At 40.6% G+C, this 144,179-nt stretch overlaps 2 protein-coding genes across 10 annotated transcripts; one reads left to right on the top strand and one right to left on the bottom strand.

Moving 5' to 3' along the window:
• Nucleotides 1-32,443: 32,443 nt before the first annotated feature.
• GPR12 (G protein-coupled receptor 12) lies at nt 32,444-38,138 on the top strand. The gene has a single exon (XM_056329933.1). It carries the CDS (start codon nt 32,832-32,834, stop codon nt 33,834-33,836), a length of 1,005 nt encoding a protein of 334 aa, XP_056185908.1. The 5' UTR covers nt 32,444-32,831; the 3' UTR covers nt 33,837-38,138.
• A 31,131-nt stretch (nt 38,139-69,269) lies between these two features.
• Nucleotides 69,270-143,941, bottom strand: WASF3 (WASP family member 3). Of its 9 annotated transcripts, XM_056329443.1 has the most exons (13): nt 143,845-143,926; nt 142,945-143,073; nt 122,403-122,549; nt 120,866-120,952; nt 120,075-120,146; nt 96,744-96,886; nt 90,411-90,545; nt 86,168-86,321; nt 83,949-84,066; nt 77,596-77,771; nt 74,554-74,817; nt 72,585-72,955; nt 69,270-71,861 (listed from the first exon to the last, which is right to left on the bottom strand). In XM_056329443.1, exons 6-13 carry the CDS (start codon nt 96,874-96,876, stop codon nt 71,704-71,706), a joined length of 1,509 nt encoding a protein of 502 aa, XP_056185418.1. In that variant the 5' UTR covers nt 96,877-96,886; nt 120,075-120,146; nt 120,866-120,952; nt 122,403-122,549; nt 142,945-143,073; nt 143,845-143,926; the 3' UTR covers nt 69,270-71,703. The 9 variants fall into 9 exon arrangements, with proteins under 9 accessions (XP_056185418.1, XP_056185416.1, XP_056185415.1 ...); XM_056329441.1 differs by lacking the exon at nt 120,075-120,146 and having other exon boundaries at nt 143,845-143,925; XM_056329440.1 differs by lacking the exons at nt 120,075-120,146; nt 142,945-143,073 and having other exon boundaries at nt 143,845-143,941.
• Nucleotides 143,942-144,179: the final 238 nt, after the last annotated feature.

Below are 144,179 nucleotides of genomic sequence, written 5' to 3'. Positions count from 1 at the left end.
CTAGTAGGATTTTTTTCCATCGCTGTTTGGCACAAAGGCTGTGATTCTTTACTCGGCTGATCTCTCCGGACTGACTCACAGCTGTAGGCACCATGGAAATCTGGGGAGCTGTTTGCTCAAGGCACTGGCAAGGTCCCCATCATGAAATAGGATTACCCAAATGGTTCACAAATTAACATGTTTTAACAATTTTAACATACTTAACCTCATGCTACCCCCCATTATTTCACAGAATATTATACAGAGGAGGAATTACAGCACAAAGAGGCTAATGTCTGGATCCTAGAAAAAGGACATTAGCAACAAATTACCATTATGCTCCATTGCAATGCCTGATTTTCAGCATCCTGATCCTCCTGGTGGAATCTGGACCTCTGTAGGTCTGGTTGCTTGGATGTCTCATACTGGGATGCACCCTAGGCAGCAAGGAGCTGCACAGAGGCAGCGAACAGCAACCCTCTTTCCATGGCAGCAGACAGGCATCTCCAGGCTTCCCTAAAGGTGATGACGGATACAAACTGAAGAGATACAGCAAGAGATCTCCATAATAGTATACCAAGTAGATGAGCAGCCTTTCAAGGAGCTGTAGAGAGCAGTGCTTTGCCAGATCCACCGGCCTGGTTACAAAGCATGAGGTGGTATAGGCAGGTAACCTTGTCATTTGAAGATGACATTGTCATATCTTAGGAGGAGAAGAGATCTTTAAGGAGTTAAAACAAGCTGTCCCTCGGCCATGCAGCCCAAGTCAGGCCTTTGTACATGTACTTGATGCTACTTTTAAAAAATTAACCTCAAGACTTTATCACTGCAAGTGGAAACAGATTTTAGGGCAAAAGGAACTGTTAGATATTCCAGTATGCATTCATGTGCTTATCACAAGCTCTGTTTTTTCCACGATTACCCCTGCAATCAGGCCCCACAGTTCAGTTTTGTCTAAAGGAAATATTAGGACCTGGACAAACTGTCAGGGACATAAGAACAGTCATACATGGTCAGAGCAACGGTCCATCCATTCCCATGTCCTGTCTCCACTCTCCATCTGAGCTGAGGGCAGGTGCCCAGGAAGCAGCATGACAACAGGGCAAGCATCCATCAGCACCTGTCCTGCTTATGCTCCCAGCACCCTGCAGGTTGTGGCTCTGGGACCTCCTAGACCAGGCAAAGCATAAACTTGCACAAGTAAAGTGACGCAGATCAACAACAAGTAACCGTCCAGGATTAAAGATGCCCTTTATACTTCTCACTGTAAAGCATTTTCTTCAGAAAAAGTACGTGACTTTTTTTGCAACCTCTGCAATGTTTATTATTCTTTCTTTTTTTCTTTTAGAAAACGTGAAGGTATAAACTGGATGCAGTTCTCAAGTAGCAACCCTACTAATGCTAAGTACAGAGTTCAACTCCCTTTCAACTCTGAAGTCTTCTATTTATACATCTCATGGCCCTTTTTGCTGTAGCACCAAACTAGAATTTCATATTTTACCACATGCTCACTGGGATTCTCAAGCTTTTATCAGCATTACTGTTCTCCTGATGCATAGCATCTGTTTGATTACACTTAAATACAACTTTGTGCAGTGAGGCGATCTTATCCAGCACTCCAGACTGCTCTGTAGGTCTGCCCCCTTACCTCTATGGATCTTTCTACAGTCTTTGTGTGAGTTGCAAGGTTTATTCTGGCTTCGAGTTCAGTGCTAAAAATATTGAGTAGTACTGGGTCTTGTACAGAGCCTTGAAGACTCTCATGAGACACACTTTAATCTAGTGATGATTTCCTATGACAAGCTTCTAGGCTTATGCAAATTCAAGACAATTTAAGGTATTTCTAGGAATATTGCTCTAAAAATACATCTTATACGTTACTCACATCTTGCTCTCAATGAGCAATCCAGAGATGTGTGCTGGAGAGTCTGCCCTTAAATATGGCTGTCACAAAACTAAAATGGATCAGAGCGTATGGAAATAAAGCGAACAGGAGTGTGAATGGTGTGGGAGTAAGAGCTTTTACACAGGCAGCAAGTGCCAATTAACAAACAACCAAAGTCTGTACCAGTGTGAGGCAGACGCTCCCAGCCCACCGCCTACCTCAGGCTCTGCGCTCCAGGGACTAGAAAAGTGAGGCAAAAGCTGTTGGGGCTGTGGACACAGGTAGTACCAACCTTAGACTATCAGGAACAGGTAACTAGGGCAATGAGGGTGGCGGGGACATTGATTTGGGATTCTGGTCTGTGGATGTGGGGTGAGAGAAGAGGATGGAGCTTCAGACCCAAGTGTGCAAAGGATGGGTGATGTAAGAAGCACAGCTTTGAGGACATGGCACAGCAGGGGTGGGACCTCCTTATATTCAAAACCAAAAGCTTTTTCTCATAAATAGTTTCAAATCTTTCCCCCTCCCTTGTTTTTGGGAAAATATGATTCTTACCAGCCTCCACCAATTAGATGCATACTAATCCATGGAACAGTACATTCTTGATAGTGTGTAGGGCTGCTCTCGCAATCCAAACGTCAAGTGGCAGATAATATAAATGCCTCTCACAGGTTAAAGAAACTGCATCTGCTCTGTTCCTTTCATTTGCAACATTCATAATCTCAGCAAAAATGAAAATAGATTTGATTGATGAGATGTAGCATAAAACACTGAAATCCACCGTTGCTTTGGCTTGCCAGCCAAATAAATTACAGGCCACTTCATACAGCCCCTATCTGAATATATAAACGTGACAGCACAGCTTTGGGAACATCTACTAAATCTCATTAAACACTTCCACTGATAACATAATAACGTGTTAAATATATTCTAGCTGCCACACTGCACTCAGAATCAGAGTGCCCCTTTCCTGGTTTTTGTAATGCTGTGCTTTGCTTCCATAAAAAGGAAAAAAAGGAAAATCCTATCACAGGTTTGTTTTAAAATACTGGCTCACCCTGCAGGTTGTATATTTTCAAAACCCAGCTTTTCTCACTCTCGTTTCTGGGACACATCATTCTTTAACCTTGGACTGCTCTCCTGACAAGGTGAAAACTCATTAACCACCCCTCTATAATTTAAACACACAGCTTTGTTACTACGCTGGCACCAGCCCACAGGGACGGCTGGGTTCCTGTAGCGATAGCTTGTTCTTGTGGCAGGTACGTCCTCAATAGCTTTCCCTGGCACAGAAGATAATTACCTTCCCAATAAAAGAATCACAGTACCAAAAAAACACACAAATGCTTTAGAACTTGTATAAGGCAAGAAGACTTTCCCCAGGACTGTCACAGGGAAGAGAAAAAAAGAGCTGTTCTTGGGTACTCCCTTTTCATGCTACCTGAACAGTCCCCGAGGGACTGGCTCCTCTCCCCATCTCACCCAGTACCTGCTGGTACAAGTGATGGCGGCACACACAAATGTTCCAGCTCTCACGTCAATCACATTTCTTCCTCAGAAAGTAATTTCAGAAGTAGGTGGTTTTTCAGAAGTGCCTGTTGTTAATAAAGAAATTGAGAGCAATTTCAATGCTCCGTATCTGTAATAATTTATACCACTGTCTCCTGTTACAGGCAAAGAAATGTTAACATCGCTGCAATGGTGGCAGGTAAGTGGCAGCTGGGTCCACATGGTGGGGGAACAGCCCCACTGCTGTGGAGACACCTTCCTCAGTACCACGGCTACATCAGGCTCTTCCATGTACCTGATCCCTAGTTACATCTGCTTCATTTGGGCTCCTTGTGGTCACCTTCCACCCCTCCGCCAACCTCCCAAACATTGCCCAAGACCTCATGTCACCAGGGAGAAAGGCTCCTTGGGTGAGGATCACCAACTCACATTCACTTTACAGGACAGGCTTTTAGACCTGCTCGTTGCTCCAGTGACCAGGTGGATAGAGCACTGGCAGACATCTGAAGTCACCAGAGACCCACAAGTCTCCAAAAGCTTGTGGTAGCAATACTTGACAGCAAAACTGGGGCTACATCCTTTAATTTACAACAACGTTAGAGAAGGAGGGGAACCAGCTTAGTCACTGGGTGAAGGCATTCACAGATGAAAGCCACTTGGATCCTTCTGTCGGGCTGCCCTGCGTGTGTTTATTTCTAGGCTGAAAGCTAAGCAGGAACTGTCTACTTTCCAATTGCAGTTTGGATGATGCCAAAATCTTTTGAGCACAACCCAAGGAAGTCAAAGTGGAAGATATTCATTTCACTAAAGGAAAAATACTCTGGAAAGCTCTCTAGAGCACAATAAAGGCCCACATATGGGCAGCCCTGAGCTGTGGTTTGGTATTCACATCAACAGCCTCCAGAATTTGGTGAGTCCTACAATCAGCCACTTCTCACGATGTCTCAAGTGCCACCCAAAGCTCCTTGCCATCTACTTCGATGAAGATACAGTGATGGTCCAGGGGCAACAGCAAGAAAGCAAGGAGAGAAACAAAAACTGCGTGTAGAATTTGAAGAGCTAAAGTCACCGAGTTTTTTTCTACATAATTAAAATCATGGCATGAGATGACTTTGAAAGGATCAAACCATCTTTTTTATATTGCTCATCTTCCTCCTCCTTCCATCCTCCTTTATCCCGCTCTCATCACTTTCCACCACGGAACAACTGAGGTTTTGAGTGCCCTTGCCCTTGCACCAGAACCCTTCCTTCTCTTTCTTTTTTAACTGAATCCTTCAGATCAGGAGATTAGGGCCTGTCCAAATCCAGGCAAGGTTTGCAACACCTCCCTGCAACCTCATTTCTCACCACATTTCCCTATGTGTAAAGCTGTGGGTAGGAATAAAACCATGGTCCTAGCCTACGCCTGGAGCATTGCACCAGCTGCAAGGGCAGCACAGCGGTGAGCCCGTGGTGTGTGCTGGCAGGGAGCTACCTGGCTCTGATCCAAACCTCCACAAAGTCAGTGGCAAAACTCCCATTGACCTGAATGTGGTTTGGATCAGTGCTCTGGTGAGATGACTCTGGAGGTAACATGCAAGACTCCAAGTAAACAATTGCCAGTGATTGTCACACTGATGAGCAGAAGGGAAAGATTGTGACAGGAGGAACAACAGGTCAACAGGGGTAAAGTAGAATAAGTTTCTACAGGATGATGTATGTATAGTGTCTTATAGTTCCCTTTCTGTAACCCCATCCTTGCAAATTTCTTTTATTCACATATAGTCTACACTGGCACCTACTTCACCTCCAAATTTGGCATAACACACTTCAGATCCATGCAGCAAGCACATTTCATAGCATAAACAATACAAATAAAGAGGCTGTTTCTCAGATTCTGTCCTATTTTACATTTGTCTGGATCCTTCTCCCTCCTTGGACTAACAAAAAAAAACCCCAAACCTCTGTCATCACTACAGCCATTTTTTACCACAAAACCTAATGCTTAGGGAAGTATTTAATGCTGTTTATTTGGACATCATTTAGAAACTGCCCTTTTTTAGGAAGGTGACCGAATCTCTAGGCAGAAAATGTCAGTGAGACCTTTGCTAATTACAGCAAATAAGCACATGGAAACTAATAGGGAGCTGCATTCACCAGACGCAGCTGCTGGCACTTCAAGGAGGAGGCTGGGAACCTACAGTTGATGGAGAAGGAAAGAGACCTCCAAAGACAGATTCAGGTCTTAGACTAGGCTAAGCCATCTCTGAAGGTACCTGCCTCCCCCGGCTCACTGTGGAAGCCAAATTTTGCCTACCCCAGACCTGTGTTCAGAACAGACCTGGAAGCAGAGCTCAGGAAAGGGACTAGCCTGAAATCACTGGAATCATTTTTCCTTTTAATCATCTAGTGCTGTGGTGGTGGAACTAGTTCATCTGGCCACTTGCTCACGTAGGTGAGCAGGGCAGGCCTGGGGGTGGCAGCTGGGCTCAGCCAAGCACCTAGGTCACCAGGCAAGTTTGCTGTGATGGGGCAGGTCCAAGGTTGAGCTGGAAGGTCAACCCACAGGTCAGGGTCAGGGTCAGGCCCAGCGGGGGTCCCCAGGGTCAGGCGCTGCCCCGGGATGGCCAGGCAGGGCTGCCGGGGGCTGGAGACCGGCACTGCTGGTCTATTGCCAGGGTAGGGACTGACAGCCCCAGGGAGCTGGAATGGGGACCTGGGCCATGGGCAGGGTGTGGGGAAGCCCCAGGGGAGGTCAGGCAGGGCCAATATACAGCCTGTTAGTGCTCTCAGGGCCCTGGCAGTAGCTCAGCTGCAAATATTCAAGCTTTATCAGATTTCTTTAGAACTAATGGGCTGAACTCATACTTATTCATAATGCTTTTTGCCCTCCTTTTCTAAAAATGTGTCTGTTGTCATAAGCAGATCCTTCAAAACAACTGCAAGAATGGCTTGCTATGTAGAATCCAACCTGCAGTCCTGCAGGCTATTGCAATTACCTAAATCTTTACGACTGTTGCAAATTACTCTCATTTGTCAATGTTCCCATCCTGTCCAGCCCATGATATCTTATTACCACCCCTTTGTTTTTGAATATATGTGCATTTATTGCAGAAGGAATTTATTAAAAAGCAATATGATATCTAAAGACTTTTGCTCACAGATAGCTTGAACAGCATCCAACAATCTTCACAAATTTTTTTCTTGCTCCCTTGCAATAAGCATGCAGATGCTATGCAAACAGGTGCTCTATCAGAATGAATGATGCAGAGTTTAACGTTTCCTTCCTCATGTACAATAGACAGATTCTTACTTCATAAATTGTTCCATTTGTAAATTATCTGGTAGGTTAATAGATTTTAGAGCCTGAAGGGACTACTGGCATCATCCAGCCTGTATTACCTCTTGTGTAACTGCTGCATGCATAAGCTGGACAATTTTATCCGGTGATTCCTGGTGAAGAAGAAATTATTCCCAAACTTACTGCAGTGTGAGATCTTTGAGGGGATCACTGTGAATGAGATAGTCTTCTGTCCTTAAAATTACTTTTAAAGGGACATTTTCTAAGTATACAAGTCACTAGTAGTTAAAGACAGGTTACATTTATCATAAATGCTAGATGTTATCAAAGTGATTTCAGGCTTCATTCCACAAAGGCACTTAGGAGCGAACAGCTTTAAACTTGTGAATTGTCTGATAGGTTTCCATGAGACCACCCCTGGGCTTCCAACAGAGCCTGCATGCAAGAGCTTTGCTAGCTTAACCATTGCAAAAGCTAACAGAATACATCTATTCAACATCGGACGAGCTTCATTGTGAGCTAAGACTCTAGACCAGTAATAGCTACACTGCACCAAAATGGCTTCAAGGCAGGGCTGGAAACATTACAGTGTCTATATGTCACACCAAGCTGGTTTTGACTTGTCTTTGAGTAGGGTGATCACCGTCTTAAAAATCCCGAACAGCCTTGGTACCTAACACTCCCACTTGAAAATCTTCAGTTCTCCTATCAGAAACCACAAAATAATGATAATTTCTTACACATTGGACAAGAAATACTTGGTGGTACATGCTGAGCAAAGACTGACTTGTAAGGGGTGACTCTGGCAGCTGTAGATGTTTGCCTAGCTGAAGCCACCTTCATTTACCTTCCAGTGAAGATGACAGCATTGTCACAATAGTTGTGTCATGTCATAAACTCAGCCTCAAAACAACAGTAACTGGAATCCATGGGGAGCACCTCATACTTACAGGAAAACATAAAATTATGTCAAAGCACATCAAAGAAAAGTAAGTTACAACAAGAAAATGTCAAAATAATATCAATACAGACAAATAAGAAGATGAAAGATGAAATGCAACAAACATTATTGCCAGCTTTTGGAAATAACTGTAGAGTGTCCAGGTGACTGCAAAATTAATTGGGACACTGGGAAAAGAACACATTAGCTGACTGGCAAGTTAGATATGAGCTGGAACCTAACTAAAATTAGAACACTGAGTAATATGGCTTCAAGGTGAGTCTGTAAACTTTACAGGGTCTATACAACAGTAAGCCAATTTCAGGACATCTTCTGGTAGATAGTTACTCAGTTTATACTTCAAAGAATTTCCCTTATTTCCTTGATTTGTCCCCATCTGTGATGCTAAAGATTCATTTATCATGAGGTCTGAGCCTACTAATTAAGCCTCTGAAGAGCACCAATAAGATTCTGATTAATCTTCCTCTCAGTGCAGAGTTAAGCCTGAAAAAAACTGTAATACTTTAGCAGTATTAATGACAAAGCTCCCACCAAAAAAGCAGTGCTATTTTTCTTTCCTCCTCTCCTAAGGTGATAGTGAACGGGATACTTATACTAAAAGTCATAAATAAGACTTCTCAGTTAAGACATTTTCTGTTAAAGTATTTCCCTAAACCTCTGGTTTCACAGTTGTAACTTGAAAGGAAATTATATTCCAAACCTCTAGGAAGGCCGGGCAGTAGATGAAGTGATGCCTACATGTTGCATAGCGAGGAGCAAAAGGAATGGACTGGCAGAGTGAAACACCTACATACCACATACATACCCTAGCACAAGCAGCCCATTAGCAGTAGAAGTGCATGTGCGTGCTCCTGGAGGGCATTGTTTTGTTTAGTTGCATTCAAAGGGAATCCAATCTGTGTGCTCCAAGACCAATTTTTCGATGTGAAACAAAGAATAAAGGGACAATTGCTCCTAAAACATACTTCTACTATGAGCTAAACTATCGCTGGTCCATTGCCTGCAGGCACCAGTCTGCTCGGCTGGGTTCAGAAATGGAGCAGCAAGTTAATGCTTCTGGCAGGAGCTGAAAACAGGTTTACTAGGGCTCTTTGGGATCTCTAATATAAGTTCAATACTCTGTTACCAGAGGCAAAGATCAGGCCTTCAGATGTTTTACTGTAGCGAGCTGCTGTTGTGTTCTGAGTGCCAAGGTAGTCACAGAAGACTTCAGCACCATATAATGGAACTGGAAAGAGAAATCAATCCCCTCCAAGCTTTATACAGATACTGAAAGTTTCATAAATTATCTGAGGGGAAAAATTTCCACAAACTGGGATGGACACTAGAGTTTGAGATGGAAGCACATGGGCCCAAAAAATTAGGAAAACTGAGAAAATCACTGCAAGGGCTCACTTGCCCACTGTACCATTCATTCTTGGCCTTCAGCAAAACTTGGAGGAATGAAATCTTTGGCTGAAGGATATAAACACAGTGAGGGCTGAAGGTGAGAACAACCATGAGCGACCTCCTTTGATACTGAATCCCAAAAAAGAGATCAGCGATACAGAATAGAAACTTCTCTAGTAGCAGTAGATGCTACTTGCAGGAGCCTCTGCCCTCCCCTGCCCACATCTGTTGCCTGTTCTTCTGCTGTTTCAGTTTCTGTTTCAGCACTGAAGCATGCCAGCTGCCCACGCGATTGTTTTGTGCATCCATGGTCTAGACACAAAAAGAGCTATAAACTTTTGGGGGTTTTGTCATTTGGTTGCTTCTAAGGAAGCTGTTGCCTACCATTGAAAAGATCCATGGCCAAACTGATGGGGCATTGAGTAAAAAAAAAGACAGAGCAAGTTACACAGTTACATGCAGCGCAGACCAGTGGCTAGAAACACCAGTATCACACTAGTCACGTATCACTCGTCTTACTCAAAATTTACCACCGGAAATTCTCCATTCCTCTCAGCTGGTGAAGGTGCTGCTCCTGCAGGCCTCTGGTGCTGAGCTGTGAAGTGAGCTGAAGAACAGGGGTGGCCCAGAGCCTGCGCTGCTTCATCGCTCCCTCATTCTGGCTCCTTCCCAGAGATCTGGCATGTCCCCTTCCCCTGCACTCCCCATGCCTTGCACAGCCTGCCCTGAAAGGGCTTGTGTCCCACCTGTCCCTAGTTTCCTCTACCAGGACAGATACTCCGCGTATGCTCCCCATGCAGCTCATTAATGGGGGATCAAACCAGCAAATGTATGTGGTGCATTTCTCGCTGCAGTTCTCTGAAAGCCTGTGCTTTCAGGACATGTTTTCAGAGACAAACATCACCCTCGTTGGCAACCTTGAATGTACCTTAGCAACACAGCCAAAAAGGAGAAGCCTGAAGCACACAGCAGTTACCGTGGGGTGACGAGTTGCTGTGTGTCAGCTGTCCTGCAGTGGCCGTCTGCACCTGTGTTAAGTGTCTGCAAAGACAGACGTGTGACTGTCATTGCTTTTGCCACGGACTGAGCATGTACACGGTTACTGCACATCAGCTGGTAGGAGATCATTCCTTTTCCACTTTTATTCTGCCTGAGCGTGTAGCATTTTGCTGGTTGATTTGACAGGCCCCGTGTAGCCACAGCCGGTGGATGGCTGGAAGCTTTTTTCTATAATTTCCCACTTCCCTCCTGTCTGAAGGACAGCCTGGCAGTCTGCATGCAGACGTGGGTCTCGCAGGTGCTGGCTGGCAGAGGGCCTAGGGAAGCACCCATGGAGCGGGAAGGAAACATTGGCTGTGATTTAGTGGTTGGGCAGGGGTGGGAAAGATGGGGTACAGAGAGAAAAATTATGCAGCTGCTTCTCAGTGCAGTGGGGGGAGGACTCACAGAGGCCGGAAGATAATAGCTGATGGTGTGATTGCAGTTCTGGGAGCGTTGACTCAATACCAGAGGAAAAGCTATCATGTCAAACAGGACCCTCAGCTAAAAACATAAAGGTACTGAGAAAGAAGAGGGAAACAAACCCTGCTTGTCCTTTTTCTTTTCTTTTTACTTTGAAGGCTGGTGCAGGAAAATAGGAAATTTAGAAGCACACTGAAAAGAAATTTCAGTGAAGTATCTTCTGTGAGAACAAACTGTGAATTACCTCCAAGACTAAAGTTCAAAATTATTTTACTGCTACACCTCTTTCTACACCAAAGGCTTTCTATAACTACTCAGTGTTTCAAATCAGCTTATTTCAAAGCTTATAGTATTACTTAGTTACAGTTCCCATATATTCAGAGCCTGTACACCATATATATCTAGTTAATGCTTTCAGTAATAAGGAAATAAATTATTTCAGCAAGAAATAAATATTGCAGATATTTGCTTGTGTTATAAAAATGTTTGGGTCAGAGAAGAGATCTCTTGGGGTGGGGGGGGGAGGGGGAAATAAAGATATCCAAATAAAACCAGAGACATAAACAGAAACATGTGTTACATCTTTATTTATCCTGGTAACCAATGTGAGAGTTCAACAAATCCACACTGAATGACATCCAGCTCAAGGTCCAGAATTTTGCACTCATTATTTAGCTGTTTGGATGAAAGTGTTGGATTTTTTTCACTGTAATGTTTGAAGTGATTTGGACGTGCCTTTCACAAATCAAACTTTCCTGCTTTCTTAAAAATGCTGGACCTTGCTGGGTTGGCAGGTCATGTAGATCTCAACAGAAAACCACCACTATCTTACTCAAGTTGACTACATACAACAGCAGAGATTAAACCAAGTGAAGCCCCATGGGCAGAAGAGATGGGGAAAGACACACACTCCAGAATTTGCTGGATTGTTTATATAATGTGATCACTTTAAATAGGCTATTCCTGTAGCAGCTCATGGATCTTCTGTATTTCTGAGATTTAGGTTGTGGGTTGTTTGTTTTTTTCCCCTCTCTCCTGGGTTTCTTACAATATAAGTTGGAGTTTTCTATCTCCTTGCCTTCCTTCCCCTAATGACACCAAAACTTCTGGAATTGGCACTGGCACTCTGGATGCTTAAAGAAGCAATTTTTCAAGTGAGCCATGCACAATTTAATTTCTCTTGGGGTCTTAATAATCACAATATCTTTCAAACATAAGGTACAAAGCTTCCTTTCAAAAAGAAAGCTTCAATTTTTACGTCTGCCTTATTCCCCTGCTTAAGAGAACTCAAATTCTCAAAGCAACAAAGGCAGAGGCAACTACTTAGTTATCTGAATTTGTATATCATCACTGTTTATTAGTTATATCCCAGTGGCATTTTATTATACACAGTGCAATATAGATGAAGACAGTCCTCTCTGCATCATACAGCTTATAGTCATAACTATAGCTAATAAGAAAAAGAAAGGGGAGGATGGTCTTAATCTCTCTGTCTCAGTTCATCACCTTTAAAATAACAGTACTTGAGCTCAGAATTATTGCTCACGTATCTACCATGGAAAACAGCGATAGTTACACATTTAAATCACTAGAGGTTTTTAAAGACTTCACCAAAGACATAACTTCAGTGCTTCCAGCTTCACTGCTGTATGTGGAAGCCCCAGCAAATAAGTTACAAACATGGGCTGCATGGTCCTGTGAATCTTAATGGCTTAAAGACAAGAGGGCAATTAGGACAACCCCCATTTCTTACTAAACAAAACAAAACCCACCTTGTATCATGCAGGCTATCCTCATGAGTTTTAGATGAGTGAGTCATGGTTTCAAACATTTGGGACCGCAGACTTTGCCTCTGCATTTTGTTGCTTCTGCCTCTGCGTGGGGCAGCAGTCTCATCACTGACAGCCTTCTTTATTTTAATTCTACAATGTGTCAAGAACTGCATCCTTAAAATTATGAATCAGCAAATTTCTCACCTTTTCCTTCTACTGTTAGAGAATGGCTGAACAAACTACCAATATAACCTGAAACAATAGGCAACAAACACTCAACACTGAGTTTGGTTTCTGCCTTACAGGCTCTTGCATTGGGTTCCCACCATCAAGAGGGTCAGATATTCCAAGCAGATTTAAGAATGTTATTTGCAAATATAATTAACAGTTAATTTATGGTAGGAATTGTTTGCTTCTTACCCCTCAGGAATTTTCACTTGGTTGGCTGAACAAAAGAAGAATATTTCTTCTTTTTAGGGCTTAGATGTAAGAAAAGGATCCTAATGTATTTTTTTCAGAATCCCCTTGTTTTCCTCACTTTTCCATTTTTACGTTTGCTACATAACACTGTGTCTCACAGGCTGCTGTTTACTTAAGGAGAGATCGGTGTATTTTGCTCCAGAACACACCGCTACTAGGAAAAGCCACAGAAGCACTAGCTGTGGGGGAAAAAAAGAATCTCTAACTAAAAATCAAGCTGTGTAATGAATCTCCATATGAAATATCTATGGAATTAATTAAACATGATAACAGAATACTGAAAGCTGCCAGCTGAGTCATCAAGTAACAAAAGATGCCAGAGGCCAAGAGTGAGGATAACCTCCATGATCACCTAAACCAGATGTTACCTTCCCAGCCTCCTTGCTACCCTAATACATGTCAAGAATTCACAGGGTAAAATCTGCCTGAAAGCTTAATTCCCCCTCCTGTCAAAACTTCCTCAGATTCTGTCCTCTCCAAGCCACCATAGCCCCTAAATTCCTTGAGCTATTCTGTAACCTGGCTGAGCACATCTAGCATTCAGCTATGCATGCCCAACTAATGAGCAGGTTTATAAAAACCTGCTGCACTGTCATCTCATCCCTCCTCACACACACCACCTGTTTGCTGGCTCATCTGTTTTTGGGTTGTTTTTCCCCCGTCCATCTGTTATGCCTTCCGCTGTCTTCACTGTCAAGCTCTGTGCTACATCTTTGTATGGTAACTAGCCAAAATGACAGCTGCCAGCACTGAGGTATTAACAAATTTATCAGTAGAGTGATAATAACAGCACCCTGGCCCAGTACAATTTTCACCTATGTCAGTTGAACTCACTTACCTAAAGGAAACAAAGGCTGGTACTCCAGCCTTTTCCATGTTCAGGATTTTTATTCATGGCACAATTAACTATTTCTACCATTAAAGAGGGCTGAATGGTTTTATTTGCACAGCAGTACATCTTTCCTGCACTAATCAGTAAAGCACTGACCTCTTGGTCGGTAACAGCAGACAGGCTTGCTTTTGCTCTGTGGTGGTGACAGCTCCCTGCAATGCTCTAATAAGCATGCTGTGACAACCAGTAATGACACCGTCCAGAAGACAATCTGAAAAACACGACGGTAATGTTAAAGTGAATGAAATATTTAACCCTGTAATCTCTCTACAGAGAACATAGCATTGAACCCACATCCAGCTGCATGCAGCTGTACAGGGCTGGGCTGGGTCAGTGCCTACTTTGGGTGTGCAGAATGCGGCAGGAAGCGAACTGTGTGTGAAGACTGGAGGTTTTGGTTCCTTCTCTAGCAAGCAGAAGAGTATACCACACACAATGGTATGCCTACACAGAGATATATTTAAATACGTCCACACAGGCGCCTACCTCAGTGTAAAGTAACTGGGGAACCAGCTGCCTTTCCTCCATCTCTCCCAGTCAAGTGTACATCAAACAGCCAAGGTGCCAAGTAAGCAAGGAGAATATTTATAACCCTTTTATCTAAAGGAGCTTAAACTATTGATATTTTCTTTCTTCTATACTCCCATGTTACATTTGCAGGAAGGAATTTCTCCTTCCCTGTGTCTGGGAGTCTTTGATTTATGAGGTAGCCATTTCTCTTAAATTTGACCTCAATTCTAAAGAATCTGACTGTTTGGACAGGGCTTGAAAAAAGCTAGAGAAGAAAACTCAGCCATTTCCTAGAACCAGTGTCCATCTAAGTGTTCCTCACAGCATTGGCTGTTGGTACAGCCAAGTAAATCCCAATTACTCCCTTACCAGCTCAGGAATGTATCCTACAAAAGCTGCATGATCAGGAAAATAACTATGACTGCCATGTTTAATGTCCTCATCTTGTACATGCCCATCCAAGGCACTGAATGCCAACAATCTTAAAAATAAAAAATATTCATTGGTTGATGGGTTTGGAGTTCTAGGGCAGCACTTCACAGGGGTCCTGCTCAAAACAGAATAAAGTGAGGGGGTGAAACAAAGAGCCTTCAGACTCCAAGGACTGGGTGAATTTTCCCTTACAACAATGTTGTGTTACATGTTTACATTTTTCACATAGAGCTATTGGCACTTTTGAAGTTCACTTTACCTCTTGAGAGCTCCAGGGTAGTGCTGCAGAACAAGAGAAGCTGGGTGAGTCAGGGCCCTCTCTCAAAGTCCTGGTTGTTTCAAAAAATTTTTGAAACAAGTTATAAAGATATGGAATGCTCCCTTCATGAAATGTTGCAGTGCAGACCATTTCCTTTTGATTAGTGAGAACATACAGCCTTTTAATACTTTCTTATTCATTCCATCTTGTTTGTACCACAGATTTCTATCACTTTTCTTATGAACCATGGCTCTAACTTAAACTTCTGTTTTCAGCACTGCTTTCATTCTCATTGTAAAGGCAAAAGAACAGATTGGTCTGTAAGAAGATGCACATGAAATAAAATGTGTTTTCCCTGAGTCACAGAGCTTTTTCCATGGAAAAAGTAGCTAAAAGCTTCTGACATTGCCTGTAGGTGCCTAATACAAAAGAGAGTACACAAAAGAGAAGTAACCTGCTCTACAAACTACTGGCACAGATACAGGTGTTATTCTGTGCAGGTATCCAAAATGCAGCACTAGGGTCAAATCCATATTTGCCTGCAGCTTTGCTAAAGTTACAACAGGAATGCTTTTGTCTCCTCTGTTTCCTTTAATTAGTGTCACATCCATTACTGAGCTGCAGCAATACTGACATTCCAGGAAACAATGTCTGGTTCTTGCTAATCAGTAAGAAAGCTGTAAATCTTGCAAGAAGATACTGGGTTTAATTTGTACCTATGGGATTCTGATGTCGAAATAGTGGCCTTAAGTATCTGTTCCATGGGAAGCTACTGCTGCACACTAATCCTAAACTTATCAGTTGTTTAGCTGCAATAAGACAAAAAAAGCAAGAAGTGACATAATGCTAAGTGACATAGCACCCGGAATGCCATACCATATGCAGGAGTGCACTCACCCATGAAGCGCACACCAGTATTCACCCCCTACACAAAGCCTGTACTATTCCTCTACCAGATTCAGACAGCCCAGCTTTCCTGCAGATCTGCTCCCACAGACACAGAGAAAGTTATATGGAACAGCAACACAGTCTTTGAGAGAGACTTTTGAGGTTATCATCAGCTTTGTCACTTCATATATTATTTTCCTTGGCTGCCATGATTCATACTGAGACATTTCATTGAGTCATCTTCCATGCAGTCTCTTAACAAAAAAAAAAAAAAAAAAAAAAGAGAGAGATTAGATAAACTTAGGAAAGTTTTCTGCAGTACTTCCCCACAGCTTAACACATTTTTTTGATTATGCAGCTTCCTATCTTTGTTGCAAGGTGACGTGAGGTCATCACGGTCCATTCAAGCTGTCCGTGTTTTACCACATTCACTGCTGGAAACGCAACTCCAGAACACATATGCCCTTCAAAGTCCACGGTCAAGAGCAAAACCTCATACTGTATTTTGGAAGTCTCATTCCCTTTTTGATGTGGCCCCTCATACTGGGACTTCCAGGCTGCTCAGAGAGGTTGTTGGGTCTCCTTCTCTAGAGACATGCAAAACCTGACTGAACGTGATCCTGTGCAACGTGCTCCAGGAGAACCTGCTTTAGCAGGGGGTTGGACTAGATGATCTCCAGAGGTGCCTTCCAACCTGTGATTCTGTGACTCTTCACAGGGATGTCTGTAAGATGGATTACTGAGTATTTTTTTAAACTGCAGTAACAGAGTTTAGGAGCATGTCCTTTCCTTAGAAGTCTCAGTAAAATATATACCATTACATTTTGGTTTTTAAATAAGCCTGTAAAAATCTTTCCTATATCAATATGTAAAGATAGATATTTCCCATATTTTGTATGTAAACATCTTTCTAATATCAATTTGTTGGAAACTTATCTTTGGTAAATGCAAAAGTACAAGGAAGTCTCAACTGGACAGAGATAGAAGATCTCCTTTTTCCATGACATAAATCTTTATATTCATATAACTTCTATCACGATTCATTAATATCTCATAATTATATCCTCGTGGCAGCTTCCTGAGGCATGGTAATGCTGCTGCATCCACATTAGAGAGAAGGAGCTGAAATACTGAAAGACTGAGGGTCACCTCGTTGGACTTTAAGTCACTTTGTCTAAAATCACGAAGAGAAAGAGAAGCAAGCACTTTCAAAGGGTCTATTCCTTCCTAAGACAAGTAAAATGAAATTACTCACAGGGATTACCTAACCCTAAACTAGATACAGAGAGAAACTGGATGGCTGGGAGATGCAAACACTAACTTTGCTCCTGCACATGGGGAATTACTTAGATTATAAAGACAGTATACAGCAAAACATGATTTTGAGCTTGTATTTCTCAAAAGTGAAGCTCACATATTAACTACTGAGGAACATAAAATAGTGGACCAGACACTAAAACACGCATTTGCCTAAAAGCTCCTTTGATGGATTTGATGCAATAAGGAAATTATTAAATGAGTTTAAACTATCAGTAATTCTATAACACAGCTATCACAGATGCAGAGCAAAGTAGTTTGAAAGTGCTGGGTGGGCGCAATGAGAAAAATTATTACATATAAAAATGGTAAAACTAGTGGCAATTCTGAATACCACAAACAACTTTTCAAAAATATAGGTAGAAAGTCATCAAACATGTAGATGGATCATACGGCTTTTGAATCCACTAGAACAAAAAGTCAAAAACCAAGGTCAAAACCAGCCTGGGTTTTTGGACTAAAATGTACAATCAACTAATACTGCATATTTAAGGAACCGTCTGGTTCATTTGTTAAGCATAATTTCACTTGTTTTCCTTTACTTTGCTTCTATTTCCTAAAAATATTCCTCTGTCACAAATCTTTCCTGGAGTTTCTGTATGAAATGTGGCAGCTTTCAAGTAACACAAGGGCAGGAGAAAGTGAGCTAGCATCTGAAGAGAAAGGAGAGAATGAAGCCACAAGAGTACAGTTGGGTTTTAAGTATGTTACAGCCATCTTATAAAATTCCCATCAGTTTGGCTAGTTACACTGTGGTTTTTCCATAGTGTTTGAGTGGGGTTTTTTTCCAGAAGAAATGAACTGTAATACCGTGGATTGTGTTCAAAATCAACTGCTATCACTGATTTCAGTGGAGTCATTTGGAATGTAAAGCTAGTGAAGAATTTTGGTCCGTCTTGTTCAGCTAAATGAAAACAGGTGTTTAGAACAGACAGAAATGGGGTGGCCAAACCATAGGTCTATTCAAACTAGTATTAAATGTATTCCACATTCTGGAAACCAAGTTGCAGCCAAAGTGTTCTGGGTTTAACATAGTAAGTGATTTTATTTATTTCACTTTTGCAACAGTTTGACAACATCCAAGGTAATTGGTCATGAATTGCAGATAAAGTTCTGGTTTCTGCTGGGCTTGTTTTTGTGTGCTGTGCTGCGGCTGGGAAATCTATGAGGAAGATCCTTTCCTTTTCTCTTTTTTTCTCTTTTCTCTTTCCTCTTGTCTCCTGTCTCTTCTCTTGTCACTTGTCTCTCATCTCTCTTTTCTTTTCTTTTCCAAACCTGGATGTTTCCCAACATTTGTATTCATTCTGAAATCAATTTAGATTGATTCACTTCTAATTGGCCCACTCATATATCTACTAATTTTAAAAGGAACTGAAATACTTTAAAATAAATATATTCCAAGCATTACTTCACTTGGGTAACTGGTTTTACATGTTGCCCAGGCAATGAAATATCAAAGCACTGAAAAAAAAAGACCAAAGAAGCCAGTCTGTGGAATCAATACACAGCTACACCACAGCAGCTACAGAGCAAAAAACAAGTAACAGCAGAGTGCTCCTATGGTTTTGATGAGTAGTTGCAGGCAGTATGTCAATACACTAGCCATACAATCTCTTACACTTGTTTTAACAAGACGGAAAGCCATACAAGAATATTTAGGTCAAATAAATAATATATATCTCATGAATAGTACAAGTCAGTGGGTGCATACTTGGAGGTTTCTCTTTAATGGACAACATTTGTTTCCTGAAAATGGATGCAAGTGTGTTTTAACGATTTATATCAAGATGTGCTGGTGTTGGCTGGGGTAGAGTTAATTTTCTGCATAGTAGCTAGTATGGGGTTGTTTTGGATTTGTGCTGGAAACAATGTTGATAATTCAGAGATATTTTAGTTACTGCTGAGCAGTGCTTACACAGTGTCAGGGGCTTTTCCGCCTCTCACCCCACCCCACCAGAGAGTAGGCTTGGGGTGCACAAAAAGTTGGGAGGGGACACAGCCAGGACAGCTGACCCCAGCTGACCAAAGGGATATTCCACACCATATGATGTAATGCTGAACATAGAAATAGGGGGAAAGTTGGCCAGGAGCTGCTGCTCAAGGACTGGCTGGCCATCAGTTGGTCGGTAGTGAGCAGCTGGTTTTCATTTGCATCACTTGTCTTTCCTTGGTTTTCTCTCTCTCTCTCTCTCTTTCTCTCTTTTTTTTTCTTCTATTTTCCTTTTCATTACTACAACTACTACTACTACTATTAATATTATTATAGTTCAACCCAGAAGTTTTATCACTTTTATGCTTCTGATTCTCTTCCTCCTCATCCTGCTGGCAGGCGAGCGAGTGAGTGGCTTTGTGGTGCTTAGTTGCCAGCTGGGGTTAAAATGTGACACAAGAGTACCATTAATTTATATTATGTTCCTGATCTTTCATATACATATCTAGAAGGATGCACTTAGCAAAAAACTAACCAAACAAAAACACCAGAAAAAATAAAAATCAAGGAAACATATTCCAGGCATAAATTAAAATATACTGGGTCAGTTGCTGGTTGTTAGATATTTTTCATAAGCAGGGCTCTTACCAACTCTTGTCTAGCTACTGAACAGTGCAGGATTTTCCTCTTTCACTAGCATCAGCTCCAAATTCATCCTGAAACAAAGACTAAACTTAAGACAGAGTCATCAATTAAAGAAGAATATTCAGAAGACATTGCAAGTTAGGAACCAAAATGCAGAGAGGTGGAACCATCCAGCAACCCAAGTCCAACAACTGTGCATTCCAGGTCCTATTGAATATGTAATTATTGATTCTTTACATTACATCATACATTTTCCTATATGTTATCAACCACCTACTACCAGGGATGACCATGTGCTCTCTAACTCACTGCTTTGCTTAATAATGCATTTACTCTATCTTCTCGTCTCACTTACTACACTTGTCACATTTCAAGCAGCTAATTACAATCATAATTGGGGTGCCTTTCAGACCAGTATACATGCCTCATGTTTGCCAGATGGTAGATCCAGAAATCCCTGTCTTGTGTGTACTCAGCAAAAAGACAAAAACACGGCCTACCCATTTTTGAAACCCCTTGTAGATCAATGTTGCATCAGCATGTCACTGAGAACTGTCTTGGTCTACATCAAGAGAAGATAATTCTGTTCAACCTATTTTATCCCAAATTTCCCCAAAAGCTTCTCTGATACCAAAGACCTCAGACAAAACAATACAAGCATTATAACCCACAAGAAGTGTTTTCTTCTGCAACATACCTATCTGAATTTTAAGAGTGTTATGACAAGCGGTGGCAATTACAACTTCAAGGTCCTGCCATTGGATTCACCACTGAGGATGGACACAGATCTAAAACGTGTCTGCAGCTCAGAGTTTCCCAGCTCCTGTACTCACAACTTGTCCTGCTTAGCACACAAGGTAATCATGGAGAACCAGGCTGGTCTCAAGCTGACAATGAATATCCATAAAACTACTCAAAAACATTTAAGTGGAAGAAATGCTTAAGCTAGAATGCCTACAGTTCATGGCTTGGAGCATTTCTGCCACAGGAACACTACAATTGCAAGGACATAAACAAAGGTATGTTTACTTTTTTCATACAATAGCCACCATACAGGAATCCAAAATCTTCTTATGTTGCAGTTGATCAGCACTGTACTTTTCCATCTGGCTACTTAGCTGTCTTCTGTCCTGTTCCATGCACTATAAACCATCACTGTGCCACAAAAGTTTAGAAAGAAGAAAATGGAAAGAAGAAATCTATCAGTCATTGCATCCATAAATGGAGAGAGGATTATCATAGCTTCTCTTCAGACCATTTCTGAGGTGGTTATTGGCACCTATAGCAGTTCTCCTGGGATCAGCTGAAACCTAATGGGTTATAGCAGCCTTTGTAGCAAGACTGTTAAAAACAGAGCTAAACAAAGAGACAAAGATACAAAACACAAAGGTAGATTCTTCAGTGCTGTGAATGGGTTTGTTACAGAGTGTTAAGCTATCAGTGTGGACTAATTTTACACAAAGGCACTGGAACAGGATTACTCTAGATTCAGAAGTGGTGCTTTCCCCAGGGAAGGCTCCCAGGAGAACCACTTCCGATGGCTTTTGTCCCACCCTCTTCCGTCTCAGCCCTGGGAGGGAGTGCTATATATCCACTCCTGCCAGAGAGAGAAAAATGAGAGAAAAATCATTCTACCACGCTTGAAATCCCCAAATGCTTTTAGTGGTTGTGATTTCCCCAGTGAGCAATTTTTAACAGAATGAGTGGATAAAATTACACCACAAACCATCAGACTGAAGGATAGAACCTTCATCATAATCAAGCACCATTCTTGCAACCGTTTCATCTCAGGGATTCCTTGAATATTCATTCCTCTTAAAGGCAAGGGACAGAGATCTCTGAAGGACTCTAAATACACACTGTATGCAAGAACTCCATCTACACTTTATAATAATATTGTAATAGAAACACTGGCTATATTTACTGAGCGAGTATTTACTGTTCTATTAGGGTAAGTCAAGGCAGCCCAGTGTTCTCAGTTACATGTGTACAGCAGCTGTACAGTTGCACTGTTACACCACCGCTGTATCAGCCCCGAGTCCCCTACCAGAACTGTGGGATAATTAAATACCAGTCAGACACTGAACCCAAATATGTAGAAGTGACATCAAGAAGTTGTAGATTTATAGTTGTATAAATGAAATCATGATGAACCACCAGCTCTGCTCATCACCCTTTTCCCCCTGATCCTGAAACCTTCTTTCTAGTGTTATTTTTTATTCATATGACTGCTGTGAATGATGATTGCTCTTATAAATCTTCACAAGTTCAGATACTTAATCACACACCTCCTGCATCTATGACCAGGGTAGCAGCCCTATAGACCTGACTTTTTAAGGGCAGCTTTCAATTATCAGCTCTATGGTTGCATATTTTACCATCCCTCTTTTCTTTCACAGTTTCTAAATGTCAGATGTATAAAACATTTGACATTTAGGGAAACACTAGCAATATAACAACTCCTCCAAGTTATGACCATGCACTAATTTTTAGACAACACATGCTAATAAGCATGTGATTTTCAAGCCTTAATTTCAACCCAAATACACATAATTTAAAATCACCAATTTAAAGCATTTAAAATTTAAATGAGAACTGTTGCTAGTACAAAAAAATTGAACTATAAGCAGGATCACTGAACCAAAAATATGAGTGAGTATGTAATTAGCGTGTGTGCATATAAATGCCATGGTAAGAACTGACACCGGTTACAAATAATTGATTTGTGAATAGATATATTCTCTGTGAACTTCAGAAATTTGTAACTCAAAATCACTGTCATTACAGAGACTGGTCATCTTAGCTGAAAATATTTCTATGGATGAATGAGCCATGAAAATTAATCACTTCTATGGCCACAGAAAGAGGTTGTTCTGGGTCACTGTGCAGATAGTAAAATATTAGAAGCCTGTGATCTACTTTATAATTCATCATAGGTTATAGTTAGCCCTACAGATATTAAAAATCATTTTCTTTCTCTTCCTGAAACAGAAATTGCTCTAGAGACCTCTGCAGCTACTGGAGTTTAAATGCCGTCCAATAATTTCATTAGTATTTGTCTGTAAATGAGAAAGATTTTGAATAAATTGTTTATTAGTATTTGAGATGGGCATCCCAAAAGAAAATGCATCAACAAACCTAGGTCTTAAAATTTCAGTATTGCTGCAATCACATGGAAATTCAGCATAAGTTAATCATTATCCGTATGACTAACAGTAGAATTATTCTGAAATACTTGAGTCCAGCAGTGTACTCCATGGATATGCAGTTCTTTAGCAAACATCAGTGGATGTTGTGATAATGCAGGAAGGCCACAGTTAATGTCTAAAAGGACGGCAGAATTTAGCACGTAAACAAAAATCAAATCACAAAACAAATGTGCCTGTTAACTGTTTTGCTTCAAGGGACATGAAAAGAAACATGAATGTCAAGTAATATATCAAATCATCTCCTCATATAAATTAAAGCTTCAATCAAGTTTAACACATAAAAATAAGTAACTAGGCAGATAAAATTTCACTGTCTTTACTTCTAATGTACATGACATGCATTAAACAAACTTCATTATGAATACATCCCTAATCACTGCATCTTTAGGCCTGTGCTAAAGGTATTACTGTAAAGGCTTTTCCATGATTCTGAACAAAAAACCAAATCATTTATTTCTCAATGCCAAAAAGTTATTACCAGTGCCTTCTATTTTTTTTACCACTTGGAACAATAACAAAGAATATTTTCAAGCAGTGAAAGAAACCTAGCAACATTGACTTATTTACCATGCTACAAAGCAATATAATATTGTCTATTACAAGTTCTTACTGATTTTTATTATGTTTTTTCAGTACTTAACTCTAGCAAAATCCCAGTTCATACATTTGTTGCCCAAAGAGTCAGTGGAATCTCCATCACTGGAGATACTCAAACTGGACATGGCCCTGGGTGACCAGCTGTATGTATCCGTGGACCTGCTTTGAGCTGGGGTTTGGTCTAGACACCTCTGGAGGGCCCTTCTAGCCAATCTGATTCTGTGGCTGATTTCAAGGTTTCTAATCTCATTTTCTGACAAATTATTACCATTAACAAGTCATCAAATATCTGTGGAGCTGCCCATGCAATCGGTCTTGGACCGTGAAAGATGCAAGATGATGCTTTAATTCTTTTTGATCATAAGCTAAATTAAGTCACATACCTTCTCACCTGGATCTAAGAACAGGGATGTGGGCAGCTAGTGCATCTCAACTGACGAACAGTAACTTGACAAACTGTTGCTTGATCATGGTTCTCTCCTCTCATAGACTGTTGAGAACAAAGACAACTGCACAGCAGAAACACCAGTTATGAATAGGCAAACAAGACAAAAGAAAATGTCATACATAGTATTTTTAAAGGGAAATTAAGTTAGGGATTCAAACAGGAGGGAGTTGTGGTCAAAGCATCAATGAAAAGTACATTAGTAACATTATTCTACTACCATTTGTTTGACAGAAGGGTGGAAGTGATGAACATAAGATCAGTCAGTAGGAAACAGCTACTCCTTGTTACTGCACCTTTGCCTTTGAAATAGAGTTCTGGAATTAATCAAAAAGTTAAAAACCCACATGCTGGCATTTGATTATTTGTCACTGGGATCATGCTCTGCTGTCTAACGTCCAGCACCATCAATAATAGTTCTGTCTAATTTGGTCTGTACTAGCCAAATGTGAAGATGCTGCCTAGACAGTTAGGTAGTAAAAGCAGTCAGAGGAACAGGAGGATTCTGAAGAGGCTATTTCATTAGATGCCACATTAATTTTGTGAAAAATACAGAAAAGTCTAATTAAAAATTGATGCTTTATAGAAAATAAGAACACTTTTGGAAGCATGATACACCAAAGTTAAACATAACAAGTATATTCAGCTACTTAAGTGGCAGGTAGGGAAAAAAATGCACTCACAGCACAAAGATCAAGTAAAACTCAGAAACTTTTGAGATTAATAGCATTTAGGACCTAAAGGTATCTTTGGATCAACAAGTCTGAACTCTGTAAGACTTCATCTAGCAATTCTTGTTGTTATTCAAGTCGAATAAATCAATCAACAGCATTAACAAGTCATTAGAAAGGGGATAATGAGGTGGTGACATAGATGTTTTATGGGAGACATCCGCCAAGTGCCAAAAGGAACACTGGAAACTATGTGTAGTCAATAGGTAGCAGAGGTGAGCTCCAGAAGCTCATCAGAGGTGACAAACTTTTCTCAGTTCTAAATGTAGCATTTCCTAAAGTAGTTTGGAAGAGAAAATAAGTCTCTCATATTTGAACTTTGAGAGGCCAGAGTCAGTGGAGGGTTGTTAAGAAAGGATTAAATCATTCTGAGCACTGCTCTAGGAAAGTGACCTCTGCAAGCAGCATTCTGGATGGATACCAGCTGGAGAAGGCTGCATTTGTTGAGCTTGGATAGAATCATGCTTCAGTGATGAGAGACTAAGCAAGATCCATCACCATGCAGGAGGTCAAGAAAAGTAATATCGTAATCTAAAGGCCAGATTGAGTCTGAATGCAAGGAGACAAAGAGGTCTGAATTAGTTGGAGAATAATCTCAGAAAAACAGGTGGGATGGTGATCAGTGACCAAGACAGGAAGTAACTGGGAAAGTCAAGTAAGGAGTGGAGACTGGATGTGTCAGTCTACAGCAGTTTTATATCATTACTAAATGAGCTTCCTTTTAATAAAGTGGGCTGAAAAGTTTCTGCTCCTGTGCAGAATTCTTTCCTTCACACATACAGACCCTAACAGATACACACACACGCACGCACACGCACACGCACGCACACTCACACACACACGTACGCACGCACGCGCGCGCACACACACACACACACTCTCCTTCTTTTCAAAATGAGTAGGTGAAATAAAGCAGATTTTAAGTTGTCTTTGTTGTGATGCCTTGACAGAAAACTTAAAAGCAGTTCTTCTACTGTTACTCTATTAATATGCTCATATATGGTATCCATTGCTGGTATGACAGTAAAATTATTAAGATTTGAGAGGTCTGGCTAAGTTTATTCTAACTAAAAGATCATTCCTTTCAAGTAAAAGCTAATAGTGATTGTTTCCAACTCCTCACTTCCCCACATCATTAACTATGATTGTAGTTAATAAAGCTTGTCTGACCTGTCCTAAATTGTACTTGCATTATTACACACTTGGAGTCCTCAGTCTCTGACACTGTTATTAGCAAATAAGCAATACAGAAAGGTGCTGTCATTCAGAGTGTAACTGCAAACTTTTTATTTCTAGTGGATTTGTCCCAGAAAAAAATCTTTCATATGATTACATGGATTAAAGTGGAGCATCACTTTTATACATATGATAATTCTGCAAAAGACATGTTGGATCCGTGAAGAACTTCTGAGTTATTTTCCTCTTTGACACAAAAAAAGCTAGTCAAACTCTTCCATCCGATGGATTCTTCCACCAACCAAGCTGATAGTTAAACCCCTTTTACGGAGCATCACATGTAATACAAAGCAGCCATCAGACAATAAAGCCAGTATTTCTGCATGAGGAGTGGATCTTGTTGGACAGCCCCACCTATCCAACCTCCTCACACAGCTGACATTTCCCATGTCATGCACTGCAATACATTTCACTTGGATAACTTTTTTAATTACATTTTTGAGTTTACAACCGTTTCAGGGGTACCATGCTCAGGTCATAAATGCGTGTAGCTCCCATTTCTTTCTTTTGCAGCCTGATCATCATAGGGATTACATAGTTTCTTAAGACACCATGACAGCATTGCCTGCAACAGTTGCCAGTTCCTACATTCAAATGTAATAACATATCCTTAAGCATTGTTACCACAATTTCCACCAAGGTGCAAGTGTGAGCATCTAAACCATCATTTATATGTCACAGCAATATAGTCACTTGGCCTTCTGTCAGGGAGGTTGGTTGTCTCATCTATTATAACTGAACACACTTTTCAGAAATGTTCTCAGAAATATTCCTCATGCTTTTAAAAGCCATGATGCCCATTATGTCATTTAAAATAACTAGAATTATCAACATCCCTTGAATCATTTTCAACTGTGGGATATTACTTTGCCGGCAAACAGAGCAACCAAATATAGCTGCAAGCCAGCCTTTCTACTTAAGCATGGTCAGGATAATGGTTTGTAGTACAAACATTTCCCAGGATAAAATACACTTTTTAGCATTTCTTCATTACGTTTGTCTTGTCTGTTCTAAGAACTCTGAGAAGTGAGCACACTGCCAGTGTCCTCTGTGGTCTTTTGAAGAACTTCAAGTACTTTGTGGTGGCCTAAAGCAGCTCAGTGCCTCTCACATTCATCTCACGCTTTATTTCTAGTTAATAAATTAAGACTGTTACGAAAGCACTTTTTGTAGATGTAATCAAAAAATATCCAAAAGCTGCACAAAAGCAGAAACAAAGTGCACTGTCCTTGGTTCCAGAATAATCCAGCCATGATAATTCATCCAAAAAAAAAAAAAGAAGAGAAAAAAGTTACTTAAAAACATATGCAGAAGAAGTAAAAAAAAAATCAGTACGTTGTGTGAAAGGAAGCAGGAAAGAGACAAAGTAGCTACCAAGAAAGCATGAGATTTATATGCAGGGAAACATCTCCCCAGTACAATTTTGACAACCTTGGATATTGAGCTATTTATCAAACAGGAAAGAAAGAAGCTCACTAGCATAGGACAACTCCTCAGAGCAGCCTTGGCTACTGAGAGAATTTGGCACCCAAGGGAAAAAGATTTGTTTTCAAACATCTAAGATCATCACTGTATCATGTTATTTTACCTGAAGGATTTTATTCTGGCTTGTATTTGATAAGGGCATCTTCTAAAATGGTATTAAGAGGAAATGGAATCATTACTTGCCCTGGATGTCTTGTTCCAGTGCTTAACTATCTTGCTATTAAATGTTTGAGCTTAATTTTGAATCTGAACTTCTCTAACTCCATCTTCCAGACGGTACACCTATTTCTGTTAGATTCAAGAGCCATGCAAAACCCTGGTGAAAGTGTTCTGTAATCCAGTCATCTTTTGATGTTCTTTTAGACTAGCGGAACAGAGTAACTTCTAGAAATCCTCCACTCTGAGACATTTGACGTTTTATCATGTGTTCAGCGTAATTTCTGTGACTCTTTCCTGCATTGTCTCTTATTTTTTGGTACCTTTTAAAACCATGCTGGCCTGAACTGTATCCAGCTTTCAAATATTGATCTCATCAGACTCCTGTGCACAAGTAATACTACTTCCCTGTTTCTGTTCATGATTCACCTTATATCACAGCAACCTTCTTGGTTACAGCTCTGCACAGGGAACTCATATACAACCAACTGCTTCCTGTGCACAGTCAATGCTTTCCAGTACTCAGTCTCCCATGATGTAGGTATGACTACATCATCTCTTCTTAGAAATACAGTTATACGTTTAGCTGCATGTATTAAAAAATAAGTTGTCCGAACAAGCTGTGTGACCACAAGGCTCCCTTCTCAGTGCCTTGCCTTCCTCTTCATTTACCATTACATCCATCTTTGTAACATGTCGATGCTTTGCCAGAGTCCTGTGGGTTATTGAATAACTGAAAGTCTGGCACAGGCTCTGTTGGAAGCTAATGTTTTAAAAGGTTGTAGCAAAACAGGTATTAATCCCCCTCATAAGTATTTTAATGAAAATCGGCATTTGTGTTATAACAACATATAAGTACCTTTCCAAAAACTGTTGCCTCTGTGGAGGAACAAAATATATCTTCTGATTGTAATAACATCATGTCTGTGTAACGACTTATATTCTATTAAATTGATATAGATTGGCAAGTATTCTTTTATTCACAGTTGTCTTCCTTTATTTCAGAAATGGACAAAGCACTGATTTCGGGTAACAGAATAAACTCAGATCACTCTCTCTCTAAGCCTTACTTCAGTTACTCTCCTAATTGTTTTCAGCTTGCCTAGCATTTCAGAAAAAAATGAGTGCAGACTTCAACACTTCGTTCACCAATGGGAGAAAAAAAGCTTAAAAAAAAATGGCAAAGAGGAAGGAATTAAAAAGAAGTGACAAACACATTTACAGAACCTCAAGTCACTTCTCACTTTGCAGGAGAGAATCCTTGATTAAAGGCAGGTGCAAGCTAGGCAGATGCATTCATAGAAAAGATGGATGCACATTTGATAGTGAAACTTACCCTATTTTTATTGCTAACTAAAATATTTAATGCTCAGCGATAGATAAATTACAGAGAAAATTTCAGGAACAAGGTAACTGGGCTCTAAGTACTTTAGCACTGTGTATAACTCTCTCAGTATAACAGAAAAAATACTGTAATTATTCTTTATGCATTTTCATATAGAATTCAATCTATATGTTACTTTGCTGCTTTACTGGATATTTGTTTCCCAACAGATTTTATGCTTAATAATTTCATCTTTCAAAGTTTTTAATATTTTTCTGAAATTTAAAATTCATATTTAATACTACTGTGGATATTTAAAGAATAGTTTAAACAAAAAGCCATTTTCAAAATGCACACAGGCTGCTGCCATATATTTGTGTTCTTCACACTTCCTTTATACAGCTAATCATTACTACCTGCAAGACTTTTTACTAGAATACGAACTTTCTTAATATTTTTATTTAAGTTGCTATGAGACTACGTATGGACAAAAATCCAAAGGAAGAATAACTCTGGGTAAGAGTTTAGTGAGGACTGTCACTTGACTAGGTGCCACTTCAGGGTGGTTTTGGTTACATGGATTAAAGCCTAGGAGCCTATAAAAAGGGATTGAGAAGAGAGGGTGCTCAGGAAGGAATAAGAGAGCCATGGGCCCTGCTGGATTTTCTGAAGGAAGGCCTTCTAGCTGGTAAGGCCCCAGGTGAAAAATACATTAATGTGTTACTTAAGGATCATTTTTTCCTCTTTGAATTGGCTGTTTGGTTTATGTGGACAGCTCTATACTTACTCACTAGGTAAATCAGGATGTGTCCCAAAGCCTTGATGCTCCTACTGTTCAGAACAGGAAGTCACTGGGCCAGGTGATGCTTTGCACCCCTCGGCTGTATGAACAAGCTTTCCGTTCTTGGCACATGGGATCCTGGAAGCAGACTTGCCACTCAGGACATGGCTGGGGCACAGCCCCGGAGGAGCAGTCCCCACGTATTGCTAGTCACAGCTACCTGAAGGGAAGAAGTGCACATGCCTGAAGTCATCCAGACCTCCTGGACACTGCAGGCCACAGACTGCCTGAAGAATGAGTAACTTTCAAACTATGCCCTGAGACAGATAACAGCACTAGACTTCACAGCCGATGCCTCAGCATATGCCAATATTATGAAAAGTCATACTGTGTTACCTGCGATAGGCCAGAGTATCTTTGCTCATCACCATGACAGTCATAGCATCAGACAGGGATCCTAGCTCGGGTCCAAAGCCAGCACAGCCAGACCTCTGCTTCCTGTTCCAGCACCAGGCTGTTCTGTGCTAGCTTGAGGGCCAGCAAACATCTGTATCAATCAGCATGCTCACAAGAGAGAGACAGAAATCAGTAGCAAGACAGTGGTGCAAGAGCTCTTTAACTACAACCCATCACTAATTTTTGCATCTGTTAATCTTCACAGTGCCTAAAAGGAGATCTTCCTCTAAATTACAACCGTTCTGTATTGCTACAGGGTGAAATCCATGCCAATGCCATCTGCCCTAATGATGACAGTCCACTATCTCACTAAAAAGCGACAAACTGGCAATACAGGATACAAACATTAGCTTGTTTATAATGTGTTGTAATTGGAACGGAAATCATTCACAAATTAACTAAGTGAATAAACACAGCTCTCCAAAGTCCTAAATTGAAATATTTAATTGAAATGCTGGTTTTTCCTATTTGTGAAACAAATAATAAAACAGGATGAAGAAAAGCTGTTGTATTTTTTAAAGCAACTGTTCTAAATGTAAGAGTGAAAGATGCTGAAACACACCAAACATAGTCTAGATCACATGGAAGTAATTGTTACACTGTCACATAAGAAATCAGTAGATAAATCAGGAAGGCAGTGACCAACAGCAAGGTGATAACCGTTTTTAATCCTTGTTATAAAGCAGGAGGTTCACCAGAGATATGAATGAATTATCCTGAAGCATCCAGCAAAGTTTCCCAAGGCTTAGCACAATGGCTGAGCTAGACCTCAACGAAGGATGGCACCACACAGGCTTGTTGAGAGCATTACTCCACAATGGAGAAGGAAATCGTCCCTGTAGATTCCAGACATCTGCCAGGGTCAGATTTTCCACAGTGCTTTAGGTATATAGCAGTGTAAATGACGCCAAAGCAAGTTTTCTTAAAATTGCCCAGGCTCTTCTAAAGACCAGCTCATCCCACTATTCTGACATGTCCTGGAGGACACATTTCTCTCCACTGACAGTATAGGGGACCTTGGGGAACCATCTTCTGCATACAAACACCTACGTCTGGTGTCTAAAGCTGTTTGGTGTAATTCGCCTGACCCAACGACTTCTATGCAAGTTCAGTTTCTAACTCACTAGAAGTCCCACTGGCCTGCCTGCACTATCCAATATGTAAGAGCTTTGCAAGTCTGGCCACATGTCCCTAATGTCACCCTCTGAAGATGGCAGGCATCCCCATGCCCAGGCTTCTCCAGCAGGCTCTCTGCACGCTGTCAGATGCTACCTGCTCTAGATCGGATACTGTGCATTGTTCCCTTAAACATTTTATACTATATTTTCATTTTCATACGGTTATTATGAATTATAACCACAGATTCACAGAATGGTTGAGGCTTTAAAGCGCCTCTGGAGATGGTCTGGTCCAGCCCTGCTGTTTGAAGTATGGTTAGAGTAGGTCACTCAGGACTGCGTGTTTTTAGTATCTCCAGCGATGGACACCCCACAACATCTCTGAGAACTCACCGCTCGATCTCATAGTACTGGTAATTTTTACTCAAATCATTTTTAGGAGGCCCTGCTGCAAGCGAAAAGCCAGCTGATGACTGGAAGACCAGCAAGGGGCTTGGTGGGCACAGCATCGCTTTATTTCATGGCTTTTACTCTGCGACCACCCCCTCACCAAGGTGCACAGCTGCTGTCAACATTCAGCTGCCACAAATTAGAAATAAGAGTCAGGAACGCAGGGCTGAAGGGAGGGCTTTAACTTACACTCGTACCAACACCCTCGTCGCCCAAACCCCCATCGCCCCCTTCAGCACCTCAAACCCACGGGCAGCCGGTCCCTTCCCCCGCCCACCCCGCGGGGAGAGGCCCGGGTGGGCTGAGGGGAACGATCGCCTCAGGGCGGCCGCGGCGGTACCCCAGGGGCGCTCGCGCGCGGGGGAGGGACTTGCGCAGGCGCGCGCGCACGAGGCGAACTCCCCCCACCCCCCCCACCCCCCGCATCCCCCCCCACACACACACCCTGCGCGCGCGCGCAGGGGGCGCGCACCTGCGCTGCGCCCTACGGCCCCGCGCCGCGCCGTGAGGGCGGCCGGTCCCGCTGCCGCCTTGAAGGGACCGCGGCGGCCCCTCTGTTCCTTCTCCTCCTCCTCCTCCTCCTCCTTCCTCCGACCCGCCGGGGAAAACCCAGGTGACCGTCGCCGGGGGTGCGTGGGGCGTGTGGCGGCGGCGGTGGGGATGTGTGGGGGTGTGCGCGTCGAGTTTGTAAGTTCGCAGAGAATATTCCCCAACCCCCCCCCCTCCCCCCCCCGCCCTCAGCCCCAGCCCGGGCGGGGTTTCCTCACAGGGGGTCGGTGAAGGATGTCCCCCCCCGCCCCCCCTGCCCTGGCCGCTCCCGCCATGACCAGAAATAACCCCAATTTGAAATCGTGGTTGCTGAATAAGGGGGTTTCCACCGCCCTGCAGCCGGCCCCCACCCCAGATGGCAGCGCTTGGCGGGGGGTGGCGGTGGGGGTGGCTGTGCTGTGGGCTTCCCCCCGTGCCTGTGCCTTCTTCCCTGTGCAGGTGAGGGGAATTACCGTTAAGATCACCCAGCCTCCATGTGCCGGCCCCTTGACAGATAATCTCGGGCAGTTTTAAATATGTTTTTCCCCTCTGTTATTTTTTTTTCTTCTTTTTTTTCCCTATTGTCACATTTATGTAACAAGTGCCTGTCTGCACGTTAGATTGGTGTTGCCGTCTAGGGCGTTGCATGCTCTGGGGGTGCTGCATCCAGTGCTGTGTCTGAACATTAAAAAAAATGTCTTTCCGTTGAAGAAGACAGGGGTTAAAATGAATGAAGATCTGAAGGTTAATTTGAGCTGGCTGCCTCAGGATCATGTAGAAGCCAGCTCTACAGAGAATGCCTCAGCCACAGGCTCCTCCCTGGTTCCTGTCGTAGACCCAGAGCCAGAGCTTTTGGTAAACCCCTGGGACATTGTCTTGTGTACTTCAGGGACCCTTATCTCCTGTGAAAATGCCATTGTGGTTCTTATTATTTTCCATAATCCCAGTCTTCGTGCCCCCATGTTCCTCCTGATAGGCAGCCTGGCGCTGGCAGATCTCTTAGCGGGCATTGGATTGATCATCAATTTCGTTTTTGCATACCTTCTGCAATCAGAAGCTACGAAACTGGTTACGATTGGACTGATTGTTGCCTCTTTTTCAGCATCTGTTGGCAGCTTGCTGGCTATTACTGTTGATCGTTACCTCTCCCTGTATTATGCTTTGACTTACAATTCAGAGAGGACTGTCACTTTTACCTATGCCATGCTTATATTGCTCTGGGGAGCATCTATCTGTATTGGACTGCTGCCTGTAATGGGCTGGAACTGCCTCAGAGATGAATCCACCTGCAGTGTTATCAGACCACTCACTAAAAATAATGCAGCTGTCCTTTCGGTCTCTTTCTTGCTTATGTTTGCCCTCATGCTGCAGCTCTACATTCAGATCTGTAAAATCGTGATGCGCCATGCCCATCAGATTGCCTTGCAACACCATTTCCTGGCCACTTCCCACTATGTGACCACCCGAAAAGGCGTTTCTACTTTGGCCATTATTTTGGGGACATTTGCTGCTTGTTGGATGCCTTTTACGCTCTATTCTTTAATAGCAGATTACACCTATCCTTCTATATACACCTATGCCACGCTCCTGCCAGCTACCTACAATTCCATCATCAATCCTGTAATATATGCTTTTAGAAACCAGGAGATACAGAAAGCACTTTGGCTCATCTGTTGTGGCTGTATCCCTTCTAACCTGTCTCAGAGAGCAAGATCACCCAGTGATGTCTGATTGGCAGCTAGGAGGACGCTCCTTAACATGTTACTTTCCAGACATTCTTGCGATGCTGTCTTTGGTTTAGATGCATTCATTAAATGGTGTGTGATGGGTTCATATAAAAACCACAGGATGCACTGACCTTTTTATAAACAGAAAACCCCAGTGACAAAAATGAATCAAGCGGTTTAAGGGAGATTTCCAAAATCAAAATAATCAGTGTTCTTACAGATTTATGGTGTTGCTCAGGGCCTTTTGTTACATTACCCAGACTTTGCCATGTTTGCCATGATTTTACATTAAGTTTTCAAATTAAAATCAAATGGAAACAGCATACCTCCTTTGAAATTGTTTATGTGATTTTGAGTTTAGTCATACTGCATGTTACAGTCTGTTGTCAGGATATTTTTTCCCTCTTTAATTCTTTTTAAAACCAGAAAAGAAAAAAAAGAAGAAAAAAGAAAAGAAAACCCAAGTCCTGTTACCCCATTTGTATATCATCAGAATACTCTTCAAAATAATGGCCAATTGTACTGATTTATATGGTATTTATTGTAATAATCTCAGTGCACCAAATTTGCTCTAAGTGAGGAAGTACTTGTATAGCGTTTTATTTCACATCTCGGTATGAATTAGCTTGATAATTGTTTTAAAGGGTTACCTGTTCTCTCCTGAGTTCTGGCTGGATGTTAAAACAGAAGATATGCTTTGCCTTCCTTTTGAAAAGTCAGCCATATGTTTTCACTTAGATATGGGACATCAGAGCTCATTATACTATTAATTTTAAAAGGAATTCAGGGGGGATCTTCGAAACTGATGAAACAATGTGGCCTCTTTTGGCTATGCATTTGTAATAGATACAACACTAACTTTCTCAGCCAAGTTTATCTTTTCAGAAGTGCATAAGAAAATATCTAATAAAGTAACATACAAATTGCTTGCAACATGTTTTTAGCATCTATGTGAAATGGTTTCCCTTAAGTTTGTTACCAAGTCAAAACTATTACCACTTGCTTTCAGCGTTCTGTGATATAATTTAAAATACTGACATTTATAAAATCTCAGAGCATATCTGGTTCATAATTTTATGCAACCAGGGCTGCAACATGAAACAATATTTTCTTTTCTGTCAGTTTCATCCATTACAGATTGTGATTCTTCACACTGTACACATGTCAGTTCGTTATAGGGTGATAGTTCTGGTCTGAAAAGCAGAGCTTCCTCTCATGAATGGTTAAATTTCAAACTGCTTCTAACCTTTGCTGAAGCCACATTAGAATGCACTAGAAATAAAACATTGTTTTTTAATTTGAAGGCTTGATTGTCAGAGAGAAAATCTTCCTGGCAGATGTTGTCATGAAACTTAAGGTGTACCCCAATGTCAGTGCATGGGAGTTTATAGTACCACTTCCATTAGTGTTGATGGGAGCTCAATGTGTTAATGCCCTGGCGTCAGTAGGAGGTTATGTTCTCTTGAATGTCAAAGTCAGCATACTGTATTGTTGCTTCAGTATCTTCCATTACAGTTTTAAAAACCCCAACAAACTCAAGTGTAAAACTAGCAATATTTACAGTTCAATGAAAAGAATATGCCTGTATAGTGTAGATAGTAGAGACAACTGTGTTGCTGGTCTGAATTTTTCCAAATGGAATCTGTCCTTTTCACATGGACATTTGGATGACTGTAGCTTTTTGTGGCAAAGTTTCTGTGACATTAAGAATCGTATGCTATACACAAAGCTGGATCTCAAATGTGAATGAGTTGTATGTAAACAAGGCTCTGTAGAAAATTTTATGAGCAATAATTGATTTTAGTTGCAATGCTGGGCTCAAATTCTATTATTGGTTCAACCTTCATGATATTTGGCTCATGCTTTGTAATCTGATTAGTTTAATAATTGCATGGCATGGTCCAGTAGAGCTGTGAACTTGCAGCTCCCTTGGCTTCACTGCAATTTACAGATGCTCAGCACAGTTAGACTGTGACCCCTGCTCAGTATAGGATATTGGTGTTCTTTATCTACTTCTGAATGCTAACAAAACTCTAGTCATTGCATTTTATTATGAATTTTTGTATAAGAAATAATCACTTCTTAAATAGCCATGCTATATGTATATGTGCAATTTTGCAAGTATGCAAAGCATTGAGAAGAAATACCAGTAAAAGTCATCAGCTGAATAATGTAGAGAGGCTGAATACTGTAGAATGGCACTTTTAAAAGCAAAAGATAGGTTAGTCATGCAGAGTTTACACCACACCTACCCCCTTTTCTCCCCCATTTATTCTTCTGTATCGAATTGCTAAAAGGTGTGATGAAGACAAGCAGCTACAACTGTGTCCAAAATTGAGTCCAGAGGGCAACTCCTGTTTTGCTTAAGTAGACCTGTTCTCAACCTCTTGGATAACCTCACAGGCACTAGTGTCTTTCTCTCCACAACACCTGTGTGGGCAGGAAGCCAGAAAAAAAATTATATAGGGGGAGATAGTGTCATCCCCTCTGCTCATGCTGGTTTACCCATCGTCCTTGTCATCTTCCTTGCTCTACAGGCTGCTCAAATCCACAGAGGCTCTCCAGAGTGCTGGGAGAGCTGACCTTTTCCTTGTGGCAGAGCAGAGAGATTTGTAATTGGAAGCTTCTCTCCTGAGGAGCAGTGTGAGTCAAACAGAGGAAAGAAGGATTAATTATAGAAGTCCCACAAAGCTAGCTCGTAGGGATGTGATTTGCCCTTGTTTCAGGAGTAATGCATGGTTACCTTTCACCACAAACAGATGACAAACGCAATTTATGCCTCCCAAGCTACTGCTGTGACTTCTAGTGAGGATGTTGTCTCTTCCAGAAGTATGTTCTTAAACTGAGACTCTGCATCATAGGCCAGAAGACCCTTGTGGAGGTCAGTGACACAGGTTTGCCCACAGCTGTCAGGCAAAACTTCTAATATGGTTTGCAGTACTGGGCAGATGCTATATTACACCCCCGTGAGTTCTTGGGAGCAGGGGCAGAGCTGTGGGTACAAAGCTACCTACCTCACTTGCACAAAACAAATGCTTGACAGACAGCCACTTCTCCGACCCTGCAGAATTAAGCAATTCTCTGTTGTCACCTCAGAATTACAGTGTAGCTCCTGGTTCTGTATGATGAGGTGCCAGTATCCATCCAAGATACCTCTGAGACTGGCAGAAATCCAGCCAGCTTGCAGGATTCTGTCTTTTTGTTGTCTCATCAAACAACACCTGTGTGTAAGACTAGGGCTGTTAGATTCACAGCTCTATGTACAGTGAAGTATCTTTCATATCTCCATTGTAATGGCAAAAGAATGCGTAATTTAGTTTAAAGAATTGCAGTTAATTTTTATTTATTAACATGCTTGAACCAAAGTTAGTAACAGGTTATATCTTGATGGGAAAAATATACTGTAGTCAGCTTTTTCATATATTCATCCTCAAAGCTTGAGAGAGAATTTTAATTTTTTTCAATTATTATTTTTGACCATTTCTCCTAACAATAAGATTTCAGCAATAAGAAGAAATACGTATTTAGCACAAGAGCAATAAAGTCCTCCATGTTGCGGGTACCATAAACTGCTGAGTAAACTTAGAGCAACAGAGAGGATGCAATATATTTTTTAGACAAAAAATAGTAACTTGCATAAGGACTTAAAGTAAGCAGAAGTCTTCCCTTGTTAAGTAGTTGCTATTGGACCAATGTGGGACACTATTTCTGGTTGGTTTGTGTTAAAATTATTGAGTTCCTGAATGGGATTACTGAGCAATAATCTTCTACCTTAGTTCTTGGATCCTGAATTCATGTTATTTGCAAGAGGGACTTAGGTACTGCAGTGGAGATTTTGATTCTTTCATTGTTTGGCATTTAGTTGTGCAGCATTCTATGGATGTATTTGTTGCGTTCCGGATTTTCAGTTGTAGCTTAATACTGAGAATACTCTTCACCAAACAAAAACTGAGAAAATCCAAATTTGTCATGCCCATCAAGATGGATATGATAAATGGTGATAACCCATTCTGAAGGCAGCTTTGCCTTTAAAAGAGCAAGATTATGGTGTCATAGAAGAAGACCCTCACCAATACCAAGGGTATTTGGAAGCAAGCTGAAAGGCCTGCTATTGCTGCTATATCTTCCTACCGTGGACACTTAGTAACCTAGGCAGCTGCATCCGTCCTCTGTGTTCAGGGGCCAGCTTTGAGGCATCTTGGAGTCACTAAAATTCCTCCATGGACAGCAGTGAACTTTGACTTAGACTAGCAGCTGTTCTGTTCCCAAAGGGTTATTTTTCTGTTGCCTCATTTTCTTAGGGATTGTTTAGCTTTTAAGAAATGAATCCACAAGTACCTTATTTTTAAAAGTGATGAGCAACCTGCAGAGTGACTGGAAGTTGGGATTAAATAGCATCACTACAAATCAAGTCCCTGAAACATAACCACACACTCATTACTTACAAAAATTATATATAAAAAAAATGGTTCTTTAACATTCAGAACCATATTTGCAAAGTCTTGACCCTGACTTTTATGAAGAGAAAGTATGCATGGTCTGGTTTTTATATGTACAATAAATAAAGGAAAATAAGAATTGGATGGAGTAGTCGCTACTTAAAAAAACACCAGCTATTCTGTCACTTTAACTTTATCTGAGATACCAAATGGTCCTTGAAATGCCAATCAACTCTGGCAATTTTCTAGAAATTCCTGAGTACCTACAAGTCAGTGTTAAGCTTTGTAGCTAAAGTAAGAGGGCTAGCATGGTTGCCAGTGCAAAACAATTTGGTGTAACAACTCTGCTGTGAGTGAGCAGGAATAAGAACAATATACCTGCACACTAGCTGTAGACAGATCAAGTCCTAGGTGTATAGGAATAGCATTACTTTAAATTGTACTGCTGTAAGACAATACCAGATAGACTCTCACTGGATATGGATCCTACGTTGTCAGAAATCAAGAATCTTTTAAAGTGCTACTTGCTAACTATTCAGGAAAGGGTGTTGTGGTGGTGTACTTTTTGAGAGGGATCAAGAATGCAGCTAGATTTATGAATGAAGTAATTAAGGATTATGTTACCTACATGTAGATTCATCCCATCTCTTTGGGAGAAGGTCTGAGAAAAATTTTAAGGTTTTACTTGGCTGCCTTTGGGAGCAGCCAATTCTAGAGCAAGAGGTTGCTCCAGTACATACATTCAATGCAGTAAATAATCTTATCAGTCTTTACATATTTAATAAAAGGAGCAAATAGCTCTTTTCAGTCAGAATTGTTGATTGATAGATCAACATCTTTTTAATAATACTGTAGGAGACACTTTGTGAAAACTGATAACTTAAGTGGAAAACTTAGAAAAACAAATTTTTCCTATGCTTAGTGTATTGCACACTTACTGTATTGCGTGTTAGCAAAAAGCCCTGTAACTTGGCATTAGGTGGCAAGGCTACTCAAAAGCATGTGAAATTCAGTGCTTAACCAAAAAAAAAAAACCCAAAAAACCAAAAACACAAGTGCAGATAACAGTGCATTACTATAATTGGGAAACACAATTTTAAGTAATATTTCAATTTCCTGACTTTTTTGTTCTGTTTTTTGAATGCCATTATATAAAGTGGTGGTTTACTTTCTCAGTGCCACGTTTAGTTTGGCTTGGTGGTAGTCCAGAGATGTGCAATGGAGAAAAAGTAAGATATCTCAAATTCTGCTTATAGAGAGGGGGACTAAAAGGAAGGGTCATGATTTATATGTCATGGATAAGTAGTAGTACAGAAAAGATACATTAGGTGTGTGAATCTCTCACATCTGTCAGTAAAAAAATGGTTGGATTCACAGTAAACTTGAAAGGTCTCGTTTCCGGAAATATTTTTCCAGTAAAAAAGGAAATTACTCCATAAAACTGGGTGTGCTCCTGGCTTCTTCAGATCAAGAATATGCAATTTTAATGGATCAGAAATCTGGATCAACTGCAAGGATATCTGCTTTCATATTAGGTAGATGATGAAAGATGAGAATGGAAGTCTTTATGGTTTGGTGAATCAGCCAGGTACACTCAGTGCCTGACCTTGGATGGGAATGATGCTTGAATATATGCATCCCCTGTGAGAAGGTTATTTTGAGCTGCCCATTTTGAACCTTACCCGATGTGCACAGAGTAGCTGAGAGGAGCCCTGTGGCTCCTGTTGTTCTGGGGTGTAGTGCAGCAGTCCTGTGTCCCTGAGGCTGGCAGTATTGCTGTTCCTGTTGAACGGTGTCCAGAGAAAAGAGAGGAGGAAATATGCACAGAAGTGAGGTCCTGCTTCCTTGAAAATATGACCTCATATGTTTTATTCGGAGTATTACTTGTTAGCACAGTCTTACATGGTTCCACTTGAAATCAGAAGAGGTTTTTTGTGGAAAAATACTGAAAATAGAACCAACAGCAGATTATTTTACAGTAAGTCATTATGTATTTCTGTTTTTTCTGAGGACCAGCTGAGTCTGTAACTTTGCAGTAACTGTTTTTTGAAAACAATATACCTAAACTAAAAACTAAAACCAAAAAAAGTCCATGCTGCAGTTTATTCACAAAATTATTGTAATCTTGTAAGCCAGACAAGAGGAAGCAGTTGCATATTTCACCATTACACAAATTTCTTCTAGAAAAGAAGGAAAAAAAACAAATCGGAAGGGAGGTGAGATGAAACCATATTGCAGTTAGATAGTGCATCACTGCTGTGATGCCAACTAACTCAGAGTAATTGAGAGAATAAAAGGCGATTTTCCAGTGGAGGTTCTTTGCAAATGGGTTGAGAGAGGAAGACTCATTTTAAAACAAAGGTCAGTTAAACTTGCCATCCCAAACTCCTTGAACTGGCTTTTAAGGAAATTGTCCTCACCTCCCCAAACCTTTTGTTTTGGAGTCTATGTATGCCAAGGCAATTTTTACAAACTTGCTGACATGCTAGATGTTTAACTGGACAAGACAGTGTTATGGGTTTCCTCCTCTCAGGGCTTATGTCCCAGAACTAGTGAACTGACTGATTTAACTGATATCTAAGTAAAACAGACCTTTCTAAAAAGCATTGTACTTATGGACATTCACTGCATGTTTAGAGGCTTCATGAAATTACTGGTATAGAGTAATTCAGCTGATGCCTATACAATTACAGGGTTGTGGGGTTTTTTTCCTTTCCTTTTTTTTTTTTTTTAATCTTTTTTTCTCCCCAGTAGTAGGATGCCTGGCACAGTCCTTTTTGTTTCAAGACAAACACTGGTTTATGGTTGGACTCTGATCTTAAAGGTCTTTTCCAACCTAAATGATTCTATGATTCTAAGAACCTGCCTCTCATAAGTACAGTGCTACATTCTTAGGTAAAACCTTATTTACAAAGGTTTTAATAGTTTGTTATAACCCTTTCAAATCTATCAGCGGCACTTTTTCGTTGAACAACTGTGGTGAGCCTTTGCTTTACACTGGAAATTTATGAGATGGCGGGGGGAAGCAAGTGAACTGCTACCATTTTCTTTACACTGGTGGTAGTCTTTTTCCTCAACCCTTTGATCCCAACCATAGGATCTACCATAATATCTAAGCACAGGTCTAGTCTTGGTTTCTCACGGAAAAAGCAAGTCAATACTAGCTGCACATGCTGAAAGCTGCATCCTACAAGGATTTACCTTAGAAAATGGAGGGGCCTTCCACTTTTAAGGAATAGATGCCAACAAAATAAATTTGTTTTTTAAAAAGCATAAACTAATTCTTGAAAGGAAATACCCATGTGCAGGTTTAACTTAAAGAACTGAAGTATAGTTCTATTACATGCTCAGTGGAGAAACAGTTTCTTATTTGCTATGCCATTAAGTTCATTATTATGAACTATTATACGTAAATAGCAAAATTAAATACTTAAATATAATACATGTACCTAATTATTATGATTATTTAGTTTACTTTTTATATGCATGATATGCTAGATACCATGCTGTCTATCTTCAGTGTTGTCATGGTCAAAGTGTAACCTCTCTGCTGAGGCAGTTTCATATGATTAAAGAAAAGCATTGCCAAACTTGTATGAAGGTTGCAAACACTGAAAGATTCAGTGATAAGTAATTAATATTTCAACAAAGACAATCCAGAGGTTTTGGAAGGGAGGTGAATTCTCATGTCTTTAATTTGGACAAATCCCACTGCCAGCTTTGGGATTAAAGGAATGTGTTATATGGCCACATATGGGACAGAATACAAGCAACATATTTATCCTAGTGTGAGACTATGTAACAGTTACATGTTCCTGCACACACTGTTCCCTATTCTCTCACTCTGTCTCTCTCTCTCTCTCAGGTGATTTTGTAACAGGACTGCACAGATCGTGAGTCTGAAGAGCTGTCCACACAGTCATATGGCACAGGTGCACCTTTTGCACTGGCTGATGCTAACCTGGGGAATATTAAAATATCTAAAAAATCTTACGCATTTATTTTTAGAGGGTACATGAAATACACATATGCTTCAGGGGAATTCTAGGAAAAGGGACTAGGACCTTTAAGATTTAGGGCCAAGTTATGGAGCTTTTAACGCATTGATTACTTATGGTCCCCACAGAATTTTCCTTTTACTTCAGTGTTTGCTAAGGTAAACCCCATCAAAATAATCAGGAATTCAGCTTCTACTGCTTTTGGGGAAGAGATATTTCATAATATGCAAAGGAAAGCAGCATGGCCTGGCCCTTTGAAAACTGAGATAACCACCTCCTGAAAGGGATGTACTGTTGTGTACCCATGGAGCACAGCGAGTTGTGCCCTGTCCATGGGGTTTTGTTTTGCTGCTCCTTGGTTGCCCTCTGGCAATGTACTCCCTCAATATATGAGCAACACTCCGACCACCTTGTGGTGCCTCTGCTCCAAAGGGCTCATGAGAAAACAGCACAGAGGTGAGGCTTTTCTACAGTGTTGATTGCAGGGTGAAAGCATGCTGGGTTTGGAAGGGTGCTCTGCTCTCAGCAGAGAGCTTTCTGAGGACAAGATAGAAAAAAAGTGAGCCTTCTTCAATCATGTTCCAACCAAATTTCAGCTCCTTTCTTTTGTATTTCCCTTTCAATGTAAACAGAGACTCTTAGCTGAGGAGGAGAGTAACTCATTGCTAGGACTTAGCATGCTCCAGCGTGCAGCTTTTCACATGGCAGCTGTGCCAGAGCAGAGCTGCTGAACATACAGTAGTCTGCTTCTGAACTCAGGGCTGGTCCCACAGGTTAAAATGTATAGGAGGAAAATGCGGTTTTCCAGAATGTGGAAACAGTATGTGTGATTTGTGCCAAAAGTGTGGAATGGGTATTGCAGCTGAAGAGGCAGGTAAATTGCCTAGATTGCATATACAGCAAAATACTTGGGCAGTCTCTAGGGTTACTTGCCTGTGCTCAGATGCGTTTTCTGTTGAGGCGGATAGCAGTCCCGTGTATGTATGGAGCAGGAGAAGAATACAGACTTTTTTGTTTGGCCTCAGACGGAGACCATCAAAGGAAATGGGCGTTCTTATTTTTGTCATTATTTCAAAAAACAGCCATATTGAACCTCTATCCATTTTGCATGTCTACATCTTTTTACTCTTTGGGGCTAAAATCTACAGTCATGTTGTCCTTTGTTTGGTCTCAGCTTTACTGTCTCACTAAAACCTACAAAAGTTGATTGTAAAAGTGTTTACCAAAAAAAAAAAAAAAAAAGACATTTCATAGAATAAAATGTTATAACTGTGTCTCTGAAATAAAGCTATAAAACTTTGCATTTAACTTTAGGCCATGAAATCTGGAATACTGTGGCCTAGTAGAACCACTTGTAATTTTCTAGACTTGCTACTAGACCCTACATTTTTGAATTGTCAAATGCAATTTGAAATAACCGGTGGTTTACCATGGTCATCTCATGAAATTCTCAGAGAGAACTTTTCCTAGGAAACATTGTACAATTCATGTAAACTCCTGATACTACTGACTGCAGTGTGATTCCATGCTGAATTCTAAAAGCTTTAGCAAAAGCAGCTGCATGGAGGTAGTTCTTATGCTACACATCTCATGAGGAGCCAAATGGCTTTAAACCAGTGATTTAAATTCTGCATGTTGTGCTTTTCATATGAGAACCAATTACTGGTTTAGTACATAAAAGCCTGTGGTTATTTCTTATACTAATTTAGGACGGTTTTTTTTCATTTAACTGTGGCTGAAGTTTGAACCATAGCTTGCCAGTATATGAAGTAATTTTAAAAGGAAGTGAAACATCTTTGCCTCAGTTTCCCTTAAGCTTTGGATTGCAACTACAGAGTTTCTTGTTGTATACAAGATAGTCATTTAATGCACTTTATTTAAAAAAAGGCACAAATTATTTTGTTTATAAAATGTTACAATTGCACTAAGCTGTTAGAATCGGTTACTAAATATAAACTGTACAGTTTTGTAGTCAACATTGTAAGTGTTTAGTCATAAATGAATGAAACAATTACATGTTTCAGTTAAATGTTAATTTTCTATGTGGTATATGTAACCATAAATAAATTTTCCTTTCTAAAAAAGAATGGTTGTCTGCTTCATTTCATTTAATTTCATATTCTATTTCAAATGATAAAACAATATTCTTTCTATAAATATAAAATTAAATATGTTCCAGTGCAAAGAGATGGCAGATGACACTAACTAAACTTGGGGGATTAAATTCAGGTGCAAACTTAAGTAGATCCTCCACATCCACTAACACCGCAGAAGGATACCAGGCACTAGTTTTGTACAAAAAGTCTGAAAGAAGAGCTAACAGGAATTCTTGAATGAAGAGTTATTAATGAAAGTCAGGGTGCCCTTCCAATCTGCCTTTCTTGTCCCAGTTAATTTACCTCTACTGTAATCCTCTTCTAACACACGGCAATGTATTGTCATTGTATATGCTCAGTTTTGGGGAACCAAGTTGACTATGGATATACAAGAGAGTCTGCACTGGGTCTTGCTAAATGGATGTAAATATTTACTATCTGAGTTAGTGATCATTAACTGGGAGAGGTAAGAGTTGAAAGGAAGTATGTTAACCTGGATTATATATTTTTTTTTTTAGAAGTTTGGTCCTGATCCTTCTATTAAGTAACTGCAAAATCAGATACATCATCAGAGTTCTGTTTTTCTATTTGACTGTTATAGACAGGCTAGAAGAAAATGGTGGAACATCTCAGTTTCCAAACTAATTTTCTTTTTAAAAAACTGTGTATTTTTGTTCTTATGAATTGTTTTCTTGAATACCCAGCTTATTTTCCAAGCATACAAATTGGTGGAATGAGCTACATCTCTAACTGTGAAACTGACTCTTCCATACTGTAGCCAGTGAAAATACGACTTCTGAAAGAAATTGGCCAGCGACTGACAGATAGCCAGGTGAGTAACAGAGAGTGAGGCTGATTCCTTTATACTATGCAGGACTACAGTCCTGCAGCTCAGGTGTATCCTGGAGGAGATCTTAGTAATGTTTACTTCTACCAGACACAGCTGTCTTCTCCACCTCTCACATCAGATATTTAGGCACCAGCCATTTTATCTAGAAAAGAAGAAATTGGTATTGTGGTACATGGGCAGAGTCCCAGTTTGTGTCTCCGCAGTTAAACTACAGTCAAAAGGACTACAGCACAATGGTGATCAGGATGTATTTGATAAATGGTTTTTGCTTAACTAAACATGAACTGCAATTACACAGTATAGACCCTTAGGAACTATAAGCCGTCCAGTCTACTAAGCTGGAAAATGAATAAAAATTAATGGGAAAAAACAATAGAGAGGGAGGGAAAATAAATGTTTCACCTAATGGAGAAGCCAATGTTGAAGTCATGTGACCAGGACTATTTGGGGATCTCTTTGGGCTTAATTGTGGGAGCCTAAAGTAGGACGATCAGCTGCACCTGTTTTAACCATATGATGTGTGTTTAATGTAATTTTGCAGTCAGGAGAACCAGGAATGAGCCTGGAACAGGAGAGGCAGAAAGCTCAAACATCTTGGTGTTGCTGTGTTGGTGCCACTTCCACACCTGACAGTGTTGGCATCAGCCTAACAGCTTCCTATAGAAATATTGCTAAGAAGGCAAAATGGCTGGCCAAATCAATAAGTAGAATAGTAAAAACCTGCCAAAACTAATGGTACTGAGCCAGAATTCTAAAGAAATTCCTTTTAAAATGGTGGCAGCATTAATGGCGTTACAGAACTGGTAGGTATCCTGGCTGAGTTTTTGTTTAGTGCAGATAACGTCCTGCTTACAAAGCAATCCAGCGGTATCACAAGCTCAGGAAACAGCAGTGTTACTAAAAGAAGTGTTTTGGATTAACTGGGAACTTCAGGCATTGGCAATGCTTAGACCACCCAGAAACAACTAGTTTGTGCCCCCTGCCAAATGTATAGCTCTGTATGCACTGTGGTTGGATATCTGATGTGTCAACTAAGTTTGGAACTAAGCAGAGGGTAACAGCAGAATTTTTAATAATGGATATACAACAGAAAACTTCTGTGGCCAAAAATAAATGTTCAGTATATTTACAAGGATAAAATAATTGAAAGCTGTCAGGACATGAAATAATTTCCATACTACAATAAGCAAAAGAAAGTTTCTTTGTATGAGGCCCACAAGCAGAAATTAAGAGTGTAGTCCAGTGTTATTCTTTGGCGCAAGGAGGCTTGGCTGGAGCATTCCAGGTGCATGTGCCTGTTCTTGCATTTTTAAGTGTCTATAGTTCATGTCAGAGATGAGCTGCTGGGTTAGGTGGTCATTTGGACACAGTGCAGTGTATCTTACCTTCTTACTAAATTCTTATGAATAATCTTATTTATAGCAGGATATCGAAGAGTGTCTACAATCTCATTGCTGTTCTATAGCAGGAATCTTTGGTGTCTATGCAAAGTGTGAGGCCTGTGCAGTTAACGAATATTTTACATTCATCATTAAAAACTGTATAGGTAATACCATCAGTCTGGCATGTATGACAAAGACAATTCCATTTGCAGGTACTCAGGCTTTTGAAAAACTCCAATTTATATACACCTTTTAAAGATACTTTGACATGGTCTAGGATCATATGGATCTAAATAAATTTTTTTCCTCTAGAATTGCTTTTGAAGCTGGCAGCTCAAACCTATTTTTTTTGTTGTTTTTTGCTTTTTGTTATTGAAATGTCACCTCATAACAGAAATGCGCCCTGGGGTTGTTACACTGCATTCCTCTGACTTGGATGCGAGCTGAGCAAACCCAGTGCTTTACAGCACATTACAACCGATACTTGGTTATTACGTGGCAATCAGCTTACCTGAGCAACTTGCGCTTGTGGATTTTATTGGGATTTTGTTCTTTCATATCTGCCAAAGTGTTTCACCCCCTTATTTTGTGCTAATTGTAAAGATGGTGGCCTTTCAATGGAGGGCATCCTTTATCTAACATCAAAAAATATTGTAATGTACCAGGACACTGTCTTCCTGTCAGTGGCCTAGCAGAGTGGGTTTCATCTTCGTTTTTTATCATGATGTATGGGGTTTAAATGATGCTTGACAGAGAGCCTATATAAATACGTTTTTAAGATGCATTGAGTTTGCCATCATCGTCAATTTGAGCTGTCAAGTTCAAAAGCATCTCTTGTGATTTCCAGAGCAAGGATCATCACACTCCAAATCATTCAGCTTACAAGGGGAGTGCAGACAATGTGGCAAGCTAAGGTAGGAGAGAGCCCGTACAACTCCAGTTTCGGGCACTAGGTGGGTCTAATTGAGAGAGAGAGGATTTCAAAATTTCAAACTAACCTAAGGATTCCCCTTGCTCCGCTAGATATTCTTACTCTGTCACCTTTGCAAGAGGCGTGACAAAGAGGAGGCTGGTCAGGAAGCCTTTGTGTTCCCCTCTTCTCTTTTACATGCCATCCATTGCTACAGCCTCCAGTTCTCATTTCGCTTTTTCCAAGAGCTGGCCTTTCTCAGTGGTGCCACTGGTGGTGCAGTGCAAGAACATCCATGGAAGCTACTGTTAGCCAAACCATGCATCTCCAAGGGCATCAGGCAGGAGGAGGAAGCATTTGCTATTTGCCAGTTTAAACCAACAGAAAAGTATGTCGTTCCTGACATTCCAAGACCCACTGCTCTTGAGAGACAAGCGAGGGCAAGCTGCTTCTTCATTCCCGCTGACCAAGATGCAGGGGATTATTGCAGAGGAGGGGCCAGTCCCTGCGCTGCATGGCAAGGTAGTATATGCTACACTGAGCCAGGGCCACGCAGCAGCAGCTCATCTCTCTCAATGCTTTGGCTCCTTCTGCAGCCTAGTTTCTTATGGAAAGAGATTCCAGGATTTATTGTCAATGTTGGGTTCCCAGTCCTTTCAGACAGCTTTCTGGTGGTGCTGCTGGTGGTGATGGTTTTATGTCGTGACTCCTTAATGCTTGGTTCATTTCATTCATCATGCTCTTTCTGGACAGTTGTTAGTTTGCCTTCTATCCAGCCACAGCTTATGCACAGCCTTTACAGAAACACTGTTAGCCTTGCCCATAGATGCTTCTGGTCTTAAACCTGCAAACCCCTGTGCCTGCTATTACAGTGTAGTTCAGGCTGGTTCAATTTCAGCAGCTGCATGTCAGCTTTGGGACCACTCTCCTAAGCCTCCCACTTCCCCAGGAGCAGCAGCAGCCCTCCTCAGACGGCGACAGCAATCCACCTGTGCACCCTCCAGAGCTTTTGCTAAAATTGGCCATTTCTGCCAGGAGGCCAGAAGTTCCTGGGATGCTGGTTGCTGCTGCTGTAGTTACCATATCCCTGAGGCCTGGGAAGAGTGGGGTGTGAGAGGCAGACAGCAACAGGCACTGGTCAGGGAGGCTGATTTTTCTTGCTTTGTGATACCAAGTTGCAAGCAGGTGCAGGAATAGATATTTACTTGTCCAGGATATGTTTGCTGCTCAGACATCCATGGTGCATCTCCTAGAGGGAAGAGTCACCAGGCTTGTTGGGTATGTGTCATAAGCTAGACTTGTCTCATGGATGTGCAGCTAGGCTGTGCTGGTAGGAGTAGGGCCACAGCAGACAGTCATCAGCATTTTGGTTTCCAGTTTGCATCAATTCAGTGGTTTTTTTTCACTTTACACTGAATTTGTCTTACTAGGGAATGCTGTGTTCTTCAGAGATGAAATAAAGCATCCGTCAGAGCCCGGTAGTTTTCCCTGTTCTCTTCAGTGTTTTTCTGCTTCTACTTGATTCTATTAGAGGCTGCTTTAATGAGCAGTCATTAAACGCATGCGTCTCTCTCTCTCCAGAGATCTAAGCAGTGGAATCTCCATCATTTCCGCTGCTTCAAAAAATGATGTAGTGCTTTGTTTTAGTCAAGTTAACAACAGAACAAAATGCTTCTCTGTTTTCCTTTCAGTCATCTCCCCTTCAGCAGTCATTTTCAAAAAGACTGTTGCTTTTTCCTCTGCTTAGAAGTTATTTTTTACACCATTTAAAAGACAGATTAATCATATGATAAAGGACTTCCCTAAGCACAGGTCTTTCCCATGTGTCAAAATATCAGCAGATTCCGTATTTAACATCAGACACAGCTGCGCTGGAGCCATAGGTGAAGTTTCCTCTGTGAATGTGATATTATATCACTGTAGAGAGTGCTTCCTTTTGGAAAATTGTTCTGAGACAAAAGTCAGCACGGCTCTGACCCCCGCAGTGGAAATCAGCAGCAAAAAATCCTGAAGAGCAGCTAAGTACCTGTAAAGATGCTGCTATACATGGAAAGGTAGGGCTATGTATAGAATAATTCAGGCCATTTATGATAAAGTAAAAGTATTGTTTTCAAAGATACAGAAGCTTTGGCAAACACATATAAAGTACTTCAAAGCAGATGGCAATATGAGCAGGAAAAGGACATAGCATGCACACAGCAAATAATACAATGTCTGCTGCTCTTCCTTCTTGCTTCCCTGACTAAATGCTTGCTGTGAGAATGGGCAGATAAGACTAGTGCTTTCTTTCACTGTGAATTTGCAGGATTAATGCCTAAAAGAAATTACAGTGAATTTAGCATCTTAAAAGTTCTGAACGATTTCCACTCCTGCCAAAAACTAGGTTCCATCACATTACCTGCATGTCTCCCTGACAGTAGCTTATATCATCTGGAAGAGTGCACCACCATGTCGCGGTTGTAAAGCTTAACATAAAATTACCATGTTGTCAAGCTTACAGTGTAAAACAGGCTGGCATCAGCCTTCTAGTGATGCAGAAGCAAATAGTAGCATAAAAAAGAGCCGGTAACTTGAAAGGCTTCCAGTTACAGGGTAGGGGAAAGGTACAGATACTTCATGGATTCTGTGGAGCTGTCAGGCCTTGTGTGCCATCTCCCCTTGTGCACTGTAGACATGTCGCCAATCTGAACCAGTGAAAAATCCAAGGGGAGATGCAGCAACTGGGAGTTTGTGGTTAGTGGATCAGGCTATTAGAAGCCCAAGGTTTACTCGACCCATTGAAACTTACAAAACCCCTCATCTCTAATAGGGTTTTACCAGATGCTTGCTAACACAGATGAAGAATGGCTTCATTTTTTCCTGGTGAAGACAGAACCCAAGAGGTGTTTTGCAAGCAGCGTCCATTGGTTCAGCTGCAGCAGAGGTTACTATTTCATGCAGAAAGGTCACAGGCCATCTGCAGCCTTCTGAGTCAATCCTTAAAACTCCAGCTAAAAACCACCTAGCAGCTGTATAAAGGACTGTAATTGCCCCCGGGTTGCTGCTGACTATGAGAACCAGAACTAGAAACAAAATCCTGCCCAGGAGAGATTACGGGTTTGTGGCTGATGGCAAAACCAGAGCAAATGTGTGAGTAGAAGAGCAGGACTGTACTTCACGTGCACAGCATCATGGCTAGGATATGGTTTCAGGAATAAATGGGGCTGAGCTGGTGCATGTATTATGTGAGTGTACATCCTCTATACGGTGAACATTGTAAAAGAGCCCATGCAGTAACGTGGAAACCTCGTGATAGCTTTGCTTTCCCTTAGTTCGCCATCAGAAGAAACAGAGATCTGGGTAGCTAGCTGGTGAGGTACGGAGATGACATTTGAGATGACTGTGAGACAAACAGCTGGGGGGCCAGCAGGGCAGCTGAGAGGGACCTGGCTTGGACCAGCCTGGAGGGAGAGGTTTTAATTCTGATGCCTGAGCTTTGAGCTAGAGGGAGGGCAGACAGGTGGTAAGAGGAGGGCACAGTCCTGGGGGTGCCAGTAGCTCAAGACAACGTCTTACCAGTCAAATTTAGCAGATGAGATGAATAGAGAGGAGCTGATGGGAAGCCTCTGACATTTATGTAAAATGTATAGACATCTGTGCTTTTATTTTACAAAGGCTTTTGAATATTCAAATTGTCATCAAGATAACTGGCCTAAGACTGCTCAACAAATCAACATCACCTTCTGCTGCATTTTGTGAGCACACACCTGTGTGGAAAGGTAACAGTACTGGTAAGTCATAGGGGGTTCCACAACAGCCTGTGAAGTGACACGGGGGGAGCTTGGTTTATTCAGCCTGGAGAAGACATGGCCTCACAGGGACCTGGAGTGCCAATGGGGAGATTATCAAGGCGATGAATCCAGTATATTCAGTGGTGCGTGGTGAGAGAATGAGAGACAACAGGCATAAGTGAACCAAGTGAGGTTGAGGCTGGGTATAAGGAGAAACCGTTTCCCCATCAGGACAGTCAGACAGTGACATAGGCTGGCCAGAGAGGCTGTGCAGCCTCCCTTGGACGTTTTCAGGACTCTACTGCACAAAGCTCTGGGCAACCTGGTCTGACCCTGCTTTGAGATGGAGATTGGACTAGAGGCCTCCTGAGGTCCCCTCCAGCCTGAGTTATCCTATGGTCTTCATGGAGAATGAGACACAGCTGTGGGTATCCAACCCTCTTACCATCAGTCCGTGGAAGGCAGACCGAGGTATAAAACAAGGCAGTTTTTTGGTTTGTTTTGGGTGGGATTTTTGTTGCAAAGTTTGATCCAAGCTGTCCCACAGCGTCCTAGTAATCTTGAGTCAGAGACCCATACCACGGTCCAGAAAGTTTAGACCATGACAGAGCAGTAGTTCTAACAAGGAGGCAGAGGTGAAATATGTCAAAATGTCTACCCCCAAAACCAGTGCTTACAGCATCACAAAATAACTTGGAGTGGGTGCAGTGCTTAATGCAGTGCTCCAGCTGCATTTTCAGACCGGCTAAGTCTGAAATACTGGAAAGTATTCTCTAAGGAGAATAATCGCTGCTGGCTGCGCTCTTGCTAATGCTACCCTCCATGTTACATCGCTTCACAGGCCACCGCTGCCTCACATTCAGCTTGCTGCCCACCGGGACCTTTCCAGCCTGGGCTGATGCATGGATTTATTCCATACCAGGTGTAGAGAATTTGCATGAGGTTTCTGTGAGTCTGTTCCCCCAGTTTACCAGCATCCGTGTGAACAGCAGCCCTGCGCTCCAGCTTACCCATCCCTCCTCCGAGTTTGGTATCGTTTGTGAGCTTGCATGGATCCTGTCCTGGCGTTCAGGTTACCGATGGCAGTATCAGCCGCAGTGTCACCCTCTGAAGAATAGCTGTTGTCCTTAGCTGCCGGCTGGATTTCAAATTGATGAACCTTTGAGCCTTCCTGATAGTCCTTCCACTTTTTCCACCCACACTGCATGTCCACCTATCCACTCCCACTTCCGTGTCTGGCCACTAGTATCTCATGGGGAAACACCATTGAAAGCCTTGCTAAAGTCAAGGTAAATAGCTTTGCTGCTCTGCCTTGTCCCCACAGCCAGTTTTTCCACCATGGAGGTCATTGTGACCTTGCTAAAGCTGTGCTGGTGGTTCCTGATCACCTTCTGGCCCTTCACGTGCCTGGAAATGGTTTACACAGGACTTGGTTCAAAATCTTCCCAGGGACCGAGCCTGTAGCTCCCCATGTTACTGCCCTTTTTGAAGATGGGCATAAAAATTGCTTTTTTTCTACTCACTGGGAAACTCCCTTGATTGCTGTGGCTTCACAAAGATGTTAGAGAGCATCTTCATGCACTGACAGAAGCCTCAAATTTCCTCGGCACCTGTGGGTGCCTGCTGGCAGGACATCCTTAGCCCTGAATTCCTGGAGTCTGTAGCTCGGAGTTGATACGAGGACAAGGCAGACAAATTTAAATGGTGCAGCTTGACACAGTGTGCCAGATATTACTGCGTGCCAATACCTAGTGAGTTTCTATGCCACCCGTATGATGGCAGGGTGCCTGTGCACACTGCAGGGCATGAGCCCAGGGGCTGCAACACCGTGCGATGAGCCCAATGGATGCAGCTCTTACCACCATGCTTTGAACCCAGCTTCTCTTGCAAGTGTGAAGATGGAGAAACCAGCCCTGGGCAGTAGAAGAGCCAAAGGCTTTTACCCTGAAGCCACACTTCAAGAGTCCCACAGCAGCTGCAACCCTTTGGCCAGATCAGAGATACTCCTTTTCCAGACAGATGCACAAACACTGTGCCCCAACAGCAAGTAACGCAGCATCACTAGACAGGCTGCAGCCCCAGCAGAGCTGCCCCAGTGCTGCTGTATGTCACAGTACCTGCTGCACAACACCTCCTGCCCCTGCTCTGAGCCAGCCCTTCAGGGGCAGGTTTGTAACACAGAGCCTCTCTTGTCTGGGAGTGACCTTCCGCACGAACAAGCTCTTCTTCCCTCTTTCTCCTTGCTCAGCATGGCTGCCCAGCTCTGGCAGGAGGTGATTCTGATGATGTCTCTGGCAGGAGGTGATTCTGATGATGTGACACAGTGTGTGCAGGTCTCTTGCTCCTTTAGAGCAAAACCTAATCAGGCTTTTAAAAAAAATATTGCCCCAAATGAAAAATTCAACTAAATTTAGAGCAAAGCTGTCACAGGAGAAATACGGCTTGGTCCTCCCCAGGGCCTGGAGAGCTGCTTCCCACCAGTCCCTCAGCAGTGCTGCTGGCTCTCCCATCCTTCTCTCTCCTGCTTTCCTGTCACCAGCCAGTGACAACAGAGGACATTTGATTTGGGCCCACGGGTTACATCCGTGCATCAGTGTTCAAAGAAGGACACACTTCGAGAATGCCCCTGGACCAGGTACCTCCAGCCACTTCTTCATAAGCCGAGTCCTTGAATGGGAGGTGATCGTGGCTTTTAGTTTCACACTGCTGAGATGAGACGAGCCCCAAATATTGTGACCCAGCCTGTTCCCGTGCTTGTAAAAGTATGTTTTAACATAGTCTGAAAAAGAACATTTATGGACAGTTGGGAGGCCTGACAACGCAAGTTGCTTTGCTTATCCAAGGAAAGCTGAAAAGTGACATGAATATAGCATTATGGGAAATACATTTGGAGAAAATAAGATAGATCAGAACAGCAGAAAGATCAGTTATGGCATGAGGCAGCATTAACATTTGGATTCTGAGTGGGAGAAGTCTCTCAATACCATTAAAAGCGTATCCTTTGTGAAACCAAATGGCTCACGGTCACTCAGCTCCAGCCCAAGTTGTAGGCGTAGTTCAAGTCCTCAGGGCCAGATCACCTGGAAGAGTTAAGGCCAGGACTTTGTGTCTTCAGGGAACTTGGCACAACATACCCTGGTCTTCACCTTAGATTCATAGATGGCCTATGCTTAATACAAATAAAAACCCGTAAAGATCAATCACAATTACCAGTTCACCTTGATTTATTTTTCTGCTTGAAATAATCCGGGGATATCAGTCAAGTTGGTGGTGCCTGACCCATAATGGCTCTGACATTTGGCTCTCTTATTCACAGACTGGAAAAGAACCAAGCACGTGTAAGTAACTTAAAGACCTAAGGCTGAGGCACAAGGAGAAGTTTGCACAATTTCTGGATAGAGTGAGCCTTCTAGTCTCCAGGACTACCAACATGACATACTCAAAACACTGAAGTCATGGGGAGGTGGGGGCAGAAAAAGGAGGAAAAATATCCTACTACTGCTAGCATTACCGATCAAGCACTAATGTCTATGAAATTAAAATGTTCTATGGCAGCTGGTGCTTTGCTAAACTAATATATATTCCTTAATACTATTTTCCATATTATCTCTCTAAGTAGAATTTTGCTGCAATAATATAATAAAATAATACACATCCACGGTTTATAGAAATTCCTGTTCCCTGCTCTAGCTTGACAATGGATCAAACGACCTGAGTAAGTGAAGTAACAGCCCATTTGTCACTGTCCCAGACGGCTGTATAAACCACCTTCTAGGAGTCCTGTTGAGAATGCTTCTGTATCGGATCTTAGGCTTTTGTCCTGTTGAAAAGTTTCATTGAAAGCCTTGACTCTGCAACGAGAAGTTGTTCCTGACTTGCGTTATGTGCATTTTTTAGAAGTTTTCACAGTGAAAAACGTCTGATGGATACCTCCACGTAAGCCACCTGGACTGATTACAACAGGCCCACCACCATCCTGCCCAGCCAAAACCTGCTCACCTGGCAGCTCCCATCTCCATCACACTGGGAGAGTAACATTTCTGCAGGTCATCTGCAGTTTGTGACTAAACCCTGAGTCCCAACTCCTGAGTGACGTTAGCCCACTCTGAAGCACAACAGAAGTTGCCCTACACCAAACTCTCAGCAGCTTGCCCTTGGAGGGGTATGCAGCTGCTGGAGAGGTTCATCTCTCAGCCTGGGGACGGGAGGAGGCTTGGCCTGGGTTATAAACTGTGCCAAGTTTCACTTTAAAACAAAAACATTCCTTCCTAACTTTTCACGTAGAAAAGAAAAAACCACACACACAAAACTAAAAAATGGCCCTCCCTGCCGTTGAAGCCTGGGCTGTCTGACCTGGGTTACTCTGCTGGCCACCAAACCTCTTTTGCTTTGGGTAGGAGGGAAGTCTCTGTGAGGATGCAGAAAGTGAGACCTGGGGTGCGTGTGCTCACATCACTCTGTGAATACTTGTGGAAGTGAAAGTGTGTGGAGAGTCCCATCCTTGTGTCGTGGATTCCACAGCAGAGACTTACCAACAGAGAAAACGTGAAGATCCAAATGTACCAGAAATAGCAGCGCGCACACATTTACATCCGTCCATAAGGTGAAGGCCATCCATCACCATGCTATGCCTCAACAGGAGCTAGAGCAGCTGAGGAGGAGTTCCTGAAGGAGCCTGCTTAATACTGGGTTTTCCACAGGTTGTGTCTATGCAACAAAAAGAAGTATAGCTTACATACGCCCAGCAGAGTTGCGTATGCACTAGCTGGGTGTAGCGTACCTGCTTCCTACCTCTGGTATAGCATGAAATCTGGCATGAGCTAATACACCCTGCCAAGAAGCTGATCTTAGGATGCACCAGAGCATATTCTCACTTGAAAGACAAAGAAACTAAAATAAAGGAAGAAGATTTGTCTTTATGAGTACGGCTCCCAGGACAGCAGGGCTTTTCCTCAGCTCTACAGCACCAATAAAAAGGAATTACAGAAACTACATTACTAAAATTATCTTAGGTGCGTGCATATTCCTGCAAGAATTATGAAAAGATTAAAACCAGAGCAGCTAGTTAGCAGCGCTCGCTCATCTAAAAGATTTGCCTGCTGATGAGAGACAGATACTCTTTGTGTAATTCTCTCAAGCAGAAGCCAAGCACTGGGGGCCGAAGGAGCCCGTAGCTGCTTTGGGGCAGTCCTGGCACGAGCGCTGGGGCAGAGGCACCCTGACCACTGCCCAGGAGGACTGTGCAGGACAAGCTGTGGTGCCACCTCCCTTTTAGTCCTGGTTTTCTCTTCTTTGTCCGTGCTGGCAGGTATTCTCTTCTCCCTTGTTTCTGCTTGCTCTCTGTCTCCTGCCAAAGTAGTTCAGGAATTAGCAGGGGATGATTTTTGGCCTCCTTGTCATTACATTTAATTAGAAGACACCCTTATTTGCTTTGCTTTCACTCTCCTGCCTGGCAGAGTAATTTGAATTTCACAGGCCTTGTTGAACTTGCAGAATTTCACTCGGGTCTTGTTGAACATCTCCTACCTGAAGTGAGCAGCACAGAGAGTCACGCTGAATGGCTTGGCAGCAGCAGCTGTGGCACAGCCAGAGCCAACAGCTGAAATAACACCTGAAAAGTCTACAGGATGGTTAAAAATTAACGAAAAAAAGAGAAATGCTGAACATGCGGTTAGGCTTGGGCTGTCAAAGTCAGTGCAGACAGGGAGAGAATCATGACTAGGTGGCACACAGAGAACAAACCAAAGCCCTGAACCCCTCTCCAACGTAAAGTGGTAAGAAATTTATAGCAGTGGTACCATCTACCTTTGTTCATAATTATGTGTGTGCCTGAAATATCACTTGCCAAGGAGCTCAGTTCTTGAATCCCTGCCTCCTCCCTGAATGGTGCAGCAGTGAGGCAGCAGTTCAGTTTCCACACTCCATCATTGCGCTTTGCCAGTGCTGCTACCCAGACTGATAACTTGTACTGGATCCCCTGCTGGATCTCCTGCAACTTTGTGGGGTTTGTTGCATATTTGTGACGCCAATATCATAACAAATCACCTGCTTTCAGAGACCAGATAGCTTTGCAATGCCATTCCCCTTGCTAGCAAGTTAATAATACAGCAACTTTAGGTGCTCAGATGAAGATGATTACAAACACAAAATGTGTGAAATAAATCGGGTTTTTCAGGAACAGTTACCTTGTCAGTGAATTCTGAATGCTAAAAGCTTTTCAGATCTTTGCCATAATAGTATGGATCATGTGGTACCGTTTCAGTTTGCTCTTGACTTCACTTTTGTCCATGCCTATTCTTAAGCCATGCTTCCATGGCTGAAACTTCCAACCTTCAGTAGTTACAAGTGAAATTTGATGCACACAAGCTTTTCTTCGGTCCACTCCTAAACTGATCCCAAATGATGAAAATTACTAGAGGGCCAGGAAAATCCGTACATCATCAGATGTGTCAAATACACCCTCTGTGGCAGGTGTGTACATGTGTTCACCCAGCACAGGGCAGCCTCTCAAGATCAAGAAAGTGCATCTTCACTAGAAGTGAATGAAAATACAGCAAAGCACGTACACATCGAATCCTAGAAGAGATTCATTGCTGAAAAGGTTATTTAGGAACAGAATGATAAAAAGAAGCCTGTCTGCTGTACTTTTTGCCACCTGTTCACACAAGGTTTTTTTAGTCTAGTTCACTTCAAGAAACTGCACTCATCTAGCACAGCTGAAATGCAAATACAAATTAAAATGTCAGCCCTGGAATTTGTTTTGGCTAGAGATCCACAGAGATAGGAAGATACGATAATTGTACAATTTTCAGACTCCAGGCACTTCAATAGACTTATCCGTGGATAAAATGCAGTAAATTGCCTTGAAAGAAATAATTCATTGAAATAACTAATTAAATGGGCTGCATCTTTTAAAAAAAATAATATTACAATCTGTTTTCTTTTCTATAAAACATCAATCTGTTTAATCGAATTTGCAGTATCTAAAGGTTTCTTCCATATTTTATTTGCCTAGATAGGTCACAACCAAAAAATCAAAGGACATCCCCATTACGGTATGAGAAATAGGGAATGCAAAGTAGACAGAGGCTTTAAACGCTGCAGCAGAGACACAGTGTTACAGAAGAAACAGCCTGTCTATACAGGCATATGTATCTGCTGTACACACAAAAGCTGCATTACAGGTTATTAACCCAGCTGGCTCAGGACTTTAATTTCTATTCTCCAAGAAATTCTGAGAAAACCTTAGTCTAGAAAAGTCACAGTTCTGAGTAATTCACTTAGAAACCATTATAGGTACTCTGAAAAAGGAAATTTTTCAAGCTATTAAAACGGCCTGCCTGAAAAGCCTTCCAAAATTTCATCGTGCACCCAGCACTACCATCCCAAGGGCAAGCCCCACTGAACTCTCAGTGTTCTTTATAACGTGAGCTAGCGGACAACACACAGCAACCCACAGCCGTCTTTGATTCAAGTAAGACATGGAGAAATGGGCTCTGCCTCTGGTTCCCAAGACCTTTCCCAGCAGTAGAAGAGCTCTGGGGTTCCACTTCAAGGCATAGCAACGATTTGTCTAGGAGGCACAGACACCCCTGCCCATTTCCCTCACGCACTTTGCCCACCTTCTCCAAACCATGCTTGCCCTGCTTGCAGCTTGTCCTTTAGTCGACTGTACCAGGTTTTTCTGCTTTTGGTACCAGCAATCCCAGCTCCATCCTTTCAAACTCCCCTTACCCCTCCATTCCCAGCTGTAGCCCCCTTGCCTAGCTGTTCCCCATCCCTTCTTGGGCAACTAACCCTACTTCCATCGTATCATGCACCCATTCTCCCACTCCCACGGTTCTGTCATCCTCCTCCCCCTACTTCAGTCCTCCCACACCTGCTGGCACTTCTTGCCTCTTTGTGAGTCAAGGTATAGCGGATTTAAGGCAGACCTAACTGGGCTGTGCAAAGCTGGTTAAAACCAGAGGAGGAAAAAGTAATGTCAAGAGTCTGAGTAAGGTTAACCTTGGACTAATGACTGTATTCATCATACAGAAGAGAGAAAGAGCACCGCAACTTGGACTCACAGAAGCTGCAGAGATCCAGCCAGGTATCATCAATAGTGCAACACATCATGTTCACTGCGCTTTGCTACTGTGAATCACCATAAACTGCACAGCGTAAGATTTTATGTACCAACTGTGGGCATTCAGTCAATTTTAATTGTATTTCACATTGTGAAAAGCCTTTGGAGAGAGGCATTGTTCTGATGGAAATATTTCTTTCATTGTCACCCTCCTCATCTATTCAAGATCAAAGCAAACTGCAGAAAAATAGAGCCTGAAGAACAGAACGGTTGAAGCAGATTGTTATACGGCTCCTGTCAGCTCAAAGGAAAGAACAACAAAATCAGGTGGCAACACCGCCTTTCTGAGACACCGTGCAGCCAGGTGCTGTGGTTGCCCTAGGAGCAGACCCCCTCCAGAAGCAAGCTGGACTGGGAATCGCACCCTACGCTGTCGGGATGCACCGGCAATGTGGTCTTTGCTGAGGCGGCTGGGTTTAATCAGAATCCACTCCCTGCTCGATACCATTACAGCATCAAATCGAGTACAGTTTGCCTATGGCAAATCTCTCTGCTCATGGGTGGGCTGCGAATTAAGGGAGAGCCGAGGCTCCTGTTCAGGCAATGGTGCTGCCCACCCGCTACCCCTCGAAGTCAAGTTAGGCTGCAGGGATCACCTTTTCTTTTTGTGTTTATACACCACCCGGCATTGCAAGCTTCTGGCCATAACCTGAAACACTAATAAAGCCTGCAACATATTTCTTGTTCTGAAAGAACAAAAACCCCAGCTGGAAACTGCAGATATAATCAAGTTTATTAAGAAAGGAAAAAATGATCCTTTTTATACTATTAGTATTATTGGCTTGTAATCTCTTGATGCAGTTTAGATATTATGGAGTTTCAGATTTAATATTCCACCTAGAGGATGATATAAAAGCCACTATTGATTTCCACTCCCTGCAAGCAGGCTTCATCTCTATGTAAATTAAAGATTCTAGAATATATTTCACAATATAGATTAGTTGTCATTCAAGCATTTATCTATTCTGATACAAGCAGGCTGACTTATTGGCCAGTTCCAGACAATAATGCACCTAATGAAATCTGGTTAGGCCTTTGTGCATTAACACCTAAACTACAGACCCATCATAAAACGTCCTAAGGGAAATTTGGGATGGATTTCTTATGAGAGAAGGAGTGGTGTACACAGCAATGCTGTAAAAAGCATCGCTCACCATCATTGTCCCAGGGGAAAAACTATCCCCTTTCTTTTTACGAGAGGAGGACAGGGGAAGACACTGACATCTTCCATCTACTGATTATTCAAATCCTTCAAATATTTGGAGACGTTCCAGAAGACAGACAGACAGAAAGCGAAGCGGCAGCGTAAACGCACTGTGTTCCATACAACACCCCAGCTGCCTTCTCCCCCGACAGCACACCTGGGGGAGTGGGGAAGGCCAGCACTGCCAACAGCTCTCCCCGTACCGCAGCGGAGGTGTTTCCTGCATGCTCTTCCCTTACTGACCAGGAAACACTTTCTCTGCTTCCGAGCAATGGCAGAGGCAGTGGTGGGGCCCAGATCATCCGTCATTGTGCTGGGGAGGGGAGAGCTTAGCTCCATCGTGAAGGTCCTTTTCATATATGGGGAGAGGGTGGGGTGGGTGGGTGTGAAAAATATTACCAGAAGCACCAGGGACCACATCAAGCCCCGAGCAACTTGTCTGACCTCAGAGCTGACCCTGCTGCAAGCAGGGTGTTGGACAAGCGAACTCCTGAGGCTCTCTCCCGCCTGGATCACCCCGCGAATCCTATGAAAGAGCAGAGGAAAGGCTTCCTGCTAAGTCTCATTTCCACCACCCAGAGGGGTACTGGAGTCCAAGGAAACAGCATTAACTCTTGCTGCTGAACGTACTTCCCTTCTTGGCTAGGAGACGGGTTTCCAATGACCTCCCCCATCCAAACCTGTGCTTGCTCACACAAGAAGGGAAAATCTTAGGTCTGCCAAAACCTCACCCTGTCTTTCCAGTCCTTTTCTCAAAGGCAGCCACAAAACTCTTTCCTCCTCCTTGGAAAACAGCCTGATCAAACCCAACAAGGCCCTCAGATTGTTTCTCATTAGGTTGCTGATGGGCATTAGAAAACCTCTCAGCATTGTGAAACCCAAAGCACATCCCCCAGAGAAGAACAGCCAAGGTTTTCTAGCTTCATCTTAGGCACAGCTACAGCCATCATAAGTCCAACGATGAAACCTGCTGTGCAAATGCAGTCTGTACTAACTGTTTATTTAGTGATTTTTATCACTGTGTAACTGAGAAGCAGAACAGCACACCCACTGCTAGCCATAGCATCCCATGTAGGAAGAGGAACTTGCGCCATTTTTAACTGAAGCCCTGTGCTTACAGCAACGCAGTCGGTGAGCAGAGATGCTCAGCAACCCCACGGCTCAAGCACACAACTGAAGGCAACGGCCACAAGCTGACACACAGGAGGTTCCCCCTGAACATCAGGAAACACTTTTCCACAGCGAGTGACCGGGCACTGGCACAGGCTGCCCAGAGAGGCTGCAGAGTCTCCATCCCTGGCTATATTCAAAAACCATCTGGACATGGTCCTGGGCACCCAGCTCTAGGTGGCCCTGCATGAGCAGATGACCTCCAGAGTTCCCTTCCCACCTCAACCCCTCTGATTCTCTGAATGAAAAGCTTAAACCAGCCAACATTAAGCTGCTGCGATTCACCCCCCTCTCCCAGCTTCCCTGGAGGCCTCATCTTCATTTGTGCGAAGTCACACCACCTCACCGCTAGGGCAGGCTCAGAGGACTTGTGAGGACACTTACAGGCAGGAGCTCAGCAGAGGTGTAGTAACTTCCTCAACTGTCATATCTTGTCCCATCAGTGCTTACATCTTCATGGCAGTTTTACATTTCAGAGCATCTCTGCCTTGTTCCAACTTTGTACACCTGCTTCCACCGCAGTCCCACTCGGTTACCGAGAGGGGAACAAACAGTTGAAAGATCTGCAGAGGACAGTTCCCATGGTCTCGGTCCTCCAGGAGTTATCAAATTAGTAGAGCGGAGCTCATGTTAGATCATGTCTTAATAGCTGGGTTTCTCTTATTTCAGCGTGCTTGTCCACGTGGGGCAGTGCCTCCACAGAAAATGGGTTGAAGAGAAATCATTTTATTAAGATGATCAGCAGTTTTAAAGACGCTGCAACTTGCTCTGCGGTTGTATGGAAAAATAAAGGCGTTGAGGGTTTGGGGAATAGCGAAGTGCATGAACCTCTTTATCTCCCGCCCAGGTTGTCACACAGCTCAATTTCCGTTAGAACAAACTCTCACGATTGCCCCCTTTGTCCACTGGAGGTCAGTGTCCTCCTGCAGAAAGCCCGTCCCTGCGGCACGGCGTGCGGCGGCGACAGCGGCCCTCCAGCAGCACCTCGTTTCCCTGTCAGAGGATCTTAAGGCTTCGGATACAAGACAAAGACGGGAAGCTTCGTGCAGGTCCATCGCCGCCAAAGGAAGCCCTCTCCTCAGACATCCCTTCCCGATCAAGCCTACGTTTTAGTAAGGTCACACAAAGACTGAAGGATCCTGGCATTTACCGCTTTCCCAGACGCTAAGCAGCCTTGAGCAGGGCGAAAGCTGCCAGAGCCCTCCTGCAGCTCCCCTGCCGCCGCTGCGGCGTTGTAGGAGCCAAAGCCTAGCTCCCCTCTTGGGGAAACAGCATCTAGTTGGGCAGGGAATTCCTGACTGATGAACAAACACGTTCACGCTTTCTGCACTATCTGGCCTTGTATTTGAATCAAATACTAAAGTATAATTGCCAGCTGATGGATTTTTTACTATCCAGTTAATCCTGCTTGGCTTGTTTGCCGGGATGTGCTCCAGAGAAGGCGCCTGTTTAGGCTGCTACACACTCTGCGTAGGAGATGTGCTGCACCACATTGCTTTCGGAAACACTCCCTCGTTAGCAATGCTTCTTCAGCAACTGCCAACACTTCGCGAGGCGTTCAGTGCATCAAACGTGCTGGTGTACTGCCTCTCGCTCAAGCTGAGCAACGCACGATGCTGAAGGATGACAACAGGAGCGGACAGGAGCGACAGCCTGGTGGGGAAGGGTGAACAGCCATGAATGCAGAGCTGTTGGGCAGTCACACGCAGATCACAGCCACTGTTTAGGCACTGTCCATACTAGTATTCTACTCTGGATCAGAAGCACCTCTGAAGCAAATCTGCTCGTTCCCATTTGCCATGCTTTGATTCCCATTGCAGAGAATTTGACTGATCCCTCGCAGGCATGGCTAAGCGTGAGAGCTGCTCTCACTGCAGCAGCAGGCACTGAGCTCACGCGAAGTGAACTCCTGAAACCCGGCTAATGCTGACCAGCACCCGCTGCCCCCTGCCCTACAGATTCTCTCCCTTTGAGGTCCACTCCAGGGTAACACGGACGTGGTCTGACCAACTAGCTGGCATCATGGCTGCTTAGGCTGCAGTTTTGCCTATTTCCAGTAGGACCTATCATCCATAAATCTCAAGGCAATCCCAGTGGAAGGAAAGTAACACCACCAGGGACCCTCCTTGCCACCTTCATCTCTCTGGTTTGGGCACCAAACGGAAGAACTGAGACTAAGTCTGACGGGGTGAGACAGATCCCATGCCATGTATCTCAAGACCTGGAACTTCGAAGTTCTACATTATTTTCTTTAAGTTCTGTGCTAACAAATTAATGGTGCCTCAGATACCTTCAGTTCTGTCCTGCCAAGACGGCTGATGTTCTCGGAGGGAAACTTCACTCTTTCCATCCCACTACCCCTCTATTTCATTCCACATAGGCTTCCTGAGCCAACAAATTTTTCTAGATCCTTTCTACAGCACTGGGATCCCTGCTAGCATTCAAACAGATGGGTGAGAATAAATGGTTGCTGTCCAAAGCCCAGAGAGAAGCAATACCTGCAGCAGGCTGGTGGTCGCAGCAACCGTGCAAAGCTCACACCTGGAAGCCTTAAAAGAGACCTGAACTTTAGAAGTATGCTTTACCCACATAGTCCTTAAATATACTACCGCCCTGAATATGCCTGTTCTGCTTTCTGAGCGGAAAACATTCCCAGTTCACTGGACTGCTTTAGTAATTCTTGTATTCATGAATTTTAAAAAAGACCTATTTACTATTTAAATGTCAACTTAACGTCTATTCTAATCGGGTATCAAGGCCAGCAGCACTGCCAGTGCCATTTGTACTCTCAGGTCTCAAGTGATCAGTGAAGGAAATAAAAGCTGGAGCAGACAGATGGCTGAATCAAAGAGAAAGGTCATTACATACTGCAGCTGATAAGGTGAAGAGAATAAAACGGGGAAGGTGATCTTCAGGGAGAAGGTTAAAACTGAGCCTCGCCATTCAGAGGATGTTTCTGTATGGAGAGAAAATAAAACAAATACAAAAGAGAAGTATCATCAATTATTCACTGAAAGATCTCCTACTATTTAGCACAGGAAAAATCCCGGCCTTTCTCTTCTTCCCCAATCTCCGTCCTAAAAATCTTTATTTCCCATATAAGAGACAGAAGAAAGTCACAGATCTGTGGTGCTGTTCTCCCCATTTAAGTGAGGCATCCTGTACTTGAATGCTTTTTCTCTGGTAACACAGTAAGAAGCAGAACGTTACAGCTGGACAACTCCCATGTCTCTTACCTTAAATAATTCTAGTTGTTGGCAGCTGCCTCACAATTTGGTGTATTTTTACTAGGTTTGAAAATCTCTAAAGTGAGGAATTATCTCCTCTTTCGGCAAGTACAAAGTAAATCTATCATGCCATATAAATAATTCATATAAACTCTAGAAACACAGGAAGGAATATAGGTCAGGAGGGGCACCACAGGAGAGGGATGGAGCATCCTGTACTTAAAGAATGTGGTATACCTAAATTCAGTTTCCTAGATAGACTACTTAAAGAATGAAGATGGCTGTTAAGTAATTTAAAAAGCAAAGGGTGACTTGACAGTCACTGGCATTTTTTAACAGAACACCGAGGTTGAACAAAAAGGAGATACTTCGGGGGGGGGGGGGTGTCAGATAAGGGTTTGTCTGATGGCAGTCAGTTGGGTACAAGGCAGCTATCTTGCCTAGCTTTCTTGAAAGATTTGTGAAATGTGACAATGGTGGTTTTCAACAGTTATGACAACCAGTGACTGGTTACTGGGAGAAGCAAGGAGCCAGCAGGATGCATATATTTTAAAGTAAACTCCAAATACGCCTAGGAACCTGCGACATCTATAAATCAAGATCCAGGTGTACGCCAGTATTTCAATATACACATTGCAACATAGCACTGCACACACTACATACCTTAATGTTCTGTTTTCACAGTCAGATTAAATATTTTGATGAACCTATACAAGAGTTCTTCACAGCAATCCAAGTAGTTCCCTAACTACTGTAACCAAAACTTCTAACCCTTTGTTAGAGCAAAACATGCCATAAACAGAAATCACACAGAAATAAATTTATGGGGAAACTTCTACAGTCTAGAAACTGTTAACTTCCATAGTCATTCTGAGAATGAAAAAAACAAACAAACAAAAATCCTTCTTCCTCAAATACAGAAATAATATTTACAACGTAACAGCAATCAGAAGTAGTTTAGCCAGCTGCGTGAAGACACCCTAAGGAAAGTTTTAAGGAAGCACACTAAATTTGGAAGGAAACCCTGAACAGAAAAACAAACCGATCCAGGTATAGCTGAAAACACCACAAAACCAGAGCAGACAAAATTAGCACAAACAAATCTGAAAGTGTCCCAAGCGGCTGGAATGAGCTGTAACTTCAGAAAGATTCACATTTCATCACTAAACCAAACCTATGATAAACAATCCTGCCTGATAAACCATCATCCCGCTTGGTGGAGGAGAAAGGCCCCCTACCTGGCAGCGGCACCCCTTGTAACATCCGCTACACCAGCACAGAACAAGGACCGACCCAAGTGGAAAGAAACAACAACAGCCAGCCAAACCGTGGGTCCTGCTGGGGCGGGGAATGGCAGATCCATGGCTGGTGACACGCAAACTACCTCTTAAAAACCAGGAGGAAAAGACTCAAGAGAAGGATGCAGAGGGACAGGCTGCGGGTCGAGGTCAGCTCTGGGCTGCTGCCTTCAGGAGAGCAAATGCATTTCTTTCTGCAACGGCTGATGACTGCGTCCAGTTTGTGAAGGGTGACAGGTGGTGGGCGCAGGCCATTCGGCAAGTCAAGAGAAAGGCAACTGCTAAGGGATGAGAAAATTAAATCCACTAGAGAAATAAAACATTAACAGCAGTGATTCTCAGAAAACTGAATAAAGAATTCATCCGGACTGGCGGACACCGAGAGAGTGCCCGATTTTTCAAGGACAGAGAACACGTATTTCTGCCATCCCCTTCAGTACAGCTGGGAGGACTGCTGTCAGGAGGCAGATGGGACAGCACCCAGTATCAACCAGTACCAGGGTAGCTGTCGGATTCCCGGCCCTCTCTTCCTCCCTTTAGCCCAGGCGGCACCAGCAGTGCAACTGTCCAGCGGGGCAGAGAGCTCTCCTGGGAGACGACAGCATGTGAGTGATTGAAAATGCTGAGTGGCCGGAAAGGCTTGTCGGAAATAAGCTGTTGAGATCTCAGAAACAGTTGCCCTCGGCTCTAATCTCCAAAGCATGCTGGATGTGACCCCTCCTCACCAAAGGAAAAGCACACCAGTACTCCCTGCTCTGGCTAATCAGATAAGAACTTCTCTGTCTGCAGCAGTAAGAATTAATCTCCAAAGACACTACTATATTTAGCTAAGAATCTCTTTGGAGCTACTTGTTTTCTTATGTAGCTGAAAAGAAGCCTAGTCCAGCACAAACACAGGAGACTGCTTTCCACATGTAGGCGCACGCACCTATGTCACCCGCAGATGAGAACACATTTCTCCAGAGAAACCTACGGGTATTCGACAGCACACGAAAAACCATTCTTTGCCTCTATTACTAGAGAAAGCAAACATGAAGTTCCTTCTCCCTGTTTTGTACTTAAAGGACTTTTTTTTTCCCAGGGTTCTCATTCTTTCTCTTCATCTCTTTAATGAAAGATGGTGGTCAACTGGAAACCCACAGTCCTTTAAAGTCCAAAGGAATTGGGAATGGTGTCAGTGATGAGCTCAAGTCACTCCCGGCAGACACCAGGGCCCGAGAGATTCTAGCAGCGATCATAATGTATTTTCATTCCCTGTGTATCACTGAGCACACTGACACTGCTTAGGTACCTGAACACAGAGCTGCCTCAAGATGCTGAAAATCCCTGGACTTGTGTGTGTGTGCATGCGTGTCTCTATGTACATATTTATGTCAGAACACTTCAAACTCAGAATTAACAATTCAGGCTGGCTGCCCCACAGGACAAGAATCTTTCCCCAAAGCAGATTACAGCAGGTTGGATTCCTGTTTATTTGGTTTTTCAGGAAGAAAAAAGTGTAACATCACCCTAAAAATAAATAAATAAATAAATAAATAAATCACTGTCAAAGCCATCTTTGGATAAACTGTTACAATACTTATTTTACTCCACTGTTAGGAAATAGTACCTCAGCTCAAGATTGAATTCATGCAACTTTAGCTTTCAGCCACAAGGTTCTAATGAAATCTTCATCAGGTTTGTACTCAATTCAGTTTATAGTGAGATTTAAAAAAAAAATTTAGAAATTACACATTTGCTGTATCCTTAGGTATGTTGTTTCAAGCGGAAGGGAACACCTCTTCATTACTACAACAATGCCCGGCACCTGAGAGAGAACACAGCTGCAAAATACCTCAAAAGAACCAATCTCCCGAGGCATCAGTTCCCTTCCTCCCAACTGCATCTGCATACTGCAAACGAGCTTAATTTTGAGCTTGTTCTGAGCAGCACACACCTGTCTTACAATAAAAATTTTTCTTCTTCATGCAGTTCATCTTAGTACAGAGAAACCTGAAATACCTAAAAATCCAACTCATGTCGGTTTCATTACACAGAAGGATTTTTTTAACATCCAAAAGACAAACACAAAAGCTGTAGAAGCAGTACACTGAGAGATCGTCAGTCCTAACTCCAACCAGTAAATGAGCAGTTACAAACGCTTTACCAAGACAGCCTTTGAACAAAAATAGCAAGCTTGTATGTTCAGTTTCTATGTAGAATTTATGTCTTTGCTGTAAATTATCTAAGTTCAAATCAAAGATGGAAAATTTCAGCAAAATAAGAACCGAGCACCAGGGGGACAGGAATTTTCAAGGTGAACAGAGTAAAGACTAATTCACTTTCCCAGGAAACAAGAAGTATAAGATGCCTAAACAAATCTGTTTAATTTACCATTAGGCTACTATATTACACAATTGGTTTATGCAAGTTCATCCCAGTATGATGAAAAGCCTGTCCTGTCACCATACCAGGTTTTAACCTGACTACAATTAACAGATCCAATTAAAAAATATTCTTCTAGTAGGCAGACCTGGGTTTGCATTTTACAAAATTGTGCTTGGTGTCATTAACCTACAAAGACTCTTTCTTACTAAAAAAAGTGGGGAAGGGAACTTGCTAATACATCGCATACATTCTGCCATGTTCTTTCTGGAAGCAAAGTTGCTGTTTAATGCATTGCACTGAAAAATAAAAATTAAAGCTGCCTGTGAGGAAATTAATACCTGTTTACAGCACCTAAGAACTTCAGCCTGGAGCTTGAATCAGGGTTGCAAAAGAACAAAGTAGTAAGCATGTTAGGAGGAGCAGCAATACCTTAAAGAAGTCTGGTTTTGTAGACTCCAGCCTCTATCCCAGTAAAATCATGGTTCCTGGGATCACAGGTAGCACTTGGAAGCGTTACACTTTCATTCCCATTATTTATCGATAAGGGATAAGGATTTTGCTATTAATCTTACTAATCTAAGGAAAGAAACACAGGGGCTCAAAAGTGAGATTTTATTCATATTTGTTACTTACAACCGAAAGTATGATAAAACTGATAAAACCAGCCTAGAATAACATTAGTTTACGTCACTAAATTCAATTCACATTTTATTAATAAAATATTGAAAAGAAAATGACAACATTGCAGGTCCAGAAAAACAGGTTGGCTACTATGACAGAAAAATCTACACAATCTTAACTGGTCACAACTGATAGCTTGTTTAATGTTTATTATTTAAAATTAACACAAATTGCAAAATTTTAGACACCCAACTCCTGTGCTCATAAAATATATCTTCTGTCATATCAAATTTCAGTAGACTGGAAAGAATTTTTTGCTGAGATATTTCATTTCAGCACGTATTAAAAGAATACTGAGCGTATTGTCCCTACCTATACGGCGATGTAACACTGCAGTCCCAGTTGCACTTTTAGCCTACTAGTCCAAAGAAACATTTTGCAAGCCACTGCGCAATCACACCGTGGTAAGAACAAACCATCTCATACAGTGATGAAATCCACCGTCATGCTATGGCCTAAATTCTGTCCTGTGTGGTGGACACACAGACCTCGGACTCCAGGACACAAAATAAAGCAGGCAGCAGCTCTGTATTTTAAGGCAAAGACAAAACCAGCTCCAAGCGAAATGGAGATTAGTCCCTTCAGCTGCCACCGATTACCAAGAGCTGTAGCTGCTCACCATTATGCAGAGATTGGTCCTACTTTACGTGGTAGATTTTAACACCCGCGTTGAGGCAGCATGTTACCACCCCAAAGACAGCCACCACAGACTGAAAAATCATATGCAAATTAAACAGCAATGCAGTAGCCAAGAGTTTGCATGCAAACATCATGTCAGACTTACATTCTCAGGACTAAAACTGTTAATCATGTAGAACACAGGTTAAATAATTATCTTCCATTTCTCTTTTTATTTTACATACTTTTTTTTTTAACAGATGGGGCCTCACAGAACAAAGGAGCTTTACCAAATGTTAGACCTGGAATTACACAGACTTCAGTTACAAAGATTAAAACTGTAATCTGGTAAGGAAAGAACTCTTCCCCTGCTATGAATATATTTTTTAAAGCCTCATTAGGCAAAGCAGCAGCCTGACTCAGTCCAGGAGAGAGAAAAAAAAACCCAAACCCCCATTTTTAATACCATACTGCGAAAAAAGGAATTGGTTTTAAAGAAAACAGACAGCCAAAGCAGACTGTATGACAGCAACTGTTCCTAGGGAAGGAGGGGAAAAAAAAGTGTGTATCTATGGCATAGTACCTAAACAACCATTAAAACTGCTTTAACTGCTGATGTTTTATCAATGGGATATACTGGGAAAGAAATACATTCAAAGTAATAGTAGTTTTGAGTAAACATGCTACAGGAAACCTAAAACGACCTGTCATGTACATGTACAAATCAACAACAACAGAACTTATTTACAAACATCTATACCTACAGGCATAAAGACCAAGTTTAATAGTTGTGAAATGGATCTGATTGCTAGATCTGGACTGTTCCAATCTTTAGTAATAACAGAGTAACATTTCTACACTGCAATAACCGTATGGCTTTAATCAGGTCTATCCTGAAGTCTTTGCATCTAGTTGATCTGTATCATAAAACTGAACAGCTCTACAGGTAGTTTAACTTTCATTTGTAACACAGACATGCATTTGCAGCCTACCTGAGACACCCAGCACCCTACCCAACAAGCAGCCAGCAACCTTAGAGCTGGTACTGTTACAAACCTATCCAGTCTGCTCAAAAAAAAAAGTTTATTTTGGATCACGTGGATTCATTCTTCAAAGCATATTTCATCAGCTGCTTCATTTTTAAGATAAAAAGAAAGATTATAGAAAAACAGTTCTGTATGCAAAAAAACTAAGCCCAGAAGTGAATAAAAATAGACTAAGGTGGGCATAATTAGTAACTAATAAAAAAAGCTAAGTCATATTTATGGAACTCAACACTTCACTCGGTCATATAGTTAACTGCTCTCAAAGACTAACAACCAGACCAATTCACAAGTACCTAAGTTGCTTACATAATTAAAAGAGTAAGACGAAAAGTCAAAAAAATATATTTTATCCCTTCGAGATCAGGAAAGTAAAATAAAATGCTGGTTCTGTAACAGTGCAACAACTGCAGCATATTTTGCACGCAGCACATGATTTGCTACATTTAGTGGCACTTAAGTATTATGCGGTAAATACTGAAAGTAAGACAAGTTTCTGATCTGCATAAGCATAATCACATCATTATTTACCAGAGTTGCTAAGCTACAGCATTCTGAGTAATACCAATTCAATTTTAGCACTTCGATCACTAGCCTTAATACATGTCAACGTCCTGCTTTACATCTTGCTAAGGAAGCAGTCACTGAAGCCAAGGATTTAATGAACTTGCCACTGGGCTTGGACCAGGTTCAATCTGACCAATCGTTCTCGTCAAACTCTGAATCGTCATCAGAATCACTGTATTCCACGGCAATGCGTCTTGAAAGGATGGTTGCCACATCGTTTCCAACAGGCTCTCGCTTTGCTTCTTGCTCACGTTGCTCCTGTACCTTTTTCAGCTGGATTCCTGTAAAGACAATCACTCTGAGACAAAGTTTTCTGCACAAGAGATTTTACATTTCATATTGTTTACTGGTGAGTTTTGTCACAATATATTCTAACAATATATTCAGGAAAAAGAAGGGAAAAAAAATCATTGAGTTAGAGAGCTTCCCTAAGCAAGGAAGGGAAGAAGACAAAAAAGGTAGATTGGAATCCATTTTCAGAGCCTGAATACTTCTAGACTTTTAGAACTGTCAACAATATGTTAAAATATTCAAGACTGTACAGGTCCTTTTGATCCGAAGATGAAAGTTTTCGTAATTGTATTTGGAAATACCATTAGACCCACAGCTCCATATTGTAAGCGAAGTCAGGAACAGCCATTCATCAACGGTGAAAGAGTCAGCGGGCTGAAGCCTGCTGTTGGGATAACTCTGTTGTTCTGAACAGAAACAAAAATCCATGTACATCTACCGGCTGCTTTATGCAATGAACACAAGCACTGTTTTCATTTGATTATGTCCCCACAAACACTAGCACGTGTTTGTCAAAGCTGCACATTTAGGCATTAGAAAAAGATTCAAAGACAGGGCTGACAAATGTTAGCTGTGTGGTACCGGTGGTTAACTAGGCTGTCAATGACATTTGCCCAGGCGGGAACAGAAGCCATGAAACTCAGATGACTGGAAAACACAGTGCTTTCATTGAAAAAAACCCACAAGTATCTGAACCTCACACGCCTACTTACCCATTCGAATGGCAGCAAGAAGATCGCTCCGTGCATCACTTACTGGCGGCTGCGCAGGCTCGTGACGTTTTGCCTCTGTAACTGGAGGGGCATGCATTGGGGAGGAAGAGAGGGACGAACCTGCTGCAGGAGGGCCTGGAGGGGGAGGAGGGGGACCAGGAGGAGGAGGAGCAGTGACAACGAGCCCACTAGAAGGAGGAGGATGAGTAGCTGCGTATGTAGAGCCAGTCACCAGTCCAGAATGGGAAGGCGGCACAGGAAGCTGAAGGGGACTAACAAATGCAGTTTGTGCTGAAGGAATCATAGGGGGAGGAGGAGGAGGGGGAGGACCAGCAGGATTGTAATAATCCACCATCTGAGCTGGAAGCATCCTATATAAAACAGAACAAAAACATTTAATGCATTGAAAGTTAGGCCTTACAGAATCATCACCCCTTAAACTGCTCTCATTCACCCACCCTCAGCTAAAACAAAAATCAAAAGGAATTTAAACTGCTGAGTTGAATATGCAAGTGATTATAAACATATGAATTGTCGATTACTGGTAACACATTGAGATTTAAGGCAGATGACAAAGTTAAAGGTAGTGTCCTTTCAGCACTCCACGAACAAAGTCAGATTTTTATCTTAATACTCTTGCCTAGTTAAGTGTAAAGTTGTATTTGTTACTAAATCTCTATCTGTGAGAATATTAAGTACGAGGCCTATGACAAAGAAGGGACCAACAAAAACTGTAGACTACACGTATCGCTTCCACAGAAGACCAAGTGTTAGAACAAATATTAAAGAGATAATAAAAGATGTAGGCATGGAGGACAATGGAAAATACGAATGGGAAGATTTACCCAAAGGTATATCATGCATCTCATGTGCTTCTTTAGTGAAGGTTATCAATTTAAACATTATTTAATTAAATTGATATATTTGATTGATACTTTGAGGAGGAGGAACAGGGAAAAGCTAATTTCTTTGTTAAAATGTCATTAGAAGGATTATTGAGCAGAAAAAATGGGAATTAATGTAAGAGTTATGAAGTCGGTTAAGAACTAGATATAGGAGATGGGAGTTGAAGGGAAGTTACTAATGACATTCAGTGATACATGTCAATGTATGACAACTGTGATACACTGACAATGGTCATGTACCTGGGGACTAAGCACAAGTATTTCTGTTATAAACTGGAAATAACATAGAAAATGCAGGTTGGAGCAGTCAATCATAGCATAACTGAGTCATCTACAGCATGATACAGTCATGAATCAGGCAAATGCTACCCCCGGACGCATCGAGTGAGGCTGAAAAAACTTGGCTTGCTTAGTTTAAAGCAACACAAGCAAGAATGATTACAACTTTTCTGGGGTTACAGCTTGAAAGCCTAAACTATTTAAGCAAAAGAACAGAGGCACAGACTGGTTAGAAAACAGGTGTTTTCTTGCTGTTGGAGAGCAAGTACTCTGGAGAAGCCTTCCTTCAGAATGCATTCAGGTCAAGTATCTACATAGGAATTTGATAAACTCATATCTGGAATTATGGAGGTGTCTGTGGCAGTAAGGCATTCAATCTGCATCTGAAGGAGATCCCTTCCAACTGTTATAAGCCCCTTTAAAAAGTCATTTCAGGGATTCAACATGGACTGCCACATTCATCACATTCAGCAATACTTCATCTGCATGTTTCCTGAAGTTCAAAGTATTATTCAAATTATACTATAACTGTTTTCCACTTTACAGGAAAATTATCGCCTTTTTAATATTTTACAAGTATATTGATTTCACCACATTCAATGCATGGTTCATCATTTCTGCCTTCATTATTTCTTCACTTAATTTTTTATTCTGTCCTCCCCAGGGAGATAACTAATGTCTTTGGGGTCTTTTTGTGTGTATGCATTATATGTTATGATGGTTATGAAAAACATGCAACCCTCTAGTTCTGTCAAGAATCCACTGGAATAAATCAGGAGTTTTACCCATATTCTGCTGGTACCACAGGTACTGAGCTATGTTGGCCATCTGAAGGCTGGGGTGGAGGTGGAGGTGGTTGTTGAGGTCTGTTTAAAGTAGCATGTCGTACAGTGGTGGAAGGTGGTCTGTATTCATGCTCATGGCTTTGGGATGCTGCCATGTACTGCGGACCATCTCCTGTTCCATATGAAGGCATTGCTATCTGCTGATGGAGGGAATGATTCGGAGTAGCAGGATAAGAATAATCTGTAACATCAGATGCATGGGACCTAAAATTAAAGTAAATGGATGCAGAACAGATTATGTGAGTGTAACCGGGCATTATCTAAATAGCTCACAAGAAAAGCTAGGAAGAATGCAATCAGAACTATTTTTCTTGCAACAGGACTCCCTGATTATCAAGCACCATTCCCTTGTAAGTCCACAGAAAGCACAAGAGCAAATGCAACAACAACAACAAAAAAATCACAGTTCAGTTTAACATGACTTGAAAATAAATTAGTCTGACAGGTCAGCATACAAGGACTGCAATTGAATGTTTTCAATATTTCAGCACACTAGCTGCATGCAGCATGTCCTTCTATACTGCAGACTTTTAAAAAGGCAAAGAAACATTTAGAGCTTTCTCCAGATTTTAGAGTTCTTCAGTAGCCACAAAGTGGCATATTGGTTTTGTCAATGATTTTGACAGTCCATTGTTTGAAATCGTAATACTTACCAGGCCTGCCTTACGTTAACAACGGCAGTAGAAAAAGGAAAGTGATACTGCAAGCACTCACAATTATGCAGAAGAATGTATTTTACCAAAGCAAAGAAAACCAATTTCAAAAGTTAGAAAATGCTTTTTATTGTGTTTGCACAATTAATTTTGCTGGAAAGGCTTAGAGAAACTGGGAAATGTAAATATTAGTTGAGCAGAGAGTTCATAAAGATACAAAGTCTAGGATGCTCTGTCAAATAAGCCCAAGAGAGGGAGCAAAAGAATCTCTTCATCCCATTACTGCAAATAGTTGGTTTAGTAATGAACAATCGTGCAGCCTGGCTTTTAGTGAACACAGTAAACTGATGCACTTATCTGTAAGACTGGAAGCAAGGTAAGCAACAAAAAGCCAGGGCTTTGAGTAAAACAAAATGACAAACCCTTTGGGCATTTTGTCCTCTTTCATGCTTCCTGCCTGTTCCATTTTCTTTGCGTCACTCATGAACTCAATACCCATTTTCCTTCTCTCCCACTCTTCTTTTCTTGTTCTCACTTTTCTCACATTAATTTGCTGGTTTCTGTTTGGATTCAGCTTGTGTTTCTCTCTCTGAAGCACAATAAGTATAACAAATAGATTGTAAATTGCCAGTCTGGACACCTGAATGTCAACGTTTAACGCGTAAGTTTTACAATTAGCAAGCTAGAAGAAACATGAGCCTTTTTTTCACTTTAGCATTAAAAAAGAATCACAATATAGCCAAATGCACTTTTTTGGGACCTTATAGATAAAACACTGATCGTACAGTAGCTGTCAGCATAAAAATGGCTCTGAAACCAGTACTTACTTCTACATGTATGGGTCTTTTCTGTAGCTTAGTTCCTACAGCTAAGACTACCCTAAGATAAAAATAGAAAGCCTTTCTTCTCCATCTCACCACCACTCACAAAATTAATCCTTCATGCATGTGAAACACAGATTTCAGGACTCAGTCACTGATATTTGATTCACTGAAATTTATAGTTCTCTATACATCATAAAATTTGAAAAGCTTATATAAGTACAAGACAAGCCATACCACAACATCTGTATCGAATATAATAACGCATCCTACAATTTCTGCTTAAAAAATTCTACAGGTTGCAAATATTATGGGTATTTGCAAACATCCAAATACAACATGCTGACATTGCTGGGAGATAAAAAAAAAAAATAATCACTTCAATTATTTAGACTCAGGAATCCTGGAAGCAAGGTATTAAGGGTAGAAAAAGACTTAAAATACGTGAAACGGAACTCATGATGAAAAAAATCCACGTCCTGCACTTGACAGTTGAACATCAATGTAATTTTACCATGTCAACCTATGGAAAGTTTTGTCAGTCTGCAATATTTCATCAAGACTAACAGGAGTCAGTGTTTTGCATTAGAAACTGAAAAAAAAAAAATCGGTCATTAAAGGATCTTAGAGAGAGTGGGTCCGAATATATTATTTAAACAACAGCTGCAATTTAATTTTTTTGTTTCAATTACAGTGGACTAAAGAGCCACACTTTTTCAGCGGTGGCTACTTCCTCAAAATAGCCATTCAACAATTTAAACACTAAATTGTCACACACTTTTTCCAGTAGATTCTATTGATTCCTAATATTACTGTTAGCAACTAACGATGACAGACCAAGGAAATAAAGTGGGAAAATCCTCTAGTGAGACCAGCTTAGTGAAAAAACTTCTGTGCACACCAGGATTAGGTAAACCCCACTGAGCTCAAAGGGAGTCTCAGTCAACAAAGATGAATTCTGCTGTGTGCCCCTGAGCAGAGATCCCTGCTATTTCAAGCAATAACGTTGCATCTGGTTTTGTAGCTTGCTTTGTAGACAAATTTTACACCAATAAAGCTGAACTATTCCCCCATTAAAGCATTCTGTTAAAAGCAAAAGTATGTTCAACTGAGTAGATTAAAGAAAAGTACTTATTAAACTCTCAGCAGTGTAACGTGACAAACTAGACACGAAGAAAGAGGTACCAACATCATCTGGCAGACACAGACTTAAATGCTTTTGTGACTACAACTACTCATGATCAAATATAAAGCATGCAGCAAAGACTTATTTCACTATAGTGCGTAACATTATGATGACAAAATGCCCATCTGAAGCTGAGAAAGAAAAAAATCATTACAGAATTTTATGTTATTTATGCTTTAAAATGACTTTGAGAAGAACTTTAAAATGTGCATTGTACGTTTTGTCTATTCTAACTATTCCCAACCTGTAAAAACACCTAGTTCTACGTAGTAGTTCTGAACATACAACTGTGGTATAACAAACAGCTTTGCTGTAAACAGACCTAGTATCTGGGGACAGTGATCCCTCGGAAGATGCTCCATGGTACACACTTTGAGACAACCTGTTGTCAGGTCTAAGCTCTTTGTCATATGCCATCATATTCCACTCCTGGCGTCTGTTCCTGGCTTTTCTAACCTTTTTCACCTCACGGGTGGTGCCATCTATACGCTTTTGCTCCTAATGTTCAAACAAAAGAAATAAAGCATGCAAAGAGAGAAAAAAAAGGAAAGGAAAAAAAGCTGGTTAAAATGCAGTTAAGAGTGCATGAAAATAAGACCAGATTTACAGATAAAGCCAGCAAGTCCATAAAATTTCTCTGCACTGAAAATGAGAGTATCTCCTTACTCTATGAACCTGTGAGTTCTAAGCAAGACTGCTGCTTTGCCATTCTTTAGGATGCACATGCTATTGTGCTGCCAACCTACTGTTTTTCCCAATATGGAAATGTGACCGATTTAAAAAGCTTAAGTTTAACTTCTTCTGACATTGTATGTCATTTATCTAGACCACCCCGAAGCACCTGTAATTTCCTTCTCCTGAAAATCAATCTTACGAGAGTATGTTAAATATGCTCAGGGTTATTTTGGTTATTTGTTAGGGTCACAATCACCTGAGGCCTTAGGGAAGTATGGAAAAGGAAAACACTTTCCTATTTCATAGCATATGTGAAATTATTTTCTGTTTGTTTTAAACCTCCTCTCCCTTCTTACGTGTGATTAACTACCAAAATTCCTCCTAGTTTTTCCTCATCATTGTTTCCCGTTACCTTATATAAAAATGAATGACACTAATCCTCTCTGCAACGTGTCAGCAATATTCAGGCCACTAATATATTATAGCTTGATAGCTTCATGACAGATCATTCCATTTAGTTTTTTCTATCTTTCTATATAATTTCAGGCTCAGTATCAGTGTTTAGCTATCAGTAAGATCTTCTAATAGTGGGACTGAATACTTTCACACCTTTGAAATGTTGTCCTAACCTAGTTCTGACTACTCAGTATGAATATAAAAACCATATCGGTGCTTCACTTTTATATTACACGTTTTCTCATTCCAAACTGAGAAGGGTATTTATGTGCTACTCCTTTTCTCAACACCTACGAAGGTGTTGGATTTTTTTTTTTAATCGGCTTTAGAGCTGGCTGGCATCTTAGAATGCTAATTCATAACTAGGTTAAACGTTTTATCTATTATATTGCTAATGGGCTTTTAGCTGCTAGAAAAATAGTTTCTCAAGAAGCAATGATACCGATATTCTGAGAATGCAGTCATATTCGACTATATTTAGGGAAGAGTTTCGTAAAATGCTGATAGGCAAACATTTTATGGTGGATTCTCTACCTTCAAAGTAAGGGATAATAGCTGGAAAGGCAGTCTTGCCAAAAGGGGTGGGGGGAGTACTTCACAGATGAGCATAGGTATTTTATGGCAACTGTCAATCACCACCAAGTAAGTAATTCTGAAATAATGTATTTGGCATTATGCAACCAACAGAAAACTATCAAATGGCTTGCTTGCCCTTGTTTTGGATCTCTTGCTTGTTCATGCATGTCCATATGAGGGACCTGCTAACCTGCACCTGCTAACATTAAGAATGACAGAGGAAACGTCTTTTTGAAGTTCAGCATCCAAATGTTCTGACAACACTTGCTCATTCCTGGCCCCTGCAGTGAGATTTTTATCTGATTCATGTTAAGTAAAGATCATCACTTTGGTTCTTAATTGCTCCCTATAAAATCACCTTCCTCCCCAAACTTTTTTAAATCACACCCTTTTTTATCCAGGTTATGCAAGGGTTTCGTTTCTCCTTTAGTATCTCTTCTGCACATCAAAGTTTCCCAATACAGGAATTGGAGCAGAAGGGAGACAGATTGAGTCATGCTTTATTTTAAATGCATGAAGTTTTGCTAACTGCAATGGTTAAATATCACAGAATGGTCAGGTTGGAAGGTGTTTCCCCCCCCCCCCCCCCCCCCCCCCCAGCTAAAGCAGGTTCACCTAGAGCTGGTTGCACAGAGTTGCATCCAGGTGGGTTTTGAATGTCTCCAGAGGAGACTCCATAGCCTCTCTGGGCAGCCTGTGTATATGCCTGTTAAAAGGGTTTATATTTGTCTTTTTCATTTGATTGCTTCAAAATATAATTTATTTTAACTTCTGACTTTTATTCTGTTTCATTTATTAAGATTTTGTTACTAAATCCTGACAGATTTGAGAGGAAAGGACAAGTAAGCCTTTTAACTGAAAATATGCTTTAGTCTTCACAGAATAGTAACTCCATCCTCTAAGGGTCACAACTCTGCATTTCTTTCAAGTTTCTAGATAAAGTAAATAGCCACCTTTTGAGCAACGTATGATGCTGCTTGAAAGACAATCATTTTGATACAACTCCTGTACAACCAGGAGTGCTTACATGGCTGCTTACATATAATCACCTATTTAAAAGTTTGGTTCCAAAGAGATTACTGTATTTTTTATAAAAAAGGTAAATACATATACATGTGTAAACAAACAAACAAAAAAACCCCACAAAGCTAACTCTGCTTTTATTGGATCAGATTTCAGTTGGACAGGTTGTTCCAAACCAGCATCTGTAAGCGTGTTAATGTGTGAGTACGCTGGAAACCTTTTACTCGAACAATACTAAATCCTACTGGAATTAATTTTTGGACTAAACATACCAATACATCTATAAAACATTTAACTCCTTCCAAATCAGTGAGGCAGGCCAATTACTAGCAGCTGACAAAACTATATATACACCTCTGACTACATATACCTCTAATAGAGTAGGTTTAAGTTGTTCCAGTAATACTTTAACTACCTTGACAAACAATGGTGACAGCTCTAGTTTTATTACCTAGGGCAATGACAGTTCTAGGGGAGTGGAAGCCTTTCAAAATAACTATAGTTAGAAATATTTCTTACAAAAGTTAATAATAAGAAGAGTTACTTCCTTTAACCAAGTGTAATAGAAGCTGTGGCAGACAAGTGGATACTGTAGGTTAAGGTAGAAAACACATACATGGTTCAGCTGTTGGCAGGAAATTATTTCAGCAAACACAACAAACATATTAGAGCCCTCGAAAAGGGTTAAGTTTGATATTCGCATCAAGAGTTAGCAAATGATACTTCAGGTCTCTCAATAAAGAATTAGAGCTAGTAACAAGGTAGCTTCAGTGAGTATTTGCAATACTTTCAAAAAAATCTGGAAGCAAGAGCCTAGAGTGTTTTCCCAACTTCACAGATTTCCAAGATTCTATCAATCACAAGTCATCAGGAATGATTTTTGAAATACAAGCCCTCCAAATTTAAAGACTTCTACTACTTTAAATAACTACTCATTCCTCAGAAAAAATGGGGAACAATAAAAAGCAAAGTTAAACAACCTACCTTGGGTTAAGCAATGGCTAACAACTGGTCTACTATAGTCATTCCATTCAGAACATTACAAATACATGCAAAAGTCAAAACTAATTTAATTGAACTCCTAGGCACTGATCTAGATCTACTGAGAATCTGACAGTGAAAAAACCACAGAGACTACACCACAGATTTTAAACTTAAAAGATTTAAAATTACAGTTTTCTTCAGAGGAAAAAGTTCACCTGAAAGAGCCAGATCAGAGAAAGCCTCTGTTAGACTTCTTCAGTTAAAGTGAATACAGAAACAATAAATAAGTATGATATTTGAAGGCAGGAAAATGAAAGTTCTGACAAACCTTCTGCTGCAACAGCTCAAGCATTTAAGGCAAATTACCAAAACAGTACTGGAAAACTGATTGTCTAGTGCAAGGAGTACTCTCAGGCTTCACTGACCACCTGAAAAATTGAGACTAAAAACATTTGGTCAGCTGAGTCGGACTGCATTTGCATGTCTAGTTTATAATTTACTGAACAATACACATCTATTTCACCTGCAATGTTTCTCAACAACATTCATATTTTGTGCTTCTGTAGAGTACAAATTGCACAAGGAATTTTCACTTAGTAGATTTCAAATTAATAGATGCTCTGGATTCATTCATTCCTGGTCACTGTTATCGTAAGGACAAGAAGAAAAGAAAATAACTGACTTCAGCAACCTGTGGAATGAATGGTGCCTGAAAGACATCTCACCCAAACCCTACAGCTCTCTACAGGTTTCAGAAGATAAAAAGCTCATTTGCACACCAGCTTCTAGAAAGCTAAAAACCAGATTTCTTCCTGTCAAGTGACACCTATCCATGCAAATTCAAACCTATGCAGCTTTTTTCTTGGTAGGTCTTGTTATATATTTAATCAAATAGCACTTCAGGTAGAATTTATCAAGGGGTATTTCTGTGATGTGTGCCTATAATCCTGCATGACTGGAACTGAGCATATTTTACATCTGGTGTGTAGACTGTAATAAGACAATTAAAATTACAAAAAATACACCATGGATGGAAATAAGTGAGATGTGTTGCTTAAAATATAATCTAAAAGCAAGTTTATATATATAGTGGTTCTGTAAAAATATATCAAAGAATTTTCATGCAATATTGTTAAAATTTTTTAAAGCTCTTGTATTTTTTCCTTTTTAATATTAAATCAGAATATTATAAAAATAGTACTAGTTGACAGTTTCTTTTTATCCCCCTCTCGTGAAAAGATCTAAATTTGAAGGAAAAAGGTGAGAGAAAAAAACCCAAAGGGGGCAGTTATCCCTATATATTTTTTCAAAGAGAAATACCAAACAAAATCTAGAAAAAGCAGCTAAACCAGACAATGAAAGCTGCTTTAACTATTTCCAATCTTTTAATCAGCTTTGTGACTTACCATATAGAGAATATAGTGGAATTATAACCTTGCATATACATTTATATACTATTATACAAATAACCAGGTGAATATTTTCCAATACTTTACTTTAGACAGTAACTTCTAGTGAAAACATCTACTCAGCTTTTCCAACTCTATTTAGTATTTCAATACTGAAATACCTGTCAAAACAGAAAACATTTTTGATTCATACTCCTAACGGGAAGACCCAATTTATTTCTTCCAGAACTCTTAAACATGGATTCACAAAATGTTTTAGTTAAACCAAGTCTTCACGTTTAAAAATGCTGTAGTCAGAAAGTTTTGCCTAGCAACAGGAACAAGGAATTAACAGAATTTTATAAAAGCAGAATAGTAAAGCTTCCCAGTCACACCCTAAAACCCGATTTCTAAGCAGGTGCCATATATATCGGCATGCATATACACATGCATTATACACATAGTGTATATACACAAATATACATTAGCATGTATATTCACGTATTAGACGTACATACATGTGTATAATACATGTTTATATATGCTGATATATTATGATACCTGCTAATATATATGACAAAGGTATACACACATTTTTGTATGTATGTGTGTATGTGTACTGAAAACTAAGTAGCTTCCATTTTCTCTGAGCAGTCTGTGCATCATCTGGATTCCTTTTATTTTAAATCCCTTATCTCTCACTGAACCTATATAAAAGGGCACCTTCTGCCAGATAAGATAGGCAGTCGTTCCTTCAAACTTCCCTTCTTCACTTTTTATTTTTCAGAATTATCTTTAAAAAAAAATCTTTAAGTCCTCAGATCTGATAAAAAAGTCACTGCAAAGAAACTGCAGAAGTAGCTACTGATTTCTTCATTCAAAACTAAAATCCATTAAGAAAATCTTGATTGCATCAGAATACAGAACTTGGATCAAACCGCTAAGATATTCCAGGACTGAAAACACTTTGCTATGAAAAACCCTTTTTTTTGTTGGAAAAAGAGGAAAGAATATTACTCCTACAATCCACCTTTTCTTGTTGCTGAACCCCAGAATAATTTTGCTGTGTGTTACCATCTTACTAACTTTAACAGGTATAGGAAAGAGTCACTATCAGGAAATTAAAATATCCAACAAATTTTTGGATAAGCTTATGTTTTCCTACAGGAGATGATGCTGCTGGATAAAGAACTATGAAAACAAAGGAAACCATAATTCAAATTGCGCCTCCGCTTGCCCCCTCGCCCCTACCCAATCACAGTGCCTTTTTCTAAAGCATAACAGGGCCATTTTGCTGAGTACTAATAAGCAGATACTGGCAAAGGATAACCAAAAAAAACAAAAACAAACAAAAAAGTATCTTGGAAGGTAACTACAGTACTCCTAAAATATAATTTTCCAACTTTTTTACATAGATCACATGAACTATTAAAACTAAACCAACTGAACCTACAGCCACATAGAGAGGAACAGTCTTTTCATGCACACAAAGTATGACCTAGAAGTTTTTATGCCTGGACAACCATATACAAAATTATAATACATACATTTGTTATTATGCTTCTGCTTTTACCTTTTGTCTCCTCTTTTCTTTTCGCTTATCTTCAGTATCTTGTAACATTTTTTCTTTCCAAAGATCAAAAAAATATGAAGGATCAGTATAGAACTTCAATCCATCCTTCTTATCATCCCTGGAAATACAGTAGAAGAAAAGCTAAGAAAATACGAATTAGTATTTTTCAAACCAACAAAACTCACCTTTGATCATCACCCAAGCTTCACCTTCTTTTGCATTACAGGATGACTGTTTGCCAAATGCATTAAATGCCACTCTTGGTAGTTACAGCTTACTATTGGTTTGATTCATGCCAAGAATTTTAGGGGAAAAGGGTGGAATCCCCAGCCCTTTTTTGGCGGGATGGCATGCTCCCAGGCTGTGCCTCAGCAGCCCTTAGCAGGAGCTGACTGGGCTCCTGCACCAGCCTGCTCACCAGAGTGAAATTTGCTGGTGCTGCAAGAAGATCGGTGACAAGACAGGATGTATAGGGGAAAGAAGAGCTTAAGAATGGAACTCAACTGTCTCAAAAGAACGGGAAAAGGAGTACTTGGCTCAATCCAGACAGGTCTGAGTACCTTCGCCCTTATGAGAGGAAGCACAAGACAGCTGCTATTCTCAGTGGGAATCTTCTAACTAGGGGAAACGCTAGGAAAGGGGTGGCAACTGAAAGGTTGAATCCTACCAGACTATTCTAGGAGGATTTGAGACAGAGTTCATCTGGGCTTGCCAGCTCCAACCGGCAGCAGGAGCCAGGGACACCCAGACTGAACAGCCACAAAAAAAAAAAAAAAAAAAAAAAAAAAAAGTATGCTATCAAATCCTAATTTGACCCCATGACCTGGGTATAGGGAATCTTCTAATATCCTAAATTCCTGGAAAGCAATAGGTGTAGGGGGAGTCAATATGGCAGGGCAGCTGGCACGGTCCAGACAGCAGTGATCCCAATCTAGCTTGCTAAACTGGTGTCCTTCAGAGTCAAACTTTCAGCTGTGGGTCCTAATTTCTTCCTGAGCAAATTCTGATGGCAGCTGAGCATTGATTTCTACCAGCAAGATCAAAAGCAATGGAGATCCAGCACGCAGAAACTTTACAACCACTGCAGCAGGGTACAGACAGCAGATCTTGTATACTATTTGGTCATACAGCCGTAACATTCTTACTTTTTGTGTGCTAGATCTCCTTGCTACAAATGTCTAACCTGCTGAAGGTGGTACTGGGGCCACTCTTCCACCCCTCTGGCTTTGGTCGGACTACAATTTGAAATTCATTTAAGTTTTGTCCAAGGCAAATACAAGTAATTATGATTCAGCAGGTGTAAAGGACTTAGCAGAAAATATAATTTACGTAAATTTCACTAAAGTATCCCTAATAAAACAGGAATAACAATAAAGGTCACTGACAATGTCATCCAGATACATATTAGGACAGAGCTCCCCAGAATAGCTGATCAATAACAACTCTTACTAGCTGGATGCCTATAAACAAACACCACCATTGTCTGTAGCAGCAGCACAAAAACATGTCCTTCAGCTACAAATCTAACAATGTTACTTTCCAAGTAAAAGCTCTTAAAATAAAATACACTGAAAATCCTCTGCTATGTCATTCTGAAAAAAGGATCAAATAATCTACTGCAGATTGAGTGCCTGCTTTACACAGACACCTCACAGCCTAACACCTCTCAAAAATTGAAGGGCACAGTAAAAACATGCTATCCACAACTCTTCAGATGGACAAATTACACTCATTTCATGAGCAACAATAAACTTAAAGAAAACAGGAGACAAAGTCCTGCTTGCTACTCTCTAATTCACCAGTAAGTAACGAGGAAAAGAAAAGGTAAAGATTGTGTGTGCGCACATGTGTATGTTGGGGGTATGAGAGAGAATAGAGGAAAGGTAAAAGCAACAAATCCAGCTTTCTGGGTAAACAAAGCAAGCAGTTTAGAATATTATTAATTTTCTTTTAACTTTTCACATAATCAGTGGCCCTCACTCTCTGATCCTGTGCTGCTATATGACACTTATTCTGAAATATGATGATTTTTGTCAGGTGCAGCTTATAACTTTTAAGTATGATACCAGCAATTTCTGTTTCCATGAACAGGGCAGTCCCTGAAAAAAACAAATCTCGACAAAGAATACAGTTTTTCCCTCCTAACGTAATTAGTCTCTGCATACAACTAGGAGATACAGGGCAAAGTACAAGAACATAAACAATGAGTATTTCCATACCTATAAGGTGAAAGAATATTCAGAGGTGGTGGTTTGTCACTCTGATTATAAATATCCGCCACTGGGTTAGGAATGCTGTTCTTTGAAACTACCTGCTGATCTTGAATAGTTGAGCTTTTGAATGCTTTTTTCATGTTGATATCCTGTAATGATACTGTTAGAAACAAAAATATATTTTACAGGTCTGAAATTAACATAAGTGGATAAACGAAGTTCATTTTCAGCAAAATACAGGAGGAAAACTGAAGAATTTTCCTTCAGTAGATAATCATGATATTTAAGTGCAAAGCTCGTAAGAAATACCATAATAAATGAGAAACAGAATCATAGAATCATTTAGGTTAGAAAAGACCTTTAAGACCATCAAGTCCGACTGTTAACCCAGCACTGCCAAGTCACCACTAAGCCATGTCACTAAGCATCACATCTGCACTGTCCTTTAAACGCCTCCAGGGATGGTGATTCCACCTCCCTGGGCAGCCTGTTCCAGTGCTTGAGAAGCCTTTCTGTGAAGAAATTTTTCCTAATATCCAATCTAAACTCTAAACTTCCCCTGGTGCAACTTGAGGCTGTTTCGTCTTATCCTGTCACTTGTTACTTGGAAGAAGGGACCGACCCCACCTGCCTACAACCTCCCTTCAGGCAGCTGCAGAGAGCGATAAGGTCTCCCCTCAGCCTCCTCCTCTCCAGGCTGAACACCCCCAGCTCCCTCAGCTGCTCCTCATCAGACTTGTGCCCCAGCCCCTTCCCCAGCCCCGCTGCCCTTCCCTGGACACGCTCCAGCCCCTCGACGTCCCTCCTGCAGCGAGGGGCCCGACACTGAACCCGGGTTCAAGGTGCGGCCTCACCAGTGCCCAGTACAGGGGGCGGTCACTGCCCTGGCCCTGCTGGCCACACTGTTTCTGACACCAGCCAGGACGCTGCTGGCCCCTTGGCCACCTGGGCACACTGGGGGCTCATGCCCAGCCGGCTGTCAGCCAGCACCCCCAGGCCCTTTCCCACCGGGCAGTTCCCAGCCCCCTGCCCCAGCCTGTAGCGCTGCCTGGGGCTGGTGTGACCCAGGTACAGGACCCAGCACTTCTAAGTCTCATTTGGTCCAGAACTTCACTTAAAATAATGCAACCATGGACTGTGTCTTGGAAGATGATGCAAGGATCCTGCCACATGTAGATGTTCAATAATCTCCCATTTTAATGAGGTTTAACCTGGACTTCTAATAGCAGAAAGACTGGCTTCAAGCCTGAAACACAACGTCTGGTATTTCTCTCACACAGCACATTTTATAATTTCATATGGTATCCATATACATTCAACCTCATTCTAAGTTTAATTAAATTATGTCCTCCCCAATTTCCTGTGAAAGAGTTCCATACCTTTTACTATAGTTCACCTCCAAAATCTTTCCATATAATTTAAGATCCCTTGATCTTAAATATTCTTCATCTCTCTAGAGAGAAATACTACCTTCTTTATACAGTCCAGTAACATACTTCCATTTTATCTTTTCATGTTCACAATTCTGAGGGAAACAATACCAGGCCCTTCTTTATTTTTTTTTGCGCCAGATAAAAGGTTTAAGTTGCTTTTAATTGTTCCTGACACTTGTAGCAAGACTTTCTTTCATCCTTAATGAAAGGAGAGCCTAATTTTCCCATGTTGGAGGGACCATTGCTAAAAAGATTCAGATAATGCCAATCACAATTTAAAAGTGGTAGTAACCTCTCCACATTATCTTCCATCCTCAGGCAAACTGAAATACAAGGTTTTGTCTGCAATTGAACAGAGCACTGAAGTCCTCACCGGTTTGTTTGCAATGGCACTAACCATTTCTTGAACCAATCCAACTGTTTTACAATGGTGTAAGCTGTAGAGTAGTGCAAACAAAATGCACTGGCTTGTTTTCTTTTTATACACATTGACATTCCACCTAATTTCTTGCCCATTTATCTAATTTATCAAGTCTCAAGAACAAACTGAGAATTTCATATGATAACTGAACAATACTGGGCAAAAAAATAACATATCAATGACCTGCAAAAAAACCAGAAAGGCATGAATTCTGATAGAGACCCTGTAAGGTACACTGTTATCCTTTGTCACAATGGAAACTGTATCCCACTCCGACTTTTCTACCCAACTATTTTTGCTGCCTGTGCTGAGGTCTTGCCTCTCACCCCAAGACCACTTAGATTCTTCTGCAGCTTTTCAAGCAGCAAAATATTAGAAATAGAACATTTAATTCCAAAACATCATTCTCCCACCTATGTCATCTGAAATATCAAAACATAATTTTTGAGAAACTACTTTCTACTTAAACCTGCTTATAAAAGTAAACCAGTAAGGTATTTCAGGCAGTTTTTTCAGATGCATACATCTGAATTGTTACATTCTTGTTTGAAGAAAGACATTCAAAAGAGCTCAAATCCCATTTTTCTGGAGCTTTTTAGTGTAAGTTACTTATATGCCTTTGGAAATTTAACCTGAACTATTTTAAAGGTTTTTTTTCAACTATAATATTAGGTATATATAAAAATACTTTTTAAGTATCTAAACTGTATATTAGTTATATCTAAGAGTGTAAGAAATCACTGATACAATTAAACCCAAAGGTGTTTTTTTTAAAAAATCAGCCTAAAAATTAGCAGTTTACTTAAATGTCTAAGCTACCCAGAAATATATTTAGTGTGACAGTATAATGAATTATAAAGACTTCAACTTTTACAGCAGAACAGCTAGTAAAATTTCCTACTGACACTAAAGTGACAGCAGTTTGTATATATATAGCTTACTAATGTGAAAGACTACTAGCAATGCAAGAGTAGTAACTGCTGTCAATTTAAAATAAAAACTAATTAAATTCTCAGTCCATACACTAGTTTCCCCTTCCAACAGGCTGCTTTTAAATACTCTCCAAAGTATGGAAACTGGCCAGGAGGTATTGCATAATACAAATGAGACATTAAAAAAAAAAAAGAAGAAACAAAAGCAAAAGCCTCTGATGAGGACTGCTTTTTCAAAAATGTTGGACTTGAAAGTCATGAGGATTGACATCATCCACCTTCAGCACAGAGCAAGTACAATGTATGAATATCATCTAGTTTGCTCATATTACCACTACAACATGCCTCAAAAACTAAGCTGAACAGTGACCCCATATAGCTCTTGACCTCTAAGACAGCAAAAGAAAGGTGCTAGTATCAACTGCGACACACTACCTGTTGACATGTTTAAAAACCAGAAAAAAATCAGATGTAATAGTTTTTGGATAGTAACAAGCTAAAAATAGAAGGCTAAATATTACACTATTGAATATCAACAGTAATATTTAATATTGGCATTAGTAGTATTAAATATATATAACTATAAAAATATAAATATTAAATACAATATAAATACTGCTATTTAAATATATCACAAGTAGTATTAACTACTGAGTAAATATTACACTATTGTCCTGATGTAACAAGCTTTTACATTTTCTGAAAGTCAGGAATCACCTAAACAGGGAGTACAGGCAGTGACTGGCTCAGACATGTAACTGAACATGGAAGCAAACATGCACATTACAGCTTTTAGAACGAGACAGAAACATGTATTTTACTTACCCAAATAATCGCTTTTGAACAAGGCAGTGATTTTACTTAAATCCTTTGTTTTTACTGTGCCTTTATGAAGTGAATGACCAAATACATAAGCAATTGAGGATGTAACAGCATTTTAAAGGAAATGCTGTTTCTAACGACTAGAACCCCCAAGAGAATTTCACTTACTTGATGTAAACACGAAGTGTCTCACAGTGATAAAGAGTATTGTAAGATCTCAGATGACTGCAGAACAGACTAATACAGTTCGTGACCACCCTACACTGAAATAAGTAAGTAGATCTACTGTCTCAAACTTTTTCCAATATTCTGACTTATTTCCAGTAAGGTCTAGATTTACTGACTTCTGATTTATTATGCCTAGAAACTAATCTTTTCCCCTGTGAAAAAGGCAGCTTAATGGCTCCATTACTATACAGGCTGCTTGAAGCAACACTAAGTAAAAAATGAGGACAGTTCTATGACTTGAGAATATTTTTTCTCACTCTGCTAACACAATTTTTCCCAGCTTGCCATACTGAAAAAACCAAGATCAAATACTGGTTCAGGATTACTTTGAAAAGACAGAGATTGTTGTGTAATTAAATACTGTGGTTTTGTCAACATCACTTCTGGCTCAACGCTTTCATGCAATTACCTACCCTCTTCTACTGTTGAATCCAGCTGGGTAACTTTGACAGCAAGGCGATCGATTCTGTCTTGAAGGGAATTTGCTCTGATGTAGAAGCTGTTGGCCTCATTAAACAATTCACCAAATATGTCTTCAGCATGTTTGCCTGTGTAAGAAAATAGACAGGGAAATCCCTTTGCTAAAGGCTTATAAAACATAAGACAAATGGCTTCAATATTATGAAGTTATAATAAAACACAGTAGCTGTAGGATTGTAACAGCACAACTTGTCATTCAGCAAAGTTTTGGGCAACAGATTCTACAAGTCTCAAAATATACCAAAAATGCTGCCTGAAGTCTGTTCTCCTGGACATTCTGGTTAGCCTTCAACTTAAAAAAAACAGTGAGACTTCCAAATTTTAATCCTTATGTAGCAGAACCACTGCCAACTGACATATAACTGATCATTAAAATCTGCCTCTGTGATGAAAATAAAAGGCCCAAAGTTACTGCTGTCTATAAAAGCTTCTGATGTAAATCCTTCAGTCTAAAACCTTACAATTCACAGCCATTAAGATTTAATTATGAGCATAAGCACAAGCCTACACCAAAATGGAAGGCAGAATGAAACAGATAAAAACCAGAATCCTCATGCAAGGCAGCCCACTTACTCTCCAATGACTGCAGTGACAGCCATATTCATACAGTGAACATTCGTAGAGGAAAGACAGCATTTACCCATGGCCAGCCTGGACTTCATATACCACCTAAGAGCAGCCTACAACCTTTTCAGCATCCCTTTCAGCTGCCATGTTTCCTTAACCACTATAAGAGTGGATAGTCCAGTTCAGATCTGCAGGCTGAAAGTGCTACAGTGGACAGGAGTGCCACGTGATAAACTCAATCCCCTCTTGGTCCACGGAGCCTTGAGCATGCCCATTCCTTTCCTAGATCCCCCACCTCCCAAAGTACTAGGCATCCTCATCCAGCTCGGCTTTCCTTTCTGCCTCGGTATGAACCTCTCAACCACTCCGGATCAGAATTCCCAATTTAACACTTATCCTACCCCAGAACTTCAGCAACAAATTTCAGATTCCACTCAAAATCATTACTCCTGTTCACTCAACTGACAGCACCTACTTATGTCTCAGTCCCTCCTACCCAGATACTGCAGCTTCATTTAAGATCTCCCCTCCACAATTTCTGCAGCCAACACCCCTCTCAAGACATCCACACTCCATCAGTTCTCCGTGCAAAAAGGAAAATCCTGCCTCCTGCATTTAACAATGTTTGTTAAACAAAAATAAATTTTAAAACCCAACTTCTGAATTAAACCCATTTTGTTATGTCCTATATCAAGACAAGTCTGAAGAGCAGAAATGGAGAGGACAGGGAAAGTGAAACTTTGTCTAACAGTTGGAACAATATGGAATATGTGGTAACCACTTAAGCAACAGTAACTCCCAAAAGAGCAGCAATTGTTGACATATGAAGTTAGGTCCTATAATCAACCTTAATATTTTACAAAGAAAAGTACAGAAAAATGAAAATCCCAATCAAGATGCCATCCTGTGAACACCTACAGACCATAATTCAAAATAAAAAATAGCCCAACTTAGGAAGTCGACAGAGGCTTTTCCTTTCTTTAATCATTTACTCAGGGGCGAGGAGGAGAACACTAGTACCACTAACCAATACCTGAAAGCACTGTTTGTTAATCACAAACTAAAAAAAAAAAAAAAAAAAAAAAAGATTGACTTGCCTTGGGTGGAGGACCTTACCAGTAATAGATTTCTTCACTAGATGGTTAGATCAGCCAATAACTAACCCAAAAGGGTAGATATTTTGGTGTATCCGATCTCTGCTTTGTATGTATGTGGAAGGTGGAATGGCAAGGTGTGCTGCCTACCTGCTCCTAATCTCCTCCCCCTCCAAAACAGAACACAGAACAGCTGAGGCTGAAAATCATCTAGTCCAAGTCTCTGCTCAAAGCACAGTCAAACAGAGCAGGCTGCCCAGGACTGTGTCCAGTTGGGTTCTGCATACTTCCAAGGATGGAGGCTCCACAGCTTCTCCGGGCAACCCATGCCAGTGTTCAACCACCTTCACACTAAAACCATTCTCTAAGTGCTTGTCAGCACCTAGTTGAGATTCAGTTATAATCCCCATTTGATTTAGTTGCTGCAAATGAAGAGGTTATTCTGAGCTATGGAACAAATAAGCTTTTCAACTTTTCAGCTAAATAAACAAGATTCTACATTCTTCAGTCACAAGTATTTGTAGCTCAAAACATCAATAAATTTTAATGGCTGTTAGTTTATGTTAATATATTGAAATCAGCCTGCTGAAGGACTGCTGCATTTTAAGATTAAACACAGTACCCCTAGAGAAGTCAAGCAGACAGGGCTTGCTTATCAGTTATCTTTCAGAAGACAAGTTGTGATGTTGATTTGTGGGAATGTACTCTTTTAATATTGTATTCTATTTGGATTTTTTTATAAAACACTTGCTACTCTAAAACAAGTGAAAGACAGGTTGTCAGTCTCCTGTCAGTAAAATCAGCTACATGGTACAGCAATATTAGACATATTACTCTGATTAACATAATGCAGTAAGTTTCAGAAATCAAGTAATACTTCTATAATGTTTTCTACATTACCATCTTTTCAAATAGATTTTTAATAATACAGAAACAAGCCGGGGGGGGGAAACTATCTGACATTACAAGTATGTATCTTTCTAACCTAAGAGCCCATTTTGGTACTATAAGACAGTCATTTAAAAGCATGAGGTGCTTCCCAACATAGGGACAACCTAAATATCAATTTTAAAAAAACACCAAAGGAATTAGTCTCTCCTTCCAAGGCTCCCTCCAGCCACAGAGGCAGTTGAGGGGAAATTTAATCATGACGCTGCCTCACCAAATCCCCATTCTCGATAGGTTTTAATGTCAATTAACAGAAGTGCCTCTTTCTAGCACTTCCACACATCATCTTCACTTCTGTATATTTGATTGCTCACAAAATACATTTCCTGGCATTGTGGGACCATTTCTGGAGATAAGTATTTCACAAATAATTGAAATACCTCTACCCAAGTTCTACAGTAATTACATGAAACACCATCTTGCCACACCAGTTTATAATGTCTCTAGCAGATGCTAGACACCACCTGAATTAATTACAATTGATTTTCACATACTGTGTAAGAAGGTGTGCATTAACACATTGAATACGTTGCACCAAAGGAATCTTTTGTCACTAGTCAAGACGCTCAGCGCTCAACAGAAGAGGAATTCAATAATGGCACTGGCTTATCTGAAGACCAAAACCCCAACACTGTTTATTACTTTAACTAGTTTCCCTTCACATATTTTAGTTTTAGAAGTACAGCTTTCCTTTGCATTCTTTGTCCCACAGCACAATTACATGGAAGAACACATTCAGGTTAACAGAAAAATTTACAGTGTATTAAAACTCTTGAGTTTTCCACACCATGACTATGCTTTATCAAAAAGGTAAAGCAATGTCATCACCTGGCATTCAGGTGTCAGTTCTACAGGACACTGGAATAAAGGTGACACTAGGGCTAAAAGCAGCCAGCGCTGCACTAATGCTCTCCTCAGGGTCCTAGGTAAGGACTGAATTGTTCTGCAGAACTAGCTGGTGTTTTGTAAATCAGAATTCACCCTGGACATGACTGTTTTATCACAACATGGAGCAGAAGACAGTGATTCCACCCACTCATTTGTAACTGGATTAATTAGCAATAGAATCATGCTCCCCACACACTTTTTTTTAAATAAGCAAAAGTGGTAGGCTGTTATTGACCAGGTCTTGATTCTTATCTGCCTACTCATAGTACCTCCAGCACGATAGCTAATGCCAAAAAAAACTAACTTCCCAACTCAACCTGATTTAGCAGTGGTAAAAAGCACAGTGACAAAAAGCTGGATGCAGTGTGCTCAGGCCTGCATGCAAACTAGTGAAACTCTGAGCCGATGGCCAATCTACCCAGGGAAACACTCGGAGGCAAGCTGGTGGACACTGCTCTCTGCATGAAAGAAAAAGTCTTCCCGGTCCCCACACCACAGATCACACTTCCACTGTTTTATGTTGTACAGCAAAAAATGTCTAGCAACACTTGCATATGGGTCAAAGAAAGTAGCTCTGTACCCACGTACAGATGGTTTATACCCATATAGAAATAAGATTTCAACCTGACAACTATCTGAATGAATGGAGAAGCCAAAGATACAAAAATATTTAAAGACTCATGGAAAGCAAAGAAGTTAAAGAGTAGTAAATGCAACTTGAAACACAATGAATATGTTAGCATACAGACTGAAATCTAATTAGGAAAATCTCAATAAAGGAGTACAATATGCAGTTTTCAATAGTCTTCAACAACAATCAGATGTAATTTATTATTTCTTCTCCATATATAGACATATGCAAAACTCGGGAACAAAACCATGGTGCAACAGATCCGGTTGCAGAGAGTGTCCCTCTTTACTGACTGGAGTCCTGCAGCCATCAGACCAAGCTCAACTGCCAAAAGTAAGGGAGTATTTGGTGGAAACTTCGTTCAAAGCCACTGCTCCATGACTGTTTACTACGTAAAGCATCATGGTAGTTACAGGTACAGGCTGCAAATGCTCCCAGTCCTCTCCCCAACAGATTCTCTCCTAGCTGGTGATGAATCCCTTAAGTCAAGCTTTTGCCTTATATAAAAGTGCACAGTTTCATACAGAATGCTGCTCACTCTGCCTGTGCTCCAAGCCAGCTGGCTGCAAACAAACCCAAATCGGAAGACATAATAGAAAAAAGCTCCACTGAGCACATTCCTTTTGGATAGAAACTTGTTCATGTCTCCTGAAAAGAGCAGAGGCAGAAGCAAGTCCAATTTGTATGCAACAGCACAGATCTGTCAGTTTTTAAAATCCGCACTGAACTCACAGTGCAACATTAAAAACCAGCGTGACTGCAAGATAGACCTGTACTTGCTCTCTCTCTGTTTCAAGCTGTGGGAACACCAACAAGCTCTGATGCTGTCAGCAGGTCATACTACATTAGCTCCAGCACAGCATTTTTCTGTGATCATTTCCTTGCTCCCCGTTGGCTTGAAATACAGGCAAAACAAATGCTGTCTGCAGAAGAAAGCCTCTGCAGACATGACAGATTTTAGACTATGGACAAGCCTGGTGGTAGACTTCGCTCGTTAAATACCACATATTCATCTATTAAAACAAAGGACGCTTTTATTTGCGTAGATCTTTAACCTGACTACACAGACTTATGGTGACCGAAGAAATCTGCTAAGGGAAAACTGCAGGATATGGATTGTGTAAGTAGCCAGTTCCTCGGCAACAATCCTAAGCGGATCTGAATACGAAATGTAACAGGCAGATTAGACCCAAGACCAAACCTGGAGAAATGAAAGCTAAACATTCCTAGCAAGTCAGACAAGTAAATAGTATATTATCCATACTTTCACAATTATTGTACAACACTAAAATGAGGTCTTATCAGATATTCGTGAATGTAATTAAGACGTTAGCCATTCTTCTCAATTTTTTGAAACTTAAGTATCTCAATACTGAGAAACTACCTGATAAAACAGTAAGTGAAACTCAATGACAACACAAATTAACTATAAATAACGTTGGATACTAAATCAGCAGCTACTGCTCAAGAAAGATCAGAGAATCACTTGGAGACTTCTTTGAAAATATCAACTCAATGTTCATCAGCAATCAAAATTTTATGAATCCTTAGAGAACTAATGATAAAACAGAAGAAGTCTGTTTTGGTTACGGCCCCAACACCCCACCTTAAAAAAAACCCAACATACTCTAACTTACACATCCAAAACAGAATTAACGATGATCAGAATACAAAATCGTTTCTACCCAAAAAGATAACTAACAGATCAGGACACTCCAACCTGGAAAAGGTATCACTAGGAGAACACAATAAAAACTTACCAAAATTACAAATTATTATGGAAATGTATGAGATTAAATCACCTTTCATTATTTTTCAATATATTAACGTTATTCTGGGGCATTTGCTTGGGGTTTTGTTTTTTGTTTGTTTTGTTGGGTTTGGGAGGGGTTGGGGTTTTAGGGTTTTTTTGTTTTGGTTGGTTGGTTTTTTACACACTTGTAAATCTCAGAGAGCCTTTTCTTGTATGAATTTCAAAATACAGAAGAGCAATGAAGTAGCATTATATTATTATAACAACTAAGTGGAAATGTCCTGAACCATAATTTTGCTATTTAAAACAAGCCATCTTAAAGCTTTTTAATTTATTCAGTTTTTTAGCAGGAATCAAATACTTGCAAGAAGTTACAGATACTTACTTAAGCTGCTTAGCTGGCGTATGATAGCAGCAAGGGTACTATTTGTTACACATTCCAGTTCACTTGTAATTCCCTCTGGCAGAGCTCCTCGGCAGAGATGCCGTGGTTCAATGTTCCTTTTCACCAAAGGCATGGCTCACAACCTGGAATTTACAGAAAAAAATGAATTATATTTACAAAAGTGAAATTACGATCTATGAATCTGTATAGCATACATTCATTTTTTTTTCTACAAAATATACTTCAGCTTTCTTCTTTTAAAGCACTTGCTTCAGCCTTCCAGCTGTAAGATAACTTGTAGAATTCCAACCAAGGCACTGGAGTCACGCACTCAAGGCAGAACATCACAAGAGCACTACAGATAAGCACAGAGGATACAGCCCACGTAGATAATGTAAGATTTTTGCCTTAGAATTGGTGTAAGAATTACTGCATAGCCAGACTTGTGCTACAACACCAGAATCACTGGACTTCAGTGCACATTTGCATTTATAAAAAACTGGCAGTCCCCACAGGAATGGCAGGAAAGATCGCTGTCTGGAGCAAGCTGGCTTGCTGCCTCGACAAGCAGGCCACCGACAGACTGTCCGTGCATTACAGCTCCCTGGCTACATCAGACACTGACCTACCCTCACCCTGACAGTTTCCAGCCAAAATGATAAACCCGTCTGACAGATAAGGACAAGGGCCTCACAGGAACAGGCTGGGTGCAAATAAGAAAGAAGCTGCAATGTGAGAAAGATTGTTTTCCACAGGCGGTGCTGAATGACAATCTGAATGAGGTAAGAGGAAGCACTGAACAGTTTGGGAACATGCCAGATGTGGCAAGACATACGTCTGAGAAAAAGGTTGTCAGAACTGGTTTTCCTGTAAAAATAAAAGAAAACAAATACAAAAAGAGATCTCAAAGCATTACCAAAGGGCACAATGGCATAGAAAACCCTATCCTGCAGAGAGCAGCTTTGAGAGCAAGGATGCCCAGGTGGGACAGAATTCCCCGAAAACAGAAACAAGAGCATGTAATATAAAAAGTTCTCCAGCAGTTTTCTTTAAAATGGCATTATCACAATTATGAGTCAACTTGATGACTGTTTTGTAACACTGACAATTCAATGTTCATACACTATTTAGGAATAATATCCTGTTTGAAGACCATGTGGCACCAAAATTTTCTGAATGAGAAAGTGTTACCAAGGACCTAAGTTCATTTTGAAAAGACTTGACTGAAAAATTTGATTTTATTGCACTAAAGCAATTAATGTAACCTTTCAACATCTCTAATTAAAACCACATCAGTAATTTAAAAGACCTTTTAGCTTTTCAAACGTTGCACAGTAATTTTTGTAATGACTTCCCTCCAAAAGTTTAAAATATTTTTTCTCAAGAATATTACTAAAAAAATTAACAATTTAAGTAATCAGCAAAAAACCAAATTATGTAACTGTAAGATTATTTCAGAACAAGCCAGGAAGAAACAGGCTCATGACTTTTAAGCTATAGTCTTCAACTGTATTTTACATCTTTCTTAATGAGACACTTTATTCAAATATGTCAGAATTTGAGGCCAGCTGAGTTTGCTAAATTTTAAACAATGCATCAGAGGTAAGAGAGGAACATTTTCTATTAGACCAAAAAGCCAAAAAGCTTCTTGTTTCTGTTCTATGTTTTCATATTCCTCTACAAACAGATGCATTTTAAATTATTACTGAATATCCAATGCAGTCAGTTCTCTGAACTTGATCAAAAATACGTAAAAACTGGAAATTCATGATTATCGAAGAGTAACACCACACTGCAAACAGGCTAGCACATTGCAACTATGGAATAAAAGTAATTTATAAAGAATTGTTTCACTGTGCAGTAACGTGTTCATAAATATAATTAGGAAGTAGTAAATTAATCTGAGCACAAATCAGTGCCAAAGCATCCAATTCCAAATCTTGGTATTACTCAAACACATAAGCTACAATTGGTTTTCTCTAACATTAACAACAATGTTGCACAAACTAAAGGCACAAAGACTCCCTACAACTATGACAACAGAATTCCTGAAATATTTGTGAGTGATGAGACAATTCATAAAACAGTCTTTCCTTGGAACTCATGCTTCTGTGCAATTCATCAGTGAAACACTTTGATGAACAAGGCAACCATTCTACTGGGTTTGGGGTTTGTGGGGGTTGGTTTGCTTTAAGACATTCACGGGAATGTGTTTTGCTACACATGTTCACACCTCAATTTAATTTTTTTAACCTATCTTATTTGAATTCTTACACAAAAACACCAGAAGACCAGCAGAATAAAGCCTAGTTTCCCCATGCCTTTCTGTAGGGCATTCTCAGAGCTGCCCCCCCTTCTTACCTGTTGCAGTTTACCTGACTTTTCCCCACCACCCCATGCAATGTGCTGGGGCCACTTGGAAGTTGGCTGCACCCTGCTTGGCTAATTGCCTACTACCTCTTGAAACTCCTACCACACTGGGAATCATCAAATGCCTTTCACCAGAAACACTACTTTAAGTCCCTTCTCTACATCATGTTCTTCCTCACCCATAAAAGCTAACGTAAAGAAAACATACAACTGCAGTTTGTTTTTCATTTTCTCACCAATTCCTTATGAAATGGTCCAATGTGTTCAAGAGCTAGCAGGGAAGAGACAGACTGTCCAAGATGTCCCATTTCTTTGAAGAGCAGGCTAAAAAACACCACAGTGCTGGTGGGGGGATCACCAACCTTCATTTTTTAATGCATGATTTAAATTATTCTGTCATCTCGTTTTGGTGTGAAGTTGAATTACAAAAGGTAAACTAAACACTAATGAGCAAATATATGCAACAGATTAAGCAATGCATTAACTGCTTCTGATCAGAGGAAAAAAGAAACACCACAAAAAAGGCCTGCAATTGCAATTAAGTTTTTTCTAATTTAAAACCTTCAACTATCTGAATCAAACACAGACCTATTCAGCTACTAATCCATTAATAAGTAAAAAAGCACTTGTTACTATGTGCCTACTAGAGCACAACCACCCTTTTCTTCACCACACACAAATCAACAACCTTTCTTGAAGAAAATTCATGAGAAGCGAGGCTAAATTTTTTTCAAAATATATGTAACAGGACATTAAAAAAAGAAATCAAGACAAAATAAGCCTCTGAATTACAGAGGCTTTGTCAGGCTCAATAAGACTTCCAGGTAGTATGTTACCACATGCAGGAGAAAATAAATAAATAAATAAAGAGTTGGCAGTGACAGTTTCACTGCCTTCTACATTCGTCCCACCTGTTTTGAGTCACACTTCAGCCCCTGTTTATTACTAGACATAGATATTCATTGTGATATTGCCACCGAATTAACTACTCTGGCATTTGGTAAAACATACTCAATATTACGACACAGGTTAAATAACTTCTGTTCCCTTTCATTCCCAACCAAATGGAAAACATAAGGCAAGTAAGTTGGTATTATTTTCAAAAGCTGCATCAGTTCAGAAGATTGGGACCCATCATAGTCGATAATTTTCTTACACTTTTTACCCCAGCTAAGTATGCAATACAGTCATAAAATTACAGCCTGGATAAACAGGTCCAACTCTGCTCTCCACGTGGAGCCACCTATGCACAACACAGCTGGCTTTAAACCACCAGCTGCATCTGGCACAAGAGATGAAGGATACAGAAAGATGCTATACTGCATAGATAGAGATATATAGATAGAGATATATATATATATTTAACTGGCTGCAGTAGAAATGTATGAGATATCAGACCAGAAAATTAGGAACAGGAGTCAAAACAGGAAGAAGAAAACTAAGAGGGTGAGATGTCACTTAACATCTCACTGAATCCACACGTGCTTCATTGGACATGGATCAGACAAAATCTGGCTGGACTGAACTATGACTGGAGCAGAAACGGACGTGGGTCTCAAAATCCTGCAGGCATCAGCAACTGCACAGCTAACCTAACACGATTTCCACACACATTCTTAAAGGACAGGACATCAGAAGCTTGAATTAGCTCAGACCATCCCACTAAAAATTCACATTAAGCATGTTCCCTCAGTATTCTCGCCTCCCTTTTTCTTCTCCCTGCCCCCCCCTCCCCCCCCCCCCCCCCTGTAATAACTTGCATAACTGTCTTTTGTTTTAAAATTAGAAGGCACTTATTCCAGTAGTTATTGCTGCAGAGGCAAGCAGGGCACAGAAAGACATAATCTAAGCATTTCTGGTTTTCTTTCCACACTTCCCCTGCAGTTGCAGCAGTATCACTCCAGGTCAGCATGGACCACCTTCCTCTGGATAACAGCTGTCAAACTTCTGACATGCAGTTTAACATTGCCTTGGCAAGTCAGATTTTAAAAAAAAATAAAATAAAAGAAATTCAAGCAGAAAGCAGATGTACAGTTACAAACATAAAAGACTACAAACACAATGTACAATCTTTCCAAACAGCAGAGCACTGCTATTATAAGAGACAAGCTGGGTCTTCAAGTATTTGAGCAACTGGCAAAAACTCAAAGCACCAGCTGTTCCCCAAACCTGCCTGTTGCCCTTCCACATCCCCAAAAAGGCACTGTAATTTGCAGTAGCACTAAAAATATGTAGTTGAATTTCATGGTTCTTTAATATTACAATTTCTTTCTATATTCACTAATGCCACAAAACGAATGCCAATTCCTTACACAGCCCCTCTACTTCTGAATGTTTCTTTATTACATTCAAAGACATTGTTCAATCCCTTTTTTAACCTCTTAAGATGTTTCTTCTTATATCCTCTAGTAAAATATAACAAAGCTGAATATTTTTAACCATGAAAAGGAGCTTTCCATCCATTATAAATTTTCCCTGAATATATTCTATTATTTTCAGGAAGCTTTTGAGACTTTCATTGATGAATCTCACAGACCTCTATAAAAGAAAAGAAGCTACCATAATTCTCCTTTTGTGGGGAAGAAAAACAAGAGATGGATTGAACATGCAGCTTATCATAAGTGATACACCAGATGGGATTCCATTCAAAATTAAGCACCTAGATTAGTAAGACTATATATATATGAGGTCAGTGTCTGTACCATATTGAGAGCTCAGCAGTAGCCCGGGGAGCAAATAAATCACTGCATCTATTGATAGATACGAGAATGATAGTGAGTTCTGACACCTCGTGTGTAAGCTCTGCTTTGAATCTAAAATGGAATTTCACCTCATCAAAACCAGAGAAACACTATCCATTTCCTCACCTCTAGCCCCACAATCAAATTACACTACCTCTAATCACACTGTCTCTATGCCTAAAGCATTTCAAATGTTTGCAGACAGTTAATTTTTCCCATACCTAATGTCCTAACACTCAGTTCAACACACTAAATGTCCATCTCTGCATGGCATCCAATTTGGTAACACTGCAATTGCCCCAACTTCAAAATGTGTGTATGTGCTAAATAGGAAGAGAACGGAAAGTGAAGATGAAAGACCCCAAACAGAAGTTTTGGAGATGCTCTCCATCCCTTTTTTTTTTCCACGGCGTCACTATTACCACAGATCTCCCTGTCCTCCAAAGCCCCTCATCCTTCACTACAGGACACAAAGAAAGGGCTACACAGACAGCAGGCACTGCTCTCCTCTTATCTCAAGGGAAAGGAATACACATGCCTTTCATGTACGTCCCTTTCAGTTTTTCCCTTGTCCTAAATGACTGGGAACACAATGTTTCTGAATCTTTCCTACTTACCATCTGCGGAGGTCATTTACTTCTGTATCAGTAATGACAAGTTAAAAACAAATAAATTTGACCTAGCATATAGTCTGGAAATCATTATTTTCAGTTCACGATTCATTTAATGTCATTCATGTGTACTTTTTAAAGTTTGGGGTTTGTTTTTTTTTTAAACTGGCTTCATTCTAACAGAGTTTAATTCCACATTTTGTACACTGCAAAAGAATATAAAAAATTTAGCCATCAGTTGTTGTATAACACTGCTCCAATGCCCCAGATTTCTTTAATATTTATCAAAAAAGCATCTAAACATGACTGATTTTTAATAACGTCTGCTGGTTATTCTAATTCTATCAAGTATGTGATTCCTCTCACAGCCACATTACTATGGAACAAATATCAAAACAGAGTAAAGTTTTACTAAACTTCACAATTACACTTTAAGTACCAAGTACTTCTATTACAGCTATCCCAATGTAAGGGACAAACAGTGTAATTAGTGGTTAATATACAGGTTTTTTCACATTTCCCCTAATATTTAATGCAACTCTCTTCATTTTGATACTCAGCTCGCTGAAGCAAGGGCACACATTAGGTTTATGCACAAAGTCTAACAGAATTCTGTTCCTTAAGGATAACTAAAAAATCAAGAACAATTTTTTATCTGCAACAGTCTTTCAACAAGACAATGCACGTAAAGTTAAGTGCCTAGAACATGTCCACCTGAAAAGAAATAGCTAAAATTTAATATATAGCCAGCTGTCAACATCATTTCCACAGAACTTCCTCCCGATGGCTGGATCTACATGAAAGGCATGACAGTCAAGGCTGGAATGAAAAGATATTTTTTCTTCTTAGCATCAGACCACCACTCCAGATCTTCCTCTTACATCATACCAACCTACATATTAGCGATGATGAAATGGGCACAGAAACCCCTTAAGCAATTCTTTTGCTTTAATAGAGCTCTTATTTTAATGTCTATTGCTATGAGCTATTTCTGAAGGTTCACCAACTTGGAGGGTTGCTTGCTTTCTTTGGCTGTGTTTTGGTCTGTGCTGAGCTCTTCAGGGCAGATTTTATGGTCCTGTGATATTATGAAGGAAATCAAGACATTAAGCAATAACAAAAGAAAAGACAACAGGGAGGGGATGGCGTTTGGTTTTGTTTATTAAAAACTTAAATATATTTTATGGATCTAGGCTTCCCTAGCCAACCCTCCACATCTCCAAAAACCCCATAAAAAGCAGAACAAAAATTTTGAGTCGCTAACTCTGCTTACCCTGTGGGCCTCCAACACAAAAAGTTTATTGAACCATTAAAAGGGAACATATTAATTTAGAAATTTCCTCTAATTAAAAAGTCAGGAGAAAAGAAAGTAAACTGATCTCCACAGCACCAAACACTGACATTTACTATTACCTTAAATTTAGTTCTCATCAGAATTTCTCACTAACATTAACAAGCATACACAAGACAAAGGTCACTGATGCAGGAAGAAAAAGTCCTGAGAATTATTTAACGTGAAATTAAGTAGCTACTTATATTAGTGTGGACTCTAATATAAGAGAGGTTTTTAAATACTACCAGCAATTATGAAGACAAGTCAGAAATCTGTGTTATTTTCTCTAAAGCTTGCTGCATTTGGGGTTTTTTTTGTGTCTTTGTTCTACAACCTCATCTTTGTATTACCCATTGACTGTGGTTCAAGAAGATACTCATGCATCTGCCACACTGTAACAGACTGAGGGACCACTCTAAAGTTACTGCTTTAATTTTTTTTTTGTCCCAATAGAAATAAAATATTCCAAAACTACAATCCCAACACTAACTTTTCTCCATCACAATATTTTCCCCCAGAATTTTCTAAGGAAATAAAAATCTTACTATTATGAAACAGAGGCAGATTATAATCAGTTTCACCTTCTGCTCCAAAATAAAGGATCTTATACATGTCATCCAACTAAATGGCTTCAGCACTGTTAAAGGAAGAAATAAAGATATTTCTTGGTCTCTGCTAATGAAGCAAACATATAATCAGTAGCCTAACTGAGGTTACTGCATTGTTTTATCCCCATTTCTGGACATACAACTATGATTCTTTTCAGGCCCAACTAAAACATATCTAAGGAATATAGAACATACTTATGGACTGTCACTTTTTCCTGTATTAATTTCTCATAATCCAAATTTATATTTACAGCATTTTGTCACACTGCCCAATATGCAAAAAACTTTGCCAGTAAATTAGTTTGGCAATTTTTTTTTACCCCTGTCACTTGAATCTCTGCAATTTCTAAAGATGCCTTAAGACTTTTATAAAAATACAGGAAAACATGTACACAGTATATTTTTACGTTGAAGTATTTGGTTTTAAACACTAATATTTACTTGACTTCACCACTCCATTTCTTTGCAGGATAAGCTCTTTCTAGAACATCTGTGAACATCTCCCGGCTAGCTTTAGCCTCTCTTCTTCTACTCATGTTTATCTTTCCTCTGAAAGCTGAGATCTTTGGCTGTGCCACTTTCTTCAGATTCACCTTTTCACTTAGATTAGCTCACTACAGTAGTAGTTTCAGGTTTTCAGCATCTCATTATTCTCAAGCAGCCTTCTTGAATCTAATGTCAGATTTTAATTCCTTAAAATTCTTTTCATGCAAAGAAACACAAAACAATGGGAGAAAAACACCGTGGTCCCAACTGAAGCTATTTGTTAAGCTTTTAATAAAGATTTCCCCTTCACTAACACATTGTAATCTTTCTTGGTACACTTAATGTTACTAAGATTATCTATTTAAGAACAAATTTGCTTACCTGAAATCTAATACTGGTTCACAGACTGCACAATACAACAGCTTGCTTTACTGAATCCAGCCTTCCTGCCAACATCAGAACCACCCACCCTTTTCTACCCATCCTGTATCAGAACACGGAAGATCCAGGACAACTTCACACATGACTGGCATCTCTCATTTCTAGGTCATAAGATGCCCTTTCTCTAACCAAAATTTTGTTTAAGCCAAAACACTAATCACACTTTCTCTCAAGAGAAATAAGGCTAAAGGGTACTAAAGAAATCCAAGTGATTAAACTGGAAAACAGCCACATGTGGTATGCTTGTTGCTGCAAAAAAAAAATCAGGGAAAAAAAAAAAAGTACATCAAGAGCATGGACTAAAAAACTCTGGGAAAACGTATACAGAAGCTTTTACACAAATACGTCTACTACCTGACACTGCGCTAAGGGTAAAAGGTGGCTAGTGACATCAATATAGCATACTGAATAGGAAAAAAGTTGATTTCTGCCTTTGTGGGTCATGTCCAGACTGACTACCACTGTTTATTATTTTTTCTATATAGATCATTCTTTTCTGTCTTTGTTCCATATCCACATGGAGAGCGTAACCACACACGCAATGACAATTCACATTGCTGCTTTCCAGTGAACAAGCAGTGACCAGTTTAAAGTATCAACAAAATACGCCGACACATTAATCTTGTTCTTAGCGTGATGGCTGCTCATCCTGCTCATAGTCCCTTCCAGATGGTTCGGTGTGAAAGGGATGGCAGGATGGGGAAGAAATATTCCATACTGTTCTGAACATCTGTTCCACTGTGTTTATACATTAAAACCAACAAAAGCCTTACTGCCACTATCAATTTTACTATTTTAACCTAATACTACTAGGCTAACACCAAATATAGCGTAAATGTTGTAAGTGTACATGAGAAAGGAAAAAAGTCTTTTCAAGTCATGTAACAGCATCTGGCTAGTTTTTGCTATCCTAAGAATGGACTTGTTTCAATAAGGAAGTACTTATGCTGCACTGAAAACACGTTTTTCTTTCATATGGCCTTTCTGGAAATCTCTATTATAGTCCAAGAATTTATCATCATCTCTTCTCCTATTCAAGCAAACAGAACTGAACTGAGTCACCACTTGTTTCCCTTCAGTTTTATTCATTTGTCTTTACCGAAAAGATACACACTATGCATTTGTTGGAGCTTATTTCAATTCTATTTGAACAGTTTTGCACAGTAACTCAAAATATTTTCCTTGTACATATACAGAAATAGTGGTAGCTTTGGGGTTTTTTTAAGTAGAGTTGAAAGAAAGAAAAAGATAAATATCTTGCTACAGTATACAGTCTGCCTAACATTTACCCTTTAAAAATACCATCTCTTGAAAAAAAAAAACCCCACTGAGCCAGAGCAAGGAGAAGGAGCTCTGTGTGAAGTTAAGAAAGAGAAGGAAGCAGCACCCTGTCCTACAGCACAGCAAAGACTTTAAGACTGATCATCCCTCGCTTTTGTATCATCTTGACATGTGCAAATCATACGGCTGCTGAACCGTTCAGCTCTTTCTGTTTCAAATAACCAATGACTACATGTATGAAGACACAGAAATATTGATACACTGGTTGGAAAAGTGACATCCTGTAAAATCTCCTTTTATTTTAACCTTTAGGACCTAAATGGTAACATTCAGTGAGAAGTATAAACTAGATGAGGTCAAAAGGAGCGAAATCACAAAGCAGCAATGAACTAGTTGGGTCAGAAACAGATGTCCACTAGCAGGTCAAAATGTTCCAGATGTCATAGGCTTGGATCTTAATCAGCTCTGAGCACAGAGCTGGTTGTGTAGACAGAGCCACAGAATTCTCGCTCTCCATAGCCAAACTCAGCAGCTCAGATATCCAAGAAAATGTCTACAGGCCACTCTTCCAACAACCAGTAGTATTCCCATGAAATACCTGAGATTAATATAGCCTTGAAGGAAATCATGGTTCAAACATCATGCAATGCACTTCCATCGCTAGTGATTCCCACCTATTTGGCACCTCTTAATTTTTCCAGCATAGTAATACCACAGGGTAATAAAATGTAAACAATTAAAACCAAAGAGAACTGCTATTTAATGCTATTACTTAACAGTCAACCATACCAGGATATTTCCCACCTAAAGAAAGTTTCTTTCTTGTTCACCACCTGCCTATTCCAGGATCTTTTTGGACTACAGGCCAAAAAGCATCATTACAAACACAAATTCCTTCTTCATCCATCTGACAGTTAAAATAAAAGGGCACAGAGTGGCTTTTCGTTTCCCAAATTACTACAAACTACTGAGACACTTTTTAAGTGTGATTCTTTCAACATAGCCTCTCGAATGATAGCCTTACATATCTCGGGAGTGCTTACTTACATACATATATACACTATATATAGCATATATATTTTGATATATATACAATATACTTTTGGATATCCAAATGGATACACATTCTTCTAATAGTTTAAAGTCACATTTTTATCTACATTACAGAAGTTGAATACTTCTGTAACACAAGAATCATTACTGCATGATATTTTACACTAAACGATTTGATGCTGGAACAACTTGTAACAGAGTATTACAGTACAGTCTGTAATTATAAACAAGCCATTTCTTAACATTTCGGCTACAATAATGCACAAATAGATGCTGAAGATCATTTAGAGCATGTTTGTCCCAGCATTCCTCCTTCACAAACAGGAAGTGTTATCAGAAGCAAATGCCTTAATTACTTAAAGAAAACATAAGTTGCAGCTAGGCCTTGCTGACTTACATTGATCCTATTTAAGAGAGCCTTAGTGGATTTAAAGTGCTTGAAACAACAGCCTGGGTCACAGCCCATGCGACAAAGGCTGCCCAGTAAGGCCTCCAGAGCCCACCTGCAGTGAGAACATGCCACTCAGATCCCCAAATGACCTCAAGGTAAACCAGAAGCAAATTCAGTAATTTGTTTCTCAGAACTCAAATTAACCCTAAGTTGGAGGGGAAAGCACAAAATAGATGAAGTATCCCCTTCATGTCCGATATTACCCATTTTACAGCAGCACACAATGCTCCCTATTTCCCTTGTCTGATATTTACCACTAAGATCCTTTCAGAACAGGATTTTTCGGGGGCGGAAATCTGCTCTTAAACTATTTTCCCCATAGCAGTTGATCTAAAATGTCACAGGGAAGTGTTAAGTTCTCATAGTTCAGTTAAACCAAAATCTAAAATGTCATAGGAAAAGTGGTTTTTTTATAGTTCTTTTCCATACCAAAAAACCTCCAAAAGTCATATATCCATATATACACAAGTACACAGTTTGTGTACATATATATTCAGTATATACAGACATATATACACAAACACACATTTAACATACATATGACACTCTGCAATGATGCAAGAGAGCAGTAACTAGGTCAAACAGTGAAAAAACACTGTGTACTATGACAATTCAGTATTAATCTTTGCCTGCCTCAGCTCCTCATATGCCACCTTCATTCCCAGTTCTCAACAGGCAGGACAGACTTTCCCACTGGGAAACAACTGCCATGATGCTTTATTCTACTACCACAGTATATCACAATCCTTAAAAAAACCTTGCAGTTAAGCAACTCCAATGCCCACCTGAACAACCAGGTTCTTTGAAATCGCAGCAGAAATTTCCTGGCATGTAACAGGAAAAACACAGGCAGTCCATAAAGATTTAAATTAATACAAAATAAATCAACATCCCTAAAATTCCTCAAGGTGGAGCTTCCCAGCCACCCACACAACGTAATTTCAGCAGGAAACTCAGGATTTCCCTAATTATCCTGATTGTGAAACTAATACCAACATTTCACTTTCCCTACATATAAGAAACCTGGAAGTGGCAGCTAGTCTATGTGGGGGGAAAAAAACAGATTTATTTTGGGTGCATTTTACAGAAAAATTCAACAAAATATTTTGGTTTTCGATCCAACAGCTGAGTCTAAGTGAATCAACATAAAAATTACCAACTATTTTCATCCTGAGCCAAGCACACCATCTGTTCCTATGCTGTCCATCTTCTGGTGGCTACTTTACTACAGCATTATGACAAAGTGCCATGCAATCAAGGACTAGTGCATAAATCAAGAAAGACTTGGAGTGCCAAAAACCAAAATACACACCAAACAACCCACCACCCAAAAAACCAGCACAAAGCACAAGCAGCCTTACTGAGGTCCACCATTAACAGTCAAGTATTCTGCAGCTTTCTGCTGTGGTTATTTTGCTCTGGTGCCTAAGGATGACTGAACTCTGATTAGAGGTTTTCCCAGGTTGAGGATGCTTCTCTTATCTTTCCTATATTTATCTGGCTGTGTACGGTAACTTGAGCACTAATGATGCGATTTCTCTCTATCAGGTAACCTTCCTCTCTCTCCTACATGGTTAACATTATCTAGTTAATCACAGAAACCATTCATGTTTGATGCACAAGAAATTAGCAATCTGTAATTTTCCAGTTCATAGAATAAAGTAGTAATAGTTACAGATGGCATAGCAGAACATCTAGTTATCAGAAGTACAGGAGCTCCATATACCCCGACAACTGAATCACAAGCAAGTAGCACGGGGTCCAGAAGAAATCAAGATGGATCATAACCTTTTTCCTGGCCTTATTGATACTGAAGACATTTTTAAAGATTAAGTTACATGGATATATATTCACCAGGAACAGAATACCAAGAGAAACAAAGCTGCAGTAAAAAAACCTGGAACACACTTGATATATCCAGTATGTTAAGATATGAAGCACATCAAGACTGAAAGCAGCTGCATCTCCCCAGACATAAAACGTTACTTGTCCTTGTGTTTCCAGCTCTCTTGTGACAGATTGTCCCTTTTACTAGTATCCTGAATTCAGATGTCAAAGTTCTGCCCACCATTAATTTCCTAATAATTCAATGTATAATCCTTGTCTCAGGATTTTTATTTGGGTTTTGTTGTTGTTGTTTTCTTTGGGGTTGTTTTTTGGTGTTGGGTTTTGGAGGTTGTTTGGTTGGTTTTTTTTTTTCTTGGGGGGGGGCAGGCAGAATAAAGCCTAAAAATCAATGTCAGGCATTAGTAAAAGTAACATGGTTTGATACAGTAATACTGGCTTACAAAACCTTATTTGCAGCATTAAAAAGATTTCTTCATTACACATACAGTAGCTCCCACTACAAGACAAATAAGCTACTATAAAACCACAGTGAGTCTCAGACCAAATACAGCAGCTAGTCTTCTCTAAAAATCCCCTTTCAAGATGCAAAGGCTGAAAAGTTGTGTTCCATGAAATCTGGCATTGTATCAACAGATCTCCATGGAGCTAGCAGGGTGGAAGTGCTCCAGAAAGCAGCTTCAAGGAAAAAAAAGCATTCTTACCACTAAGTATGATCAATCACTAAAGAGACGGTCAAGCAATGCTTTTTCCCAGCTAAAGTCATCAAATCTTAGCTATGGTTACTGGGGATGCAGAGGTTACCAATGATAATACTAAGTAATTTTTAAAGTCTGCTTTCTTCCAGCATTTCTAATCAGTACATTTAAATACCCTTTGTGGAACCTTTTGTAAACACATTTTTTTCTGCCTTTCTTCAAGACATATATACACACACATATTTTAAGAGCCTATAAAATTTCAGAACCTAACACTGAACTTCTGAAAGTATCCTACTGATTTACAGCTATCTCTAATTCTCCTCTTTTAGTCAATGCCAAGTGTGGGTGGGTTGAGAGGAAAAATAGTATAGTAGTATAATGTGGCATAATAAAATCAGAACTGAACAAAATACATGCAGTATTATACAAGAAACAGAGCACCACCATCCATGACAGGTTTTCCACTTGTGGACCTCTGGGGATGTTAAAAGACTTCAAAAGGAATTAGGAAAACAGCAACTAAAGTTAAAGACTGCATTGGCAAGTTGTGTGGTACAATAGCAGCAGAGACACCTGCAGAGCAGAACAGTTGGTGCTGATGATCCTGTGTCCATCATACATGATTTTTGGCAGGGAAGCAGGGATATTTGTTCCCAGCTAGCTCTCTCCTGTTATCATGGCCCATTAGATGCTGAACACCATCACGTATGCTCCTAGAGGGCACCTTTTCATTTTAGACTCATCAGAAAGGGAAAGAGTGCATATACTCCTCAACTGGGGAATTTGCATCATAAATATACTCCTGGATCCAAACCAATAGCATAACGCACCCTAAAATGCCTGTTGTCTTGGCATGTTTTAGTTCACTACATAAAGGTTGAAAAAAGAACAGTTTTATTTTGTTTTAAGTTTATGAGGACACGACTGAAGAAGAGGCAAATACTGGTTGGAGAAAAAAAAACACAATCGTCTTGAGGCTGAAAACCTGTCCCATAGGACTTTTTAATTATGGCTGCCTCCAATATTTACCAATGAAGGCTCCACAGGAAAGCAGGGAATGAAGACATTTATGCACAAGAGTCAGAGCTTCATCTGTTCTCTCTTTCCCTATAATGGCACTCAGTCATTCGACACTTGGGGAAGGAGCTCATCTTCCTCACTAGCTGGCAGTCAGCCTCATACCAAACTCCTGGCAAAACAGCCAACTAAAAACCACTGAAACAGGAATGGACTGCCTAAACCTAGCAATGCTGCAACTGCAAAGTACCATCAGAAAGCCTGTTACAGTAAGGTTACATAATACCTGCATTACTACAGTGTCTGTACACCTAGACATTAAATTTATTCCCCAAACTTGAGAAAGGCAAGAAGCAGCATTCTCAATCATACAGTCGAGAGGCACAAAGCTATTTGATAATGCTGGCCAGCACACAAGGCCCATAGGAGGATCAGAAATCGGACCTAAATCACACCAATGCTTAGCAACAAATGCTTAAACCACAAGATGAGCTATGTTTCCTTCTCAGAAGCAAAATCCAGTCATTGCCTTCGGATCCACTCCACTTAAAGTTGTGCTTTTTAAGACAGCTGTAAAGCCAACCACTCCTTGATTCCTTTCCCCATTCCCTGTTTCAACATTTGTTATTATAGCTGCTCCTGGCTGAGCTGCTTCCAGGGCTGGAATCAGCTTGGAAGTAAGCAGAACAGAAAAGAACTCAAAGCAGTTTATGGAATTACTGCTCTTACAGCTGAGACCACGCAAGTAAGAACACTCAATCTGCTTCAGCAAAAGGAGAGAAAAAAAACAAACCACAAAAACCCCAAACAAATGGTAATTCAAACTAACCTCCCATTTCATAGTGAAGCAGGACAGAGGCATTCAAATGACCAGCTAAGATATTTTGTTGTTGTGTAGATAAATAGCAAGCTAAGCACAAGTGACTACCTAAAACGTGGTAATAGATCTGAAAGATTAGTAACTGCTTTAGTAACTGCGTTCTACAAGAAATGGCATTGATGTTCTCATAGAAAGAGGAGTTAACTCTAGCCAGACACCAGAGAGACAAGATCAGAACCTCCCTTTCTGCTCCCCCTCATGAGGAACGTGTAGGCAGTGAGGTCACCCCTCAGTAACCTCTTCTCCAAGCTTAAACCTGGAATCTTCAGCTGCTCTTCGTAAGTCATGCCCTCTAGCCTTAGTCCATCTTACTGGTAGGAATACAGACCTATGACACTGAAGAGCTCAGAGCTGTTGCAATTTTCTGTCACCCTCTGCTGCCACATTTCCCAAAATCACGTAGGAGGTCCCAGGAAATTCTGAGATGATCAATCAAATCTTACTGAACAGAGAAAACAGATTACATTTCTTATGTACTACTTCAGGCTCAGAGATATCTCTTACGTCCCAAGGACTCTACTACATGATATCTAATGCATGCATTACAAATTCTGTTTACCCTGTTAGCCATGTAAGTACTTTATGCCTGCATCACCTCCATCTTTTTCAGAAAAAGATACTTTTGGTGAATCCTAACTTGATATACATTGATTTCTGTGATTTATTTACAAAAAGTAAAAACAGCATATACCCATAAATATTTAGGACCAAATTAATATTAAAGCATGAAGTATTAAAGGGTAATTTTTAAAATAAATATACAGTACTCTGAAGGAGGAGGGTGGATAGAACCTCAACAAAAAATTGGTCTCCTCAGGAAGTCACCAATCTGATGAAACATACCATCACATCTTAAGAAAAGCAGTTGCTCTTAGCTCCTGGTAAATTGTGAAAGTCCCTTTTTTCTTTTCTAGGAAATTAAGACTGAATCAAGGACAAATCACTGGGGGGGGGGGGGGGGACGACATATTCTATGTTTTGGATCTAAAAAGTCTTAATTCTGACAATTCATAGAGAACAGAATGTTACTTATTTCCCACTACTTTAATCATAAATATCATAAAATAGTGCACAAAAAGACTGCATGTTGAACTGATCACATTCGTATTTCATAATTCCAGAGAAAAACACCCATCTATCAAGACAGCAGCCAAACACCTGAAGAGAAGCCTCACAGTTTTATATTGAGTTTTTTACACTGTGTTTTATACAGACATTATGTCCTGCCCACATTGTAGAGCCATGGTCCAACCTTAGCCTCCTTTACAGGAGCCCTACTGACAGCGCTTTCTCTTCTCCTTCGCTTCTAGCACCACAGCTTTTGGCATACTCTCTACCCCCATTGCCCAACTACAGCAAGGCAGGCTGTTGTGTCCTTCACACATCCTACAGCTGCTTTCCTCTAACAGTTTACTAGCTCAGACTGGGCCTTGCACACCTCACTTGGCAACGGCGTAACTCACCATCCATTTACAACTAGACAACTGGTCTGACAAGAGTTGGAGCCACTGGTAACTAAGGGCAGGGGTATAAACTAATGCTTCCAACTACCCTTTCCCCTCTGCAGTTTTACATTCCAACGTTTGCCTACAAGGCCTGCTTGGTACAAAACTTTGCTCTTAACTTTATTATTAGGACTGTTTATTAGTTGTAGACAGATTCTAGAGACTGTTGCTTACTCTCACAAAAAGAAGTGTCCAGTAACTAAGAGTATGCAACTGGGTAGTTGCTCTTCCATCTTTCCTATCTGCTCCCCACAAACATCCCAAACACCCCTCCCATTGTCAGGGTAAAATATCGTATTCAAATTATTTGAATATGAAAACTCCTCGGACAGGCACCATAATGTGTCAACTCTTTCCAATAACCCTCAGGACACCAGCTTCTCCCCCAGTCCCAGGGGAAGGGTACCTATTTGGTACTTGCTAGGTAAACGCTGACAAGCTACAGATCAGGCAGCTGTCTGCAAAGATTCTCAGTAGGTTGTTTTTTTCATTTGGTTTGGGGTTTTTTTATTTTTCTTTTTTGTTTGGAGGGTGTTTGTGGTTTTTTTCAAGTATAAGAAAGCCCTTAATACCTATCTTTAAACTGTTTTAATGCATAGCTGAGGCAGCTACATGAAGAAGGTAATGGCAGCTTCCTTAACCCTATAAATATACAAACCGCACATCAAAAAAAAAAGAGGAAGCTTTACAAGTGATGTTTTATTTACCAGAAAAGGTATATGATTGCAATGAGTATTGCTAAAACACACTTAAATTTTATTCCTGAAGTCACAGGAAAGGGCAACCATCTAGATCCTGATGATCACTGTAGTCTCTTGAAATTACTTGAAGAAAGCTGTTTGAAATTAATTTTAACATCTATTTTCCAAAACATGTGATGATTTTCTCCACTCCAGTTCCACAGTAGTCCTGAAGATTGCTTCAAATCATTTTGCATATTGGACAAAAATACTTTCAATATTGAGCTATTACTAAATTGTTCTGAACAAAAGTTTCACAGAATCACAGAACAGTCAGGGTTGGAAGGGACCTCTGGAGATTATCTGGTCCAACCCCCTGCTAAAGCAGGTTCTCCTAAAGCAGGTTGCACAGAGTCACATCCAGGTGAGTTCTGAATGTCTCCAGAGAAGGAGAGTCCACAGCCTCTCTGGGCAGCCTCTTCTAGTGCTCTGTCACTCTCAAAGCAAAGTTCTTCCTCATATACAGGTAGAACTTCCCGTGTTCCAGTTTGTGCCTGTTGCCCCTTGTCCTGTTGCTGGGCACCACTGAAAAGAGCCTGGCCCCATCCTCCTGACACTCACTCCTAAGATATTGGTAGACATTGATAAGATCCCCTCTCAGTCTTCTCCAGGCTGAACAGGCCCAGCTCTCTCAGCCTTTCCTCATCAGGGAGACCCTCCAGTCCCGTCATCACCTTTGCAGCCCCCTGCTGGGCCCTCTCCAGTAGTTCCCTGTCTTTATTGACCTGAGGAGCTCTGAACTGGACACAGCACTCCAGATGTGGCCTCACCAGGGCAGAGCGGAGGGGCAGGAGAACCTCCCTGGATCTGCTGGCCATGCTTCTCCTGATGCACCCCAAGATCCCATTGGCCTTTTTGGCCACAAGGGCACACTGCTGGCTCATGGGCAACTTGCTGTCCACCAGAACTGCCAGGTCCTTCTTTGCAGAGCTGCCTTCCAGTAGGTCAACCCCTTGCCTGTACTGGTGCATGAGGTTGTTCCTCCCTTGGTGCAGGACCTTCGTTGAACTTCACCAGGTTCCTCTCCCCCCAGATCTCTAACCTGTCCAGGTCTCACTGAATGGCAGTGCAGCCTTCCGGCCAATCAGCCACCCCTCCCAGTTTTGTATAATCAGTGAGCTTGCTGAGGGTACCCTCAGTCTCTCCATCCAGGTCATTGATAAATAAGCTGAACAGGACTGGACCCAGCACTGACCCCTGGGGAACACCACGAGCTACAGGCCTCCAGACAGATCTGCACCATCTAACACAATCCTCTGAGCTCTGCCATTCAGCAGTTCTCAATCCACCTGTCCACTCACCTAATCCACACTTCCTGAATTTACATATGAGGATGTTATGGTAGACAGTGTCAAAAGCCTTGCTGAGGTCAAGGTAGACAATATCTACCACCCATCCACCTCTCTCTAGAACTAGGTGTTCTTTCTTAACACAAGTACATTTTGAACCTGAACATGCTGAAGTCAAAGCAACAGGGGGAAAATTAAATCCTAGAATGTTGGTGTCCAGGATATTTTTGTATTTCTTTAAATGACAGAAACAAAGATGCAGAATTCTGAAGTGAACTTACTATAAACTTGCCTCCATCCCAGCACTGCAGTTGCTGTTATACTGGTGATCAAACGTTCCTCTGTGAAATGCAATTATTAGTTTAAAACCCATAGAGCTAATGAGGTCTCACAATCCATGAGGAATAGATTGTAGCCAGCTGGCTGCCGAGCAAAAAGCGGACCGCTCTTGCCACCTCGGTGATGAGGCTCCAGGAGGCAACACTGTGATTGTTGGTACCTGAGGCTATTTGAGAATCACCAGCTGACAAAACTTGTGCAACTGCACAGGAGACCAGAGTTTTTGCAGACTGACAGGGTAACACTAAGCTCAAACATGCTGACTGATTCTCAAAGACTGTCATTAGAGGTTATCTATGACTACATGGATCTTCCCCAAATTATGTAACAAACCTATCAATACTTACATTGCTCTTAACTACACTTTAAAATAGTCAATGCAATCTACAGACTACAAGTCCCATGTATAGAAAAAAACAAGCCATCAGAGACTAATCTACACACAGCTGAAGAAATTTAACTAATCACTTTAAATCTAGAAACTGATTTAGTTAATCATAGTGCAGGCAACCAAGATTTAAACCTCATCTTCAAGCAGATCTCTATGCACTAGTTGCATAATTCAGAAGTGAAGTTATGCCAACCACAGAAAAAGTTCAAAGAGGTCAATGACTGTGTGTGTTTGCAGTATTGAAGTAGCACTGAATTTCCCAGTCTCTGGCAGTAATAATGAAGAATATTGCTTTATGTGTTCATATCACTATGTTGAAAACATGATGGGCATGCTATGGCTCTCACAGCACAGATGCTAGTTTTACCAGGTTAATCCTCCTATGTTAACATTATGCACATTCCCAGATTGCATGTAAAGTCCCTCAACTCCATACAGTCAAGTCCAAAAATGTAAGTGCACGCTGAATAATTTAACCCAAGACAGGCAAGAGTTGAGCCCAAATATCCAGCCTCTTCTATTATCACAAAGAGAAAACAAGAAAAGCTAGGAGAAAATGCATGCACCTCTTAAGATCAGAATCTGCGATTAGAATTCTCGATCATGTTTTAAATCAGTCTCTCCCAAAACCAGTCCCACCTCATTTTGGCTTTACCATTTGTAATGCAAGGATTCTGGAATACCTTCTCCTCTCTCATAGGCCTTTCTTCTCCCCAGGGTACTATTTGGAAAACACTGTTGTGTCTCTCTCCCCTCATCCAATGCTATGTAATTGGTGATCTTCAGCTTTACCTTCCACCATTCTCCAGAAGATTATTTCTCCCTCCTGCCCAACCCATCTTTGACACTCACTCGCTCCTATTCTGAAAAGCTTCCTTCCTTCAGGGAAAATGCTAACTTAAGTCTTCAGATAAAAATTCAGAGGAAGCTCTTCCTAAAAAGTTTGTTTCAAATCTGAACTTAAGTTACTAAATCATTCTATAATTTGCCAGCTACAAAGCATAAAGGTTATGTGACTGAAGAATCACACAGTACAGGCAAGTCTTTGCAAATAAGTTTGGTTTAACCCTGACTAGAAGTATTGAAGTTGATTTCACAATATAAGCATTTCTAAAGACTGTTCCAGTTTTATTCATACAGAAATCACAAACATAATTTTAATGTCTTTCTTCAAAATATGTAAATGAATATGCAACATTTTTATACGCCAAACTATGAACACATACTTTTTAGATCTGCTTGTATCTGATGACAAAGGAACTCTTCAGCTGGTCTAGTGAATTGACATTTGGGGCTGGTAAGCATCAGGGTCCCTTTTCAAGCCCTGCATTTGGGATTTTCTTCCCAACTACATGCTCTCTTAACTTTCTTTGTGGGGGGCTCTTTTGGAGCTTAGTGTTGCAGGATTAAAATGGAACTTTAAAAAAGCCAGTGCATGCTACTTGAATGGAATGGCATGTAAAGGAATCTGCAGCTTGCACAAACATCTAATAATTGTATTTTGAGCAACTTGACAACTTTCGGGGTGTTTATATTAGCAAAACACACTAGGAAATCCAGAGAAGCATGACAAGGCACAATTATAATGCAAGCGACAAAATGAATGACTTGATTTAAAATGAAAATTCCTTACTATGCATGCAAATCAGGCAAATTAAGTCATTTAACTATTTAATTATGACTTGTAAGTTCAGTTCTTTGAAGAAGAAATTTAGAAAGAAAAATATTACCTTTCTGTAGAAATCAATCATTATTTTAAATACAAGCTTATTTTGTTGACCAGGTGGAGTTTCCAAATTGTATGTCCTATGAGAACATTTGTAATACACGAGTGATCAGAGTTCAACAAAAATTTAGAATATTATGTCTACTAAAATTAAGTTTTAATATCTTTTTAAAATCAAACCCTGATTATTTTCAAGTATGTTCAGCATTGTATTGAAATACCTTTCAGCTACATTAAACTCCAGACTATTAAACAGTAGATACCTTTCAATTAAACTCTACATGAAAGTTGTGCTTAACCTGCACAAAGAAACAAAATATTTGATAATACTACACTGAGTATGAAAAAATACCTCAAAATAATTTTTGAAGTTCTATGAACACATACAATTAGGTAAAATATTCCTACACATACATCCTTATTCCTGCAGCAAGCAATCTCTACAACCTCCCATGAATGAAAGCAAACAACGACGTTTCTATGTACCATGAAATGAAACAGAAATATGTGCTGTAACAATGGTTAAGCTTACAATATAAAAAAACATAACACTGGAAGTTAGAATATGACAGTTGTGACTTTTAATCTCAAAAGCAGAAGAGGTCTGTAAAGCCAGCTACTAGAGAAACCGAAGTCTGAAGGCCAGACACTGGAGAGAATTGGGGTCTATAAAAGTCAGCTACGGCACTGACCACAGATATCAATTAGCTACTGGAGAGACCTTTGCACACACACACACACCTGCACACACACTATATGACAACAGGACACATATTAAGATGAATAATTCTCACATTTTCATTGGATTAGTGTATTGCTGCTTATTTAATGATCAGTAGTGAAGCGTATTTTCAGTCTTTGATGTGCCCATTTGGTTTAAAAAAATTTTTGCAGACTACTTCCTTTCCCTGACATACTTCCTCCACCTTTGTAATTTATAACAAATGATCTTTTTTTCCAAACAATTTCAGTATATAACCATAAAGTTATTTTACCATTTAAATGGGAATTGCAGGAAGGTCAGAAAGGGGAAAGGTCTGTATTCACATTTCTGTGTGCACCATATTGCTTCTTGATCCCTTTATCCCTCAAAATCAAGTTTCTTTCTTGAAATTGTGAATGCATGCATAGAATTTCCCAGAAATCCTTTGTTTTTCCTCTAACTTGAGGTGTGATCTCTTTCAGAACATATATGCTGACAAGCATCTTGAATATCATCAAGCACATAATCAGCATTCAAAATTAAAATAAGCATACATGAATTTCAGCTGAGGGGAGACAAAGTGTGCCAGAAGATCACAACCAGAGTTATAGCCAGTCAGCTCGAGGACATAAGCAAAGTCAAAAATATCCTAAAGCAGTGCTGCATACTTTGCTTTTTTCAGACCTTGAAGCAAGCATGGCTGGCTGCAGTTTCTGCCAAAGGCAGCACTGTGGCATGCAATGCAGGAAGGAAACAGTCTCTCCTACAAGTAGCTAATACTACTTTTAACCTCCTCATCCTCTCAGAAGGAAGAACAAACCTGCTTTCCAGCTTCTTCCCCTGTTCAAAAGGTTTATCTTTCCCACTGCAGAACCAGACAAACTGCAACCCCCTACAAAAAAAAACACACACACACACCAACAAAACCAGCTTTATTTTAACAAATTTGTCTACACTTTGGCAGTAGTCCTCCATTAGCACCACCCAGCGTGGCCCACATGTCACATATTAAAGGAAGTGCTACACAGCTGTTTTCTTACTTTTCGAACAACACAACATATTCCTCATCTAAAGTCTGTGGTGTGCATGTTGCAGCTGAGCCAGATTGGGGAGGTTCAACAAAGCTAGTTTAATATCAATAAATGTAAATCTTTCATTATCCATTGCACTTTGAGGCAAACAGTCAAACAACTAACCTCAGCAGATTTAATTTAAATCTCCAAGACAAAGCTCAGCAAAACACAGATTATACAGGGTGAAAGTTATTAACAGATGCAAATTTATAAATCCAATCTCTCATGAACAGCCATGAATAAAGTAAATTTATTTGTTTTCTACACAATAAGATTAGCGTTTACATTATACTAGTCTCCTGCATTAGTAGTGCTTTTAACATTTGTTTCAGAGCCTAATACAGCGTATCTTCAACATCACAAAAATATAAACCTTCCTCCCAATGCTAACTCAAAACCTTCTGGTCAGTTTCCAAACTCCACCACTGGTCTTCAGTTCAAGGACTTAAGAGTTTTCAAAGCTATCTGGACCAGATTCACACAAATGCAAAAGTAAGTGACAAGGTACATTCAGTAAGAGCTCCCTTGAACAGCTTACCATTTAAAAAGGAGTTGAAAGTAGTCCCTTTATGCGTTTTAGAAGACAGCTGTTCTGTGACTTGCTAGCACACTCAGGTAGCTTTCTCTGCAAAGACAAATTCAACTTAGCTTTTCAAGAACAGAATAATTGAAGATATGCATTAAAAATCAGGTTCGATGATCAACTAGAAAATTAAAACATGCATGTGTAGAATCTAGACATACTTTTAACTGTTTAGAGATAAACGTTATTTCATTATAGCTTAAATTTTTTCAAGGTAAGAAAATAGCTTGTATTATTTTATAACCAATGCCCTCTTTTAACTGGAAGTATCTACAGGGAAGGTTACATTTACCCACTTTAAGACTGTGTGGATGTAAAAATGTGACACAATGATCTAAAGTAAAGCATAAAAAAACAGGTTTGAGAACCTTACATATTTCACAGTAAATATTACTAAACACAAACCCACTAAAACACACACACTAAAGCAATGAGACTCTCTTGCAAAAGCTAAACAATGTTTCCAAAAAAGTACTACAGATCCTAGAATCAAGAGGATATTCTGACTTATAGATGACCATTTAGTCATACACTAATTTTTTATAATATTTTTCGTGATTAAGGCATAGCTGCCCTTTCTGCAAGTACTGTACAAAGATGATCTTCTAAACCAGATCATAGGAGACTAATATTATAGCCATATTATTCAAGGTTGCTCCTATATATTCCTTGATGGAACCTGATTAGGCATTTTAGACGACAAAAATTTGTCAGAGATATTAAAAAATCTTCTCTATTTCAAGGACATGTATAAAACAGGATTTATAAAAAGCCAAAGCACCTAGAAGAGCAAGACACTGTTAGGAGTCACCACACACAGACTCCTCCAAGGCAAGAAATCAGTAGCCTAGACAACACCTCTTGCTCTCTGTCACCACTCTTAAGTTTCCTTTGCCCTCCCTCAAAATATTAGACCTCTGACATCATGGCACCCCACCTCAATTCCAGTAAGCATTGGTGCAGTGGCCACCTATTCCAAACATAGCACTGCCCTCTAGTTAGCCTGCTACCAAGGTCTACCAGTTGGCCAAGGCCTTGGTCCTCACTTCAGTGTTTACATACTTACAGAAGGAACTGTTCTAAGTTAGACATTATAAAAGGCTCAACTACATATCATTTACATTCAGAGGTCTCCCTATCTTATCACCAGGGTAGATGTACTATGTGGGGAAGAAGGTGCCTTCCAAATGCTGCTTCACAATCCTGACTGAAGTTGTCAGACAAGATCCTATTAACCTAAGTGACTTAACCAACAGTGACTTCTGCAGGTATACCCGTGGTTCAGGAAAGACTAACAGTGCTTTCAAGTAATCAGCACTAGATTGAAAAACACTACAGAATAGATGTCATGGAACACTAGCCTAGCACAAGGTGACCAGAACTTCACATTGAACTCAAGCCTTTTAGGTACTATCAGGGTGGCTGAAGATGTATTTACACATTACATTAGCCTCAGCAGCAAGGGCACCTTATGATGTTCTCAGTTTCCCACCTTAGCTACTCATTGCTGCCCACGCACTGCAGTTCACTGCTTCCATCAGTTACATCAACAACTGTAGTGCAAGCACTACATGAACAGGATCACCAAATCCATCCTGTGATGGAGGAACTCTCCACTCAGGTCAGCAGTATGTGACACCTATAGAGGGATGGGAAGGAAGCCAAGAATTACCACATGAAGAGTGAGGATGAGACTCACACAGCTTTCACAGTGAAATGAGATCAACTATCCTGACACATATTCCAGGGGTTAGTAAAAAACCTTGGCTAAAGACACCAAGACACAATCAATGTCAAGTAGTTTTGTATCTTTAAATCAGAATTTTCTGATTGTTTGTTAAATAAAATATTGAGAAAAGACTCACGATAAGCCAGAGAAGAAATGCTGGACTCCCTCACTGCGTGTTCTACATTTAAGATATGTAGTTATAACAAAAAAAAAATATTGCAGATGCACACAACATGAGATATAGAAAAGAAAATGTTTCAGTACGCCATTTACAGTCCAGCAATATCTATATACTGGCGTAACAATATACTTGCTCCCTTTTGAATGGATTCTTTCTTTCCCATAAAATCTTCAAGAGGAAAGAAATCCCAACAAAAAACATTATAAAGGGATTCTTACTCATTACCAAGAACATCACTGACTCCTCTGCCAAGTGCCCCCATTTGACTCATTCACTAATTCACAGAAAGTACTGAACAGTTTCAAGAGGGTAAGATTTTAGAGAAGCAGGATGTATAATGCTGACTTCTAGTCAGAAATGTGTATTCAGCTGAATTATGTTTAAAATCAATGTTGTAAAACTTTCTAAACAGGACTCCTAGAAATGAAGGGATTGTACAGAAGCAATTTGAAGATCAAGCTGCATAACTTTTACAGAGATTGAGGATTAAAAGCATCCAAATGGTAGGTCATCATTAAAATAGTGAAAAAAGGATTTTATTTTAAAATCTGCTTTCTGGGGGAGGGGTTATAAAACATGGTTTCATATATGGAGATCCAAAGCTTACTAGTGTAGTTTGAATTACAAAGTTAACCATTTTATCAGTACATAAACACACAAAAAGGAAGTGCTTTAAAACTCCATTTTTCACTTCCTGTGTGTATTCAATCTTGAAAGCACAAAACTAAAATTTTGGAAAGTACTGTAACTTTACAGCAGACATGTGGAAAACCCTGACAGTTTCTGGAGTCTTCAAAGAGCAGAACCACACACCAATTGGTAGGTAGGTCCCACTTGGTCTTAAGTACTACTACAGTGGGATGGCAGCTTTTCTGTAAGAGCCATACAATTACTTAAAACCAAGGGACCTCTCAACAGCCCATCCTAAGCAGCCTTCCTGAAACTGACCAGGACAACTAGAGAGTTTCTTATCTTTAAATTAGGCTTGATCCAGATCCCAATCTTCAACTTGGGCACACAATAGGAACAACATAAAGGAACAGAACTCATGTTTTCCAAGTAGTCTTTAAGACAATTGCTGTTGTCTAGCTTCCACAGACATCCAGAAACACAGACTTAGTTAGGACACATGCTGTCCTTGGAATGTGGAAAGCTACCTGCCCTCCATCAAGCCCTCAAGGGACAATTTCCTACTATATCTTTCTGAGAACTGCTTTGATGGTCAGACTTGGTCACAGCATCCAGTGTGTCCTCTACCACCAATTCCTTCCGAACGGGGTGAAGATCTTGGGAGTTTTCCTTTAAAACACAGGCAGATAAATTAAAAATAACCAACCTGTTGTGAGGTACCTGGTATCTCTTTTACTCATTTTCACCAGCGGATTACGGTACAAATATTCACTGCTTGACTTGAGTAGAGCAGTCCTTCAGTATTGGACAGCGGAGACCTATCTAAATTGGAGGCTGGCAAAATCCTAAGCATTGCATGAAACTTATCTGAGATTAAACATGATTCTTGGAGATTTTGCAATCTACAAAAGACAGCCCATCACGCTTATGAGCCAACTAGTAACAGCACTGGTCTGTCAGACATTCTTGGCTGGTAAGAAGCATGGTAGCATTGACCAGCCCCAACATATTTCACCTCTTTGGCACCTCAGTGGTTAAAAGGCTTGCCCAGGACAACACGCTCTTCCTTAATAGTCAGCACTGATTCTTTACTGCAAATGAAGCTAAGCATAAAGACAAGGCTATACCACAAATGACTAGTACCAACCACAAGAGCTCTTCCACTCTCTCATCTTCAATACAAAATTAAAAGATTTTCCCATCACTGACAACAAAATAGATCTAAATATCCGAGAAGGAACAAATTTCAGCTGGCATGTAAGTATTAAAGTGTTTTCAAGCACTGGAAAAGGTTTTCTAGCAGCATTTACCATCCCTAAATCTTCACATGTAACAATCCTATCTCACAGTACAAGTCTTCTGTACTATCAGCCTGCTCTTTCTCCCAGTATAACCCCATGCTCTTCTGCAGAAGTTTATAGTGTATACATCTTCACAGAAAGGGAAAGAGCTCCCTCCTAGCTCAACTTGCAGTGCCCAGAGATGTCTCCCTAGTGCTCTACACAAATAAATGCTTCTGGATTTACATCAAAGTGAAAATCCACTTGAGTAACAATACTAAAAATGGACCTTCCTCAGCAGACAGCGCCTCTGTAATTTCAGTTTTTGTCCTCCCACCCAGAGGGAGGATTATATACAGTAATTTGTCAGTTAAGATTTAAGAACATACTTCTTAAAATAAAAAAGTCACTCGAATTCTGCTTTCTAGAGCATTCAACCTCCTTTCTTGTGGTTAGCAGATACTGCTACAAGGCATGAACATCTAGACAGAAGCGTTATATAAGTACCCCAAACAGAAAGAAAACCTGTGGCCTCCATTAGAAGGATTAGTCCAAGGCTAGATGATGGGCCAGACGGAGGTACAGGCTTTCAAATTAGATGCTTCACTAAAAAGAAGTGAATATGGTGACACTAGCAATACAAAAATAACTGTCAGAAAGCTGACAGTCAACAGTCAAAGCAAATAGTGGACTGCACCGTATCCTGAACAAAACTTAAGATTTTATTTAGCTCAAACTTCTCCATAAGCAGTAGGGGGTCAAGCAGTTTGCACCCTACTGTTTCATAAAATTACAGTGAAGTAGCAGAATAAAGGAAGTATGAATTAACACAGGACACAGAACTCCACTGAAAAGTGCTCGTCAAAGTATCACATGTACACATATATAGCACTAAAACGAGACACTACCTCTGAGATTGATAAACGAAATTTAGTGGGCTTCAGAATGCCTAAGAAAAAAGGCAAATCAAAAAGAATTGACATAATATTTAAAAAGGAAAAAAATACTGCATCTATAAAGTAGTGCAACAGGGAAGGAAGCAGCAGCAAGGTCATACTTAATGGCTCAGCACTGCCACAGCCAACAGCCAGATTCAATGCCATGGAATCAGAATTATGTAGATGGTCACAGGCTGGATCAAGAAAGCAGCTGCTCTCCCTAGCACGACCCATCCAGGGGCAAGATACTTACATCTGGATCTAGCCGATAGCAACCACTCACATCACTATGATTAATTCCCCTACAGCCTCCAAGTGAAAGAGAAATGGAAAAAACAGAAAAGCATTCAGATTCAATGTTGGAGAATGAGAGGCACATCCTACACCCTAGTAGAAAAGAATAGTGCTTTGGGATATAGACTGGGGTCATGGAAGAATCTCACGTTCCCTGTAAAGATGTTCTCAGAGTCCACATCCTCAGTTCAAAAACACATGCGAGATAGGAAGCTTGTTTCCTTTGTAAACTTTCTATGATACCTTAAAAAGGTTTTGGTTGAGTGTTGGGTTTGTTGGGGTTTTTTGTTTGGTTTTTTTTTTGAAGTACATTAATAGCAAGATTAGGTCTAAAGAAAACATTGGACTGATAGTTGTTGAAGATGGTCATCTGACTAACAGGGATGAAGAAAAAGCAGAGGCATTCAGTGCTTTTTTTTGTCTCAGTCCTTAATAATACCGATAGGTCTTGGGCTGCCCAGTCCAGAGTCAGAGAACAAGTGCAGGAACAGCGACTTTCCATTTGTGGACACAAACTGTAAGGGACCAGCTGTATCAGCTGAATGGTCACAAGTCCATAGGGCCTGATGGGATTCATCCCAGAGTACTGAAGGAGCTAGTGGATAGATATTGTGGCGGGAGCCCTCTCAACCATCTACCAAAGGTCTGGGGAGGTCACTGCTGACTGGGAGCTAGAAAGTGTTATACCAGTTTACAAAAAGGGTGTGAGGGAAGACCCAGGGAGCTGCAGCCCTGTTGGTCTGACCTCAGTTTCTGGAAAAATTATGGTGAGGATTATACTGGGTACTATTGACAGACATTTAAAGAATACTGGAATCTGGCACGGTCAGCATGGGTTCACAGAGCAAGCCTCGTTTAACTAATTTTATATCCTTCTATGATAAGGTCAGCCACCCAGCAGATGAAGGGATGGCAGCAGATGTAGTTCTTCTGGATTTTATAAGGTTTTTGGTACTGTCCTCTACAGCATCCTTCTGGACAAGCTGTCCAGCTGTAGAACGAGCAGGTTTACACAGCTCTGGGTGAAGAAGTAGCTGAAGGGCAGAGCTCAAAGGTGGTAGTGAATGGGGCTACATCTGGCTCGTGACTGGTCGCCAGCAGTGTTCCTCAGGGTTCAATTCTAGGGCCAGTCCTGTTCAATGTATTTGCCAACAATCTGGATGCGAGAGTTGAATGCATCCTTGGCAACTTCGCTGATGACACCAAACAGAGGTGCGGCCAACTCTCCTGAGGGACAAGAGACCTTGCAGAGGGTTCTAGATAGTTTGGAGCATGGGGCTGTGGTTAACGGGATGAAATGTACCAGGTTCAAATGCCAGATTCTGTACCTAGGACGGGATAATGCTGGGCACAAGTACAAATTGGGAGAGGAGTGGCTGGAGGGCAGCCGTGCAGAAAGGGATCTGGGGGTGCTGGTTGGCAGCAGGCTCAACACGAGTCAGTCTGGCTGCCCTGGCCAGGTCGGGGAACACAGCACCCTGGGGTGCATCAAACACAGTATGACCAGCTGGTGAAGAGGCGATTATCCCGCTGGATTCAGCACTGGTGTGGCCTCACCTCAAGTACTGTGGGGCCCAGCACTGCACACAACTTCAGAAGGATGTGAAGGTCCTTGAATGCGTCCGGAGGAGGGCAGCAAAGCTGGTGAAAGGGCTGGAAGGAATGTCCTGTGAGGAACAGCTAAGGGCTTTGGCCTTGTCTAGTTTGGAGAAAAGGAGACTGAGGGGCGGCCTCATTGCTCTGTACAGCCTCCTGAGGAGGGGAAGGGGAGAGGGAGGTGCTGAGCTCCTCTCCCTGGGATCCAGTGACAGGACACATGGGAATGGTTCAAAGCTGCATCAGGGAAGGTTCAACACTGAACATCAGGAAGTATTTCTTTACCAAGAGGGTGGTCAGACACTGGAACAGGCTTCCTAGAGAGGTGGTTGATGCCCCAAGGCTGTCAAGCGTTTAGGAGTCATTTGGACAATGCCCTTAACGTGCTTTAACTTCTGGTCAGCTGGTTGGACTAGATCAGGGGTCCTCAAACTTTTTAACCCACGGGCCGTAGTTTGAAGACCCCTGGACTAGATGATCACTGTAGGTCTCTTCCAACCAAAATATTCTATTCTTAATAAATGTTCTCCCATGTGTACATACTTGAGTATGCATATAGATATATATACTATTGCAGTTTAGTTCTCACTGTTTATAGTCTTTCATATCTACAGACACAAAACCTTTATGAAAGTTCAGTAAAAACACAGACTGGAAGGTATTTGCAAAAAGTGTGTTTTTCCCCCAGACTGAAAGTCTCAAAAAGCATGTAAATTGTTTCTAGACAAACATAGGTATCATACAGATTAATCATTAGTCACCATTTATAAAATTAAAATTCAATGGAATTAAACAGCTAGAGACTCTTTACAGCTGACCCATGGAGTTCAGTTAAGGACATTACTATGGAAAAAAAAATAAAGAAAGTGAAAAGGGAGGGAGACAAAGCATTTGACACAGGTGAAACTTATGTATTAATTATTCCATTTTTATACCCCCACTGGAGAGCTGTTCTTTATAAAGAAATTAGCATACACCAGTATTAACTACATGGTTCAGATTTATCCCAGTTTCTCAAGGGGTTTTCCCTCCCCCTATCCTGTTTTTAAAGGGCCAGTTGAGGCAGGTGGTTTTGTTTGTTTCTTTTGGGTCTTTTTTGTTATTAGCATTTTTACTTATAAGCCAGTTAAACTAAAGCAGTTTTTGCATGGATCTGTGACCTCAAATCTCATTCAATGTAGAGGAGCTTAGCAGTTTAGGAAGATCAAACAAATCACAGAAATCCAGAAGTATGTGAAATAAAGTCTACTTTTTCTTTTGAAAAGAAGGTTGAAGTGGCTTAAAGTCATCATGCCTGCCATTACCATAAGATTTTTATGTTTTTAATTAAGACTTGTTTTTATAAAAGGGAATTTTAAAACTACTTCTGCTTCACACTATTTAATATGGGTAAGGAAAACTATGAACTTCATTTCCCTAATAGCATAACCCATCCAGGTTATATACTGCATTACCATCAGACTCAACACCAAGCAGTTGATAGCAACTCAAGAGAACAGATTTGCCTGTTCCACTAAATATTCTCATAAATGCAATAAACCCTATTCTTCAGATTACTTCATATCACTTTCACAGCCATGTTTAGTACTTGGGGGGGAGGCAGTAGTCAGCTGTCACAAATGCAGCATTTTACAAAAGCAATTTCCATGAAGAGATTTTGAAACAATGAAAAAAATCTTGAACTGACAACCAAGTCTAAGAAAACCTAATTTTCTTAATACATACAACACTGTAGGCATATATATACCCCCCAGATATCCTTTAACAGTTCATAATAATGCAACTGCAACTATGCCATCCTATTCTTTCTCAGTTCCTTGCCTGTGTCCTTTCCTCAGTCTTCCAACAACCATAAAAATATGTTTCAACTACATTTTAAAGTTGTGCTCCCTTTGCCTTCCTCTATTAAAGATTTTGAAGACTACAAATAATATATTTTCCAGAACTACAGATTTACATTGCATAAGATGCAAAGTAGCTTGAATTTGGAAAAAAAACACCTTTAAACATTTTGAAACAGTGGCAACCGTTGCTGAAAGGCATGGGCTGCCCAGAAATCAGTAGGTTGTGGTTTTTTTATTTGAAGAGCAAAAACTATTCTAACACCATGTAAACAGGACTGGAGGCACTGAACATATCACAGGAGAGGAAGCATGCCATGTCCCAAAGCAATACCATGCCTGCCCAGACTGCAGTTGACAGCTCCAAAGCAATGTGTGGCTTACTGTCAGGAACAGAAGCAACCAGGTATTTCAGTTACTACTGACCACTCTGCTCTGGAATGAGGAGAGAAAGGACAGCAGAGAATCTGGTACAGCTTCAAATCCACATCTTCCCTCCTCTATACAGGAAAGCAGACACCACACAATGCTTTCTCGGGCTCCAGCTCCACTTCCAGGAGGATGGGGTAAGAGCTGCACAGCTGCAATACATTGCTTCCTCTTTCCTTCATTTATCAACTGCTTGGTGCGGCAAAAGGGCCGTAGAGGAACAAACTACTACCAAAAAGGGAGAAAAGGGAGGCTGAATTGAAAGTTTGAGAACTACTGATATTCAATGTGATACACTTCTGCTCAAAGAACACAAGCACAGGCATTGCAGATGTGTACAAGCTAGCATGTAAATCCGCAACAGATTGAGAACTTGACACATCATCTTTACTCTTCTACCACAAGCGACCTTGGTTTGTAATGCCCATGCAGCTCTTCAGAGGTTACCTCTATGACCACAGTGTGGTGAGGTGGTATAAGCACCACAATCATCTGAGCTGACCACTCATGTTATTACAGGTTACAGAATTCCTGGCAAATTCTACATTGAGTACAGTGAACTAAAACAGATCAACCAATGAGGCATGGAATCTTGTTTGTTTTGAGGTTTGCAGTTTTTGTTGGGTTTGGGGGGTTGTTGTTTTTTTAAAGCCTCTTATGAGAAACCACTCCTGATCCCACATAATATAATTTTTCTTTTACCTCACTACAGATGCATACTGGCTTTCTCACTGTAGCAACTCTTGTTGCAGATTACTATGGGATCACACTTTAAGGTACTATTACTGCCAACACTTAAGATTCTATTATGGCTGCAGAATTAACAAGCAGCATAAAGTGGCATTTCCATAAACTACTGGCAACATGCTTCTTGTCTCACTAATTTTACTGCTGCCATGCAGGTCTACCTTTGAAAAATCAAAAGACATCAAACTAGGCTTCATTAATGATTTCTCTCTCCTAACTCATATGGAAGAGCCAAGCTCAGATGTTGGAATTGCAGATACTCAGCAAGTTTTAACTTGACTGCCCTTGCATGTTTGGGGCATTCACACCAGTGGAAAATATAAAATTTGCATTTAAATATGCCTAAGTTTTGCTAGTCAACTATATCCTCGATGTCTGTCTTTATTTATTTATTTTTTTTTTTCTTTTTGAAGTCAAGACTTCCAGAAAGTGAGATTTAGCCATGCTGCTGGCTAAACACATAGAAGAAAACCAAAGAAACAAAACCTTTCACCTATCTCATTTTCAAGTATGACAATAGTACAAGAGATGCCCTGCCCTTGAGAAAGGCTTTTATTTAGGAGTAGCCTATTATCAGGTTAACATGTAAATAACTACATGTTCTGCACCAAATCTACTGCTTTAAAGAGGATCTTGCAACTTTAAAGTTGACAATGTAAGTATTACTAGGACTTGAAACAAATAATCCACCATCAGGACCAAGTAGGTAGTCACAGAGAGTGGGTATTTTCCCAAGGGAAAAAAAAAAAAAAAAAAACCACACACCACAGTAACAACTAATAGCCACACAAGAAAAAACCTTTGCCTTCATAAAGCCCACTGAAAGACTGAGGTTTAAGATTTTACAACTTGGATCAAGACAGCTTTCTAGATACAATCTTACTGCTACAAAAATAGCGATGTCCTCCCCTGTACACAAAGCAAAACAAACAAATGTAGAATAAGAAGTCCAACCATGCACTAGCACCAATCCTCCACTGATAATGTTTTGCTGCTTTCCAGGCAAATAGAACACTGGTTTTGTGCAAAAAAGAAATTAATTTGGATCGCACAATTAAGTGGAATTTTAATCTCAAAATCCTTTCTCCATCAGACTCTCATCACTTCAGGTTAGTCACTCTTTTATTCAAGTCATTAACAACTAGTAATATAATCATTTGAATAACAACAAAACGTACCACAACACTGTATAAAACTTTGGAGGATGGGTCAATGGGATCCCAGGTATCAGCAGACCTCTCCTTTTTCCCCTGCCAGCATTTTGTTCTTTGAAAAATTAACTTGCCCTAAGGAGAGTTAGGACTTGTTCTTGGGAAATTTAAACCCAAACAGACTATTATACAGAGTCATACTGCACCAGCAACAGGAACCCCCACAATACCTATTCCTACAAATTCAAGGCCTCTCTACCCCAGCACAGCTCTCCTCTCCCTCTAGAGGGATTATGGCACTTTTTTTAAGCCAAGCCCAGTAAACCAAGATAATTAACTAAGACTAAATTTTCCAAGTTCTTGTATAGTTACAATACAGCTGATAAGAAAAAAAAAGAATGTAGTAGAGAAACAGTAGCAAACAGACTTATGAGAAAAAAGTTTAACATCTCATACCACATGTACTTCTGAAGAAGTAAGCAAAATAAAAGGGATTAGCTAGAATTCAAACAAAAGCACATGAGAACACACAAGATGCATGCTTTCAGATTTCACGCACCTTTGCAGCTTACATTCTTTGCCAATTCTTTCTGCATAACAGGGGAACACTGACTTAACAACTGGAAGTGATATTATGCTATCAACAGTAACGTTCATCCCCAAGCACAACTAGCTCTAAAGCAATGTATCTGTGCATTAGGGGCAAGAGGTATTAAAAATAAGTAAGAAGTGGGTCAAAAGTAGTACTAGATCAGTTAAGTGACTTACAAAGCCTCTTCTTGGCTACCAAGAATCTATCTGGCAGACTAATCATTAATAAGGAAGAGAACCTCACTTTCTCCCAAGCCTGTCGAGTATCAGTATCTGTTCCTAGATAAAACTGCTGTAAGGCCCAATCTTGCATGAAACAGCTCACAACTAACACTGTTTGAGGGGGAAGGGGAGAACTGGGTAAATGCAGCTACTGCATCTTATGGGCCAGCTGTTCCATAAGCCACATTCTTTTCTATTCAGAATCACCAAATTGTTTCAAGCCTATGGAAATAAGTGATACTCAAGCTTGCCACTTTAAGCCAGGTTTGTTCTTTTAACACCCAATAAGAACTTGATATAAATCATGAAGTCCTGCATGCTTTGAACCAGAGAAGTGGATCAACGCTTCATTATACACCTGCAGAAATGAGCAAGAAAGCATGGAAGGTATATTTCATAGTTCACTACTAATACCCTGCAAATTAGCTAATCCACAGTGGAATTTAATTATTTCTACAGTTACATTTATTTTAGTATTTTGTTCGAAGTGGATTTAGAAGACTCAAAATATACTTCTGACAAAAGAACACTTGTCCTTCAAGCTCTGTATTTCAGACAAGCTTTTGTTTCAAGGCTTCCTCACATATTTTAGTTATAAAACACCAGTTCTGAGCATCTTAAAGCTAATTAATAACTTTCAATAACCCTTAATTAAATTCACTGGTTTCATCCCTCTAGATCCAACACTCATACTTCCTACCCTCACAGTTATATCTCACTAATGTTTCCCACTCACTGTAAAGCACATGATTTTTCTCCATTCTTAGTCTATTCCTGTAGTTCAATGAACCCAGACAAACTTCCTTGGTTAACTGGGACTGTTCTGTGCTGTATTTATTGTTCTGTAATGAGGTATAAAGTTATCTTTGACAAACAACCCAAAGCTGTTCACCGTTTAGACTGTCACCCCTTAGGTTCACAAAACTTACTTCAATGTATTTTCTAATGCTTCATATTTAAAGGCTTTAACAGCCACAATTCTACCAAGATGAACCAAAGTGGGGATATTCAAACTACAGATTTATAGCCATGGGTGTTAGTTAACATCACAGTTACCACAAACGTAAAATGAAGACTTATTTATATCTGAAGCTCAACTTTCAACTTTAGCTTTGAAAAAACTTCAAAATATTATTACAGGCTGCCTGTGTGCTTCTCCAGAGCCCAGTAACTTGGCTGAGGAAAGCTCCTGCCAGGCTATGATTAGCATTTAGCAGCTTAAAGGCTAACTGTGCTTGTTGTTTCAACCTTGACAACCAACTGTAAGGACACATCATTAAACTTGAGCTTCCAGAAGCATTTAACATTTGTTTCTGGAAATCAAGTTTTATTACATGTTTTGAAAATAAAATCACTTTTTCCTCTTTTAGAAATCCATGATCATGCCAGACATATGCTTGTTTTCCAAACAACAACTGTTTAAAAGAAAGAATACTCTCTCTGATGTTCCTGCCAAAAACAACATTCTGTGGCTTAAAGAAATCTGATAGCAGACAGTTCACTCAGTTGAGGAAAGAAGGATTTACATTTGGCAAGGGTTTACATTTCATGCCTTGCATCTACTTCTCCCCATTTTAAGTTTCTTTGGGGATGATTGCGGCAGTGGGGAGAGTTTTTGTTGTGGTTTGGGTTTTTTACATCTCCAAGCATTTCGCTTTCTAAAAGAAGGCATCTGTGGGTTTCACCAGAAATGACATGAAGCAGAAGTTCATCACAATGCCCTTCTTACAGGAAATACTAGGATATACAAGACAGTTTGAAAGGGAAGTAAAAGACTTCAGAAGAAACGCACAGAAGCAAGTTTGCAGCAGGAGGAAGCAAAACAGAAAATTCAAACAAGGAAGTAGCATATGAAGAACACCAACAGCTTCATCTTAATACACAGGACAAGGGAGAGAAAGAGATAGATTTGCACAGGCAGCAAAAATAACCACCTTTACTGGACAGGTGGTATTTCACTGTTGCCTCCATAGTTTCAAATTGCAAAAGAGAACAGGTAATAAAAACATGCAAATTGGACTATTATTTCTGTACACTTCAGAAAGACACAAGATACGGATTTGATCTGCCACAGTATTTGACTTTGTCCTTCATTACTTATACATCACATAATTACTCACCGAAATAGCAACTGGATCATTTTACTACATAATGTAAAATATTTAGTCGACTTCAAGCATTTAAGACAACAGAAGTTCCAGAATTTTCCCCAGTCATGGAGTTTACTAGCCACTTCCAGGTGGTTTTTTTGCAAATAGTTATAAATCCCATCGAGCAGAACCTTGCCGCTCTCCAAGATCCAGAAATTCCTGAAGGCTGCTAAACCTGCTCCAACATCAAGCCAGCTAGTCAGACAACACTTCAGCCAGCTAAGTGACCAAGAGTATCATCTCCTACAGGACAGCAGGCGGCAGATCCATGCAAGCTTAGAGGCCCTCAGAACTGTTAGCACAGCAACCAGAACAACATTATCACAAAGCACATACTTGCTATTCTACTGGAGAAGAAATTTTAAACAAATAACGTCAGAATCCCAATGATCTTAGAGTAGTATTTCAGATGCAGCTATTTCAGGCTAATAAAAATCCTTAAGGTTAAAAAAATCAACTGCTTATTAGTCCACTGACATGGACATTCTTATTAGCTATGTAAATCCTGCACAGAAGTTCAACAACTAGACATGAAGGTTTGTCTTTTACAGCATTATAGCTCAAGCTAGTAAATTGGTGTTGCTCCTAATCTTATCTACACCTTTGTGTAGAATTACCCACCCTGAATCAAAGGATGCTTGAAACTTCAAGATAGTCTACAAGAGTATGAGCAGTGTTTGATGACAGAGGCAAATGTTATAACTACATTTCACTTGAGGGCTGGAAGACTATACTTCAGTGCATTCTCAGACATTCCTCTTACAGGCATTTCTACCTCACCACTTCAACATTCAGGTATTTCACACTTGCCACGCACAAGCTCTACAACTTTTTACTTGCTATAAATATGAAGTGATTGCTACAGTGAAGATGCACAAGACCTGCAGGATTTGAAGAATGGAGAGATTCAAGAGAAGCAAGTTGGCTGAGCTGAAGGAGACAGGATGCCCTGCATGCAGAAAAAAAAAGAAAAAAATGAAGCTGCTCAAATGCTAGTTCCTAGTTCTTTCTAAAAAAGGTGGGGATAGAAAGCACATGACTTGCACATCTGCTTGTCGAGCATAGCCTGGCATATACCCTTCTCCTACTAGGCAGTAATCTGAAACTGTAACCAAGCCACTTGTATAACTGTACCAAGACATTCTCTTTAAACATGACTGAAGAGTTAGACCCACTCCAGCTTCTGAGTTGGCATGCAGGGGTCAGAAGGAACTGCAATATTCAAGCTGTGTAAAAAAACCTAGTAATATACGTATGAGAATGTCTCTAAATTTACCATAACATCAAACACAGGCTTCATTTGAAGTGATGTGTTTTCTCCACCTTTGCAGCTGTTTAAGCATTCAAAGCAACAGCCAAGCTTTAAAACGAAAAACAGTACTTTCCAAGGAAATAACTCCACAATAAACCTGTGCTGATGTGAGTTCCAGAAAATTTCAACATTCTATAGAAAACAGCAGCAAGTTCTAACTGCTGTAGAAGAAAGAACTAAAAGGCACACTTTCACTAAAGCCCCCCTTCCAATTCAAAAGTTCAAACTTCATTTTTTTCATTCACAAGTAATGAGGCAGAAGAACTTCTCAAAGAAGTGTTTCCAAGGCTGTGTAAAGTTTCAAAATAAAACAAGCTTCCCAGGCATTGTCTTGCAGCACACCAGTCCCCACAGCTGCCTGTTAGGACAAAAGCAAGTCCACAGCAAATGAATGGTTTTCCTCAGCATCATAGAATACTAACCTTTTCCAGTATAGCCACAAGAAAAAAGCTACTGCAGAGGGAGGAGTGGGCAACAGCTGCATACATCATATTAACTATAAACCTCCAAATATTCAAAAGAGAATACTCCAACTCAGCTGGCCATTACAGTCACCAGCACTGGAATAAATCTCACCTCCAGACTCAGATTGAACCCCAGCCCCTATTAATAGCCCTGTCAACACTATCTCACTCTGCAGCAAGTGACAAGTGGATAACTGGTTAACCAGTCCATGGAAGAAAGTCCTGACTGTCACATTTTTTATAACATTCTCCACCTATAAGTACAATGGAGCTCCAGTAATTCCCAACTTACACCCACTGTCCTTCACACACAGCCTTAACATTATGCTCCCTTTGCCCTGGCAACTGGACTTGAATAAAACATTTTTTGAGATTATATATGTTTTTCAGTCTTCACTGATGAGGTGCTTTGTCACTTTAGTTTTTTTGAATATATCAACAATACAAGAAAGTATTTTTGCACATACCATCTTCTAAACAGCTGGTGAAACTCAAGTCCTCTAAGGCCTCTGAAATACCATTACATTACACCTTTCATGTTAATCATAGATTATCCTGAGTTGGAAGGGACCCAGGAGGATCATCAAGTCCAACTCCTGACTCTACACATGGCAACCTAACAGTTAAACCAGATACCAGAGAGCATTGCTCAAGCACTTCTTGAATCCTGACTGGCTTGTGGTCACAACCACCTCCCCACGGAGCTTGTTCCAGTGCTTGACTACCCACCGAGTGAAGAGCTTTGTCCAGATACCCAATCCAAACATCTTCTGATGCAGCTTTAAGTTGTGTCTCTGGTGTCTGGTGGTGGGGCATGAGAAATCAAGATCAGCACCTCCCTTTCTGCTCCCCATCATGAGAGAGTTGTAGACAGCAACGCTGTCATGCCTCAGTAACCTCTCCTCCAAGTGGAACAAACCTAGTATCCTCAGCCTCTCCTCATAAGTCATGCCCTCTAATCCTTTCACCATCTCCATTGCCCTCCTTTGGACACACTCTAGTAGTATCCTTCTTATACTGTGGAGCCCAAACTGATGGAATAAAACATACCAACAACCACCTCTGCCTTCATAACCTACCAACACATTAAAAAGGCTTTGTAAATCATGAAGAAAGCACACTAATCCTGAATATTACTGTATGCCGAGATCCAACTAACCAGCAACATGGAGGACAAGACACTAGAGAAGAACCAAGAAAACCAGGAACACAAGCAACTTACAGCATTCCAAGAAAAGCAGTATCATCCAAATTCAACAATAACAAGGAAATACAAGCGTTTTCTGAATGAGGAATCTTTAACATACTAACAGTAAGACAGTCCATGTTTAGTATTAAGAGATAGTCCCCTAAAAATTCAGGGCTCCCACTCAGGTAACCCAACAGGAAAAAACACACAGCAGCCCCTGAGCATGGTCATCCAAATACAGCTCTTCAACAAGATGCAGTGGCCTCTACATCTTACTAGTACAGCCCTAGCCCAAACAGCACCTTGTTTTAATAGTCAACTGTTCAACAAACAGCTTAAATATAAATAAAATAGTTACATGTGTTCACAGACAAGCCAGGCACCTGAAAACATGACATTACCTTAGAAAGACTGAAGGAGCCAATTTCAATTAAATTGCAAAGTTAGAAAAGGCTGCATGACAACAAAGTATTTCAGCATTCTTCACCTAAAAAACTACCAAATATCAAGCTTATGTAAAATTTCAAATATCTGAAAAAATTGTAATTGCTAGCAGCACTTGCTACAAATTGATTTTTTTTAATCTATGAATTTCATTCAGATCATGCATTAAACAGCATTTTCACTATTTATAGCTTAAACTTCCCTTACCAATTTTGAAGTTCCATAACCAATCAACACAAGGCTGACAGAGGACTTGAAATCACTGTAATATATATAGAACTCTAAAGCAAGTGCATATTCAGATACTAAAAAAACTGCTCCAAAACACAATAACGCATAATTACAACAGCCAAACAAACCTTAACTATTCATTTACACCAGCATAGGAGGAAACATAACCACTGCAGAAGTTTCAAAAAGTCTGTCTCATTCAACCTTAATGGTGTTAAGTATTTTTCATTGATGTAAGTTTATCTGTGTATACTGCCATGTAAGTGAACAATGCTTGATAGTTCTTCTACAAAAAATTACTCTATAGTTTCTGTATTGGGCAGACTTTCACGATAGGGATGTACAATAATAGCTTGGGCCAAAGAAACAGTGAAATAAGAGTTTTCATTTATGGAACCAGAGAGAAAACAAGCCAGGTCGTAATTCTGTGCACAAGGTTTGAAGATCTCGTTTTTTCTTGTCCGAAAGAAAAATACATTTAAGGCAACCTAAAACTCTGGGTTTGACAGATTAATGGAAGTTACAACTGCCTTAGCATAGGCTACTTCTATTTATATTGATTATGACGACTGTAAAACACAAACTCTGATTGGATTCAAATTACCATTGATACCTATACATACTTTATGTCACCAGCATTTGAAAGGTTGCATCATTCTGAAAACTACTATAAAACCTAAGTATCTACAGAATGCAAGATTAATTCAAAAACTAAAGGAAAAATATCTACATGCCAACCATGTTCTAGACATTTATTTTTGTTACATTCACCACCGCTTAGCCAACTATTTAACCCAGCACTCCATAGTCTGTATCAGTTCTTTCCACTACTTCTTACTAAAATACTCTTGCAAGGAGCCTTCTAGTTATGAATGAACCTACATGTTAAGTATAATCTCTTTGATAGCATACAAATGATGGGAAAACATTTTGCTCTATTGTTTTTGTTCTAGATTGACATGTTTTAACAAACATCAATCAAGTTAAACTTGAATAACAGTCAATTTTTTTCTGCTTTTAAAATATATTTTTTAGAATACAAAAGATTATTCAGAGTTGAAGCACAAGTAAAATGAATATTCAAAGTATTAAATAAATTTAATGTAAGATGTTCTATGCTTAATAGAAACACACATTGTCCCAATAACTTTATGTGGCTACCAAATCATTGTAAGAATAAAGAGGTGATATTTACAACCAACAGGTAGGAAGGAGCTCCAAGTATCTAGAAAGAGAGTAACTAAAATTCTGCTAAATGGAGAGGTCCACAAAAAAAGAAAATCCCAAACACATACAGGAATCTATTCTAGATCCAAAACACCATTAGTTCAATGGCTGAATAAGTACATGAAAGACTAATTTACAATGTGTTGAAATTCAGAACAACTCTAAATCCTTAACACAAATTTGTTTTTTTAAAAAAAACAAGCAAGCAAATCCAATAAACACTTACCATTCTAAACAAGCCTTCAACAAAAATTTAACAGCTATCTCACCTCCCAAAAATAAAGAAATCAAGCAAGATAAGCTCCTAGTTTACAGCCTGAATGAGCATGAAGCCTTCCATTTTGATTTCCAGCTGCTTCTACAGAAAAATTTCTTAATTTCTTCCCAAATGTTTTGTTTCTGCTTTTGGCAGAGGAAAAAGAAGTGACATCTATCTTCAACTAAAAATATTTCAGTTATCCAAGTTTCCAAAAGAGGGGTGAAAAACAACAGTGCTTTTCCAGTTTAAGAAAACCACCCCTTTTTTCAGCAGCTTTTCAGCAGGCTGGCTTCAGAACAATTAGATCTAGATAACATAAGTGTAGAGGAAAGAACTCACTTTAAAGTTGAATAAATAAATCTGGTGTAACTTCATGTTATTTCGATTATTACCTCTAAAGGTAGACCAAGTTCTCAGGAGAGAATAAGCGCTAGCACAGTTCTGCTACATAGCTAAGGCTCAAGATGCCTCCGTTCTTAGTCGAGTCACTGATTTTCTTGCATTGCAGGTATCCTGTACATTAGACTTCCGTATGGAGAAGTTAATACTCACCCTCTACCTCTCTATCAGTTCCTATAAGAGAATAAACAATTACAACCTGTGACCCATAGTACTGCTGGTACAAGGAATCTTGTGAAGGCAGCGTACCATTGTATGTAACACTGGAAGGCATGTATTTACAATCCAATCCTATTAACCATCTTCATATACTGGATGACTTTAAGATTAGAGGGGTAAGAAAACCTGATAAAAACAACTTCTCCCCATCAGTACTGTAAATCATTATCTTCCTGCTAGTAAGGTAATTAACCAAACTACACATCATAACCCACCAAACACACACAGCCTGGCTAGTAACTTACACTACTAGTCCAATTCACTTGATATACAGCCTGTAGCTCAACACCCTACACAAGCAAAAAATACAGTCACTGTAATGACCGCAGGAAGTCCAAAAATTTTAACTGGAGCCACCCAGGAATTGGGCAGATACCAATACACCACCTTTGAATTGAAGAGGCCAAAGAGTGCTGTATTATACAACCTGTATCAGATTCAAGCTCAGTGACAAGACCGTATAAAGCCCACCCCAACTAAAGACACGCCTGGAAGAGCAGACTGCAATTAACCACAACAACATGTCTTGCTCATTCCCCACTAAAAGCAGTCAAGAGAGCTCTGGAAGACAGGGAGGACTTGAAAGAACGAAGCATACACCAAGATACAACTGTCCATGCAGGAATTTTAATCAAAAAGGGAGGACTTGCAGAGGCATGAAAGCTAATTCACTGTCCGAGTGACACTGATACAGTGAGCTAAATACTCAAGATACCATCAGCTCTTCTGGAATTCTTCAATAAAATACCTGCTGTAGTTTGGTTTTCAGAAATCCTGCCCTGCTAATCACTGTACATAAGCTTCAAAATAGCATTCCTATTGCCTGTCACACAATGCCTTTCCCCCCCCCTCTTTCCTCCATACAGGAATACTGACTGCAGACACTGTTATTCTTGTTTCAGAAAAATACACAGTATGTACCTTCTCATTGAAGAATAAAGTAAATAAACCTGACATAAAGTAGTCATACCAAGGAGCAGATTATCTGTAAGAATTTTATATTACTAGTCTTAAAATCATAATCCTTTGAGGCATGTTGTACAGACAAGGCATATACTGAAAAACAAAGCAGGTTTAAGCTGCTATGAACTATGAAATGTCATATGTGTTGTACCATATAAATCAAACTTGAAGCCTCAATAACTTACCCTTTTTAAAGTACAAGGAATTCTATTTCTGACATAGAAAGTCATCTTTTATTACTTCCATGGACAAATAGGAAGATTAGCAAAGACTACAGTTTCAGTAACTATTGTGTATAATCAAGACTATTGTTTCAGTACCCGATTAAAAAAATGTCTACTTTTTTAGTTGGAGAAAATTGCCACAGAAAAAAAGAAAGAAGGCTCGCTCAGTTATATATTATTTCACATACAACAAAATCTGTGCTCACCACCCAATAACTACATCCATGTTACCACTAGCAACATAAACACAAAACTGATCTTCCAGCAGGCAGTAAGAGAAGTTTGCTTTGCACAACTCATCCCCAAAATTCAGCTGGAAATAAACGGAGCTTCAACACTGCTCAAGGGGAACATGATCTGGTCCTGATCTCAAATGAAGAGCTACAGATAAAACTTCCTTCTTACAGGACTTCCTGAAAGCCACGTTCTTACTGAGTAAGAACGACTTAGGGCCTTTATTTTCGTGTAGGCAGATAGATGTCCTTCCATCTTGGCGTATCTTCTTCTGACGAGAACTTAAAGGCAAGAGTAAGCTGTAACTGAATATAATACCCAACAAAGCTCAGTTCCACAGCTCAAATACAGGGTCTAATCTTGAATAGTTAAGTTTGCAAGCACTTTAGCTTGTACCTTTATTAACAGGTTTTCAGCTTGGGTGTTAGTCTACATAATTATTCCATATCACATCAACCTCCATATGTAAAAGGCCACACGACTTCACATCTTGCTGTAGCATCCGAGAACATGCTGCAGGCTAAGAACTGTAGCCTTATTCCATTCCCTTCTTCAGGCACATACAGTATTTTCCATAGTAGCTAATCGTGTATCGGGCAAAGTCAAAACACCAGTCTATCTCCTATAAATGTAATACTTTTTGATTCCCTAAGTAAAGTTTTAAAAAGAAAAAGAAGAAAAAAAGGCCAGTCTTGCACAACAGGCAAGGCAAAACCACCTCCTTCTCATCCCCAGATTTAAAGCCTCTAAGTTCCTGGCGGCCTTCATAATTTGCCCCCATCTTTTTCTAATAGGAATACTTTCCCCTCATTCCCTGTAGTTTACAGAAGGGGCACAAAGAACCACAGCTAGACAGCTTTTTCCTGTTCCTGCACAAACAGCACACAAACTAAACCATTTGTGCTTTGAAGTATTTTCTATCAAGGAATCTCACAACTGCATCTAATAACCCATCACTCAAGGACTGGCCCCACTTCACAGACTGTTGCTCAGCCTAAAACTATCAGTCCTTCTCCTGTTAGTTATCTGCAGCGATTACTGAACTGTATCAGAAACCAGAAGAAAAATAATAAAAAAGGCATTTCTTAACTGTTTTCAGCTAGCATTAGACATTCGGCAGTTGCAATATATCCCTGTGTTCACACGGCTGCACTCACTCCGACTCCCAGCTTCTTCTCAGCTATAGTCACTTAAGAAATAAGTGGAAAAAACAATTAACCTGAAAAAAACCGTGAGCAGGGAAAAATAAAAACAAGGGGGAATTAAAAGTTCCCGAGCCGTCAAGGACTCCCAGCGCCCTTCAAAGCCAAAAGCGGTTATTTTACGTACTTGAAAACCGCCGGACATCAGAAGAGACTTGCCAGCGCCACGCTACGGTGCCGGCGCGGGGGCCACTCACGGGGGGTGCCACGGGTGAGGAGCAGCCCCGTACTCACGGGCCTCAGGGCCGTTCCCCGCAGCCCGGGCTGAGCCCCCGCGCCAGCCCTGAGACCCGCAAGCTCGGGAGCCCGTTCCCCGACCCCACGCCCTGGGGCTCCGCAGCCCCCAGCTGAGAGCGAAGGGGGGAAAAGGGAACGCGCCTCGCGGCCCCGGGGGCTGGCAAGGGGCCGAGGCCGGCAGGAGAGCTGGAAACAAAGCTCCAACCCCCCCGCCCCGGCTGAGGCAAGAGGGCCCCAGGACGGGCAGCTCGGCCCGGGCGGGAGGAGAGCGCGAAGCCCCGGAGCGACTCGCGGCTGCTCCCACCGCGGCTGTGGAGAGAAAGGCGCCGCCGCGCTGAGGGGGCTCGCACAGGGCAGCGGCGGGATTATCCCCGCGGGCGGCCAGAGACCGTTAAAAAGCGGCTGCTCCCCCTCAGCGCCCCTCCCGGCGGCGGCCGCCGAGCTCCCAGGGGAGGAACGGACCCCCTGCGCACCGCCGGCCGGCCCGCCCTCCGCCGCGGCTGAGGGAGACGGGAGTACGGCCCCGGCCCCGGCCCCGGCCCCGCACCCACCTGGCGCCGCACTCCGTCCCAGCCCGCGCCGACGCCGCTCCAGCCGCCGCCGACCGCCTTCGCGGGCTAAGCCTCCGCGCCCATCACCGCCGCTCCGCCCCTCCAGCCTCGGGCCCCGCCCCCTCGCCGCTCCTTTGGGCGAGGAGGGGCGGGGCAAGGTCCGCCAATGAAGGCCAGAGCTTCTCCGCACACATTGCTGATCGGCGTGAAAAGCATCCAATGAAAACGCTAAGAGGGTGGGGAGAACTGTCAATCAGAGGCCCCTACCTGGGGTTCGCAAGAGGCCGGAGCCGGGGCGTTTCCTCCCGCTGACCGGCTCGCCCGTCCCCTCCGGC

Source organism: Falco biarmicus, chromosome 2 (genome assembly GCF_023638135.1).
Source record: "Falco biarmicus isolate bFalBia1 chromosome 2, bFalBia1.pri, whole genome shotgun sequence".
Taxonomy (NCBI): Eukaryota; Metazoa; Chordata; class Aves; order Falconiformes; family Falconidae; genus Falco; species Falco biarmicus.
This window is presented reverse-complemented; position numbering and strand designations above follow the sequence as displayed.

Excerpts from the sequence above, each read along its gene's own strand:
- GPR12 (XM_056329933.1), top strand. The coding sequence starts at position 32,832 with ATGAATGAAGATCTGAAGGTTAATTTGAGCTGGCTGCCTCAGGATCAT.
- WASF3 (XM_056329440.1), bottom strand. The coding sequence starts at position 96,876 with ATGCCTTTGGTGAAAAGGAACATTGAACCACGGCATCTCTGCCGAGGA. Across the intron at positions 77,772-83,948 it reads AAGAAAAGAGGAGACAAAAG|GAGCAAAAGCGTATAGATGG; the intron begins GTAAAAGCAGAA and ends TTTGAACATTAG. Across the intron at positions 72,956-74,553 it reads GTGGTACCAGCAGAATATGG|GATGCTTCCAGCTCAGATGG; the intron begins GTAAAACTCCTG and ends TGTTTTATATAG.